At 40.5% G+C, this 144,179-nt stretch overlaps 1 protein-coding gene across 1 annotated transcript; it reads right to left on the reverse strand.

Annotated features, from left to right (window-relative positions):
- Window positions 1–14,528: 14,528 nt before the first annotated feature.
- On the reverse strand, window positions 14,529–111,962 carry ANO5 (anoctamin 5). Its single transcript, XM_075547695.1, has 19 exons — window positions 111,813–111,962; window positions 80,197–80,421; window positions 75,204–75,272; window positions 73,254–73,538; window positions 70,447–70,560; window positions 64,424–64,539; window positions 60,011–60,145; window positions 59,515–59,620; window positions 59,361–59,421; window positions 52,522–52,673; window positions 44,800–44,874; window positions 42,398–42,620; window positions 39,675–39,844; window positions 38,475–38,572; window positions 31,682–31,812; window positions 24,464–24,669; window positions 22,253–22,431; window positions 18,954–19,059; window positions 14,529–16,181 (listed from the first exon to the last, which is right to left on the reverse strand). The coding sequence occupies exons 1-19, from the start codon at window positions 111,960–111,962 to the stop codon at window positions 15,960–15,962; spliced, it is 2,823 nt and encodes a 940-aa protein (XP_075403810.1). The 3' UTR covers window positions 14,529–15,959.
- Between the last annotated feature and the right edge of the window lie 32,217 nt (window positions 111,963–144,179).

The raw sequence follows: 144,179 nt of genomic DNA on the forward strand, positions 1-144,179 counted from the left end.
AGCAAATCCTCCCTGCTTGGCTAAACGACAGTGGAAATTGTTCCATTTAAGATGTAACACCATCCAGTTCTGGACTAGCAGGGCTGTAAGGATTTAGTTCATCTGCTTACTGAGTTTAATATCACAGTTCTAAGATATAAGTGTCTATTTGGGGGTTATTTTTTATAGTGACCCCAAAAAGAGATGGGGCTCTCTTATTAGCAAATTAGATATTGAATATATTGGAGAGTATGTTAGGCTGAGTTATTTGGAGAAGTAAAACCAGTGATAGAAAGATAAATAGTATTAAAATAATAATCTATAACTTAACAAGGGTTCATGAGGGAGGGTAAGAGGGGGAGGGAGGAGGAAGAAATGGGGAGCTGATATCAGGGGCTCAAGTGGGAAGAGAATGCTTACCATATATACTCGAGTATAAGCTAATTCAAATATCAGCCAAGGCACCTAATTTTAACACAAAAAAACTGCATTAAAATGTGTTAAACTTGGCTTATACACGAGTATATACAGTAAATAGATAGAAAATTATCTGAAGAAAATGGGCCACCTAGTTGTAGAAGTAGACAAGTTCATCCAAAATTCCATAGCTTGGGCTGCAAGGTAGATAAATTCAGGACCAGCAGGTCAATCTTGTGACTGGGAAGATGAATAAATTCAAGGTCATTAGGTCAGGTGGCAAACCTTTGATGGCTTCCAGGATTAGCTGGTCATTTAGAAGTCCACTGACTCACATTCAAAGGCAGAGGGAGATGAGCTCCAAGCAGAGTCCAGACCCAACAAAAACAAAAAAATTAAACAATCTTCCCCACAGCCTCCACTTACATAGGAATTTGTTCTCACCTCCGAGTAAACGTCCTTTTCATTGCATCAGATCTGTGATGTGAGTAAGGGGTCATTCCACCCTAATCTTTTTCCAACTGCCTGGTTGCTCCCAGCAGAACCCTTTATGGAGTGGGTCGCATCGTGTTTCATAGGGGGTTACTAGGCCTCAACTGTTAAACCACTAAGAATCCTGGTCCAGCAAAGTTGACACAAAACCTAACTATTACAGAGGGCTCTGCAAACCTCAACAAAGATGCCTGTTAAAAATTAATAAACACATATATTTGTTACAAAAGACCAAAATTTTCATGGAAAAACTCCATAATTTTTAATTTCATATTCCATTAATATTTTGAAGTGTAGTAGGTTATATATTGGATTGCCTACCACCAAAGTAGCCATTCAAATCCAGTAGATGTTCTGAAAGAGAAATATGAGACTGTCTGCTCTTGTAAGATTTAAAGTCTCAGAAACCCAAAGGGGAAGTTTTACTCTGTCCTACAGAGTCACTATGACTTGGAATCAACTCAATGGTAGTGAGTTTGAGTCATGTATATGCCCAGATGTGTATAAATATCTGCATATGGCTATGCTATATGATACATAATATAATATATAATAAACAATTCTAGTATATCATGGAATATATATTATATATCACATAATATGTAACATACATATAATACATATGTGACTATATAAGTACACATGAATAATTACATATATCAATTCTCTATTTCATTATATGCATTTGAGAGTTGGACACTGAATAAGGAAGACCATAGAGGAATAGATGCACTTGAACTGTGGCACTGGAGAAGAGTATTGGAAGTACCATGGACTGCTAAGCGGACAAGCCAATCTGTATTGGAAGAAGTGAGGCCAGGTGCTCTATAAAGGTAAGGATGGCAAGTCTTCCTCTTATGTACTTTGGACATATTGTCAGAAGAGACCAGTCACTAGAGGAAAATGTCGTGTAGTAAAGTGGAGGGGTGGTGAAAGAGAGAAAGGCCATCAATGAGATGGATTGACACAGTGACTGCATCAACGGGCTCGACGTAAGAACTGTTGTGATGGTACCGGACTGTGGTGCAGTGCTCTGTTCTGTTGTGCAAAGGATCACTATTGATTGGAGCTGACTCGGTGGCACCTAACAATAACAACTCTGTCTCTCTATCATCTATCTATGTATCTATCTATCATCTATCTATCTATCTATCTATCTATCTATCTATCTATCTACCTACTACATATCATCTATCTATCTAATTTACCTACGTACCTATTTCCCTACTTACTTACCTACTTTTCTGCATACCTGTGTTTGTGTGTCTCCACTCCAATCAACTTAGTTAGGCTCCAAAGACAAGGTCTTTATGGGAAAGCTACATTAGGCTGTATTGCCCCGGACCAGCGGGACTCGGTTATTCGAGGGGTTTCCGAGGGGGACCCAGCCTGAAAGAGAAACGGGCGAGAGAGAGGAGCGAGACCAAGCAGATTCTTGTCAAGGTCTCCGTTTATTGCTACACAAGCCTCTTTTTAAAGGGTGAGGCAAACAAAGGAATTCCAAGGGAAGGTAAAAAAAGGAAGGGCGGGGGTGTAGAGCACACAGGGCAGGCAGCCGCAAGTCTGAGGTTGGAATGTCCGGTGCTGGAGTAAACAAAGGTGGGCCATCTGGTGTTTGTCAGGATAAGATAAGGTTGAGGCTGCCGGGCAGGCAATATGGAGTTGGTTTTGTCAGGCTGATTATGTCCGGTTCCCAACATCATATGCCCACTCTTCAGTGATGGTGTCCACTCATGTGCCCCTCTTTGATCACTCACCATGTCTTAGGCTATCCAGTCAAGCCTTGGTACCTGGCATGGTGGGTTCCCCTTCCACATCACACCATCTCCACCATGGCAGAATTTGGTGTTGGCAGAGCTGGTCAGGTATTGCTTGCCATCAAGAGCTTCCTGGCAGTGCCTGGGCAGGGAACCTGCTCATCCTCCCCCCATTTACTTGTCTTCAGTCTCACAAGACCCTCCATCCTCCCATGCTGTCCTGCATCTTGCCTTCCTGCATTACCTCCCCAGCATTTTGAGGACTTACCAGGTCTCCCCTGGCCTGGCAGAGATCTCCTGTAAACCAACCTTACCCCTTGCCAAACTGAGATGTTGCCAACAAATTGGAGAAGGCAACTCATGTCCCAGGGTGGCAGGCTGATATAATCCCAGGCAGGTCATGGCCATGGTCTCAGGTGAACTTTGAACCATTGAAGGAGCTCCCTTAGAACTTCTTAAAAGTTGTCATAAATGTGAAATTGTGAAATGTGAAATTCCACATATCGCGACAGTCCAAAATTAGGATAAGATATGGTAGTTTCATAATTTTGTTTCAACTTGAAGATACAGCAGTGTAGGGGTAGAGTCTCGGCAGCCAATCAGGTCACAGCCTGATGGTACTCCTTATGGGCGTGGCCTTTTCATAAGGCGGGGTCCTGGGAACCTCCTGTCTCTCTCTGCCTTCACCCTCCTGTTGAGGAGCCACACTGAGACCTGCCGGAGCCCTTGAGATGCGTCCACCCCCATTCGATCCATAAGACTTTGCACCCATCGACTGGTGATGTTCCTGCATGTTGCATCATTGCATATGGTTTCATGAGTCTGCAGAGGGACTTATGCACTTGAGTTGGACTGGGTTGGGATGTTTTATTGGTACATGAGTACTTCTTTATATACAATTTTTCCTTCTACATATATGAGTGTCTCTGGATTTGTTTCTCTAGTCAACCCAAGCTAACATAGTTGCATACAAGAGTAAACAAAAATTATTGCTAGAAAATCACAGAAGCCTTTATTAGACAAAATTATAAAAAATGTAAAGCTATTTTTCAGGACACAGTCTCTAAGTTTGTATAGTTCTTAAGGAAGAGTTTTTCTCTCTCTAACCCTTCTCTAAATAATTCTGTGATCTTCAATTTACACCACTTCAAATTAGCTGTTTGAGCAGCCTGGAAGGAGGTACACTTTGCTCCTTTTAAATATTCTGTGAGTTTGGGGATCAAATAGCAGCTGGAGGAGCAAGATTGGGGCTGGACAATGGATGGCGTAAGGTTCCCCAAGGAAATGTTCCCAAGACAACCTTTGCTCCCATTGAAGAATGAGCATAGTTTTCCCAGCCTTTGGCTCACTCATCCATTTTTTATTTTTTTAAACTTCTTTATATCAAGTCTCTGTGTTTGTCCTTTGAGAAGATCTATTAAGACTACTCCTTTGGAATCCTACAGTCATTCATGAGAACCTTTTGATCTGACTTCTGTGTTTTATTTCACTGATTCAGCAGAGTCCCTGGAAACCATCACCTTGACTGGACCTTTTATTTAAGGCACTAAGGAGATCAAGACATACTGGTTACCTGTTGGGCTGTTAACCACAAGGTCAGCAGTTTGAGATTACTAGCTGCTCTGAGGCAGAAAGATGAGGCTTTTTACTCCTCGACTTGAGTTAGTATCAGAAACCCAAGGCAGCTGTGGGTCAGAATCAACTCCAGGGCAGTGAGTGGAGATGAAGGCAACCATGCCACTGGTAGCGCTTGTTTACAGCCACCCATGGATGACAGAGACACAGTTAAACGAGTTTTGCTTTGAATAAAACTGCACACGTATGAATTGGAACCCTAGTAGCAATACTTTTTGACTTACACTGGTGTGTGTACTTGTGTGTGTGCGTACAAACACGCACTATATACATAACTTGTATTTTAATACTTCCTGTAACAAATGAAAAGATAATAGATTTTTTTCCACTAACTGATTGAAACTCCATTGTGTATTTATTTATAAACACATATGTTTAAACTAAGTGCCCCAACTCTCTTTGGTCCACCTCCTTTGAAAGATATTGATCCCTAGTAAAATCCAAAATATCACTTAAGCCACAGGTATTGGTTGGATTACTGTATTAAAGAATCAAGGGCCTCCTTCTGTACTTTCTACATTTATGCATCTGAGGCAGGAAGTCCATAGCTATGATTATCTTGAATCTCCTATATGCTTTTTTTAACTATGGTAAATGTACATGTAACAAGTGGTTGGCCCTTTCAGCCTTCTTCATGTGTATGATTAGTGATTTTAATCATTAATATTATCCATTTCCAAATTTTCCCATCACCTTTAATATGAACTAATTGCCTCATCGTCCTTAATAGAAACTCATTCACAGGGGTCACCCAATTCATAACTAGCAAAATGACAGTTATGAAGTAGCAACGAAGATAATTCTTTGTGTGGAGGGTCACCACAACATGAAGAACTGTATTAAAGGGTCACGGTATTAGGAAGGTTGAGAACCACTGGCTTAGAGGATGCTATGCTTCTGTCTTCTCTTCTTTAGACTGTCCTTCATGTGATGGTACAAGATTGGCACAATCCTAAGAACTAGATTAAGAGAGAGTTATCAGGTTGCAAGGAGATTGCACGTCCTAGAGGCCTGCTGCAAGTCAGCAGTCTATTTTGGTCTATCCCATACTTATACAAGGTGTAATAAAGGTCCATCTTTGGAATCCTTCAGTATCAATTCCCTCAGAAGAAAGAATACCTTATTAGCAGATATTAAAAATTCCTCAATGTATTCATATCAAAGCTCAATTATTATTTATCTATAAATTAGTTTGCTAAACATCTCCTAAGGGTCAGACTCTATTTAATGTAATTGGGGGGGGCAAGAAATAAGACAAACAATTTTACAGACTGATGTAGCTTTTATTGAGGAGAAAAAAACCAAATTAAAACCTTGGTATACCGCCCTACTTCTTATAAAACATATATATATATATTATTATCCATTTATCAAAGTCCTTGACACTGTTAGGAGAGCTTAATATATTACACTTTAATACGTGTATAATTGTAATGCCACAGAACTGCCAGAATTTCAAGCCAAATTCAGAAGAGGATGTGGAACAAAGGCTAGAATTGCTGATGTCCGATGGATCTTGGCTGAAAGCAGGGACTACCAGGAGGGTGTGTACCTGCGTCTTGTCAACCATGCAGCAGCATTCCATTCTGTAGATCACAGCAAAGTATGGATAACATTACAAAGAATACAACTTTGAGAAAACCTAAATGTGCTAAAGTGGAACTTGCACATAGACTAAGAGGCAGTCATTTGATTAAAACAAAGGGAGATGGCATGCTTTAAAATCAGGAAAGATGTGTGTAAAGATTGCATCCTTTTACCGCACGCATCCCATCTGTACACTGAGCAAATAATCCCTGAACCTAGGCTTTATGAAGAATAGCAGCACCAGAATTAGAGGAAGAATAACAAACAGCCTGTGATATACAAATAATACAACCTTGCTTATGAAAAATGAAAAAGACTTCAAGCAATAACGGATGAAGCTCAAAGCCTACAGCATGTATATGTATTACACCTGCACAGTCAGGAACCGTGTAGGTTTTACAACCTAACATTTGGGAACAAAAACCTTCACAACCAGGCCAGTAAGCATATGGAAGTATTATTTAGTAAATGCCTTTGGAACCAGCACGACATTTTACCTGAAACGTGTACGTTAAATATGCTTTTGGTGCTGCTCTAGATGAAAATGACGAACGTGGGATGGGACTATGCACTATCGTGGCACAAAACTTCTCTGCATTATGGCCGAGTGTTTGGTGGAGGTAGGATTTGTAAGGACTGAACTGGAATATTTACTGAGGAGATTTCTAAGCGAGACTAAAGGGGCCACATGGCTTATCTCTGCTGTTTATAGTAAAACTCAAGACTAAAGAGATGGAATTACAAATTGATTGTGCAAGATGCGAGCAGAATTTAAGGAGACAGGTTAAAGTTGTCAAGGATTCCGTCTTGCTTGAATCCACAATCAATGCTTATGGAACCAGCAGTCAAGAGATTAAAAGATAAGTTGCCTCAGGAAAATCTACTGCACAAGGCCTCTTTAGAATATTAAAAAGGATGTTGCTTTGAGGTCTAAGGTGTGCCGGACCCAACCCATAATATTTTTAATTGCCTCACATGCATTTGAAAGTTGAACATTGAATAAGGAAGACCCAACAAGAATTGTTACATCTGAATGGAGGTGCTGGAGAATATTAAAATGCAATGGACAGCTAAGAAGACAAACATATCTGCTTGGAAGAGGACTGCTCCTTAGAGGCAAGAATGGCAAGACTTCATCTTGCATCCACTGGACATGTTGTCAAGGAGAGACTAGTCCCTGGAGAAGGACACCATGCTTGGTGAAGTAGCGGGGCAGTGAGAGAGGAAGGCCCTGAGGGAGACAGACTGACACAGTGGCTGCAACAGTGGGCTCCCACATAGCGACAGTTGTGGGATGGTGCAGGACCTGGCAGTGTTTGTTCCACTGTGCAGTTCTGCTGTGCGTAGGGCCACTATGAGTTGGAACCAACTTGGCTGCACCAAACAACAAAGGGTAGGATGTTCGAATGCAATTATGTATCCCAACCAGATCATTTGTAAATCCTAACATGGATCCCTATGGTTTTCATTCCAGGTGAGAATAGATGCTCTTTGTTAGGTTAATGAGCAGGACTCGTTTATGATGGGGTTTCTCATGAGCATAAGAATGACTGCATGAGAAATAAAGTAATATAAACATATAAACCAGCAAGTCTGTAATGATGAATAACTGTGTGATACTTGGGTTTTGTGTCAACTTGGTTGGGCTGTGATTCAGGGCTTTGGCCTCGTAATGCCCCATGATGCGACCTAACATAACACAGTCAACTACATGATCGAAGCTGTGGTGAGCAGCCAAGCAGTTGTGGGAGAATTGAAGTGGAGTGTCTATTGGTGTTTACAGTTTCAAGCACTGAGTTTGCAGAAGCCTACAGATTGCAAAAGGCTATAGTGGACATCCCAAATCCATTGATGCATCTCCACACAGCTTCAGCCTCCATCGAATTCCTTTTGATCATTAACAGGTTAGGTGAACAGTTTTGCCCTCAGGCAGAGTGCATTAAGATAGCCATCGCTGCCTCAGCCTGTCCACAGATGTGGCATAGCCTTGGAGAACTTGCCTCGGTGTGCCTTTGAGGGAAATCCGCATGCTAGTGAGGGCTGCATGGTCACGAGGCACACGGTGGCTGGCTTGGCTGGAGTTCCCCGAACCATTCTTATAAGCCCTTGTGTCTAACAAAACCTACTTGTCCTCATCATGGTCCCAGTCCTACTTCTGGAGTCCCACCTCTAACTGTGATGCAGTTTGCTTTGGCGGGCTTCCTTTGCCTTCCCAAGCCCAGTATGAACTGTGCTAATAGTCGCCCTCACCTGGACATGCCTTTGTCTTGTCTTTTCCTGCTTGAGACAGTAAATGTTCTCCTTAAATGACATCTGTGATTTGGAGTCTCTTTTCTGTCCGAAAGCAAAAGCAACCCCCTTACTCAAGTTACAGCCCTGATGCAATGGAAAGGATGCTTCTGAGGGAGTGTGGTCCAATTCCCATATAAGTGGACACTGTGGGGGAACTAGCTTTCTTATGCTGGTGTGGAACCATCTGGCTTATTGACCTCTAGTTCTTTGGCCTTGAGCCAGGTCCCCTGCCATACTGCCCACCTACCCTATTGCTTTAGTGACCTGTCATCTAATCTGTGGACCTTGGTTTCATTCACCTCTATGATCTCCAATCTTTCATCTTCCTGCCTGTTTTGGGTTCATCAGTCACTACAATTATGTTAGTTAGGAGAACTCTCCAGCCTAACATCTGACCATGGACTTGTTACCTGGAGTCGACTGGGTCTAAAATTAGATGTAATACAGAAGTGTTAATGGGTTTGTTTATCTAGAGAACTCAGCCTAACACAAAGAGCAAACCATCTGTTCACTTTTTAACCTTCTCTTTTCTAGGTAAAATATTTCAAATGTATACAGTCTGTTTCTTTGTTCTCTGTTTATAGTCCTTTATACTTACCCTGCTTTGAGGTTTAGACATCACTTTACTAGTCTAACCAGCATGTGGAAATTGGCACTATTCCTGTACAATCCTCTTATTTTGCTTCTTCACAGTATACCTTTTTAAAAACAATGCAGACAATATAAAAATTTAAATTCACTTATCACTGAGATATAACTCTCCTGTAATTTGTGAAATCTATCTTTCATACTGGTCCTTTTCAAACCGCAGCGTGCACCAGAATATCATGGGAGCCATGCTCATTATGCGGATTCTCTCAGACCTCAACTCTCACGGATCGCCATTCTGAATTTAAAATGGGAGGGGCAATTTAAACATCTAAGGTGATTTTAATGCTTTTGTTCTGTAAACCTCGTACTAGAGGAAATTAAATAAAATGAAAACTACTCTGTGTCAATACAGAAAGAGGTATGTATAGATATTCACACAAAAGCTCTTTTGGCGGCTATTTTGGGTGATTACTGACATTTCCTACTCATTTTTCCCTTGTGACCTTTCACTAAAAAGATTGAGAAGCCCAATGTTCATATTCCTCATCTCCTTTGTAGCGATGCTTATTCGTGTAACTCCGATTCTGTCCAAAGAGGGCTTCTGGGAAAGCAAGATAGGAACAGTTTATCACTGTCTCCCTACCCTTTAAAGTAGATGTTTATCATATTCACAACCATCCACTGTCTTTCAAATTGCCTGGCATGGAAGTCAAAATCTTCTCAACCTCTTACGTTCTCCGTTGGCAGAAACGTGTCTGAGCAGATATCGAAGTCTCATCTATCAGACATATCCATTGAGACTGATTTGGAAGTGCACACTGTTAGACATCAGACTGGAGATTTCCCATTGGATCCTGGGGCCTGAGGCACAGGGTGTGTGTCTTGTTGGAGGCAATGATGGTGCTTTCCCAGTGGTGGGGAGGTGGGTCAGTCTCCGGATTGCTTTTTTGTGGTTGAAAGTCCTTTGTTCCCAGGAGCCCCCCAATTTCAGTTTAAAAAGGTAAATGTTTCATATTCTGGGAATCCTGGGAATCTTGGGCAACCACGATGACAGAGTGCCATATGGCTGGTGATAGTCTTGATATGAGTGATAGTAAATTCAAGTTCCAGGAAATGTCCATTTCCTGGAATTCAGTGCTAAGTAATGGCAGTAACTTCAGTTCCTTGCTTGTTCTATTGTGGGATTTAGGGTTGGAGATTTTCTCTAGCCTAGTGGCTTTTCTGTACGCGGTCAGTGGTTACACAAGCTGATGAATATTCTGAAACTCATCTTTCACATAAACCAGTAACGATAAATGTATTGTTTTTAAGTAAGATCCTTGAATAACTTACCTTCTGTAGCCATGACGTTTACAGCTTTAGCTGTCATCTCGGAACGTGAAATGAAGAAAGCGAGGACAAAGACCAACAGGGAAGGACAGTCAAGTCCAAAGAATGAGCTAGTGCCTTAGTGGTATAAATAAAATAATGAAGCAGTCTTGGAATTGCGTGGTTATAAGGTTTTTTGTTACTAGAGATAAAAATGTCTAGTTTTAAGTCATCCTACATGAGTCACGTACATGATTTTAAATGATAATGGTTCACACTGCATATGCATGTGATGTTACCTGCTGTTTTGCCCTGCTCAGTACTGTGACTTCCATATCTATCTGCCAATAATTTGGGTCAAAAACATCTATAGTGACAATAAACCCTAAATTTCCCAGGATGTTCTATCTTCTCCCACAAACTGTTACTCAGCTCTATCTTATATTGTTGTCTAATTATTGTGTGTGCATTGGTCTTGTATAAGTCAAATGAAACCCTTAAAATTTTAGACTAAACATGAGATAGTTGAATATATTACTGAAAACTAGATATAAAACATTTCATAGAATCAATGCACAAAAACCTGGTGGATAATTTCTGCTGCAGTCTGCATCCCTGCAGAATTAAGGAAATTGTCTTGTTGCTCCTTTCTAACCCTTATGTCATGACTCTGCAGAAGGATTCTTGGAAGAGCCAGCCTAGGACAGCCTGCGTCCCTGTCAAACAAGAAGTGAGGCAGTTTTCAGTTGGGAGATGCTGAATAGATGATTAAAAACAGAAAAGGAAGAACAGAAGACAGGTGGGCATGAAGGAAGGTGAGAGTGAGAGAAAGATTAGAAAACAAAACAAAGGATGGGGAAAAGGGGTAGTCTAAACATTTATGACTTGTTTATGTTATTCCCTCCTTTGTCATCATATGACTTAACAACCCTTTCAGTTGACCTCTATCATTCTTTCCCCTTCAATAGGAATGATGCTGACCTCAAGCTTGTGCAGGTTTCTTGTTTCCCTAGATGGTCAACCGCTAGTCTTGTTCTATGCGTGGTGTGAGGGAAGGATTAAGGCTCCTTTTTAAAATTTTTTCCATATGAATATCCAGTTGTTTCAGCTCACTCACTGTCACTGAGTCCATTCCAACTGACAGCCCAGTTTGGGGAAAGTCAGTAGTTGTTCCAACAATAGTGGGCATTCCGACATGTAAGCATAATTAATGTATCATTCCATTTATGTATGGCTTTCTGAATTTTGTTCCTTAGCATTCTATAGATGTTGGTTTCCATGTCTTGTACATATATCAAAATTACCTTTAAGAATGTTTGCCTTTATTTTTTAACTATTAATTACTTATGTACAAAAAATTTTATTTTTGTTCATTGATCTCATATACTATTACCTCATTAAAATTAATTGGAATAGCTACTCTCAATATACACAACCATCTCATGCACAAAACATTTTTATTAATTCCTTTCCAAGTCTGTGCTATTTTCCCATTGACTTACTATCTTAAGAATAATGCTGAACAGAAATGGTTAGAGCAAATACCCTAGGCCTTTCCCTAAGTTTGATGAATAAATTAATGTTTAGTAAATTCTGCAGCCATATTTATCCATTGTCAACTACATCAGGCAAAACTACACAGAGTCTGATGCCTAGCAGTGTATGCTTCAATCAATTTAGAGTCTGATGCCTAGTAGCGGATACTTCCAATCATTCTCAATGGATATGTCTGATCTATGAGATCTCAACATCTGCTCAGAAATGATTCTGCCAACTGAGAACATCAGAGGTTCTGAAGATTCTGACTTCCAAGCCAGGCAATTTAAAAGATGGTCTTTGGTATTTTGTATCTATATAAGACATGGAAAACTTGAAATCTGTAAACTCAGTCTTGCCCAGAGATATTATTCTCTGTTGTTGGTCCCCATTGATTTTAAAATACAAGTAATTTTTTTGAGCTTTACAAAGAAGCCCCTCCCCTGGCGACTGTGTCTACAGGTGTGGGATCTGACCGTGGGTTGTACATTTCTAACGAAGAGCTCAGAGTGCTTTGATAATGATGGCTGAACTTTTTGGAAAGACAAGAATAGAAAAAAATTTAGAAAATATTTCAGCTTTTTTTTTTTTTTTTTGCTCCTATGGCTTTTCTGTTCACTCTCATCACTTTCCCCAGGTGATAATAGTAGCAGGCAAATCAGCAAAAACTATGACCTTCAATTTTCCTAGACCTTCCAGCCTTCTTCCTTCATGCAGTCCGCATCTCGAAGTCTGCCATATGTGGACTTTACAAAATAAACATAAAGTAGGCAATATATGTTAATGGGTCTAAATAAATACAGTGACATACAAATCTGCTATAACACTCATACTCATAAAAGACTATATCCACATTTTACCCTAAACATAAATTGGGTGCTTGTCAAAATGTAGTTTAAAATGATTACTTTATTTACTGCATGGGTTTGAATAACTTGAGATTTGTATTCATATAACTCTCCAAACTTAAGAGCAATTTCCCTGAATATGTTTCCCAAACCCCCCCCCCCCCCACACACACACAAAGAAAGCAGAAGACAGCAATCCAGACAGGAAAGGAGTACCTATGTAGGTCACCAGCTCGGCACACAGTCATTCGGAGGAAAGATCTGCATCTGTCAATCCATTGGGCCACACTCACACACTCAATTCATGCAGATGACTCTTTTTAACATCCTCAACAGTTTTACATAATGCTGAAATAATTAACATACTTGAATCATTACACACAGAGGGATAAGCACAAAAATGTTGTCTAGCAAAAGAGAGACGTCATCATTACTGTGGCTTACAAGTGGCAGGAAGATTCCTCAGCTATTTATGTTGGCAGGTTTGCCTTGCTATTTTCCTGAAGAGGATTCTTCAAGAACACAAGAACTATTACCAATGAAAAACAATCATTAGCAAACTTTTTCAAACCACAGATTTTCCCCTTTGAAGGAGAACAAATTCCTCAGGCTCAATTGGAGCCAATCAACAAGGAGTACTCTGAAATTTAATTTTGACACATAATCGTTTTCAGCTTGTCATCTTTCTTTTTTTTTTTTCCACTCGAAATTCTTTTCTCCTTCTTGTATTCCTCTTATCATCCACCCTTGCAGCAAGCCTCCCCACAATACTCCTCCCTCCCTCCCCTGTAGACCTTAGCGAGCGCAGGACACCTAAGTATGCTCTGTCTTCTCCCTGCTCCACCCCTTCTCTTTTTCCTTAGATGGTTGGCTGAGTTACAAAATGTCCTCTAATGCTGTGAGTCAGGAGTGAGGCCAAAGCCATTGAATTGAGACATTCCCTTCGTGGCTTTGCAGAGTGTTTCCTCCTCTTGTGCATAAAGACAGAAATATTAAGGAACGGATAGGTCAAGGCATTTGAAAAGAATTAAGCATCCTCTCTTCTTTTAACATTCTTTCAAATAAATTCACAGATGCTTCCTGAAATATCCTTTGGGGGGGAAAAAGTGTTTGATATAACAGGACGGAACCAGTCTGCCCTATTATCACATGCTTAGTGGCCAAACACTCTCAAGTCAGTGTTCCCCTAATATCCAGTGGGATTAAAGTGAATGGACCAATGTATCTGCATCTATTTCACTCCTGAGTTTGGTTAGCATGATTTCAGGAAACAGAGGGATCCCTGTATTTTGTTTTGAAGTTGATAAAAGATGAAGAGACTTCTGAGTCAATGATTTAGAGCTAAGTACAAAATATTTTCCAATACTTTTTAAAAGGGAAATATCCATCAATCAAGAATTAGTTTACTTATCTACAAATGATTCCTTTCTTTAATGGTTTCCTTACACACCCCAGAACCAAACATTTGAACGTGTTTTAAAATTGCAGCATGTAATTAACTTCATGAGTCACATTTATTTTTATTTATCATACATTCTATCTCTTCCAATACTTTTAAGCCATAACAATGAAATCTTATATCCAGTGAACCAGTTTCCATGCTCTTCCTCGTTTTCATCAGCACCCAGAAAGGAAACAATGCAAGCTGTGCGCAACATGTGACATCATCATAACACAGAGATGGATTTAACAAGCCAGAGGCATAGCATCTTGCTGCACAGTCACCTAGACTAGTTCCCTCAAGTAAGACTGGCTTTCCCCCCACATGAGAAAGCATCTCTCTCACGAAGGAGCTGTTTTTAATTTATACAAAAACATTCACAAAATGTCCCCAGTGGATGACAAGCACAGTACTGCCAATACTGGGGAACCCGACTCATGCTTTTATAGAATTCATAATCTCCAGTTCCATGTGATTAATATTGATCATTAGCTAATACCACCTGTTATTTACTTAATATTGACAATTCCACACCAAGTTATTAGTATCAAATAATCAAACACTAGTGTTTAAAAAAACCTTTAAACCAATTGTTGATAATAGTTCTATGTATGTGATTTAAAAAACACTTATTTTGCCACCAAAGAATAATTTTAACTAGATAGTGAAATGCTGTCTAATTGAACTGTATTTCTTATTTGATAGTATATACTAGTACACGTATACCAGTGTATGTGTGTGTAGGTGGACGTATATACACACACACAAGCAAACATTGTGTGTTCAGTGTTTTTGTATTTTTTAAAGTAAAAGAAAATGGGTATCCATGTATCACACATTTAACTGAGAGAGAAATCATTCAACACGACATTTGCTGAACTTAGTTATTGCCTTCATTGCATGCATCATTCTTGGTTTATTTTCATGTGGTTTTCACCTCTGAGGTGGGAGTAAGCCGACAGTTTCTCTAGAAGTTGCCATATCACATCAACATCCAACAATACCACTTTTTGTATGTCAAAGGCATAGGAACAAGGCACTGAACAATGTATGAATTAATACATCAATAGAAAAGGTCATCAAGTTACTAAAAGTTTGGATAACGCTTTAAAACAAAGGTGTTTATCACATGTCATAAAACTTGTATCTAACTTATACAAATAGCTAATGCTTAAAGGGATTCATGATGCAAAATAGGCATTTTAAAAGAAAAAAATGATTTAAAAGTATTCAACGATTTTCTAGATTAAGATAATTAAATTCCCCACTGTACATTGTCTTGCATTCTTTAAATACTAAAAACAAACACATTCGCTTCTCAATAGTTTCCTTACTTGAAGACCTGAAGTAATCCAGTACCCATGCAATGTCATTTTCCAGATATGAGAATCCTCAGTCTTGAAACTGCTGCCACCGAAATAGTGTCTTTAAATAACTGAATAGTTAAGTCCTTTGTTGAAACCCCAAAGTCCAGTCATTTGAAAAATCAATTTTGCATTTACCTGGAAGGACTCATCTGGGTTCCCGATGGAAGGTTAGCTTACTCAGGATGATTTCAGGAACAAGTCCCTGGCATGATCTTTTACCCAATATTCTTTAACATGTGAGTTTTCCCATGTCAGCTCATTTTGATTTTTCATTTGCATATTTTAGAATGGCTTGGTAGACCTCTCTGCTACCTTTTTATTTCTCTTAACATTCTCCTTGATGGAAATCAATCCAACAGAATACCATAAAATATGCAGATGCCCTGGAGGATGATGGGACAGCCCGAATCCAGTGTTTGACTCTAAACTGCCCCATCCCATGATTTCTGACATTCTGCTTCCATGTGCACTTTCAGCATCATTTACAGAACACAGTCAACAATATTTGGAGAACCCTGTCAAAGAAGCAAACAAGTGGTACTCTTCCAACATTACAAAGTTAGGTTCTACGAAAGTGTACAAAACCTTTGAGTTGAAAAAAAAAATAAAGAGAAAGAAGAGCTAAAATTGACAGTGGCTCTGAGCCCTAGTCCTAAACCCAGAGGCATAAAGTGATGTAAGGAAGGCAGCCAGTTGCTTGCTCTGCTGATTACGTTGTTACCTTCGCCAGCTCTGCCTTGTTTTCTTGAAGCAGAACTTCCTTGGCCAGAAGATCAGAACTCAGTTGCAAGTTTTCTTTTAACTTGTTGAGCTCAAAGTCATGGAGAATCTTAACAGTCATTAACTTTTCTCGCTTGATTCTCTCCACAACTTCTTTTGGAACATCAGGGATCATCCAGGCCAATAAAAATTTAAATATAAACACAACGTGCTAAAGGAAATAGAAAGAACAATTAAAGGCATTATTGGAATTTTTTTTACAAAAGCAATTTATTTGTTTTTAAAATTTCTTTTTATTGTGAGTTAGGTGAACGTTTACAAAGCAGGGAATTAGTTTCACACTCAACAGATTTCAATCCATTCATTGGCATCCTCTCAACATACCATCACTTATCCCACTTCCGCCCTGCATTTTCTGTTTTCATTCCTCATTGAAAGGAACCCTCCTAACCCTCTGATATCTGTCCTAGGGCAGATTCTGCCCTTTTGATCTTTTTCTAAATTTATTAATAAATCCTTTTAATGGGGCTCATACAACTGTTATCACAATCCATACATACATCAATTGAGCAAAGCACCCTTACACATTCATTGCACTTGCCATTCTTCAAAATTCACCTTCCACTTGGGTTCCTGGAATCAGCTAGGTTGCCTTTTTTTCTCCTTCCCCTCCCTCCCCGCTCCCATCCTTCCCCCTGGTCCCTTAATAGTTTATAAATAATTATTTTATCTTATCTTACACTGCTCGGTGTCTCCCCTCACCCACCTTCCCATTGCCCATCTCCCAAAGAGGAGGTTACACATAGATCTCCAAGATCAGTTCTCCCTTTCTACACTCCCTTCCCTCCGGTGTCGCCACTCCCACCGCTGGTCCTGAAGGGTTCATCCGTCCTAGATTCCCTGTGTTTCCAGATCCCTACTGCACCGCTGTACATCCTCTTGTCTAACCTGGTCCGCAAGGTAGAATTGGGGTCATGATAATTGGGAGGGGAGGAAGCGTTCAAGAACTAGAGGAAGGTTTTGAGTTTCATTGTTGCTACACTGAACCCTGAGTGACTCATCTCCTCCCCACTACCCCTCTGCAAGGGATGTCCAGCTGTGTAGAGATGGGCATTGGGTCCCCATCATGCACTCTTCCTAATTCATGGTGATGTGATTCCCCTGCGCCTTTGTTGTTTGAAACCTGGTCTCCTCTGCCCTTAATGATCACCCATGTTGGTGTGCTGATTCCGTGTGGGCTTTTTGCTTCTGGGCTAGATGGCTGCTTGTTTGCTTTCAAGCCTTTAAGTCCCTAGGCGCTATATCTCTCAGTAGCTGGGTACCATCAGCCTTCTTCACCACACTTGCACACATTCGTCTTCAGCGTTTATTTGAGGAAGGTGATCACACAATGATTGTTTTTGTTCCTTGGTGTCTGCTACCTGGTCCATTCAACACCTTGTAATCGCTTAGGCTGTGTGCTTCTTCTCTGTGGGCTTTGTTGCTTCTGAGCTAGATGGCCACTTGTTTGCCTTCAAGCCTTTAAGACCCCAGCCGCTATATCTTTTTGATAGCCGGGCACCATCAGCTTTCTTCACCACATTTCACACACACACCTGTCTTCAGTGATCATGTCGGGAAGGTGGGTTTCATCCCTCATCCTGGCTATTGATGTTTGCTCCTTTCTAAGCTTGGTAAGCTTAGAAAGCTTGGTAAGCTTTGGTAAGCTTTGCCAGAGGACTGTTAATTTTGTTGATTCTTTCGTAGAACCAGCTTCTAGTTGCGTTCATCTTTTCCATTGTTCTTTTGTCTTCCCACTGGTTTAACTCCGCCCTGATTTTTATTATTTCTTTTCTCTTGCTATTGGAGGGGTTGTTCTGTTGACTCTGTTCTAGTTGTTGGCATTATTGGAATTTTGCTGCAGTTATTTTGAGAGGTGGGTGAAAGGTACAAGCTTGTGTACATGCACGTATGCTTGTGTGTTCTGCCCTTGTCAGAAATCTATAATCAATATCTCAAAGAAACAAAAGTAACATAAATACTTTGCTTTACAATACAGGCACAACTACTAAGACAATGGGTTACAATGATTGCCTGGGGAGAGTAGGATCGGGGGTAGGAAGGAATAGTACATACAGTTGTTTCTTTATTTGCCACACATAACTCATTTTAAAAATTATTTATATATTGCAGACTTGGTAATAAATTAAAAAGCTGATTCACAATTGTATGTACTTGTTATTACTAGGTTGTACTCCAGAATGATAGAGTGCCCACATTTATGCTTTTCTCCACTATTAATAGTCATATCTTTGTCATTTGTAGCACTTAATCAATAACTTAGTCAAATACCCTTACTGTCTTATTTATATCTTCTTGCCAGTCTTATCTCTTCACTTAGACTAGCGATTTCAGACAGGAGGAAGCATAATATTGTAGCTAGAATAGGCTTGGGAATGAGTTATCCCTGGCATTGAAAGCAAGCTCTAATATTAGCAGAGTAACCATAGTACACTGCTTCATTTAGCAGATTTTCAGTTTCATTTGTCAAAGAAGAGTGATAATGCATAGCTTGTAAGGCTTTTAGGAGAATAAATAAGACAACATATACAGTTGTAGAAAGCCTTAAAATAGCCTCTGGAGAACCACCCCCCGAGTACGGAGTTAGGTTCTCTGTCCTGCTCCTAACCTCAAGGGAAGAGGCCATATGAGGAGTCTCAATAAAGTGTAGAAAAACACAATGCAAAGATAATGGAAAATTGCCCACCCTTTTAAATCCCATTTGTAATTGTTTTTCTCTTCCCTGTTTAACTGTCATTAAGTGCATAGTAGGCAGTTCACACTCAGGGTGTTGAGAATATTCCTAACTTGCTTTTTTATGTCAAAATTGCCTTCACAATCATTTGTTGAGGTGGTGCTAAGTTTCTGACCAGCTGCTGTACCTTCAGAAATCTATCCCTAAAGCGAGAAGACATGATTGCGATGAGAGTCAAGAAAGGCTTACTTCCATGACAATGATGAAGGTCATCTTCGCAGCCAGTACATGCCAGAATTGCATATTGTGAGAATACTTAAATTCATGCTCAGGAGGATATCTGTAGTCTCGGTACCTGAAAATAGAAGCACATGCAAATCTTACCTATAATTTCCACTGAGAAAGACAACACAAAGTCTCTAGTATTTTCATTAAAAGACCTGTTGAGTTGACCACAAAAGGAGGCCACAGAAGATAACTGTGATTATGAAATTTATTTTTAGTTCTTGTACACTAAAATCACAGCCATATGACACTTATTTTTAATTTAGACTCAGTAGGACACCCACAGAGACAATTTTCTTCAAATTCACATTTCCCGAAAGCGTTACCCAAATCCACGGTCTCCATTTGCTCTCCTCTCACTCACGATGTCGGTGAACCTGTCACTCCACTGAAATAAATGTGGGTTTTTCCTGTATTTAATCCAAGAGAGATTGTGATCCTCATCTTATCTGATCTTTCAAGAGTGGAATGTGAAATGGTTGACCACTTTTACTCTTGTGGTGCCCTGGTAGCACAAGAGGTTAAGTGTTGGGCTGCTAACTGAAAGGTGGCTGGTTCACAGTCACCAGCTGCCCCTGGGGAAAAAGACGAGACCACCTGCTTCGGTAAAGCCTCTCAGACCCGGTGGACCCGTCACCTGGACGACAAGGGTTGGGCTCCACGCTCTTGGAGCTCTCGCTTTGGTCGGCTTATGGGGTCGGCACTGCACTATTCTGCTTTCCTCACTACCTTTCTGGAATTTTCTCATCTTCAGAGTCGTCACATTTTGATATTCTTCAAAGACTTAGACAGAGGACCTCTTCTATTCTGACTTCCAATTCTTTCCTAAGGGACTTCATTCACAAACACAAAGTGTTAATAAATATTCACCCACAGCCTTGATTTCTTCTTGTGCAAAGACCATACATCCCTTGACTTCTTTGATATTTACATTTAGATATCTGGAAGATCTCTCTCAATTAGTAAGTTCACTAGAATTTATGATATACCATGGCTCCACACAAAACAGTCCTCATCTCACACTCCTTATCTAAGCAAATGATACAATAAGCTAGGAAAGATGATAAAATCATTTTGGCACGTCATTCTTTAACCCCCTGCAAATGGCATAAACCAGAAACTCTGTCCATGGTGACTGCAGTAGATTTATTAGTTATACTGAGTTTTGTGAGGACAAAAGAAATGTTGATTCTGGTTCCGAGAAGCTTTGTAGCTCAGAGTAGCTCAGCAACACGGGGTTTCTGAGACTGTCAATCATTAGGAGGCCAGAGAGCCTATCTTTCTCCTGTGGAAGAACAACAGGTGGGATTGAATTGGTGACCTTGCTGCTAGCAGCCCAATGCTTAACCTAAAAAAACTTCAGTTCTTAATGCTGAAATGGGATAAGTATATGCTCATTATTTGGTAAGGTTTTGTGAGTACTTAGTAGAAAGAGTATCCAAATAATTTGGCTTCCTTTATTACCATTATTTTGTCTTTGTAGAAAGAACAACAACAAAACTCATTTACTTTTTAGAAGAGAGGGCTTAGGTTCAGAAAGGTTATAAGCTTAAAGTCACAAAGCGGATCAGTTAGAGAAAGGATAAGAAGCTGATGCCCCACACTGCTAGTCTGGAATTCTAATACATCATTCAGAAGCATCATAGTGAATCAGTCAAAAGATGTATTTTTTCTTTTTAATTTATAGAATTTGTAAATGTATAGAATCACTATGAGTTGAAATCGACTTGATGGCAGTAGGTTTGGGGGTGTGGATAGGCCATTCCATATATAAAATATCCACAACTGAAAATGTTTCCTCTCCTCTCATCCCATAGGGAAACGCTCAGGAAGCTGCTTAATCACATTGTTGTTGTTCTGACTTACAACTGAACAACACACCTCTGGTCCTGCATAGTCTCACAATCGGCCTCATGTTTGGGCCCATTGGGACAGTCATATGTCCGTCCATCTCACTGAGGGCTTCCTGTTTTTCACCGCCCCTCCGCTTTACCAAGCAGGATGTTTTTCTCTAGGGTCTGGTCTCTCCTGATAACTTGTCCAAAATATATTAGTTCACATTCTTGCCTCAAATTCTATTATAGGTGGTGATAACGACCGATCATGTTGAACAATAATTAAATTCTAGTATCAGTTTTTATAATAAATATACTGTTAAATTTCCTAAATCCCTCAGAGAGTCACAATAACCAAACCAAATTCACTGCCATCAAATCAATACTGACTCATAGTGAGCCCCTGTGCATTTCTCAGGCTGTAACTGTTTATTTATGAGAGTGGAAAGCCCAATCTTTCTCCTGAGGAGCTGCTAGTTCTTTTTGAACTGCCGACCATATGGATCACAACGCAATGCATACCACTACACTGTCAGGGCCCCTTCATCCACAATAGCCAGTAATTACATGGTATTTCCTTGCACCGGTACAAATACATGCATGCAGACAGACATGGACGTACATATATACATACAAAATGGTTGTGGGAAAATTCCATGATCTTTCAATTCCAGTTTCCCAATAATTTTTTTAGACCACCCTGTATGTAAATACATCTGTCTAGATTCTAGTGCGTAGACTATACGGCTGGAAAATGAGAGCGCCCGGAAGTCTTACACTGGTGTCTTTGCTCTAAAGTTCTCGTGCACAGTCTCTCTAGAGTCCACTATGGACTATAACAAAGTTTAAAAAAACAATCCTTCCTGTCTGTGTCATAGCCTTTTGCTGTTTCTTTGTTGAGAGATCAGATGAAGTACTTGGTTTAAGGTTTGTGCTTAAGACGGACCGAGCAGATTTACAAATTCAGTTTTATACCTCCTCCAGGCATGATGCCATTGAAGTGGAATGACTTAAGTGAACGGATTAAATTATTGTATGGTTATTTCTTCTTCATTCAATCTCTTAGCTCAGGCTACAGAATTAACTTCAAGAAAGTTAAATGCACATGGAATATGACCATCCAGGGCATTCTCTCTCTATTAAGTCTTGAGACCAAAGTATATTTGTTGGAAGATAATTTTTTTCAACCACTATGGAATACGTATGAATCCCAAAATCCCATTACATTTACTTATAAAATCCTCCTACTTTGGAGCATTCTGTCTTTCCAAATCAGAATTCACTATGTGAATTCACAGGTCGATACAGCTTACCTGCTCGGGTTTTTTAATCACCCTGGGTAAATACTTCACATCATGCACAACACGAAGAGATCAGGGAAGTAAAGAACACATGTAAAGGAAAAACGAAAACTCAGCAGAAGGAAACCTGCAAGTGAGGAAGTCACGTTTCTCGGTGGGCGCCGTGCGGTTGGTAAAATCAGCTATGAGGAACACGGACAGGCTGTTGTTGACATAGCCGTTCAGAGGCTCCGTGGCGTTTTCTGAGTAGGCGTACAAGTACACTAACCGGGGGATGATGTCTGATGTAAACGCAACAATAAAGGCCTGAAAGACAAAGGGAACAAATGGACACATCCTGAGCAGCGAGTCCAATTGTGAACATATATCTGTATATACCTTTCGGTTTCATGAGCCATCTGAGTGTTTCAACATGATTAAAGTGATTTAGTAAGCCAGGTTCAAATACAAGTCCTTGTCCTAAAACAAGAAAGATTGTTCCTTTACACCGTGTGTGGTTACTGGTCCCAACTGCTCTAGTCAGAAAGTGGCTGAGTGGAGAAACAACTAAGTGTCTTATCTGTCCCTAAGAATGATGCTGTTTTTGATTGCAGCCTATTATTTATGGCTCCATAACAGAGTTCTACAACTTATAAAAAATGTACTTTGGGGCCAACTCCCTAAGCCAGCTATGTGTGTACACACCTATGTGTTGGAGGTTGGACAGCTAGACTAGATGGAGAGATGACATCTCCTGCCATTACCATCAGTATTCGTTGGAATGAAAAATTTCCATCAATTTCAGCATCTTCAAATCATGTAAATACCATGTTTAGCATAGGTTAGACCAGCCACTTCTAAAACCTTAACGACTGGTCGCTTTGGTGCTACGTGTTTACATAACACTCATATTACTTCAAGACGAAAGGATATTTTATTGCTCATTCGTTGACTGTGATGCTACTCAGACAAATGCGTTCACAGATGGTAATTTATTCTCCAGTAGCAAAGGATATGCAGATGTTACTTTACTTTTCGAATGAAAGGCTATTATTTTTCTTTGCTTCTGTAGTCATGGTTTCCATTGCTTATTGAAAACATTCTGGCAATTTTTTTCTAAATATGTGAGATCATCAAAGAGAGCTTTACACGTATTGGTGTAAATGGGTGCAGTTTCATCCATAGTTTTTAACATTTGGGTGAGAATTCACCTGAAACCTAGAACAGACCTTCCTTGTTCAAGATTACCCACATTTTGCCTAAGTGGCTCAATTATTAGTTTTAAACAGACCACACTGTCTTGATTTACTAACAGTTTTATAATGCTGGTTTTCTAATTTGGTATTTCTGCATAAATAATAGGGGAAGGGGTTTCAAAAAGTTAGTGGAAAAATTGCATTATCTTTTAATTCTCTTTTTTCACAAACTTTTCGAGGCCACCTTGCATCTTTGTTAATCCTGCTGTAATGTCTTCAGGTACATACTCAGCGCTTCCAGTTACATGTTCAGCTCATGTCTTCCTTTCTTAACAATATATGTATTAATCACTTTAAAATTTTTTGTAAGTCGCTTTTAACTGATTTTGTTGTAAATCCTTGTTGTACGTAATCCCAAGGCTCTCTGGTGATATGGTACAAAAAGCAGTCAGCCACGAAGGGGGAAATCAGCGGTTCAAACCTACCAGTAACCGGACAGTGGAAAAGAGCCCCCTCCTGGAAAGAGTATGGCCTAGAAAACCTGATGGGCAGTTCTAGTCTATCCTATAGACCCATTATGAGCAGGATCCATTGATGCACGCCACCACGTGCTAGCGTTCCTACTGTGCTTTCTCTTTGTATAGCATCTATAGAGTGATTGTCAGTGGCTAAGTTTTTGTTTGGCCATCCAGTCTGTTTTTAAAACCTTGTTTGAGAATGTTCCCAGTAAGCTTGCTATAGTTTAGAATCTAGTCTGTTTATCATTTAAGAATAAATGTATCATATAAAGACCAGAAAAGTCTGATAAATTGTGTATAGTCTCTGTTTGTAATATGTAAGTTTATGCCTAAAAAATAAGCACATATTATGCATATCCTTTGTGTCACCATGTTCTTTATGCCTTGCCAAGGACTATGAAGAAGTATTATGAGGCTTTCATGAGGATGATTTTATAAATTTTCCTCCCCTTTCTAAGAGTTTTTCATCATAGATCTTTCTGTGTCGGTTAGTATATAGAATTTCAGGAATATTTTATGCTGATGGCTTATCATTATAGTACAATTAATGAAATAGAGATTTGTGTTAAGCATCAGTCACATCTCTCCATCCCCAAGGAAACAAAAGACGATCCAAAGCCGCGTTGCTCAGGTAGTGTTACTTACATTCGTTGCAACAGACAGGACAGCCATTCCATAGAGAATGTCCTGCCAGACGCCTATGCTGTGAGCTTTAGCAGCCACGGGTCTCCTGTACTGAGTCGTCAGTTTCCAGGCATCGACGCGGATCTCTAAAATGTTATTCAAAAGAGCCAAAAGAGGAGCCAGAGGAAAAGAGGCCACAAATAATGTAACAAATCCAAACTGGATAACTGCAGAGAAATAAAAGAAAAAAGGCAAGGAGTCAGGATTGTGAATAACTGGAACGTGGGTCCACCTCCTACCACTCTGTCCGATCAGAAGGATCTTCCTCAGACAGAAGACTGCAGCCTGCCTCCCACCTGCCACTTCCTCCTGTCCTCGGGAAGTAGAGGGGCGTAGTGGTGGCCAAGGGCAGGAAGAGGAACCTGGGCATGCATATTTCAACTCTCTGGCTCTTCCTCTTGAGCTCTGCTTGTTTGAAGAGAGGATCTATTGTTCGTTCTTCTTTGTATTTTGGGCTAACTTTTTTGTAAGTTTAATGCTATGGTTTTGTCTCCTCATTTCATTTGTAAAGCAATCAATTTGTTCTAGTTTGTGACTCTAAATGATTTTTAAGAACAGAGGTAATGACTTGTTTTTTTTGTATGTTTTGAGTACTCAGCATATTCGGTAACAAGAGTTAAACTCTGGGTACTGTTAATGAATGCATTACACCAGATCTGAAGCAGTCAAAACAAACAAAAAATCCTCATTGCCATTGAGTCAATTCTGACCCCTAGTGGCCCTATAGGACATAGTAGAGCTACCTCTTTGAGTTTCTGAGGCTGGACATTTTTAGGAGATCAGAAAACCTTACCTTATGTAGACTAAAAAATCGAATAGAAAAAATATATCCAGCTAATAGCAGTCAAAAGAAAGCAGGAGTAGCAACATTAATCTCAGAAAAAATAGACATCAAGATTAATTGCATGAGAGACACAGAAGGTTACTATATAATTATGAAAGTTTTCATTGAAAACAAAACCATAACCATAATTAATATATATATATTCAGCAACAGAAAGATTATCAAAATAAATTAATCAAATTTTTATAGACATGATGGCACAAATAGATCACAAAATGATATTAGAAGACTTGCATACGTCATTGTCAAGTACAGATTGACCAGCCAGCAAGAAAATTTACACAGCCACAAAATATTAGCTAGCACAATCAGTAAGCTTGATCTCATAGATCCGTGTAGAACACGCCTCCCAACAAGAATTCTTGTCATTTTCTTCTGTGATTCCTACAGAGGCTATCTAGAATAGACCGTATCTTAGCTTATAAGGGAAGAACCAGCACATAGAAAAGCATTCAGATAACACAAACCATCTTTGCAGACCACGAGGCTCTAAAATTAGAAATCAATCATACAATATTCAACTCCATAAAATCAAATACATGGAAATTGAAAAAAATAAAGAACACTGCCAAAGGTTCCATGAAACACATGGGAATCGAAAAAGAGCATGTCTAACCCAAACAGCACCCGGAGGGCCGCCTACCGCATTACCTACACTCATCCATGAGGCAGAAAGGAGAACAAACACCTTAACACATATACTACAATAATTGGGGAAACTGAAACAAAACAAAGCATCAGATGCTAGAAGAAAAGCAATTATAAGGGTCAGGGCAGAAATATAAAACATTTTAAACTACAGAAAATATCAATAAGACAAGAAGTTGGATCTTTGAAAAGGTTAATAAACCTAACAAAGGAAAAGAATGAGAAAAACAAATGCTATGAATAATAAATGAAACATGACATTACAACAGAAATAAATTAGATACAACAGAATCATGAAACATTGTGAAACATTACAGGCCAACAAATTTGAAAATGTAAAAGAAATGGATAATTTTCTAAAAATGTATAATTTATCTAAATTCCTACAGAATGATGTAGAGAATCTCCAAAAGCCTATACAGGGGAATAAATGGATCTACTTATTAAAAAAACTCCCAATATATAAAAAAAATCCAGATCCAGATGGTTTAACTGGGGAATTCTATCACATATTTAGAAAAGAGTTAATACCAATTTTAAATAAAGTATTCCAAAATGTACAAATGGACAATATACTACCCAAACTAATTTTATGAAGCAACTATTACTGTGATACCTCAACCAGGCACAGACATCACCAGAATTGAAAGTTATAGGCTAATATCTCTAATGAATATAGGTGCCAATAATATTCCATAAAATACTAGCCAACAGAATCAAACTAAACATGAAAAAATATATCACAATCAAGTAGGATTCATAACAAACATGCAAGGATGGTTTAATATTAGAAAAACAATATATTTCATCACATAAAATAAAGGAGAAGAAGGTAAACAATCCGCCATCTAGCTCAGAAGCAACAAAGCCCATATGGAAGAAGCACACCAGCCTGTGTGATCATGAGGTGTCGAAGGGATCAAGTATGAGGCATAAGGAACAAAAAAATCCTATCATTGTGAATGAGAGGGAGTACAGAGTGGGCACCCAAAGCCCATCTGTAGGCAACTGGACATCCCCTTACTGAAGGGTGGCTGGGAGGAGACGAGCCAGTCAGGGTGCAGTATAGCAATGATGAACTATACAACTTTCCCTTAGTTCTTAAATGCTTCCTCCCCCCTCACTATCATGATCCCAATTCTACCTTACATATTTGGCTAGATCAGAGGATGTACACTGGTACAGATAAGAACTGGAAACACAGGAAATCCAGGACAGATGATCTCTTTAGGACCAGTGGTGAGATTGGTGATACTGGGAGGGTGGTGGGAAGGTGGGGTAGAAAGAAGGAACTGATTACAAGGATCTACATATAGCTTCCTCCCTGGGGGAAGGGTAATAGAAAAGTGGGTGAAGGGAGATGTCGGACAGTATAAGATATGCCAAAATAACAATAATTTATGAATTATCAAGGGTTCATGAGGGAGAAGAGAGCTAGAAGGGACGGGAAAAATGAGCTGATACCAAGGGTTCAAGTAGAAAGCAAATGTTTTGAGAATGGTGATGGTAACAAATGTACAAATGTGCTTGACACAATGTGTATATATATATATATATATATATATATATATATATATATATATTGATAAGAGTTGTATGAGCCCCAAATAAAACGATTAAAAATAAAAGAAAATCATATGGTTATATCAATCAATAAAGAAAAGGTAATTGATAAAATTCAACATCCTTTCCTGATAAGAACATTCAACAAAATAGGAATGGAAGGGCAATTTCTTGACATATAGAAGCCATATATTCCAAACCAAAAAGTCCGAATCTCCCTGAATGGTGAGAAATAGAAATCATTTTCTCTTCAGACTGGAACTGGATAACATTGTCTTTTATCACCACTTATTTCATATAGTTCTGGAAATTTTAACTAGAGTCCTCAGACATCAAAAAAATGTCTTAACAGTATACACACAGGCACAGAAGAAATAATAATCTCTTTATTTGCAGATGACATAATCCTATTTATAGAAGTCCCCAAATATTCAATTAAACAATCACTTGAACTAATAGAAATATTAGACTGTGTAGCTCGCTCTAAGAGCAACATACAGAAATCAGTTAAATTCTTGTATTTTAAGGATGATTATAATGAAAAAGATATCAAAAGAACAATGCCATTTGCAATAACTATACAAAAGATAAAATAGGGATAAATCTTATAAGAGAAACAAAAGATTTATACTAAGCAAACTATAAAATTGTCCTTCAAGAAACCGAAAGGAATTTACACAAACAGAACAAGTTCTTGGATAGGCAGACTAAACATGTGATGATGTCAATAATGCCAATGTACTTTACAAGTTCAATGCACTTCTGATCCAATTCCAGTGCTATTTTTCAAAGAAATAGAAAACAAATTGCCAACTATATAGGGACTTGAAAGAAACCTAGGATAAATAAAACACTATTAAAAATTGAAAACAAAGTAGGAAACGCTCAGACTTTAAAACCAACTCTATAGCCCTGGTAATCTAATCAGCCTGGAACTAGTACAATGATAGATATGAAGATGAAAGGATTAGAATTAAAAAACTAGAAAACCCAGAAATAAAACCCAGTACCTATAGACACCTCATTTTTGGTAAAGAGCTAAAACACTTTAAATAGGCAAGAGGTTTTTCAACAAATTGTGAAAATTGGAAAAACTGGATCTTCACCTGCACAAGAATGAAACAGGACCCATACGTCATGCTTTGTACAAAGCCGATATCAAGATGGATCAAAGACCTAAATATATAAATCACCCAAGTACTAAGGCCATTAATGAAAAAAAAAAAACAGGGTCAAACTTAAAGATCTCAATAAAAAGCATAACCCACTATTGAACATGATGGAAATATACCCACTATAGAAACAAAATAAAGAACTGGGACTTAAGAAAGATATGATATCTATGCACAACAAAATACTTCATTAAAGTAGCTGACAGAGAAATCATAGATTGGGAAAAATATTCAGTAATCATATATCAGAAAAAAAGATAGTCTCCAAAATCTATAGAAAACTATAAAATCTGAACAAGAAAAATACAAATAATCCAACAAAAAATGGGCCCCAGACATAAATAGATAATTTACCAAAGATGACATGCAGGCAGCAAGCAATTCTATGAAGATATGTTTGTGAATGTTTGTGAAATGTTAGCGAAATCAGTAGAATTTTTTTTGCCCTTTGTGCCTTTTATAGCTTAGTACTTAAAAAAAAACTGTTTCATTGACATATAATTTACATATCATATAATTCAGTAGGTCAATAAGAGCTGTGTAATCACTAATATAATCTGTTTTAGGAAATTTTATCTTTCTTGTACTCATTATTTTGGTTTTTTTAAACTTGGAGCTTCATCCACATATAAATTCAAATAGTTCAAACTTATCAAAAAGAGTCTTATATTCATTGTTGTTAGCTCCTCATTTCCCTCTGACCTCCCCTTCTATGCCTCTATGAAACTGTTAATCCAGTTTTTGTCTTTATTGGTGTAGTAATTACATAATTTCATGCCAACTTGAAGATATATAAAAGTGTAGGATTGGTATTTCACCTGTCAATCAGGTGACAGTCTGATGGTGCCTCCTTGTGAGCGTGGCCTTCTCATAAGGAGGGCCCTGAGAATCCTCTCTCTCTCTATCTCTCTCTCTCTCTCTCTCTCTCTCTCCCTTCACCATCCTGCTGGTTGACTCTGGTTGCTGCCCTACTCCTGTAATGTTACCTCTGCATTGGATCCGCACCAGTTTGCACTCCCCAGCCTGTGACAGTTCTTTCATTCTGCATCAATGCATGTGGCTATGTGAGTTTGAAGAGGGACTAATGGGCTAGTAATGGACTTGAGTTGAACTGGGCTGGGGTGTTTTCTCAGCATATAATTACTTCTTGAAATAAAGCTCTTTCTCGTTCATGTGTGAGTATCACTGGATTTGTTTCTCTAGTCAAGTAGGCCTGACAAAACAGAGTTACCTCTCTTAGATTTTATGTACAGAAAAACATACGAAACAAAAACAGAGCAAACAAACCCAACAACAACAAAATAAAACAGAGAAAAATTTCAAAAGAAAAGAATGCAGAAAATATTAAAAGCTGAAACAAATATACAATGACTCAAAAAAGGAAATCAAATTATAAGGCGTTACATTTTAACCTAACTGCATCTGCAGAAGTCCATTCTTCAATAGAAACCGTCTGATACGAAGCCATTCACATCTTTGGTTCTCTGGTTCATAGTCAGGGTGGATACACGGGACACTTAATCTATGTGTGTGGGGACCCTGTAAATGGATTTTGGGCTTTGTCATCCATCTTTTTGCCAAACTGAGTGTTCAGAATTTAAGCTCCAATACCGTTCTCTCTTCTAGACATGAATTTCATTATTTTCAATCTTTGAATCATGCAGGTGGGTGTGCGTCATCTGTGTGGGCTTAGCTGACTCCTCACTTAGTGGCTGCTTGTTTTAAGACAAGCCTTTAAGACCCCAGATACTATTTTTTCTGATAATTGTGTAGCATCTGATTTTTTTCATTAATTTTTTGCTGTAGCACTCATATCTTCAGTGATTTCCTCATAAGGGCAAAGATTGGACAGGGCCATGACATAAGAATTAATTATTCTCAGATTAAGGATATGATCAAGTGGTAGCTCAAAATCCATTAATAATATATCTATGAATTATATATGCCCCCAGTTTACTTTAGAAATATCAGAAAATAAAAATATTATTTTATTAAATAACATTAAAAATCATCCCCAGGGGCATATGATAATTATTCTATTGATATTATCATTAATTTAGCCAATGGTACAGAACTTAAAACTCTGTTGAGAAAAGGTAAGTATACCTGTACAAGACAGTGTTTCACACCAAAATACATGGACCGTTGATTTGGACAGATTAACAACGTAAGTAACTAGAGACTACTTGCACAGGCAATGAGGGGTGGGAGTAGGGAAAGCTTTCAACAACTTTCACAGAGCGTGTCTGAAAACAGCAAATACAGGCTCGACTTTTGTGGCCATTTATTGAGCGCTCTCAAAGCAAGAGATTTGAACCAACATCCAGTGACTTCGTGGAAAGAGGTCATTGAAAATAAACAAAAGAAATGGCCTTCCTTAATATGGCTAGAGAAGAAAACATGTTGATGGGGGAAAGACCGCGTGGACTGCAGGACACGTTCCCAGCATTGCTGCGTCAGTACGTTCACCTCGGGGGCTCTTCGGCGTCCCACCTTGGGTTCTACATGCATTTCTTGAGTTCAGTTTGGGTTTCCCTGATATCACTGCTTCCAGCTTTCTTCTTTTATCTTAAATACTAACGTGCTCACTAAGAGGATGCCAGGTTCTGGAAATACTTTTAAATTTCTTCTCGGCTCCTCTCAGAGGCATGTAAATGAAGTAGCCATGGAAGCTCATCTGAGGCAGGGGCTAAAAGTGAATCTGTTATGATTTATTAAGTGAGATTAACATCAAATTTTTGAAAATTGTGTTTTGTATCTAAATTTCATTCTGTCTTTTATTAGTAGTGGCAGGGAAATAGCTAACCAATGTTGTCCTTATTGATCCATCTTTTGTTTACCTACTAGCCAATGATTGAATGTACTACAGGTAAAACACAAAGGTATATTAAGAGCTGAAAAAATAGTTCTTTTACTCACCCTGACTACTTCAGGGAAGAGGAAGGTAGTTACCTGTTTCTAAGTACTCGTAGAATAGACCAAGGTTTCCGAAAGACTCCAGGTCATGGTCCTGCTCCCATCGGCTATATAATTTCTCAGAGTGGGTCCGAGTTTTCCGGCGTCTCCACAAATTCAAAATAAGGCTGTTGGAAATGAAATAAGTAAATATTTGAAATAGAATTAAAGAGAAAGAGGTCAGAAATTGGAATACTGTACCTGAAAATTGGAGTCAAAGAGGTTAGGTGTAAATTAAGATCACAGACCAAGTAGAGATAAGAGTAAGCTAATATCCAAGTCAGCATCTAGTTTTCTCTTCCCGGTTCGTGCTCTGAGAGATTTGCAAGTGGTAAAGGCAACAGAGGCAAATACTGTTATGCACACAACCCTGTAATAGTAGTGACCTATAAGTAGATGCTTAAGTAAACATGCAGACTGAACACTTATGAGAGGCAGTCTGCCCACAAATATAGAGAGACTTGACAGAAGATATTTTTATGTGTATTCATCTTTACTGCAAATATATCTATGAGTGTAGTGGAACATCCTGGGAGTGAAGTTACGTAAACTTCTTAGACATAACTGAACAAATTGAGGAAATGAGTCGCTGGGCCTGAGGGAACAGGACAGTAGTCTAGGGGGACACACTAAGGTCAAATGAGGTCACACAGTCCACAGACCATTTTATACATCCTACTTTGGTGAGCAGTGATTGGGGTCTTACACAGCTCGTGGGCAGCCATCTGAGGTACAATTATTGTTCTCTCCCTACATCGAGAAAAAACGAGTAATGAAAATCGAAAGGCATGTGTAAACAATTAGTCTAGTAGACCATGCAAATCTCAGTCTTTGACCTGCGGGAGCTAGAAAAATTAGATGATGACCGGCTCCCATGGGAGATTTATTAGAAAAGGATCATATTAGCAGGTCCTGAATAGAGTGGAAGGAAAATGTGGAACGTAATTTGAAATCCTAGAAGAGACCAGTTGCGCTGGTCAATTACAGACTGGTTGATCCCCAAGACTATTGTCCTTAGTGACCCTTTGTGTCTGGAAATGGACTCAAGCCCGTGTTGGAATAATGGGCCCTTTGGATACACAAGGCAGCATGTACCCAAGGACAAAGGCGGACTCCGAAACAAGGAGGGCGGGAGACAGAGCACAGCAGGAAGTGGGGTCCGGGGTGGTTCACTGAGGAGGTCACAATGGATAACTGGAAACAAAACACGTATGGAACGTTGAATGTAAATTGATGATCTCTTTTGTAAACCTTCCCTTAATTCACAATCCATGTGAAAAACAAAGAAGAGAGAGTTCTTCACTGGGACATATAATAAACAATCCCAACTTCTTGTATTAAAAGATATTTACTCAGAGAAACTTTGATTGCTATGAGGAGCAGAGGGTCAGTGCTAGGAGCAGTTTTTCTAGCAATCTTTAGCCTTTTATGTTATTTAGATGAGATCATATACTTGAGCTATTTAAGAAATGGAAAATTGGTTACAATAAAAAATATATAAGAAAGGGAAATATGAAACTTTATCTCTCAAAACTCAAACCAAACTCACCGGCACCCAGTAGGACAGGAAAAAAAAACTGTCCCTGCAGGTTTCTGAGACAGCAACTCTTCATGGGAGTAGAAGGCCTCACCTTCCTCCCTCAGAGCAGGCTGGTGGTTTTGAACTGCTGACCTTGTGCTTAGTAGCCCAATGTGTAATACATTAAACCATCGGGGTCCTGAAACCATATCTAAGATTTTTTTAAAAGATGTAATGACCCCTGTAAAAGATGAGCTAATTAAATTCCACTCTCTATAAAAAGATGAAAACACAAGAAAGATAGATTACTGTGAGGAGCGCAATGAACCACATTAACAATTTTAGGAGGGAAAAAAAAAAGCTTGCCCGAGTTGTTACTGAAAACAAGCATTTGATGCACTTCAAACCGCTATTCACTTATCACAGCAATCAAGGATAGAAGGAAATTATCTCAATTTTATTTAGAGAATCTATCCCAAGCCTGGAAAAATATTATTCCTAATAAGGAATGCTAGAAATATTCCATTTTAAATTAAAAACAAAAGTGGGCACAAGCATATTCAAGACTCTACCAGAGATCTTAATAGCACAGCAAGATTAAACAAACTAAAGCCAAAATAACTAGAAATGTAGCATCTATAACTGTTCCCGGTGATGTGATTGTCTACACAGAACATCCAAAGGAATACAGAAAAACTATTACAATTAATAATCGGAATTTATCAAAGTGATTGCTTTCAATATTTTTCATTCTTCAGTGCCCACAACCATAAATTAGAAAGCACAATTTAAAAACTAAAAAGATAGCATTAGAATAGCAAATAAAATTTAGTGTGCATCTAGAAACAAAGTGACAAAAATTTGTAAGACATATATGTGGAAATTTAAAAACTCTTTTAAAGGGAATAAAGTCCTAAGTAATACTTAGGGATAAGAAGACTAAATATTATTTTTTAAAGTTTAATTATAAATGCAATTTCAATCAAAAGACTTTCATCCATGTAAAGTATGATGCTCTCACTGCTGCTGAATCACTGCTGACTCATAGCAACCCCATGGGCTTCCAAGACTGTAATTGGACGTTGAAAGCCCAGTCATTCTCCCCAAGATCACAGTCCAACACGCAACCACTACACCACCAGGGCGACTCTAACTATGGTACCATGTTTCTGATTTAATACAAAAAGATAAAAGCCAAAGGGCAGCCTAAATATTTTGACAGAAGAAGAATCAAGTGTAAACATGAGCCCTACCATGTATTAATTAAAAGAGTACAGTGCGGATATGGAGACCTGGTGTGGTGCGGGCTGAGTATGAAGCGGTGATTGCAAGATTACCATGAAGCTCAGGGTCAACAGCACTATAAGTCAGGCGTGAATGAAGCTTACTTAACATATGTATTTCCTACCCATTGCACTTAAGAACACTGGAATACACTCAGCACTGGACTTCACTCAAAAGTCACTGCCGTGGAGTTGATTCTCACTGACCAAACTGCCCCCATGGGTTTCCAAGACGTAAATATTTACAGGAGTAAAAAGCTCCATCAGTCGCCCTCAGAGTAGCTTGTGGGTTTGAACCGCTGACTTGGTTGTGAGCAGCCAACAGGGAATTCGCTACCATCAGGACTCCTTAGCGCTCTGCTTAGGGGCCACATAAGCAACATCACCACCAAATAAAAGCATAACTATGTGAAAAATATGACACCAAATTACTATGGAAGAGAGACATGTTTAAATTATAAAAGCTAAAATAAAGTTGAAAAAGCAAAATTTCACCTTATTTACCTTTAGCTAAAATTTTGTATTGGGTGGCACAAATTTTTTACCATTTTGTGCCTGCTCATGAAGGAACCAATGATTCCAAGCGTTAATTATGGGGATGCAGACACATTCCAGTGAGGGGGCCAATTAGCAAACGCAGAAGCAGAGCACAATGAAGATCCACTGTAAGGAGGCCCGACGCCATCACAACTGATGTTGAACACCACGTGCTCGGAAAGACTGGAAAGCAGTACAAAGATAACAGTCACACTGGGGAGAACATTCTTTCAGCACTCATAACCCAAACAAAGAAAAAGCAACTAGCATTTATGAAGTACTCCTCAAAATAATCCAGAAAAGGACGAACAGCCCAGCCCCAAAGCGCTTAAGCAACACGAGCAAGCATGCCTTCGATGACCACGGAGGAACACTGAAAGAACACCGGACTGCCAGAGACCAGACGCATCTGCGGTGCAGAAACATAGCCAGGTGCCCCTTAGCAGTGAGGATGCGTGAGAATTTATTCGTCTCCTCTCTTTTCGACATGTTATGAAGACAGACCAGTCCCAGGAAAAGGGACTAACGGATTACTTTATTTTGCTTAATAAAATTGAAGGCCTTTGAAAAACAGCAAGACCCCTGACAAGGTGGCTGCAATAATGGGCTCAAATATAACAATTGTGAGACTGGCACAGAACTGGGCATTCTTGCATCCTGATGTACTTCGGGCTGCAGTTGGCTGACGCTGACTCCACAGTACCTAAGAACAACCTGGGCAAAAGCCTAAACGATGTAGAAAACATCCAAACAAGATTGAATGACTACACAGAGCAACTGTATCCAAAACAACTGGTCACGTTTGAACCATTTCAGGAGGTAGTATATGAAGAAGAACCAATGGTTTGAGCACGAAATTCAAGTTCACTGAGGATAGAGGCAAAAAGATATCAGGGAGCCTGAAGGAATTAGCAGAATTCCCATCAATACGTTGTCACCAAAGGAGGCAAAGCTGGGAGCACTGGCTCTGAAATGGATCTTGTTGCTAAATGCCGTCAAGTTAGAAAGAGGTATAACATAAAAAAAGATAGAACTTTAATTCAGTCTTGGAAAGAAAACATAGGGGCTATCTTTGTTACATTGCTGGTAAATATTAACTACAAATGAATGGGCACCATGCAAGGTGGCACACTTTTGTGAGAACACAGCAATAAAAATGGCCATTTAAACTATGGAGCAATCTAGATGGTACAATTGGGAGTTTTCAAAAGTTTCTAGTTCTAGGGACCTTCCCCCAAGGACCATTTGACAATTTGAAGGGTATTTCTGTCTTGCCGTATCAGCTAATACCAATTCCTATCAGAAATGTGTCATCTATGGAGCCAATCACAGAAAGAGTCCCACTTTGTAAAATCCTCCTTTCATTTAAAAACGTCATTGGAAATTGCCTTTTGTTTGCCTGTCTTGTACTCCCACGAGACACACAGCCAAGGGCATTTTCCACGTCCTCTGGCTCCTCAACTTCTCATGGATCCCCCTTTTGAGGGGGTTGCCTGTCCTGCAGTCCCTGTGTCCAGAGCTCTTATCTGTACCAATGTATATACGCTGGGGGAACCGATTATAGTGATCCACATATAACACCCGCCTCCCACCCAGGGGGATGAACACAGAAACATGGTGAAGGGAGATAGCAGATGGTGTAAGATATGAAAATCACAATTATTTATAATTTATCAAGGGTTCACGAGGGTGGGAGGGTGGCAGGGGGAGGGGGAAAAAGAGGTGCTGATGCCAAGGGCTCAAGTAGAAAGAAAATGCTTTGACAATGATGATGGGGACATATGCACATTGTGTTTGATACAGTTGCTGTATGGATTGTTGCTATAAGAACCCTAACAGTCCCCAATGAAATGATTTAAAAATTAAAAAAATATTTAAAAAATTCAAAAAGATAAATGTCCTAATTAAAAAAAAGATTTCTGATCAACTCTTTTCTGTGTTCACTTGTTTTACATGATTTTCTGCTTGACTTCACTTAATTATTTTTTCATTCCTTTAAAGGAAAGTATCCCCTCTAATATGTATCCTTAATAGTCTCAACATAATTATCCTGTAAGCTTTACCAGAATCTTCTACATAATTAACTTCCTCAGGAGGCAGTTAACATGCTGAAAATTCACTTGGTAGCAGTCCAGTCTTCTTAACCTGCAACTCATTGCTCTTTTGGTTTCGTTTTTGCAGCGGGTCGCGGTAGTGGCAAGAGTGTGGGTGTGCAGGCTAGCTCACTCTGCATTTCGCAACCGTTTGCCTGCCTGGTTTCCTTCTAACTTCCTTGGTCAGTCTCTCTGTATGCAAACTCTGCCCGTGCTTGTGGTTGATTTAAGAATTGTCTCCTTTCTGCCCTTTCAGTTCTCAATTTAAAACTAGAAGTTAAAGTTATGGTTTAAAGTTATTTCCCTGAAGTCTTATTTGGGATGTGGTGGATCCACTAAGGAAGCTGGAAGAAGGCTTGGGTCATTCACTCTTTGTAAGGTTGAGTTCTTGTTTTTCTTTTGTCAGCACTTGAAAGAGAAACTCAGGCAGCACTGTGGAACATGAGTTGGGTAAGGGGGAAAGAAAAGGGTACCATATAATCCTCTTGGTATGACTACCTGAGAAGAAAGCCAGTCACTGGCTTCAAGTACAGGTAAGTAACCATTCTCCATCACAGTGCAACACGTTTGGTCCAGTTTATCCTCTCAAAAGTCCAACCTCACTGCCCGTGAGTGAATTCCAACTCACAGCAAACCTAAAGACAAAGGTAGAACTGCCCTTGTGGGTTTCCGAGGGTGTAGCTCTTTAAGGGAGTACAGAACTTCATCTTTCTCTCTGGAAGCAGCTGCTGTTTTCAAACTGCTGAGCTCTTTGTGAGCAGTCCAAAGTAGATCACACTCTGCCAGCTCTGCCACCAGAGCTCCGGGAGATGCCAAATCCTGGCACTGACATTGACTTAATTAGGACTCTATAAGATGACAGGCTTATGACCTCATGATTCTGTCTTATTCTCTCTCCGCGAAGATGTTCATTTTATATTTGAGAGCAACTGTCTCTGTGCGCGTATTCATTATAACCGTGCTTTTGAACAGAGGGGGACTCGTTCACAAATTGAGTTCGATGTTCTCCAGCATTTAGTAAGCAGTATTTATTCCCAATATTGCTATGGCAAATGGCTAGTTTTGCTGAGAACACATAACATAGGGCATGTAGATGACTCTACAGAGGTTATAACATTTAGATTTCCAGATGGGGTTTTCAGAGAATGATCTTTCTCTAAACTTTTCTCAAATCATAGAGCTCCACGCTTCAAAGCTGTATCACCTTAGCAAGTTCATAACTGTTGATTCCAAGTACATGTCTTGTTGGCTTACACATTAACTCTAAAAGCACCATGATGATGAGAGAAGTCATCAGCTTTCAGAGGAAAGTACGATTACTACTGAAATTGAACAAAAAACTCACGAATAATACATACGGATAAATGGCTTCTTTAATGTTTCCACATAGCTGCTTCCCAAACATTATGATTGTCAATTGAGTTGTTAATTCTATCAGGCATCCTGCAGGATCACACTAGTGAGACACAAAGGGAAGAGAAGAAATATAAATGATGACAAAGGAGCTCTGGCAATAATTAAAATACATCCAGATGCAGAAGGTAAGAGTCTCAAAATTTTGATTGGAAGGGACATTAAGGGCGAGACCAGATGATGTACACTGGTACAGATAGGAACCGGAAACACAGGGAATCCAGGACAGACGATCCCCTCAGGACTAATGGTGTGAGTGGCAATGATTGACAGGAGGGTGGAGGGAAGGTGGGGTAGAAAGAGGGGAACCAATTACAAGGATCTACATAGAACCCCCTCCCTGGGAGACGGACAACAGAAAAGCGGGTGAAGGGAGACGTCAGACAGTATAAGACATGACAAAGTAATAATAATTTATAAATTATCAAGGGTTCAAGAGGGAGGGATGAGTGGGGAGGGAGGGGAAAAATGAGGAGCAGCTACCAAGGGCTCAAGCAGAAAGCAAATGTTTTGAAAATGATGATTGCAACAAATTTATAAATGTGCTTGACACAATGGATGTATGTATGGATTGTGATAAGAATTGTATGAGCCCCCAATAAAATGATTTAAAAAAAGAAACAAGCTCAATAGATTCAAATATCATTATGGACCAGTGCCAAGCTCACCGTATTAGATTCGACTGGCGAATGTGTTAAAAAACATAGTGTCTGGATTTTATACTTAGGGAAAAAACAAAACAAACCCCCGATCCTTCATGGAGTTGGTGTTTCTCCATGGTTGGAAAGCACAGCCAGGTTTGGAAACCTCTATGTGCTCTAGATGGATAACTGACTGTAAAGCCCTTTCTGCCACCCCCTCAAGAAGTAACCATTCATCCTTTGTGGGAATTTTTCAGGAATGATTTGCTCATCCCATCCCTTAGCTTCTATTTTGCAAACAAGCATCCAATACAATTTCTCGATGAAAAGGCACTGGAAAGAAAGCCCATCAAATGATAAGATTCAAAGTCATATACTCTCTGCAGACACCACCGATCCTCTATACTTCTTATGCAACTGGTTAGTGTCTGCGGTAAGACACAGAAGGTACTCATTAGACACGGAGTTACTGCGGCCGCGATTCCCCCCATGGAGCGTTCTTACCTCTTCACTCCTCCAGATGTTAAACATGTATGTGTATTTTCCAGGGTACCCCACGAGCTTCCCCTTAAAGAAAGCCACGTAGAAGATAGACGAGTAATAGTTTACAAACTGAAACAGGAACATTTTCAAGGTGAGGCTGCTTTCATATTCCTGGTGAGTTCGAGGAATTTCTGGGAAGTAAACGCACACCAAGGTTTCCACTTAGAGCAGTCAACTGTTTCAGATCAAAAGGCTACCATTGACGCAAGGACAGAATTCAGAAGAATTGGGGAAAGGAAGGAGATGGAAAACAGAAAACTCCGAGAGAAAGTAAAATAAGTGATGTCACACTGAAGGGACATAAGTGAAAGCAATGAAATACAAGGTATAAATTGTTGAAAGTAAAACGGATGACCTGTTCTTTAAACCACCCGACTCACAATAAAACGTTAACTCCACCAAGGTCTAGTGTACCTTTGATTTCTCCTTGGGTGTTCTTCTTTCTGGGACAAGTAGGTATCTAATCAATTCAGAGAACCTGTGAGAATGTTCCCCATGCTGGTTAAAACTAAACAATATTAAGTAACTCCAGGCTTACGTCAGACTTTCTGCTAGATACCGTGCATTAATTTAACGACTGGCAAAGCTTAGGAAGCAAACATGATTACATTTAGGGGATAAAATGTTTGCCTGAGTTCACATAATCAGAACGTGGAATTCAAATTTATATCGATGGATGTGGCTAGGGTCACCTCAGTACACTCCATGGTTTCCTGTCAACATGTCATAGCTTTCTCGTTTCTGTTTCCAATCGGGAATAAATACAATAATCTCACATCCAGGGTAGGAGATGATTTCGATTCATTAATGAAATAACTACATCAATTTATAAAATAGTACAACAGCAAATGGTGGCAGTATTGTACACATCTCTCCTTTGGGCTATTTAAAATGCACGATGATCACGACATATTAGAGAGAGACTTTGAAAGGTATGACAACATAGATTCCTCTCACAATGTAATGGAGCATCATGAGGCATAAAAGAATAAGGGCCTGGTTTTTCAAACCAATAGCATGATCTTATTAAACTAAGTCCATGGTCTTTATTGAAATAATGAAGTGGCAAATAATGTTACCTAAGAGCCCCAGAGAGTTAAGCATCGGGCTACTAAGCACAAGTTGGAGTCAACTTACCAGCTGCTTCACGGGAGAAAGACGAGGTTGAGGCTCCTGTAGTGATTTACAGTCAGAAGCTCTCGTCTGCCCTACAGGGCCCGAGTTTGAATGGACTCAATGGAAGTGGGTTTTGCTTGGCCTAACATCACAGAGGGGAGACCTGGAGCTGCAGCAGACACATGCTTGGTTGCTCACCATAATGTTGGCAGTTCAAGCCCACCACCAGCCACCACGCATGCTAAAGATGTGGCAGACTGTGTCCAAAATGATTTTCAGCCTTTAAACCCTGTGCTGTGTTATCAGTTCTACTCTATGACCACGCATCTCGTTTGCCCTCATGGTCCAGGAAGTATTTTAAAAAGAGAAAATTAATCCTGTCCCTACGAGATGGAAAACAAAAGATACGCACTAAAGTGACATACTGGAGAAGAGCTGATGACCCGTGTGTCTCATTACAGTTTTCAAAATTAGAAACATTCTTAGGTAAGCAACAGTTGGGAGAATGGCACAGGGCCGGGCAGTGCTTTTGCTGTTGTACAGAGATGACTCGATGACACCCCCAACCGCAGGAACAAGGTCTAAAATATATATCGTTTTAAGGCATTTTCCTAAGTGATAACACATATCCACGGCCACCGACGCTGTTCTGACTCATGGCGCCCCCACTCAGGATTTCCAGGGCTGTAACTCATTACGGTGCCAGTAGCACTTCTCCTGCAAAGCCTCTGGGGAGTTTGAACCGGCACCTTTAGACTGGCCGCCCTGCACTTACCCGACAGTGCCACCAGAGGGACTGGCACTAATTCAGATGACATGAAAATTACCTGTGTCCTGAGAAAAATGAGAACTTTTAGCTTAGAATCTAACTAGTTCCAGGATTTAAAAAGGAATACAATAAAAAGGGTCCTTAAAAAATTATGTCCTTGGCTTCTATTATAAAAGGGCTGAAAATAATTATTTCAGGTTTCAAAGTCTCAGGATACTACAAAACAATACTACCTGAAAATACACCCTTTGAAAACTAACTCCCGGCAGACAATGCAAAGTGGACACAGCACACTGGTAGAAGCCCCTTTTCTGAATCACACTGGTGGTTTCGCAAGTGTAGTAATGCGCTAGGCTGCCCCAGTAAATAGCCACAATCTTGATGGCTTAGGCCAACACAGACTTGTTTTCTCACCGTTTTGGGTGAGTGACTGAAATCACGGGCTCGCCAAGGTCATGCTGTTCGGAAGGCTCTAGAGGAGTATCTGCTCCGTGCCTCTCTCCTGGTTTCTGGGGTTACCAGCAATCATTGACTTGTGAACACATCACTCCAGTCTCCTGTCACTGCATGTTCTTCCCCTGGTATGTGTACCTCTGTGTCCAAATCTCACTCTCGTTTCCATGATAACGGCTTGAGCCCTTGCATGTAGAGCCCGCTCTACTCCAGTATCACCTCATAGTAACTCAATCCCATTTCCAAGACCCTGTTTCCAAATAACATTTATAGTCATAGGTACTGGTGAGTAAGACCTAAACATATATTTTGGGGGACACCACTTAATTTGGTCCAGGTAGCTTACCCATTTTTGTGATCCAGGCAGATATTTTCTCATAAAAGAAATTCAAGATTAAGATGACCATAAAGTTCAAGCATGATCCTGTGAGTGATGTAGTCAGCTGGGGAGTAAGGATACTGCTGACAGGTTTTAGGGCTGTGTCAGATTCCATGAAGGTAGCCACTGTAGCATAGACGGACAGACGGTACACAATCACAGCGACCATACAGCTGAGGACAAGAGTCATCTAAGGAAGAGAAATAATTCTTCATGGTGGTCCATGTACCTCTGTCATGTGCATATATATCAGAAAGGTTGCTCATTACCTTTTCATCTCATTATATTAAACTTAGCAAAGAAAACCATGTTAGTTTATCTTCCACCACAAATGATAAGATTTTCCTGGTAATATACAATGATTAGCATTGAGGCATGGGTTAACAAGTGCTTACATCTAAAATGGGAAAAACAAAACAAAACCCCAAACCCTGATATTTATTCCCTAGGCTTAGAGCTGACACTTTCAGCAGAGGTTGGCAAACTGTGGGCAAAGGCACACTCCTGTCGGTGGCCTGCTTTTGTACAACCTGTGGGTTATTAATACATTTTTTAAAGGATGTAGAAAAATATTTAGAATATGTGCCAGAAATGGTGAGATCTCCAAAGCCCACAATATTACTGATCCTACAGTGCTCCTCAACCTGTGGTTTGCGACCCCTTTGGGAGTCGAACGACCCTTTCACAGGGATTGCCTAAGACCATCGGAAAACATATTTCTTAGGAACGGAGACACCGCTCTCCTCTATCCATCTCCAGGCGGGTCCGCCCACATGCAGATACGCCCACCTATGAGTTCTCGGCATGATGACAACATCATGCCAACCCCATCACACACACCCCGCACAAATACAGGTGTATGTGACAAGGTTGATGCCATAATGTACTTATGCGGACCAGTCACACATGTGTAGAGAGCAGCTACTATGTAGAAAGCAGCTGCTGTGTTGACAGCAGCTACTGTGTTGAAAGCAGTAGTACTGGAGGTAAAACAACACTTCATGAATTGTAATTACATATTGTTTTGGGATTAATCACTATGCTTTAATTAGGTTCAATTTTTAACAATGAAAACACATCCTGCATATCAGATATTTATATTATGATTCATAACGGTAGTAAAATTACAGTGATGAAGTAACAACGAAAATAATGTTATGGTTGGGGGGTCACCACAACATGAGTAACTGAATGAAAGGTTCACGGCACGAGGAAGGTTGACAACCACTAGAGTGTGCATTAGTTGCAAAGCCATGCACTAGGGTGTAGTTAAACAAGTAGTATAAGGATTATTCATTATCCAAGAAAAATACATTTTAAAAATTGTATTTCAGTCACACTCAAAATAATACCTTTAGTTATTTGTTATCTCAGAGTTTAGATATTGGTGCATATTCTGCATAAATAATGTACACCTCTCAGTTTGTGAAGGCAGACACATTTAGGCATAGGTTTATATCATAGATTAAAGTGTTTTTTTTTCTAACATTGAGAAACTGATTCTAATTGAGTGAGAAAGAAATCTACAAAGAGTAATCGCCCTGGAACCACAATTTAGAACATTTTTCAAGGAATGTCACACATTGATTATAATTCCAATTAATTTTATCACCTCTCCTCAAAGACTGGTACATCGTCTAAGGAAACAAATGTCAATTGTTGTATCAAGGGATTATAAAGATATAAGAATTGTGTAGGAATATGGGTGTGTGAGGTTAAGTGAAAGTTTTAACTGCTAATATTGTACACTTCAATCTTCTAACCGATCTTAGATAATATTGTATACTTCCCCCAAATTAAGGACTGACTTTTAGAGGGTAAACATTTAGGAAGGAGAGTAGGGAAGAGAGTATAGTGATGGAAAAGAGACAGGGAGAAATCTCGACTCTCTGACAATGTGACTTACTAACCATTCGCTCCAAGTATGAAAAGAAACATTTTCTTCAGTTTATCTGAGTAAGAGAATGAACTCTCGTAGAATGGGCTGATTGATCTTGTCCATAAATCTTGAGTGTAGTTGAAGATAAACTAGCGCTTAAAAATGTAAACAACTATCTAGAGTCTGTTATCAACCTTGGCGTGTTATTTTATTTCAGTTGAGGGTTATGATTTAATTACATGAAGAATGGAGAGAGAGAAACAGACTGACCATAAGATAAAAAGCAACCCTTACTTTCCCCCGTGGTCTTTTCCCAGGTTTCAATTAGGGCAAATTTATGTAGTCTCACTTTTAGAAGAAGTATAAGAAAAGGACAAGCCAGGACAGGGGGAAGTCAAGACCAGTCACTGATGAGAGAAATGCTGAAACTAACCAAACATGATTATATAAGTTAAAGAGATGCTCAGTATTTTTTTAAAGGAATGCTCACCCATAATGTCACGGTGGCTCCTGAGAGTACATACCATGGGATACGACTGTAGAGAGGCATGTGAGGCTCCAGCTCCTGGAATTTTGACAAAAACACAGCAAAGGTCAATATCCACCATCGGTGCTGTAATCAAAGCAATGCTTAAAATCACAGAGCCCAATTAGAGCAAAAAGTTTCCCAGAGGACGCACTGAAACTCTTGGAAAATGATGTTGAAGCAATTTTTCCCTTCAAGTAGAATCCTTTGGATTTCCTGAATATCTTATAGATTGTGGAATATAAAGGATAGACCAGATTTCTTGACTGCTGACTTGGAATGAAAATTATAGTTTAAACAAACAAAACATTCCTATGTCATCAAGTCAATTTTGACTCACAGGCTCTAAAGGACAGGAGAGAACTGCCTCTGCTGGTTTACAACGCTATAGAGAGCCTCGTCGTTCTCCCTCAACGTGGCTGGTAGTTTTGAACTGCTGACCTGTGGTTATAAGCTCAACTGCTAACTACTAAGTCAGAAGAGCTTCTATCCATTTCTTGGTAGACACAGAAAGAAGGCAAAACATGAGAATTGCTATTTAAATGAATTCACTTTAATAATGGTACAATTTTACTGCGCTGAACCACCCTGTAACTGTTCTGCATGACGTTACATGGATGCTTTCTTTATATTTTTATGGATATTCCTGTGCTTCTGCACAGTCTACAACTGCGTCTCTAGGCTATTCATGATTATTTAAAAAGCACACAACCCCACATCGGTGCTGTTTGGCGCCCTCGAGTCAGTTCCTAGTCGTGGACTCTATTTACAATAAAGGAAAACACTGTGTGGGCCTTTGCCATCCTCACAATTGTTCTCATGTTTGAGTCCACTGTTGCAGCCCCCGTGTCAGTCCACCTCATCAACGGCCTCCCTCTTTTTCGCTGCCCTCCACTTCGTCAAGCATGATGTCTTTCAGCAGGGACTGGTCTCTCCTGAAAACATGTCCAAAGTACGGGAGTTGAAATTTTACCTTCCTTTCCTCTAAGTAGCATTCTGGCTGTACTTCCAAAACAGGTCTGTTTGTTCTTTTGGAAGTCCACGGTATTTTCAATGATCTTTGTCAACACCAGAGGTCAAATGCATTCATTTTTCTTTATTCGTTCTTATTCAGTGTCCAGTTTTCACATGCCTTAGTCCTCAAAGTAATATCCTGGCTTTTCAACATGTAAAAGAAGTCTTATGCAGCAGATCTACCTAATGCAATGTGTCTTTTGAGCTCTTGACTACTGCTTCTGTGAGCATTGACTGCGGATTCAAGTAAGAGGGAATCCTTGACAACTTCAATCTTTTGTCTATCATGATGTTACCTATTGACCCAGTTGTGCGGATTTCAGTTTACATTGAGTTGTAATTCATTCTGAAGCCAACAATCCTTGAGCTTCATCAGCAAGTGATGAAGTCCTACCCACTTTCCTCCAGCACGGTTCTGGTGTCTGCATAATGCTGGTTGTTAGTAAACCTTTCTCCAACCCTAGTATCACACTCTTTTTCATATAATCCAGTTTCTCAGATTATTTGCTCAGCATACAGATTAAAGTAGGGTAAGAGGATAAAACCCTTCTGCACACCTTTCTGATTTTAAATTATGTGGTACGCTCTTCTTCTGTTCTTACAACTGCCTCTGATCCAGGTACAGGTTTTGCATGAGCACAATAAAGTGTTGTGAAGTCCCTCTTCTTCTCAAGGCTATCCATACTTTGTTATGGTCCACACAGGCAAGTCAATAAAATACAAGCAAACCTCTTTCTGTAGTCTCTACTTTCAACCAAGATCCATTTGGCATCAGCAATGGTGTCCCTTGACCCCTATCCTCTTCTGAATCCAGCCTGAACTTCTAGCAGCTCCCAGGCAATGTAGTTCTGCACCCCTTGTTGATGATCTTGAGCAACATTGTACTTGCATGTGACCTCAATGATATTGTTTTACAATTTGTGCATTCTATTGGGTCACCTTTCTTTGGAATGGGTGCAAACATTCATCTCATCCAAGCAGTTGGCCAAGCAGCTGTCTCCAAAATTTCCTGAGATAGACCATTGAGTGTTAACAGTGCTTGTTGAAACATTTCAATTGGTATTCCATCAACTCCTGAAGCCTTGGTTTGGGCTTGAGGTTCTTCCTTCAGTACCATTGGTTCTTGTTCATGTGCTGCCTGGTGAAATGGCTGAATGGTCACTCATTCTTTTAGGCACGGTGACTCTCTATTCTTTTCTTCTTCTCTTGATGCTTCCTGCATCAGCCGATGTGTTGCTCAAAGAATCGTTCGATATTACAACTCAAGGCTTGAATTTTTTTCTTGAGTTCTTTAAGATATGCTGAGTGTGTTTTTCATTCTTGTTTATGTAACTCTTGGCCTTTGTGTACTTCATTAGAGTATTTTACTTCATTTTCTCAAGCTATCCTTTGAAATTTTCTATTCAGCTCTTTGACTTCACCATTTCTTCCATTTACCTTAGTTACTGTGTACAATTAAGAGCAGGTTTAAGAGTCTCGTCTGACATCGACTTTGATCTTTTCTTTTGTTCTGGTCTTTTATATGACCTTTCTGCCTTCTTCGTGTATTATGTTCTTGATATCATCCCATAGTTCACTAAGTCTTCTATCATTTGTGTTTAATACGTCAAATGTGTTCTTGAAATAGTCTAGAAATTTGGGTGGGATTTATTCAAGGTTGTATATTGGCTCTCATGGACTTGTTTTCATTTTCTTTAACTTCAATCTGCCCTTACATATGAGCAATTGATGGTTTTTTTCCACACTCAGCTCCTGGCCTGGGTTTAGCTGCATCCCCATCATCTCTACCCTCAGATGCAGTCAATTTGACTTCTGTGTATTCTATCCGGAGAAGTCCACAGGTATTTGCAATCAAGATATATTTCATCTTTCAAAATTCTATCTTGTGATTTTCAGCTTCATTTCTATCACCAGGATCATAGTTTTCAACTACAATCCCTTCCTTTGTGTTTCCAACAATTATGAATGCATTTTGAATGCCAGTTTGATCAATTTCAGACACAAGAAGTTGGCAGAATTCTTCATTGTCTGCATCACTAGCTTTCATGGTTGATGCACCCATTTGAATAATAGTTGTATTAATTCAATTTCCTTTAATATGGATAGACACTATCCTATCAGACAGCATCGTCCATCAAGATAGATCTTGAAACGTCCTTTTTGGCAAAGCATGTGATGCCATTCTACGTGAGTCTGTCGGAAAGCCTTGCTCTTCTGATTTGGAATGGTCAACACCAGTCCATTTCAGCTCCATAATGGGTTCTATTTAATTTTTAATATGTTTCAAATGTCCTACTTCCACATTCTAATTATTAATTGATGTTTGCCGCGGTTGCATCTCATACTCCATCCGCAAAGGAAAATCACGGAGCTTTTATCCACCCAACCCAGTCATTACTGCACTCGCGCATTGTGGATGACTCTCCTTTGAGGACACCGCTTTCTTCGGTCAGATTTTGAGTGGCTTCAGACCGGACAGGCTCATGTCTGGAACTATCACTGACACTGCACAGCTTCTGTATTTTAGGTTTTCACTGTCTTACAATGTTTGTATGGTATCCATAAAGTTTTCAATGGCCAGTTCCTCTTAAGTGGACAGCCTATTCCTTCTCTGTAGTCTGTGCTTACTCTGAAAGCTCTTTGGGAATCTGTCCACTTTTGGTGACCCTGCTGGTATTTGAAATACCATCACACAGCCTTCAGCATCATGGCAACATACAAGCCAGCCACCAAAGTATGACAAACTGATAGATAAGCTGTGGTTCCAATTCATAGTGCTCCTACATAGGGTTTCTAAGACTGTAAATCTTTATGGGACCAGGCAGCCACGTCTTTGTCCCTCTGAATCACTGGTGAGTTTGAACCACCAACCTTGAGGTTAACAACCCAACACAAACCTGACAGGACCACCAGTCATTAATAGAAGATAGTAATTAAATGAGCTGTAGTTCTGAGCTGTATCAGGAGGAATTAGATCTTACCCCAAAGAAGACTGACACACAATGGAAAGCTTTTAGAAGATAATAAAATCATGTATTTCTAATATATAAGATTTCAAATTTGGGGGACTTAGGGGGCGGGTAGAGTGAATACAAACAACTCAACATATAGAGAAAGCTGTCGAAGACCTCTATAAACCCGAAGTTATAAGAGTTTTTTGTATAGACAGATTTGTATACATGAGTGTGTATCCAAGAGCACTTGTGTTTTCTTGTTCATGACGATCAAATGGGTGTGCACATCTGTGCACATATATGTGTATGTGTGTTGGTAATACAGAATGAAATATGAGAATTCTACTAATGCTCAATCACTGAAGAACTGTGAGGCAAAAAACTACCTATCATTGGTGAAGGCAGTAAAGCAAAGTAAGGTAGGAAAGTCATTATGCAATTTTAATTCATATTACTTTTCAATTAGTTTTAAATGTAAAACTTTAATACACCTTTGTTGTTCTGTTTAACAATTTTTGGCAAAGGCAAAACTCTGTTTCCTGTTTAATCTCAAGAGACAGGAATAGTACCTTTGATGTCATTATTATGTTACTGTCTCTTTCAATCATTTCGAACTCCACCCACATTGTGGGAGCCCTGGTGGTAGAGTAAGTTATGCCATTTGCTGCAGCTTGACATCATCAGCCGCATTATGGGAAATAGATAAAGTTTTCTCCTCCTGCAAAGAATCATAGGCTTGGAAACCCACCAGGGCAGTTCTAGTCTGTCAGTTCTAGTCTCAGGGTTTCCATGAGACCACATCGATGTGATGGCAGTGAGTTTCGGGTTGGTTGGTTGGTTTTTTGACCCAAGCTATTGATGTATTTTGAGATTGGTTTTCCTCTTTGCTCACTGAGTGTCAATGAACATTAATGAAAGTTTATTGAATGCCTAACCTGTGGGAGAAAGCCTTGGGTGTTGTACTGTACAAGGAGCACCCTGAATCTACTGGAGAGACTGTATTGGAGACCAAGTCTGTTCTCCATAAGAGTGTTAGATCATGTAGTGATTATAGATTACGGGAAGGTCGGGGTGCTAAGAACATGTAGCCAAGCTTCTGGCCTTTGGAACACACAGAAGCTTAGTTTTCACATGAACCAAGGAGGTACCATGAGATCAAACAGAGTCTGTCAAGAACACACAGCCAGGGTGCCAGGTAAGGATCCTAAAAGAGACATTCCCTGCTATGTATGCTTTTGCGATACTCTCAAATCATCTACGCACAAAGGACAAACATCGTATGAGACCAATGGTCTAAAGAAAAAATGTAGACCAGATTTTCATATCAAAGGGAACAGACTTGGGGGCCACCAAGTGGGGGTGGAGGGTACGAGAGGTAAGATGAAGCAATAGACTAGAGGCCTGACAGGTATTGACTTGAGTAAAGTAGAAGGGCAGAGAGAACGAGGACGACCTTTGAAGAGGTGGATGGACACAGTGGCTGTAACACGGGCTCTGCCATACTACCAATTGTGAGCAAGGCTCAGGCAGTGTTTCCTGTGGTTGTACATAGGGTCCCCAGAGTTGGAACTTCCGGGAAGGCACCTAATAACAACAACTGTGTGAAGGGGGAGGGAGTTATCCAGAAGAAGGAGGACAGAAATCAAAGAGCACGTAGGGTACGCTTGGATTAATAGTTTAAAATAATGTTGAATGCACAATGGTGATCTGAAATGTGTAAACTCACACATAATTCACAATAAAACAAATCAGTTATGTATGAGGGACATTAGAAAGTTCTTGGAAAAGTTCCCTTATATTTTAAACTCATTTTCGCATCAACTTTTTGAGGCTTCCTTGTATGAAGTCATTGTCATGTATGAGTCTATAATGACTTTTACACTGTTGTGCTTTCTATAGTCCCTTAAAAACTCTAAGTGTGAATAGCTTATAATGTGAAGGTAGAAAGAGAGAACTCCTGAATTTAGAATCATATGGATTTCTATTGGAGCCCTGGAAGCATAGTGGTTACTTGTTGGGATGTTAACATCAGATCAGCAGTTCAAAACCACTAGCTACTCCTCGGTTGTAAGATGGGACTTTCTACTCTGGTAAAGAGTTACAGTCTCAGAAACTCACAGGGGCAGTTCTAGCCTGTCCCCTAGGGTTGCTGGGACTAAGCACCGACTCAATGGCAGTGAGAGTGAATGAGGTATGTCTATTACCTGCACGTCTTTTGAAAGGACAAGTCATTAGAAAAGTGTTCTAATCTTGGAAATAGATCATTGAACTGGGAGAAGGATGTGAAGTATGTAGTAAACAACCTTCCTAAGAGAGCTACAGACCTGCAGACTGAGCCATGCATAGGTCATACAAAAATCCCGTTAATTTCTAGTAAAACATATCTCTGTAAATTGGCACTGAGGCATAAGTATTTCATATAAGAATCTTCTTATCTGGAAATCAGATATTTTAATTTTGTTTAAGCAAACACCGCCAAATCCATATCTTGCAGCGTCATGGGTAAAGCATTACACAGAAACAGCATTTGTCTTCACTCTCTGGAGTGACTGAGATTTCAAAGACTGAGAGCCTGCTGAGATATTGTCCACCACAGCCAACCTCAGCCCCTCATAGTCATACTCACTACCGTCCAGTCAGTTCTGCCCCATAGTGACCACCTGACAGAGGAGAGCTGCCTCCCATCCCAGTGGGGGGAAACTACCTGTGAGCTCAAGCAGTAGCCAACTGTTCCTCCCAAGACGACTTATCAGCAGTAAAAATGTACAGTTTGAGAATTTGTTCCTAATCATGGAATTATTATAATCTCTGTGATTCTTTAGTTCTAAACGAATGTCTTGAGATCTTGCACGCATGCCTTGTCATGATTCCCTTGCAATAGACTAAATGAACTAAGGCATGACAAACATGGCGCGCTCTTTATTTTTACTATCCAATCCTAAAAGACACTCCTGAAATAATGAAATAATCTTCCTACTATATTAGATTTCACTACGTGAGCACAATCTTACCTAGTAAGATTGTTCATAAGCCCACTATAGGAGGTAACCGCCATTTTGATTTTTACATATTGACTTTAGTATCATTTCCATGCCTGTTCAGTAATGGACACATACAGCCTACCCCACAGGATACACACAATATCCCTTTTTCTTTTTTACAGTTTGTTTGAAAATTGTCTATTTCATAATAAAAAGCCTAGGATTTGTTTCAAAATATCATAGTCGTCATGGAAGGAGGGGCATAAAACAGGATTAGCTAAGAATGAATAATCACTAAATCATAAAACTTTTATATGTGTTTGGAATTTTCACAGATATATAAATAGAGGCACAGATAAATTATGTATATTTCTGATAGCACTGTGGCTGTTAGTGGCTCATACTCAAAAGACTGGTTGTTTGAACCCGCCAGCTGTTCCACAAGAGGAAGATAAAAATTAAAATTAAATATAAAAATTAAAATTATAGCCTCTATCTATAGAAATCCTATGGAGGCAGTTCTACTCTGTTTTACAGTCTCTGAGTCAGAACTGATGCAACAGAAATGCTTTTTTTTAGGATGTGTGTGTATGGATTTTTTTCAGAAATTAATAGTTTATATGATCCATGAACTAGGGGAGATTTTAAAGGCAAGTTAAAAGATGCATCAATATTTGAGAGGCACACCATAGTAGTGTGCACATTGAATACGCTTCCATATGCATTTTCCAAGTTACCTTAGTCACTTCATTCATTTTCCTGTGTTTACACATGGCCTCAAATTCCGGTCTCAACTGCAGCTGCTGCTGCTCCTCTTCGAAGTCCACCATGTCCCACTCATACTCCAGGATGACCTGTCGCTGCTTCCAAAACTCCAAAAACAGCGTGACTGCAGGTGGGGAAATACATGAAAGCAATCAAGACACGGAAAGATAAACCTAATTAATCATGTTTCTTCTCTCCATTTTAACAGTCTGTTACATGATGGTTCCTATTTTGGTCACTGTTCTATTTGATGATGGTGAAATGATAAAATTACTAAGGCTTGCATAATAACATTTATCAAAATATTTTGAAATAGCTCGTGTATAAAAATTCAAGTTAATTTCTTACACATGAGTTCACGGAGAGTTTTTTTTTCAGGCACATTAGATACTTTACTTTTGAGGTTGTTTGTAAGCTTAATACTTTACTAACATTCCATCTGCATGAATCTTTTACTGAAATTATCGATGCAATGAACCACTTTAGGAGAGGTTATCTTTGAAGCATGTTGAAAGAAAAAAAAAAAGAGTCATTCCCCAAGAAAATCTGTCCTTAAGATACAGTTGTAATGGAAGAATAACATATTTACACAAAAAATGCATGAAATATTTTGTGACCAGCACCAATATAAAACCTGACTAATACTTCAGAAGCATTCCCATGTGACTCTTCCAAGAAATAAAGATAGTCAGAACCCTGATCCCTAACTTTATAGTTTTTCTAATTTGATGGATTGGTTGTGCCTATCTTTTTATTGAATGGTGTAATACATACAATAGTTTCTGTGCTTCACAAATTTGCTTATTAGCCTAGGATCATTTCCACAGCTAAGTGTACTTGTGTTTACAAATTGTAGGCATGTATCTTTATGTAGAAAAAGTTCATTTATTCTCATTGCTATGTGATGTTCATGGTATGACTAAACGTTAATTTTGTTTATCAATGGCTGCCTGAAGGATAATTAAGTTGTTTCTACTTTGGTTTTACAAATGCTGTTGCTGCAAACATTCTTGTATCTGCCTTTTGGGGGCATATGCATATCTTTCTGTTGGGTATATCTAATTTTACCAAATATTAAACATTCAACTTTGGGTATTTACTTTGACTCACTCCTTACCTCTTACATAATTTTGAGGAATTAAGGATTCTAACAGTACATTTTCATAGCCTTAATTATGTCTCTCTTCAAGCATCAGTACAGTCATCTATGGAGCCTCTGTTTCCAATGCATCTCCTTTATAAGGCAGAAACATTGTACCACTTAACGGATAAGCTTTTAGTTTGCTTAAACAGATCTGCTCCTATATTCATTTATGGGTCTTGTCAGCAATATACTCATGTGAATTTCAGTTCCCACACAAATTAGTCAAGTACCCCCAATCCTTCAACAGCATGACTCAAAGTATAGCTACCATGATACACTAAGCGTAAACATCTAAACAATAACATTTCAAAATCCCCTATAAAGAATGGAGGCATATCATGATAAATGACCAATGACATCCATTCTTCTACATCCTGATGAACATTTCAAAGCTGGTCAAGGAGCACATCTTTAGCTCATGCACAGGCAGCAAAGCACACAGTCATGTTGCCTTCTTGTCTCCTAGTGAAAGACCCCTATCACATTTTTAAAAAAATGGATAATCAAAATGAGAAATTGACTGACAAAGCATGACAAAGAAAAATGACAAGTGATAATGTTGCAATGTAATTCAAATAAATTTAATATGCACTAAGACATTTAATAAAATACAAATGGAGTTCTAGAAGAAATGACTGGCTACGGAAATGCGGAGCAATGTTGACACTGCTGCTGTTTACGAAATTACTTCTACAGCCAGTGGGACGCAGTGACGATCAACGTATCAACATAATGAGGGAGGAGTCAACACAGACGATGAAGAGGTCCCAGAGAACGTGATATCAGCAAAAAATGGCCACCTAAAGGGCACTTGCAGTAAAGCCATACAGGAGAAATTATGGGAAACTAGTTCTCAAAACTGACTTTCATCATTAGAATATATTTTTCACCTCATCTCATCCATAAAAATAATATGAAAACAAAATCTGTTATAATTTCACTCTTCTAAATAGAGTATCTCAAGCCTCCTGGTCATAAAGCATTCTCTTCGTCTTCTGTACGTTCTTGTAGACCTTGAGTGGTTCAACTAGTTAAACACCTGGCTAATAACGTCAAGACTGGCGCTCTTACATTTACCCAGAAACCTTCGCCTTGGAGAAATCTGTTTCCACAAAATCACAGCCAATGAAAGCCCTCGGGAGCGCAGTTCTGCTCCAACACACAGGGTGTTTCAGTTCACGCCCTCTCCGGAACTGGAGCCTTTGTCCTATTTCCACCTGCGCTCCCTCAATAATTAAAATGTATTTCTACCACAGCAGTTGCCATGTGCTGTCTCAGCTTAGATTGTGACTTTCCCAGGAAAAAAGCTGCAATTCATTCATTAGTACATTCAATAGTGATTGTGAATTTCATGAGACAGGAGCCAAATGTTCTCATGTATTCATTCATGGACCCCTGCGTTCAGTAAATAACACTATCATTATTAAGGAGAATAAAACATTGAGGGCCTGGTAAATCAAGCAATATCTTACCATTTGTTTTTTACATTACAAAACTTTACTGTCATAGTTTTCAAAGTAATATTTGGTTAGCACAGCTTTGCAACAGATTACATGCTCTAAATATTAGAAACAAAGAGGACAACACAGAGTAGTTAATGCCCATTGGCCTGAAATTCTTTTAAATTCTGAAGTAGAAATATGAAACGTAGTCAATATAAATGGATTTCTAACAGAAATTTAAAATAAAATTTCCCCATATCCTTATAAGCTATTTGTATAGGTGTGAAAGGATGTTTATTTGTAATTACTTATAGTAATAAAATACAAACAACTAGAAACTCAGGCTCACATGCTTAGTGAAATATCCTGAAAAATTGCCAAGATATTAATTAAATTGCGGCAAATTAAAAAATTGTTGGGGGCTCGTTCAACTCTTATCACAATCCATGAATACATCCATTGTGTCAAGAAAATTTGTACATTTGTTGCCATCATCATTCTCAAAACATTTGCTTTCTACTTGAGCTCTTGGTATCTACTCCTCATTTTTGCCCTCCCTCCCCATCCCCCACCCCCATGAACCCTTGATAATTTATAAATTATTATTATTTTGTCATGTCTTATACTGTCCAACGTCTCCCTTCACCCACTTTTCTATTGTGTGCCCCCAGGGAGGGGGTTATGTGTAGATCCTCGTGATCGTTTCCCCCTTTCTATCCCACCCTAACCTCCTTATCGCTACTCTCATCATTGGTCTTGAAGGGATTATGTGTCCTGGATTCCCTGTGTTTCCAGTTTCTATCTGTACCAGTGTAGAATTGGGATCATGATAGTGGTGGGGAGGAAGCATTTAAGAACTAGAGGAAAGTTGTATGTTTCATTGCTACACTGCACCCTGACTGGCTCATCTCCTCCCTAAGGCCCTTCTGGAAGGGGTGTCCAGTCACCTACAGATGGCCTTTGGGTCCCCACTCCATACTCCCCCTCATTCATAATGATATGATTTTTGTTCTCTGATGCCAGTTGCCGGCAATTTTTAATCATTTTTTTTCAACTTCTACATAACCTTTGATTTTTCTAATCAAAGTATGCATCTTCATTATAAACAGCCAAACAAAGCACGCCTGGCCTTTCCCTGCTCCCTGTAATGGTTTCCATTTTCAGAGGTCAGTCCTTTGGCTGATGTTATTCTTCCGTCTGCATTATTTTTACCAATAGCTACCTTACAAACAAACACATCCCTTGACTAGGCTCAACTGTTTATCAGAGCCATGCTAACATAAATGTCTCTGAAGTTCTGTTTTCATAGAACTCACTTAAGATACAAATCAACAAACAATTAAGATACAAGCCCAAACAAACAAACAAACAAAAAACTTTCTAGGAATGCAAGTAAGTTGATTCCTAGGCATAGCGACCCTGGAGAGCAGAGGAGAACTGCTGCACCTCAGGGCAGTGGAAAGCCCCCCTTTCTCCTGTGGAGTGGCTGGTCGCTTTGAGCTGTTGACCTCATGGGTTGAAGCCTAATAGATGATCCACTACACCTCCAGCCTCTCTGCAGGAGACAGACCAGGGAGTCTGCAACTGCAAAGATTTGCAATCTAGCAAGCTCTCTTAAAGGAGCTGTTCTGGTGTATCCTATGGGGTTGCTATGAGTTGGAATTGACTTCATGGTGGAGGGTATTTTCGTATATGCGTGTAAAATTTTAAATGTTCACATTTTTTTACATTGATAATTTAGTGACATTAATTGTGTTACATCACCAGTATGTGCTTCTGAATTTTTCTATCATTTACTTTTGATTTGGCAACTTCATGATGAAGAGATTGTCATACACCAATTTGCCAAACCTAAATTGGTTCCTCGGGAGAAAGACGGGGCTTTCTACTCCAGGAAAGAGTTTCCGTCTTGGAAACTCACAGGGGCAGTTCTACCCCGCCCTCTAGGGTCGCCATGAGTCCGCGTGGACTTGCTGGCAGGGAGAGAATGAGAGCAGCAAAGGAGGACAGCTCCACTTCCTCCATATCCTCGCCAGCATTTGCTCTGTCCTGTTTTACTGGTAATACTCAATTAGTGTGAAATGGTCTCTCCTTGTGCTTTGGATTTGCATTTCCCGAATGACTGATGACATTGAGCATCTCCTCATATTTTTATTGGTATTTGCATACATTCTTTGAAGAAATGTCCATCAAGTTATCTGCCCAATTAGAAACTGTGCTGTTCAATGTAATGTTGATTTACATTGTTATAAGTTTTTATTAAATCATAGATATTAATCCTTGTCAGATTCACAATTACCAAGTACTTTTGCATTCTGTACTTAATATTTACTTTCTTAATAGTCTTCCGAAGAGCATATTTTTTTTAATTTTGATGATTTTGTTGTCAAAAACTAGGTTCTATATCAGTATCACTATGTTTTGTCCTAAGAGATGTACGGTGTCAGTTCTTATATTTGGGTCACAGAACCATTTTGCCTTAATGTTCACATATGGTGAAAGGAATTACTCTATGGAGCTTGTCTTCATATGAACTACACTTCATTCTTTTGCATGTGGAGGCTTAGTTGTCCCAAAGATTAGTTTGAAGTGAAAAGAAAAAGCATGTTGCATTTAGGGACACATTTAGAGCAGTTTAGAGGTCTGCCCTTGCTGAGTTACTCTTAGAGCAGTCACTGTCCTCATCAGGGAAAGTATAAATTTTAGGACCCTTCCACTTCATTTCTGAAATGAAAACGGTGATGTCTCAGGGCATTTCTAAATGTGAGGAGAGTTACGTTTTATATATAAGGTTATCTAAAAATCTTACTGAAACCTAGAATTAGAAAGAAACACAGAAAATAGACTTAAGCACCCTCAATAATTTCTTTTTTTAGATATTGATTTTTAGTTTTAATACTTTCTATATTGCTTTCAATGTCTACCTATAATCGATTATGCTCCAACAATTAATTATCAGTTTCCTGAATTAAGTACTTATGGAACAAGGTTTTCATCATGACACTGGGAGACATTGTGTTTTAGATGCATTGTAAGTTTCTTTTTTTTTACATTTTTAAAAAATTTTTATTATTTTTTTTAACAATTTATTGGGGCTCATACAATTCTTATCACAGTTCATACATATACATACATCAATTGTGTAAAGCACATCTGTACAGTCTTTGCCCTAATCATTTTTTTTCTCCTCTTTTCTTTTTTTACATTTTATTAGGGACTCATATAACTCTTATCACAATCCATACATATACATACATCAATTGTATAAAGCACATCCATACATTCCCTGCCCCAATCATTCTCAAGGCATTTGCTCTCCACTTAAGCCCCTTGCATCAGGTCCTCTTTTTTTTTCCCCTCCCTCCCCTTTCCCCCCCTCCCTCATGTGCCTCTGCTGTCCCTCTCCCAGGGAAGAGGTCACATGTGGATCCTTGTAATCAGTTCCCCCTTTCCAATCCACTCACCCTCCACTCTCCCAGCATCGTCCCTCACACCCTTGGTCCTGAAGGTATCATCCACCCTGGATTCCCTGTACCTCCAGCCCTCATATGTACCAGTGTACAGCCTCTGTCCTATCCAGCCCTGCAAGGTAGAATTCGGGTCATGGTAGTTGGGGGGAGGAAGCATCCAGGATCTGGGGGAAAGCTGTGTTCTTCATCGGTACTACCTCGCACCCTGACTGATCCATCTCCTCTCCTAAACCCCTCTATGAGGGGATCTCCATTGGCTGACACTTGGGCCTTGGGTCTCCACTCTGCACTTCCCCCTTCATTTAATATGGTATATATATACATATACACACATATACACATACATACACACACTTATATCTTTTTTTTTTGCATGATGCCTTATACCTGGTACCTTGGCACCTCATGATCGCACTGGCCGGTGTGCTTCTTCCATGTGGGCTTTTTTGCTTCTGAGCTAGATGGCCGCTTGTTCACCTTCAAGCCTTTAAGACCCCAGACACTATCTCTTTTGATAGCTGGGTACCATCAGCTTTCTTCACCACATTTGCTTATGCACCCATTTGTCTTCAGCACATTGTAAGTTTCTAACTTAAGTTGTATCTCAGAAATGATCAGAGATTATAATTGAGATTTTTGGGAACCAAACTTTAGGTCACACACCATCACTGATACACATAATATATACCATTGATGTATAACATAGGAGTGAGCCTGTAATCTAAAAACGCTGGTTGTCATGAGACTGTACTTACCCCAAATCCCCATGAATATCGCAAAGAACACTGTTGACTCATTATCAAATAAATGGGAGATCTGTAAAAGTAACAATATCACAAGATCAATTAGAATTGAATGTGACACAAGGAAAAGTCTAAGTTTTTTCAACATAGCACAAGGCATACATACTTTTGAGGCCAAACATGTAGAATTGAGTCTCCAATAATCACAGAGTTTGTCACAGAGTGGGCACATGATGATCTGACCTCCAATTTCAGGGTGGCAGATTTCATTGCTGCAGAGAACAGTGGTGTTACCTCACAAGTCATTTGTGTTTGCGTGAAAGTCCCAAGCAGTCCTTACTAGAAAAGCTGTTTATCCAGCCTCTTACAGGTGACTGAAGGCACAACAAGGAAGCAGTTCCCCAGCAGCAGCTCAAGCCATTCTTGGAGGAACAGAAGCGTTAGAGCCGATTTGAAAAACAGGTTTTCCACCAAGTGGCAGGTGAGAGTAATCGCTATGTTTGGTACTTTTGCATACTAAACAGTGTGGCTATAGAGATATCAGTTATCTGCTGCAGTGTGAAAACATTCAGAAACACATGCCAGGGGAATAATAACGGCAGTTGCAGTGGGCCTAAATCTGTGATGCTTTTCCTCTATTTGGACAACCCAGTTACACTTACCTGCTTGTGTTACTCTCCATGGAAAACAAGCCATAAATAAAACAAGCTAAGCCAACTACAGCTGCATAAGACAGCATTTCTGTGTAAAATCCAAGAAAGACAAAATAGATGCCGATTTTTTCTCCATAGTATTTCCTGTGAAAGGGTAAAATTAGAATCAGAGTCTGGACGCATGGCATAGGTTGCAAGAGACTTGGCTTTGTGTTCAGGCAGGGTGGCATCCCAAGGTTAGTTCTGCGCCTCTCTAGCCATGCAATTTGGGGACGTAACTCAACTTTTTAAGGTTAGTTTCCAGATCCTTAAACAAAAGATGATGCTTATTATAAACGCTTAGTTAAATAAATAACATACATAAAGGCAACATACAAGAGTGGAAGTCAACTAAGTAACTTAAGCTTTAATTTTGAAGAAAGGAAGTACTTTGAAGGGTTTCTAAAATTTAAAAACAATTTAAATATTTCTAAAATAAACCACGGAATATTTTGCAAAGCAATGTCTGAAAATTAATAAACAAATATAATAATGTAATCAGTATGGCTTTTGCTCTACCTCTCTTTCTAAAATTCAAAAAGGAAACCTGACTACATTTGATTAGAGTAGTTGAGTGCATATAATTCCAACTTCATCCATTTGGGGCCCCCAATTTCTGAGATAGGGAGCAGACTAAGAAACTGAAAACAAGATATATATGTATTAAAAGCTTTAAAAAGTATACAGCTTAGCTCTTGCCTTATAAAGAGGTGTAAAAGGGGCAGTATTACAATATTAATGTTCAAATCATAAAGCTAATTTTTTTCATTTTTTCTTACTCTTAAACCAAGTTACCCTTAAGAAACCAAATTTTTAAAATTGTCCCTGCCTCAATAAACAAGATTTTGCCGTTGCTGCTTGTTTATACTTTTAAAATTTTAACCTAGTTAATTCTACTTTTTATTCCTACAGAGCTCAGTTTACTAAATTTGTGAAACTTTCCCACACTTCCTGTCATGGGTTGAATTGAGTCTTTCACTAAAGTCTGCCTCTTATGCCTGTGGAGGTGACCATTCTTAAAAACAGAATTTTCTTCTGTTATGTTAAATGAGTCCTTGTGGGAGTATGGTGAGTTCTAACTCAATCCCTCCAGAGTGGTGTCTTGTAACAGAGCTGGGTCTACACAAGGACATATGAGGGTAGTGGGGAGGAGATGAGCCACTCAGCGTTCAGTATAGCAACAATGAAACTCAAAACCTTCCTCTGGTTCTTGAACGTTTCCTCCCTCCCAATTATCAAGATCTCAATTTTACCTTGCAAACCTGGTGAGACCAGAGGATGCACAGCGGTATAGTTGGGATCTGGAAACACAGGGAATCTAGGACAGATGAACCCCTCAGGACCAACGGTGAGAGTGGCGATACCGGGAGGGAAGTGGGTGTAGAAAGGGGGAACCGATCTCAGGATGTACATATAACCTCCTCTCTGGGGATGGGCAACAGGAAAGTGGGTGAAAGGAGATGCTGGGCAGTGTAAAATAAGATAAAATAATAATTTATAAATTATTAAGTGTTCATGAGGGAGGGGGGAGCGGGAAGGGAGGGGGAGGGAAAAAAGGAAAATGAGCTGATTCCAGGAACCCAAGTGGAAAGTGAATTTTGAGAATGATGATGGCAACGAATGTATAGGATGCGTTACTCAAGTGATGTATGTATGGATTGTTATAAGAGTTGTATGAGCCCCAATAAAATGATTTATAAAAAGAAAAAAAGCCTCTCTCAGAGTGACATGATTTCTGCAAAAATTGAAGCAAGAAAAAAACATTAAATGTATAGTGAAGTTTGGGTAGATGAATGATGAAATCATTGGTGCTTTGTAAAATGTTTAGAAGCACAGTGCCCTGAAGAAATCAGCAGTTTACAAAGAGATACCTCATTTTCAGAAGGGATGAGACAGTATTGAAGAGATGCCCCAAGTGACAGACCACCCACATCAATTTGCAAGGTACAGAGGAATATGACCGGCATCCTAACTGAAGAGGACTAGCCAGCGATCAACAGCAGAAATGAATGACAACACCACAGATGTCTCCATTGGTTCAGCTTACACAATTGACTGAACATTTAAATTTGATTCAACTTTCTGCTGCATCGATGCTAAAACTTCCACCTGTCTCAGTTTCAGACAAGAGAAGAGCTTGCCAAGGAAATTTTAAACAAGTGGGATCAAGATTCTGAAGCAAATCTTGGAAGAATTTTTACAGGACGTGAAACGTGGCCTTACCAACTCAACCCTGAAGGCAAAGCACAGTCAAAACCATGACAGCTAAATGGAACTGTTCCAGTGAAAGCAAACTCAGACCAGTTGCTACCAAAGGCGATGGCAACATGATTTGGGACTGCTCAAGGGAATTTTGATTTGTTTTGTTTTTGTTGACTTTACAGAGGGCTAAAAAATGTAAATATGTGCTTTACCATGAGATTGTTTTGAGGAAGTCAACCAAAGTGGGAAGTGGCCCGGGAGACCTTCCTCCAAGGAGACAATACTCCTGCTCATCTCTCTCATCAAACCAGGGCAATTGTGCAAGGAGATCAATGGGAGGGAAACTTCGCCATTCACCTCACATTCCTGATCTGGTTCCTTCTGAATTCTTTGTGTTTTCTTAATCTTCACGGATCTAGAAAGGTCACTCATTGTTCTTCAGATAATATTTTGAAAAAGATTCTGGTTCAGATCCCAGGATTCGTAGTTCTTTTAGGATGGATTAAATGGTTGGTCTCACCGCTTACAAAACTGTCTTGAACTTGATGAAGCTTATGTTGAGATAAAGTTTGTATTTTATAGTTCTATCACTTAATTCCATTTTTCCCATGAACTTTTTGAAATCCCCATGTATGTGGTAGAAGGTGCCATGTGAAGATAATGTCTCTAGTCAAATGCATGTCAAGAAATACCCAGGCTTTAGTAGCTAAAAGAGACAGACCTTCCTGTACAGCCCAGAGAAGCGGGCTATAGCTATCAAGGCACCCTGATTTGCACCTCCAGCTTTCAAAACAGTGAGAAAATAAAATCATGTTATTTAAAGCCCTGCACTTGTATTGTTTTGGTTATGATACGATGAAGTAATTAAGACCTATACTTATGGAGAGATATGAGCTCTTTGGGCTTCTAATGACATGTTCTATGTTCTATATAAATTCAAAACAACACTTAGTTTATGCAGTGATTTTTACAGATGCTCAAAAAGAAGGCAACTTTGAACATAAAGGATATATACATTCCATTTCCTAAATCGATGATTCTAATTTTTTTTCACATGTAATACTAATTTCATTCAACCACACCTTTAGTTTTCTGTTATTTTCTAATTGAAAGGGCCTCTTTTGCTTTTACCATCGTTTTGGTCTTTAATTATCTAGTTAATAGCATTATATCTAGTTTTTACATTAAATTTTCTGTTAAAAATATTTTCCCTCCCTCCTCTGAAAAAAAAATGACTTAATATAGATTATGTAAATCTTCAGGTGACAATCTTGCTTCTTTGAAATAGCCCAGAGAGATACTCTTGAATGGAATAATGGTATTTTGTTTGCTGTTTTCTCAGCAGCATTGATTGTAATCATGTGTGCAAGAGCAAAATAAATAACATCTGTAATATAAGGTAGTCTGCATTTTGTTAGGAAGCTTGAGCTAGAGAATTATATATTGGGAGAATAGTACCAATACTATATTACTTAGAGTAAAAAGTGAAAAATACTGCATTCAATAGCAAATGGATGGTGAGCAGATAGCCCTTCTATTGAAATAATAGTGGGAATATCCAAAATTCCTCCATATGAGTCATATTGTTATCTCAAAGCATGGACAAGTAGCCATAATAGTCTTGTCTAGTTAAATAAATTGCTTGAGAGTAATGTAGAGTTAGAGAGCAACAATCTTCACATTTGTCTAAGGTCAACACACACACACATATTCATATAAACGATCTCTGCTATCGAGAAACATCTAGGATGTTATTAGAAAACACAGTGGAGAAAAATCATCCCAAAATAGCTAATACTAAGTACTAGCCCCCTTGCTAAAATACAGCATTTGATCATCAAATAGCCTTCTACAGTAAGTACTACTGTTAATTCCATTTTCATGATGAGTTATATGCCATGACCAAGTTCATGGCCTCTGGCCTCTAACAGGAAAAACATGGATTTGAATCTAGTAGAGATAATACTAATGTCTAGCCTCTTAACCACTGTGCGAGTTCTATTGCTTCTCACAGATATTTTGGCAACAATGTGTATTTCAATGTGTTGAAATGAAACTTGAAAAGATATGAAATGTAAACAGTAGTAACAAGACTAGAAATTGATGGCATTTGTAATAAAAATCCTATCACTGAGTTTTAATAAGTATCATGATGTGTGAAGAAGATGGAAAAAAACTTACCTAATCAAATGTAAAGGTTGATCCTTATAAAAATAGGAAAACCGAGCCCAGTTCTTGTGAAGTACATATCTTTCATTGACAGGAGATTGGGGGCCTGATGGCCTCCAATACTGGCCCTAGAAGAAAGGATATGAAGCACAAAGCAAAAGATAAAGGAAAAAAATGAACACTGCTTTCATGACGAGATTGATTAATGAGGCTAGCGGCTCCTATACTTCAACATTTAGATATGTTAACCCTGCATGAATGCATACATGTGTAATATATTCTGCATAGATTATAGTAAGGGTGATTTGTTAAATTCGAGCACTAAAGGTTGAGATTGGCTTTACTTGAGTAGTCCCTCTCATCTGCATGTTCTTTTTTTGTTAAGTCATACTGTAATATGTACAGCGTAGAGATACATATTACTGGGTTGTTAGGGGCCATGGAGTCCGTTCCATCTCATAGCAACCCCATGTACAAAAGGCCAAAACACCGCCCTGTCCTGTCGCCACAATTGCTCTTGTGTTCGGGCTCATCAATGCAGCCACTGTGTCTACTCATCTTGTTGAAGGTCTTCTTGTTTTTCACTGTCCAGCTACGTTACCAAGCAGGATGCCCTTCTTCTGGGACTGGTCCCTCCTGACAACACGTCCAAAGTACGTGAGACAGAGTCTTGCCATCCTTGGCTCTAAGGGCTATTCTGGCTGCACATCTTCCAGCACAGATTTGTCTGTTCTCTTGGGGGTCCTCGGAGTTTTCAATGTGCTTCTCCAGCTCCACAATTCAATGCAGCCATCCTTGGGTCCCCCACTGCTTCTCTGTCAGTGTGTTGTACTGTGGTGGCTTGGGTGTGGCTGTGATGCTGTGTAAGATGGGAACACAAGAAAGTCCCAAAGGACGACCTTAAAGAAGTGTGTACAATTGCAGTCACGTGATTTCTACTGTCAACAATGGTTCTTGTGTTAGGTGCCATGGAGTTACCTCTGACAAATAATAACCTTATGTGCAACAGAAAAAAAAAATCCTCCCAGTCCTGCACCAACCTCACAGTCGTTTTTCTGTGTTTGAACCATGGTTTCAGCCACAGTATTCACCTATCTTGTTGACAGGTTCTCTCTCTGTCTCTGTCTCCCTCGCTTGGCTATCCTTTCTTTTATCAAACATGTTATTCTTCTCAGGGGACTCTTCCCTGCTGAAAGCATGCCCAAGGTATGTGACGCAAAGTCTTGATATCATCTCTTCTATGGGGCCTTCTGGCTGTACTTCTTCTAAGACAGATTTGCTCTTTCTTCTGGAAGTCTACGGTATATGCAATATCCTTAAACAAGACCACAATTCAGATGCATCTGCTCTTCTTCAGTCTTCCTCCTTCTTTGTTCAGTTTCTGCATGTATGTATTGTTGTTGTTCTTAGGTGCCATCGAGGTGGCTCCAATCCAAAGCCACCATATGCAGAGCAGAAGTAAACACTGATCGGTCCTGCACCATCTTCACAATTGCTTCTGTGACCAAGCCCATTACTGCAGCCACTGTGCCCGTCCATCTCATTGAGGGCCTTCCTTTTCATCTCTGCCCTTCTATTTACCAAACGTGATGTCCTTCTCTAGGGACTAGCCTCTCTTGACAATGTGACCAAATATGTAAGATGAAGTCTGGCCATTCTTGCCTCCAAGGAGCACTCTGCCCTTAATTCTTCCAAAGACAGACTTGCTTGTCATTTTGGCAGTCCATAGTACTTTCAATGCAAATGCATCCACAATGCAAATGCATCCATTCTTCTTTGGTCTTCCTTATTCAATGTCCAAATCTCACAAGCAAATGAGGCAATGGAAAATTCTATGACTTGAGTCAAGTTCAGCTTAATCCTCAAAGTAACATACTTGCTTTTTAATACTCTAAAGAGGTCTAAGAGTATTAGATTGACCTAAATCAATGTGTCTTTTGATCTCTTGACTGCCGCTTCCATGGACACTGATTGATTGTGGATCCACGCAAGATAAATACTTGACAGCTTCAATCTATTCTCTATTTACCATGATGCTACCTACTGGTCCAGTTTTGCAGATTTTGGTTTTCTTTACATTGAGTTGTAATCCGTACTGAAAGCTGTGATCTTAATCTTCATCAGCAAATTCCTCACGGCCTCCTCAATTTCAGCAAGCAAAGTTGTGTCATCTGCATATCACAATTTGTTAATACGTTTTCCTTCAATCCTGATGCCACATTCTTCTTCCTATAATCCAGCTTCTTTGATTAGATGCTCAACATACACATTGAATAAGTATGGCGAGGTGATAAAACTCTGATGCACCCCTTTCCTGATTTTAAACCATGCAGCGTCCTCTTGTCCCATTCCCCCGACTACCTCTTGATGCGTGTACGAGTTCCTCATGAGCACCATAAAATATTCTGAAATTCCCATTCTTCTCAAGCCTATCATAGTTTCTTATGAGCCACATAGTTGAATGTCTTGGTATTGTAAATGAAACACAAGTAAACATCTTTATAGTATTTTCTGCTTTCAGCCAAGGTCCATCTGACATCAGCAATGATATTCCTTGTTCTACATCTTCTTCTGAATGTGGCCTGAACCTCTGGCAGCTCCCTGTCAATGGACTGCTACAACCGTTGTTGTACGCTCTTAAGCAGCATTTTACTTGTGTGGGATATCAAGGATATCGCTCTATAGTTTGAGCATTCTATTGGCTCACCTTTTTTTTGGAAATAGGCAGAGAAAGGAATGTCCATTTCAGCTCACAAATGGCTAAGATATTGATATGTATGCATTCCATTTCATTTTTGACCACTTCCAATTCTCCTAGATTCAAACTTTATACATCCTACATTCTGAACCTTAGCAGATTTTGAAGTGGTTTCCCCTGTCTTGAGTTGTGCCCCAATCTGCACATGAAAACCCTGAAGCATCTTTGATAGCATTCTGCTGCCATTCATTGGGCCATTAACATGTTAGTGGCAACTCCTTCTGAAGTGGGGTTCCAGTGCTTCTTTGTTGCTATCTGAGAGCTCTGCTGACACCTGTCCACTTTGGGCGACCCTGCTGGGCTTCCCAGTAACATAGCTTCCAGCATCACAGTAACACACCCATCCAAACCACGGTACAACACACCAACAGAAAAGTGGCGGCATGCATATGTGGTGACAAAAAATTCCACGGCTTCAGTCAGGTGCACCCCAGACCTCAAAGTGGCCCCTTGGCTTTTCAACACTTGAAAGAGATCTTTTGACCAGTGTGGTCTGTCAATCGATTTCATGGCTGCTCCTTACATGGTATAGATTGTGGATACAAGAAAAATGAAATCCTTAACAGCTTCAGTCTTTTTGCCATTTGACATGTTGTTTATTCATTCCATTGTGAGGATTTTTGTTTCCTTTAAATGTATGGTGTAATGCACACGAATAGCTAGTGAAAACCTCTAGCACTGTGTTGGTGTGTTGAAACATTCTATTGGCATTTTCTCAGTTCGTAAGAGTCTTGTTTCCTTCACTCCTTCATTGCGCTTGGTGTTTCTTCAATACCCTTAGCTTCTTGATCATGCACTACCTCCTGAAGTGATCAAATGTCAACCAGTTCTCTTTGGTGCAACGACTGTCTTCCTTTCTTCCTTTTACGCTTCCTGCATCTTACACTTTTTTCATAGAATCCTTCAAATGTTGTAGTTTGAGGCTTCCTCCCCTTCCTCCCTTCCCATTTGTGCTAAGCAGAGTTTATTAGTTGTTTGATTTTATAACTCCAGGCTTTTCATTTTCTATATAATACGTTAACTTCTAGAGCTACCCTCAAAGTATTTCCGTTGAGCTTTTTTGCTCCATCATTTCTTCCATTCGCTTTAGCTTCTCCAACTTTTCATGCAAGTTTCTGAAACACTCCAGATGCTGATTCTGGACTGCTTTATTTTCTGTCTTTTTATCCTTAATAATATTTTCTTCATTTTGATGTACTTGCCACAATTTATCTCCCACTATTTATCTAACCTTTAGTTGTTAGTGTTCAGGGAAACTAATTTATATGAGAAGGTATCTGAATTCAGATGGGAGAAACCATATTTTCACTCAAAAGGACTTGTTTTAAGTTTCTTCCCCTTCATATGGAGCCTGCGTACGTGCGGCTGTTTCCCTGTCATGTGTCCCACAGGCTGTCCCTGGCTTTGCTCGGACAGATGATAATGACTTTCTCCATTACCATTTTCCACAGATGTAACTGACGGGATTTTTGTGTGTCTAATCTAGTGAGGTCTATGTGCATAGCTGTTTGTCACTGAAAAAATGCAATGAATACATTGTTGGCCTTGCAAACTCCTTGCGATCTCTGAGATCGTTTCTATCATCGAGGCCATAATTTCCAGTTATGGGCCACTTTTGCTTTCTCATCACACATAATTATCAATGTATCTTGATTGCATATAAAGATCCATTTCAAATTGCAGGATTGGTAGATATATTCATTATCCTCCTTTTTGGGTTCCGTGGCTCCTGCATAAATTTGACTAAGAGTCATATTAACTGGTCTTCTTAGTAGACATACGGGTATCACTCCATTGAAGACAGTGCTCAGCCCAGGAGAGACCTGAAAGTGTTCTTTAGATGATGACTGCAACACCATCCCCTTCCAGGTATCATTCACAGAGTAGCCGCCCATGTGATCGCTTGATTCAAAACAGCCAGGACCAGGACACTTTAGCTCACTAACCGCCAGGACCTCGAGCCCTATGCATTCCATTTCACTTTTTGTTTTTTTGGTTTGGGTTTTTTGAAGTCTACCAAGGATAGTGAAGTGTAAGCAATGGATCTCTAAATGGTACTGTTTCCCTGTAATCTACCCCCCCCCCCCATCCCAGGCAAGAAACCAGAAGCTGGGCTCACAAGTAAAGCATTCAGTTTGGGTTCAATGGGTGCACCAGGTAGCTGGTTAGTTTTTATATTATTTTATTTTTTTCTGTTTATTAATCTCAGCAGTTTTACACCCTTATAGAATATATAGGCACTGGTAAAGAAAATGCAGGATTGGTTATAACTGTAGGAAAAGAAAACACAAAAATATTTAAAATTATGAACTCATCATCTGCTACATGCAGTTTCCTTGGTCTACTAACCCCAAATAATCATTCTCAGTTCTTCCTCCGGATCACTCTTGCGGATTGAAGCCTTCCACTTGTTTGGTGGTTGTGCCCAGGCTTTGTTTACCACAAATTATTAGTTTTTGAGTTTCATTCATGGGGCTATTTCAGCAATACCTAGCAAAATGCTATCCACATATTGGAACAAGTTGGGGGTATAGTGGTTACCATTCGGCTTTGATCTGGAAGGTTGGCAGTTCGAAACCACCAGCCAGCTACTCCTCAGAAGACAGGCTTCTCTATTCCCCCAAAGAGTTCTAGTCTCAGAAACCCACAAGGGGGTTCACTATGATTTGGCATTGACTCCATGGCAGTGAGTTCATTTTTATCAGATATATAAATGAATAAATGCATGTAAATGGCTTTACATTTTTTAGAAAGGAGAAAAGAGGATAGGGATTCAGATAGAATTTTTCAAATATTGTATTCTAAAATGTTCTTTTAACAATAACTTTTTTAAAGGAGCTGGTTTCCAAGTGGTTTCTAAGGAAAACTCAGGTGCAAATGTAATAATGATCTCAAATGAATTCCAATAGTAGGTGAGATTCTCAGTTTGGTGTTAGAAGTCTCTGGGGACTTTCTCAATATGAACAAGAATTTAGCAAGCTATCATTAAAGGGGAAGCCAGTGGAAGAGTTAATCTTCCAACAAGGTGACCTTTTACTAGGGGAGGGGGGAGGAGGAATCCCTAGTGGCATAGTGGTTATGAACTGGTCTGGTAACTCAAGATCAGCAGTTCGAAACCACCAGCCACTCCAAGGGAGAAAGAAGAGGTTTTCTACGCCTGTCATAGAGTTGCATTCACAGGGGCAGTTCTACCCTGCCTATACAGTTACTATGAGTCAGTATTAACTAATAGCAGGGAGTTGTTCTTGTTATATTTCAAAATCACTCATATACTTACATCATGAAGTGGGTAAGCGGATGAATAAACATTAGAACTTAGAAGTCTTTCGATCCCAAACCTTTTCTTCCCTTCTTCTGTGCCAAAAGGACACCGTGAAAGAATATAGTAAACCTGGAAGGCAAGCATGGAGACACGGTCACATTGCCCCAAAGTCTTCCGTCTTCAGTTATTTTCACATGATTAAAACAATGTTCACTTCATCGGAATGTAAATATCGGTGGTGACTCCAGAAGGAAGCCTCTTTTTAGTGTTTAGGGGAAAATATAATGTGTAGGTTTACATGAAGCTTGTGATTATTTTAGCTCCTGGGTGTCAGAATTCCCCAGTGTCCTGCAGTTGAATCATAAATCAGTTTGCTTCGCTGGCCCCACGCTCTCCAAGAGTCCTTTTGCGTAATTCCTAGATCAGTCATCAGTTCAACTGGAGGCTCATATCGGTGCTAATAATATAGTTATGGAAATATGGGATAAAATTGATATGTACCCTGATCCAGATACCTAAGTGTAGTAACTCCGGGTTGTTCTGCAGTTGGCAAAACATACCTCTGCAATGGCTCCGCAAACGCTCTGTTAGTGTCCTCCCGCATGTAAGCGGGACTTTGGCATCCTTTGTTCTTTTATTCCGGCACGTTCCATTTGATCTGGTTTGGGCTGGCAAGACTTTCAGCTTACTCCCATCCTGCAGCTCTTATTTGCACTGTTTCAGATTTATCTCCCTTACCTCCTTTACATCTGTCTCCACTCAAGGGTTATTGGTTGAGATGGTTGTTATCTGGGAATGGATACTTTGTCTAATTTAGCCATCACTCATTTCAATAAGAGACACATATTTGATCTTGGTACACATTTCATGTTTTAGGCAAATTAATTTTAGTTTTTGTAAATAATGTGACCAATATCAACTAGTCTACATACCTTGCAGCATTGCCTTAGGAAAGATTCACTAAAATAAATATTCTGTCTTGGCCATGGAAATAAATAGGTAAAAGAGGTATGGTATTCTCAAAGGAAAAAAAAATCTTGATTTAAGGAAGGTCAAATTTTAGGCCAGAAGATCAAGGGGATAGAGACTACTGAAAAAAAGGGAAGAGGAGCTATTGGCTGATATTGTACAATATATAAAACTAAATCAAATACACTGCCATCAAGTTGATGCCAACGCACAGCGACCCTATAGGTCAGGGTAGAACTGCCTCATTTGAGTTTTCGAGACTGTAACTCTTTGCCTGAGTAGAAATCCCCATCTTTCCATAGAGGAACAGCTGGTGATTTTGAACTGCTAACCTTATGGACTGCAGGCCAACATGGAACCACTATGCCACCAGGGCTCCTTTGCACACTACACAGGACACCCATAGATACTATGAGACAGACGGAATTCCTGGTGGCACAGTGGTTAAACACTCAGCTGCTAACCAAAAGGTCGGGGGTTTGAATCTACCACCTGCCCTACTTGAATAAAATATGGTACTCTGCTTCTGTAAAGATTTACAGCCTTGGAAACATGTAAAGCAATTTGATTCGGTTTCACAGGGTTTCAGTGAGTTGGAGTTGACATGTTGGCAATACATTTGGGATATTTCTCCAGATATGTATATAATTTTAGATCATTGAGTTTATATGTACAAATGTATGCATACACAAATATTTGCTAAACTGATCTTAAATGCAGACAGCTCAGGAAAGGGAGGGTGCAAACTGAAACTGTAATTCTTCTGTTAATGGTAAAAATAATCTCCACACAGTCTATATCTATCTTCCATATTCTATCTCAATGAGTTACCCTATCACAGGAATTTTATTTGAACATCTTTCAATAGCTGCTTTGAGAGGGTTGTCTGGTGGGGTGGGTCATCTTTGCAGTGATATGGGCACCTTGCTTAAGGCAACATAAGATACAGATCTTAAGAAAATTTGTAGTGAACATGCACATAAATAGATCTTAACCGATATTTTACTTTTAGCAGAGAGCACATATAAATCTCTCTCTTGGTGGCAATTAAAAAAAACTTAAGAGGTATTCATGAAATTCCACCTTGGTTACATTTTATCCCTTAACACTGAAAAGAAATACTATGGAATTCAATAAAATATTTGTATCTCTCATAAGAGTATAAATGATGGATGAATGAGATCAATAATTATAACTAACCCTATTGCCCCTATACTATGTACCAGGCACTCTTCCAAGTCTGCGATATGGCTCAGCTCTTTACTTTTTTTGCACAACCACTGGCGGGGGTATGAGTCCTACATGGTGGGACAGATGCCTCGATGCTTTAGGAGACAAGTCTAAGTGATCAGCTTGACCAGCCTGGAATTACCGCTGGAACAGAAATATTTCTATTCAGAAGACTGAAAATGGTTTTCCATGAAGAAAGAAAATCTTGCAGTTTCTCAAATCGTATCTCTATAGAAGGAAAGGAAAACATTTTCTTTTATAATTCTCCCTCCGATTCCCCGAGGCTCTCATATGGAGCTTCCACGTTTATAAAATCATCCTACCAAACTCTTAAAATCAGGATCTTATGGCTCCCAGTTAAGTGCTCTTTCCAAGATTGCATGGTATCTTTTCAGGTCTCTATGCTCACTTTCAACCATTCATTCGTAAACCACAATTTGACATGTATGGAGGTCACAAGGGTCAAGTCATCCAGAATTTGAAGCCTCGACCCAACATTTATTCAAATCTATCCCCCCAGCCATGTAGACTGAAGCATCAAATAGGAAGGAACATGTACCGACGTGCACACAGTGATGCATTTTTTACATAAAGAGATAGGCAGAAAGGTCTTCTCTACCTACAATTCTGTTTCTTGCCGAGGACGGGAAGAAGGTTGCCTTATCTTCAATGAGGAAGAGCTCCTGCCGATGTCTGGTGAATTGGGCCGTGAAATATTCAGGATGAGGACACTTCAAATTCTTGGAAAGCTTCAGTGGCCCAAGCACACAGCTAAAGGGGTTTTGAACAGGTAGGGGAATGTCACTCTCCTTTATAGGCATTTTCATTCCCAACACCTCAGCATAGGTAACTAATACCTCCCAAGGGGCATGGATCTTGACAAAGAATGTTTTTCCATCTTCAGAGTCCTGTGTAAAATGAAGGCAACTTAACAGAAAACGTACTGATCTGCTTATTACAAGCAAAGTAAAGAAATAAAATTGTATAAAGCTTATAATTAAACATGTTCAGTACTTGCAATTTATTGAATTATGTTTAGCAAAACTTCTAGAAAGGCATATACTAAATCTATATATGCACACACATACACACGCTTTCTCATGCAGACACAGAGTCCTAGTGGTACGGTAGGGTAAGCTTTGGACTGCTAACCTCAAAGTGGCAGTTCAAACCCACCATCCTTTCCATAGGAGAAAGACGAGGCTATCGGTTTCCAAAAAGCTTAAGAAACAAACAACCTCAGAAACCGTATATGGAGTAGCTATGAGTTGGAATAAACCTGATGGCAGTCAATATGCAGTGAATACACACAAATATATATGTATATATGTGTGTTATATATTTAAATATATAACATACATATATGCATGTGCGTGTATGTATATGTGTGTGTCTGTATTAAAAGTTCATGTAGGCTTCTAAAATGGAGAAACAGAATTAAAAGATAATACACTTCTTCCATAACATTTTTGAAGCTCCTATATATCTATATATCTCTCTACATATATAGATATACACACACACACACACACACACACACACATACCCTTTCCTTCCACAGAGTGGCTGGGTATTCAACAATCACCAACCTTTTAATTAGCAGCAGAGAGCTTAACCAAGGCCATATCAGGATTGATAAACTATATATATAAAACATTACATTATAAAAATATATCATATATTTATCACATATATGGAAAGAGCAAAAAAGCAAGAGAAAACGTTTCTATATATACTTATGTACACATACATTTATTCTTTATATACATAGTTTACTCAATGTAAACTCAGCCCCAAATTCACAGTTAAATATGTAGTCTGAGAAATCATTTAGTTTTAGAGACAGTTCTGAGCTCAGAATTATGTTTAGGTTATGAGAGATAAACATAATTTAAAATGTACTCATTTATATTTATTTAGCTTCTAGGCACAACCTACACATCAAGAATGAACTTTAGATAATAAGGATTCATTATAGAATAGAAGAAGCATCAAGTTATAAATTGTGTGGTATAATAGAAATTGATTAGTTCCATTTCAAAATGGGATACATTAGAACTCGAGGTTGTATTTAATACAAAAGTATTCTAGAGCTTTGGGCAGGTGGTAAATGAAGTAGGTCTTTCAAAACAACTTAAGAGGGAATTGTAGAATACCAGTAAATGGGAGGGGGTATACAAAAACCTTGACATAGTTATACAATAGAAACAAATGTCTTGGCTTCAAAGGTTGTCCTGGAAGTCACTCAAATTAATTAGCTAGAGGATAGATAACAGGCAGCCTTCAAATTAGACAGATATGTAGCAACAACGTCTCCATTGTCCTTATTACCCTGGTTGGAAATTATGTGTTTTTGTTTTCAAAGTGTTCCATGAATCATCTCACATTCAGGGCACTAGGCTCTTTGCTAGGAAAACCAGAGCCTCTACCAACTCAAGCACGTATATGCGTCCCGGGGGACAAATGTACTAGTCTTGCTTCCACACACACAGTCTATCCTGCCAAAGGCCAAAGTAAGTGGAAACAAGAGTTACAACTTCACATGTGTGGCATAAATTAACAACTATATTTACCCTTTTGTCTTCAGTTTCCAACTCAAGACCTGATTTTCTGAGATTCTTTTCAAACTCTCTTCTTCTATCCTATGGCAAAACAAATAAACATTATGCAGAAAATTTTCTCAGTCCTATCCGGTGATATGCAGACCTCAAACCCATGGCTTTCAATGAGTTTCTCTGCCCAACCCATGAGCTTGAAAAAACTTAGTGTGTGAATTGCCCTAGTCTCCGTCACAATGTTCTTTCTCTTACCTAGACAAGAATCATCAAAATGAGTAAGAATGTGAAAAACAGGCAATGGGTCATAGGAAAATAGAGATTAAAAGAAGCATATTTTCTTTTTAAGTGGGGAGAATTAACAGCTTCTTAAATGTGGAAGGTTATGGTCAAGAAAAGAAAAATAAAGTACAAATTATAATTTAAGGAAGAGAAAGTTGCAATATTGAAGGAAAAATGGAAGGAATATACATAGCCCCTATGCCAAAAATAATTGTTCAACATTCAACCCTTCAAGAGATATCATATGATCAAGAGATAGTACATGATTATATTAACAATAATCACTAAGGTGTTATGGAAGGAAGAAGCCTAAGCTGCAATGAAGACATTACTGGAAAACAAATAGAATTTCAATGGAATGTTTCCAAAAGCTGATGAAGTACTGCAAACACACGCTAGTCTATGCTAAAAAACTTGGAAGACAGCTTCCTGGCCAACTGACTGGAAGAGATCCATACTTGTGCTTATTCCAAAGAAAGGTGACCCAACAGAACACACAAATTATCAAGCAGTATTACAAATATCAAATGCAAGTAAATTTTTCCTGAGGATCATTGAAAACGGGAGGCAACAGTACCATGACAGGGAGAGGGATTCAGAGGTAGACATGGGACGAGGGAGGTCATTGCTGAGGTCAGGTGTAGTGTGACTCAGCACAGGGAGTACTAGATTGATGTTTACCTGTGTTTTATTGACTATGGAAAGGCATTCACCTGTGTGGATCACAGCAAACTACGGATAGCATTGAGAAGAGTGGGGATAGCTGAGCACCTCCTTGTGCTCACACAGGACCAAGAGGCAGATTCTAATGAGTGCATCACTCAGAGAAATAGTCTGCAGCCCTCCACTGACCACGGAGACAGGTTAAAGTGTTTGATTTGGGAGAAACTCATGCATGGATGCACGAGTAGTGATTAATTTTGACTTACCCTTGTAGTGGATATTTATTGAATGTGTCTTCTGCTTGATCCAGCTTTCTCAGTGAAGTAGAAAAGTGTGGTCAGCTACGTTTGAAGATGGAAAGATGAATCGGAGGTGTAAGAGAGAAGTCATAAAATAATTACACAGGAGAGTAAGTGAAAGAATGGATCACGGATGTAGTTGTGATTCCCAGGCATCATTGGGGACTCAGCTGAGGTCCACTGGCTGACATGAAGTAAAACCAGGGACGGCACTGTGTGTTTCTTTCGGCAGCGGTGCTGGCATATGGTAGGCAGAAAGCCGGATGAGGACAGAGACACTGGTAGTTGAGTGGTAGATTTCTCACCACCATTCCTGAGAATGAGGCAGGATTCCAGGGCAATGTACTGGATCTGTGGTCACTGCTTGACTATCAGCAAAAGAGCTGAGCCCGAAGTGCCAGTGCCCCGCTCTAGACAACCAGGTATTGCAGTGAAAAGAGAAGAGCATATTTGGTATTTCTAAGGCTGAAGAAAAAATCCATGCCTCAAGGGATAATTTTTAAGGAATCTGAGTCAAAATCAACCTGATGGCAGTTGGTTTTGTTTAGTTCTGCTTTGCATATGAACAAAATATGCAACAGATATGCACAGGACACAGCAAAAGAAGGTGGAAGGAATACACAGCTACTACATCAAAAATAATTGGTCAATATTCAACTGTCTCAGGATTTAGCGTATGGTCAAGAACTGATGGTACTGAAGGAAGAAGTTCAAGCTTCACTGAAGCCATTGGTGAAAAACAAGGTGGCAGAAATTGATGAGATATTGTGGTAGTTACATCATCTGGTGTCAATTTGGGACTTGAGAGGATTAGGAGTGAAGGGGTGGAGTCTACTCTCTCAATCGGCCCATAGCCAATGAGGCCTCTGTGTGGGCCTGGCCTTCCCCTGAGAATTCTGGGAACTCTGATATTTCCTCCTTGAAGGTGGGAGATGCTTCTCTCTCTCAGTTCACTCCCTTGGAGAATCTCTACTGATAGGACTCAAGACACAGTCCCTGAGAGACATTCTACTGACATGACACATGGCACTATGCTGACAGACCCCGTGCCCTGGGAACTGGAAGAGCCACGTGGAGGCCCCTGCCAGCACTGAGATGTTTCTACTACCCCTGGACCCATAAGACTTTGCACCCACTAGCTTGTGATCTTCCTGTATTCGGCATCATTGCATGTGTCGTGAGTTGGAACAGGACTTTATAGATCTCTATAGGACTAACGGGCTGATATTGGATTTATGGACTTTATCTGGACTGGGCTGGGATATTGTCTCAATAATCAACTGCTCTTGTATATAAAGCTCTTTCTTATACACATTTAAATGTCTATGAATTTGTTTCTCTAGACTACCCCGGCTTACACAGATATCCACTGAGATACTTCAACAAATGGATGTAACACTGGAACCACTCACTGATTTAAGCCAAGAAACGTAGAAGGTAGCTACATGGTGGCCAAAGGGAAGAGATCCATATTTGTGCCACTTACTGAAGATCAAAGAATGTGTCCTTCAGTATGGACTACAGCTCCACATAAGGAAAAGGAAAATCCTCGTGACTTCCACAGTAGGTGACAGCATGATAAACAGAGAAAAGATAGAAGTTGAGAAGAATTTCACTTTACTTGGATCTAGAACCCGTGCCCATGGAAGCAGCAGTCAAGAGATCGGGGAATGCACGACACTGGGCAGATCCAGTGCACAAGACCTCTATGTAGTGTGGGAGATCAAAGTCATCGCTTTGAGGACAATCATTGGACCTAAACCGTGGCATTTTCACAGGTCCGTATGCATATAAAAGGCAGACAATGAAGAGGATGGTAGGGGAGTTGATGCATATGTGTGATGGTGCTGGCGAGGATAGCGACTATATGACTGGACCGCTAGAAGGACATCAATCTGCCTCGGAAGAAGTACAGCTAGGCTGCTCCTTAGAAGTGAGTTTAGGAAGGTTTTCTCTCAATTATTTGGAACATGTTAGGAGGGACAACTTCCTGGAGATGGACCTGCTGCCTTGTACAGTCAAAGGTCAATGGAAACCGAGAGGAATCACATCAGTACCATGGTTGCCACATGGGCTCAAGCGTAGCAACGAATGATGCAGTCCTGCGCAGGCTTTCTTGTTTAAATGGGGTTGCTCTCAGGCAAACTGGATGTCGCCACAAGAAGCCATCGTGCGGGGTCACCATGAGTCATGAGGGGACTGAGAAACCACGAGCAATGACAACAAAGACAGGAAAAAGGTACACAAGAAGCAAAAGGGACAATGAAATTGATGCTAAACATCCCGGTAGGAAAGAGGGGTGGGAGGTCTAAGACAAAAGCAAGAAGTGCACCAGAAAGTCGTGCATGGAAAAGATTATAAAGGGGTTGCAGTTAATACTTGTGACAAGCTCCAAGGGCAAGGAAATTGACTGAGATGGGGTACTAGCTAAGGTAATTAGAAAAAAAATGTGGGGAGAATTCAAGAAAGAGGTCAGAGGATCAAACTAATTTATGTATGCACAGAAATCATCGAATTCAAAACATGAGCATGTTGGAGAAGGTGAGAGGGATCCAGGAGCTAAACTTCTCCAACAGTTAAAGGGGTGACACCGGGATCCCAAAGATGACAGCAACAACGCAAGGGAGAGCTCACTGGATCACTAGGCTTAGCAGTCAGGAATTTTAGGGAGAAGTGAGAGTAAGTGCATTGCCATCAACTATAAGCTACGTAGGTTAGGTACTTACCATATCTCCAGCAAAGGATTGTGGAAGGCAGTGGTTCTCAACCTGCCTAATGCCACGGCCCTTTCCTACAGCTCCTCAGCTTGTGGAGACCCCCCAACCACATTATTTTGGTTGCTACTTCATCACTGTAATTTTGCTACTGTTATGAATTGCGAGACCCCCCCCAAAGGGGTCACGACCCACAGGTTCAGAACTGCTGGTGTAAGTGGGGGGGGGACCCCTGCTACTGGATAGGTGCAGGGGAGGGAAGTTACAAACCAATGAAGTCAGGTTTGAAAAGGAGTCAGAAAAGAGGTGAATGAAAATGAGGATGGGCCATGGAGTTCAGAAGTGTGGTAGAAGGGTGTCTTGAGAGAGGGACGCAAAAAGGGCAAGAGCTGGATATGTGCATGGTCTTTGAGGGACAATAACTATAGTTTGTAAAAAAATTTACATGACATTTCAGATTTTGAATATAAATCAATGTATGTGTGTAGGATAATTCAATCCACTATTTCAACTATCCAATATTTAGTAAGCATTTCTTAGGGTCAAACCATTGTCTTGGGCTAAAGAAAAAGTCCTTGGGCCTCATGGAATAATGGAGACATGTTAAAGATGAAGGCATAATAAATGGAGACATATTTTAAAAAAACAAACAATATGTGATGGTATAACAAAAATGAAATATGATAAGGCTATGAAGCATCAAATAAAGTCTGTTCCAGTAAAGCAGATTAGTTGTTAGTTTCCAAAACTGAAAATTGTATACAATGAAGACTACACTCTGACATGGAACTCAAATTTCATACCCCCATTGAATATCTACAGAGAGCTAGGTAAGGCACATGCCAGCGACTTGGAAGAAAATGAAGAGAAGTTGGTTCCCAGAGGCCCCGAAGTGCCCCTGCTGTATCACACTTTGAGTGTCGTGTTGCCTGAGCTCTCAGGATCACTCCTGCGGCCTCCGACTTACACGACATCAGTCCCTGGGGCGCCTGTCTCTGACCACTGGACGTGGTTCTGTTCATTCATCCTGTTTCCCATTCACTGGGTACTTACCACCTTTACGTCTTCTTTCTTTATGTCATCCACATAGGAAAGCACAAAATCAATTTTCCTGATCCCATCTCGGAAGTAGACAGAATCCTTACTCTGCGCACTTTTTTTAAACTGCAGGAGACAGAAATGGTACATCTTCAAATGGGAGTCTTGTTCCCCAATTGTAAAGAAATACAAGGCATTATCCACAATTGTGTCATCAGCCCGTTTTTCAGTCCTGAAATGCTAGGGCAAGACAAATACCCCCAGTGGTAAGCTATGCTGTCTTAGAATGTGAAGCTCCCATTGAGGTGAGGCATTTATCAACATAACAACAAAATTCAGGAGAAAGCTAAACATGTTCATTACATGCACACACAATCAACATGCTACAGCTATGTTAAAATATATCATCAAAATACAAAGACATTCATCTTGAAATATACATTCACATAGACTTGTTATTTTATTAAACAACATTACCAATGAGTCAACAAAAGAATTTATTGTTCTACAAAACCCTGATGGGCATAATTAATTAGAGCCTGATTGATCAGAAACACATTATAAGAAAACCAATTGGTGATTAGTACTTGTTCTGTGTTCTCATAAAATTTTAATTTTTTAATTCAATTTTTGACGAGCTAAAACCAAAATCAAGGCGCGGTTATGAATTAGAAAGCAGGTAGCTTGCCAGCTGGTCTCATGCAAAGCTTTCTTCATCATCAGTTTCCCAGGTGAGCTCAAAACCAATACTGTCTGCATTTGATTATCATTTCTCTCAGTGGAATAGGCACAGCAACAAGTTCAAGTTTCCATGATTTTCTCTTTCCAAATGGCAGAACAAAGCTCCGGGACTCTTTCAGCAAAGAGAGGTTACATGTGTGTGTGAGCTGGCCATCGCCAGTTTGTGAGCAATATATTTAACACTTGCAATGGCTCCCCCGTCATGTATAGAATGATTCACATAGAAACCTAAGCGGACTTCTCTCACTCTTTGGTGTGTCTACATTGAGCTTATCTGAACTTCGACGTCCACTTGGCCTTCACTGAAAAGCACAAAGGTACTCTGCCCTGCTTCTCTCTTTCATCAGGCCAGACGCCGCAGCACAGGGAATGGATGGAGAGCGGGTGTGCGTGAAGAAGACATCAACTCCCCTTTGTCTGAAGTCTATGGAAACTGCAATTGCTCCCAATCCTCAGGAGAAGATGGGTAGCAAACGAATAAAGAAACAAACAAAAAAATTCAGAGTCTCGAGCTTAAGTAGCAAAATACAGTAATTCACTGTTTCTGCCACCATTTCTGTACCCCAATTAAAAGGTGTCTATTTACCCAATTTTCCTAAAAGAAAGAAAATCTGAGATCACTAGGACTATCATTTTATTCAAATATTTATCACTTAAAGAGGGAAAGAGGAAAGAAAACAGAATAAACCATTGGAATTCTTGAAAATCACTGCAGTATAATCATATCTTATGGTATTTACAAAAATTTTGTAAACCAGTTGAGGCAGAAAATGTCCTTGTTCTCTTAAATGTAAGTAAAACATTAAATTAGGAAGAAAAATAACAGTCCAATTTTCCTAAGTCTGTGGTAGTCATATTCTGTTTTTTTTTCCACTTTTAAATTAATGCATAAGGTATGTAAAGTGCTCTTATTATTCTGATAAGCTAAATATAGATCCACCAAGAGCGGGTCTGGTTGCAGAAAATGTACATATGAAAATTGAAACACTAAGTAACTATACTCAGAGTTATACGCAGAGTGTTTGAGAACTAGAAAATAATTTTTAAAAACTTTTAAAAAAAGCTCCATTTTCCTAATTACTTAGTTAAAATTGGTATATTTGTGTTCCTTCTTTTGAAAGGTAAAGGCTATCTAGGAAACATATCAGTATGTTGTGCCCTCACCATAAAGGGTAAAGTAAAATATAATTTTAAAAAATGCTGTAAATAACCATAAATGAAAATGGCTGGAAGTCATCTAGGGCAACAACAACAACAAATCTGATTACACTGCTATATATAATTAAATATTATAAAAGTACATCTAAAAAATTGGCTCTAGGCAAAACATGAAGATGATGATTTGCTTGTGTGTGTGTGTTTGCTTAGGGAGCCCTGACTGCACAGCAGTGAAGCTCTGGGCTCCTAACCCACATGGCAGCAGTTTGAACCTCCCATGGGAAAGATGTGGCAGACTGCTCCATTCAAGGTCAAGGCCTAGGAAACCCTATGAGGCAGTTCTACTCTCCCTGCAGGGTGTTAGGAGTTGGAATCAAGCTAATAATGGCAATATGCCTAGTTTTGTTTAAGGGCAGTTGGTTTGTTCTCAGAAATATCTATTTGCTACGTTGGCCAGCATCTTAAATGAGCTTTTGCATCTCAAATTCTTAATCCTGGGTTCCTTATGGAGGTTTGTACCCCCTCTGAAAGTATATGCAAATGTTTTGCGTGGTTTGTGTTCATTTTTCTGAAAAGGGCCCATAGTTTCCACTCCAGAAATATTAAGAAATGGTCTAGAGGCCTAAGGACTAGGAATCTGTAAAATAATCCCCTCAAAAATGCATTCATTGGAAGAAAAGTGACCCAGGCTATCATCGCAGCCATCCAAAGCATGAGCAGCCTCCTTCAGCACAGGCTTTACCATAAGACGCCGCCTCAGGAACAAATTCAATCGCTTAGCAGTCTGTGGAGCAACCAAAAATAGTTAGCAAACCTCACACAGAACTGAAATGCAGATTCCAAAGAACAGACACGCCAGTCAACAAGCCCAAAGGGTAATCCCTCCGTGAGGGTGTGTGCATGAGAGCTTTACAGCTGGAGGGGAACTGTAGCATGAAGGAAACAGAGGAACTGGAAAAAGAGAATAAAGAATAAAATCGAAAAGAAGACTTCAAGAACTTGTCTAGATATTTTATAGGGTAATTTTAATTTCTTTTTAAGTGTGAGACTGAATTAAAGAGAACAGAGAGGAAAATCTTGGGGGGAATCATAAAATCAATAAAATGCTGAGTTGTCTTCAATCTTTATTCCCATCACCAACTTCTTACAAGCCAAGGCAATTAACTTAAAATATTCTGGATAATCGTGACATTTGAGAGAGAAGCAAAACCCTGGCACAGAGAAGGAAGCACGTGAATTTTGCAACATGGACCATTTATCTAAAAATAAGTATCAATAATTTCCATTCCTGTCATCACAGACCCAGAAGTTTCACCTCAGCAGTTTAATTTTTTTTGGCATCTTTCATGAGATTTGCAATTATGACTTTTCTCCGGTGGTAAAGGAGCTACTCCCAGAGTAGAACGCTGTGTAGGGCCACCTTATGACTTTCATAGACCTAAGGAATGTTTGCCTTGTGGCCCCCTTCCTCTGTTAAAAATTAAAATAATAATAGAGATATGGACTTTTATGAAAGGCATCTATGAAAAGCATACTGCTAACAAAATACTGAAACGTAATTTAGTGGTGAACATTTTGCTGAGCTGCAGCAAAAATCTGCATTATTAAAACTTGCTATGCAAAGACATTGTTATGCAAATAAGACAAGCCACAAACCAAGGGAAAATATTTTCAATACAACTAAAAGAGTTTTTCTATACTATACAGAATGTATAAACAAGTCCTACAAGTCCATAAGGAGGTAGCCCAGTTTAGAAGTGGACTTAGGACTTTACAAACACTCCATAGCAGATGCATGATTTGTCAAGAAAGCCCACCAAAGAGGTACGACACTATTGTTCATTCGGAAAATCAGAATTAAAGCAATACTGAGGTGGACAGTTTCGTTCTTGTCAGCTGCTATCTAGTCAATTCCAACACGTGGGCCCCTGGGTGTCACAGTAGAACCACAGTCCATGAGCCTTTGAAGGCGAGGACCTTCTGGCAGCAGATGGTTTAGCACATACTCATTTCTACCACCCGGGAGCTCAGCTCCCAGCCATTCACTAGAGGATGGAACTGAAAAGCCGACAGGCTCAAAGCTGGTGAGGAAGTGGGGGAACAAGAACTGCCATCGGTGCAGGCTGAACTGAAAAATGGATCAGCCACTTAATATATAAAGTCACACATACAATTTCATATTCACCTATGAGTATGTACATATACACAGACAACTTTACACATAGTTAACAAATGCTTTCTACATGCCATATGACACAAAAATTATACACCTAGAAATCATTTGAGGGAAATGAAAATATATGCCTGTAACAAAAATACTCTAGATGATGTTCATAACAGCTTTATGCATTAAAAACAAGTCAAATATTCATCAACAGGTAAACAGAAACGTTTTGTTGAACTCATACAACGGAATATTGCTCAGAAATAACAAAGGAAATAAACAACAAACCAAAACCTGATCGATTCAACAAAAGTCAATTTATCAATAATGCGTCAATATTGATTAATTGTGACAAATGTAGCTATAATATAACTTGCATAATTGGGATAAATGAATATGCAGTAAAATGAAATTCTGTGCACCATGTTTTAATTCTAAAAGAACTTTAAAATGTTTTATTTTAAAAAGATTGTTTAAACAACTTTCTTTTTAACTATAACAAAAGACAATGTAAAAGTAGTGAATGAAATATCGCAAACTAGACTTCGGCTACCTTGGCTAAGAAATGGGATCTTATGACGTCTGAGTAGAAGAAAGAGCGGGTGTGGTGAATATTATGATTTCTGTATCTAACTGTTAGATTCTAACAATCACTTTCTTCCCCATCTGTGATGCCAAGGGAACCTGATTTTATTCAGACACCAGAAAAGCATAAAACGCTCCGTGGAGGTCACCCCGCTTGAGGACAATCCCAGTCTCATTTTCCAGTAGCTGGGTTTCTTCATACAAGGAGCGAGAGGACAGTCAGTGGAGAGGCTGGGGTGGACAGTGGGAGAGGGTGGACAGTGAGAGCGGGTGGACAGTGGGAGCAAGCCAAGGAAACTGCAGGAACTCAATGACGCAGAGTTCTGACTGCTGAGGGGCTGAATGACCAATCTCTGACTTTTTACCAGGTGAACAAATATGATCTTATTGTCTAACTCACTTTCAATAGATTTTCTGTTACTTAAAGCCAAAAACATTCGAACTGATGATCTTAAGTTATGAAGTCAGATACATTACTTAGAACTTAATAACTAGATGACTTTGGGAAGGTACGTTTTTCTAATTTACAAAATGGAATTAAAATCATTACCCCACAGAATTATTCTTAAGATTAAATGAGATGATGAATGTAAAGTACTTAGCAAGGTGACTGGCAAAGTAAGAATTAGAACAGGTGATTCAAAATCTACTGGACACCTTTAAGGTTAAGGAGTTTTTGTCCATAGTTAACCAATCAAGAGGGAACCAAAGAGCCCACATATCTCATTTCATGGTTAAAAGAATCCTCTGTGAAGTACTTCATAACAAGCCCTTCCATCAAGCCAAAGGAGTCCGTCCTCTGTGTCTCCGCAGCTCTGCAGTTCCCGATCCTGTGCTCCCACTACACCCCAGATCTCCAGTGCTGCTCAGCGCCGCCAAGCAATACAGTTACATAGAACTGAATGAACTGGGCAAAACTCAAAGTTAGATACCAAAAATGTTACCTCAAGCAATATACTAGTCCTTGAGTGTTTTTATTTTTTAATGTATCTTTCACGTCTGATTTGACAAAACTAATTTGAAAACTACACAGAGCGACCCCTTCACATAAGCATGTTTAAACACACACACATACACACACACATTCTAAAGTAAATTAATGCAAGCAGTTCTTTAAACAGTGATAAAGGAACAGTGTTACAGTTAGTGTAAAGCTAGAGGGTTTGTTTGTTTGTTTGTTTTTTGGGGTGGGGAGGGATTGTAACTCTCTAGTTGGAGAACAAATGCCAGCCCTGCCTCCATCTCTACAATGTCGGCCTACTGTACCAAAAAGCAAACAGAAAGAAGACTGGTGGGAAATGAATGTACAGATGTGTTTTACAAAATTGATGTATGTATAGATTGTGCTAAGAGTTGTATGAGCCCCAATAAAATGATTAAAAACAAAACAAAAAAAAAGAAATATCGCAAACTATTCAAATGTGATTTAGAATTCGAAATATCAAATATTGGCTTACAATGTAATTAGAGAAATTATTTGCAATTTCCATCACTAGCAAGTGGATAGTATCTCCATCAGTTAAATAACTCTGGAAAATCAAATAAAAAGAAACCAGGCCTCTGAGAGGGAGAAAAGAAATGAACAAACTGACATTCACATAGAAAAAGGCACGTCTGTGACTCAAAGTAAAGGAAATGGAATTTGCCTGCACGGAGAAGCCACCTTTCGTTCTCAGAGGGCAGACATCGGAAAGCAGGGAAGGCTCTCTGTGGGCTAGAGAGCCTCTGAGACATTTGCACAATGCAGGGAGCTTGGTCAAAATGTATACAAATTAAATATGCATTTATTACCTGATCCAGAAATTCCATTCAGAATGACTCTATGCCAAAGATCAACTGCTAAGATCTGAGATGACCAATGCCCACAGGCATTCAGTGCAGCAGTGTTTGTAATAGCAAACGATGAAAAACAACTCATATTCTATCAATGTAAAAAAGACTGAAATAGCTCAACGGAATACACTATGTTACGTCTTACAATGAACAAACGAGAAAGAAACGCAATACATATATGAATTAAAATGAAATCACACAACATAGGTATGCTTTTAGTTTTTCATGAAAAACTAAAACTCAGAACAGTGTATATATGTGGGGGCTGCAAAAGATTTGTGGGAAATTCTGTGATCTTTTCAGATGAATTTCTTGAAACCCATTTCTCAGTAAACTACTTTTAGTGCAAGAAGCAGGAAAAATGAATATACATGTATAAGTTTATAGCTACAAACATGCTAATTTTGTTTATGAGAAAGGAAATACTAGATGGATAGGACAAATATTACTGCAGTAGAAATGATGAATTAGAGCTTTTCTCAAAGTGTGCATTCTTCCATAACTGAGATGGATTTATTCATAAGCTCACAAGGCATAAACTTCAGGGTCTCTCACTTGCACTTGCCCCTTCCAAGGGCTTTGGAGGCTCTCTAGAAATTTGTAGTCATGGCCCAATATTTTCGTCAACTTTAAGAGTAGAATATGTTTGCATGATTTCTTTTAAAGAGTATTACCAAGATTGCGTAAGCTTAAGTTTCTCACAAAACTTGTACAATCTGTGTTTTTCAATTTTGTAATATATCTTATGTGTTAAAAAAATAAAAACAAATAAATGAAAATTAACACAGCTCCAATCATTATGATTTTACCAATCCAGCAACTTTCATTCCAGGACACTGAATATAAATCTAATAAAAAGCAAAACATCTTCCCAGCCAAGCTGGAAGATACATCTCTCTGTTCTTCAGTCTCTTAGCCACATGGGTACTTGGACCTCTGCTCTGCTTGGGCAAGTCTTCTTTTTTAATAGTTTTATTAGGGGCTCATACAACTCTCAACACAATCCATACATACATCAATTTTGTAAAGCACATTTGTACATTCATTACCCTCATCGTTCTCAAAACATTTGCTCTCCACTTAAGCCCCTGGCATCAGCTCCTCATTTTTCCCCTCCCTACTTGCTCCTCCCTCCCTCCCTCATGAACCCTTGATAATTTACAAATTATGATTTTGTCATATCTTGCCCTGTCCAATGTCTCCCTTCACCCACTTTTCTGTTGTCCATCCCCCAGGGAGGAGAGCACATATAAATCCTTGTAATCGGTTCCCTCTTTCCAACCCACTCTCCCTCTAACATCCAACTATCGCCACTCACACCACTGGTCCTGAAGGGATCATCTGCCCTGGATTCCCTGTGTTTCCTGTTCCTATCTAAAGCTTCTCCAGCACTTACAAATACCAGGAGGATGCACCCTCCACACACACACATACACTTGGCAAGCCAGCCTCCTGCCCAGGGGCATTCAGCTTTGCTTGTTCCACTCTGTCTCATGGTCTAGGTGCCTCTTCTCTGTGCTGTCTCATGTGTCTCGTGGTCTCAGCACTGCACTCTGCTCCTCTCCAGGCAGGGATCTTGGATGGGCTTCACTCTTAGTTTTTCCTTCTTGGTGGTGAGTCTTCTGAGCCCGATTTCATGATGCCACCCAATCATTTGTTGGGAGTTACACAGACTATGGATAGATGAGCTTTACCAAGTAATTTCACTTCACTGCAGCTGGGATATTAAAGTATAAGCAAAGTACTAGATGTATGTGCTATTTTCATTACTATGTCTGATGTTACCCGTGTATTTTTTTCATAACCAATCTTACCAAATATCAGGTGTGCAAGCCTGAAAAAGTAATTGTGGGTTGGGAAAGAGAGTTTCACCATTGCCGAGTACAGAAAGGTAATAGTCATCGGTACACATGCACGACAATAGAGCCGGGAGGCAGCTTACCCCTGGTGATTGCTTGAGAAGAAAGCTGGTGTCTCGGCTGCTCACCTTCTGTGAAGAGCACCGGAGGAAAGATACAAAGCTGTTACTAACGATGCAAATGGGAGGATTTGTCTTTAACTTCCACTAACAAACATTTCCAGTTCTCTATGCAGACACCAAACTCACATGACACTGGAGCTCAAGAGTGGTTATAAAATACCTGCAAATATATTCAGAATTTTTCATTTATATGTGTTGTTTGCATGTATGTTCATGAGTGTGAGTGCATGAATGTGAGGGGGGAGTGAGAGAGAGAAATGAAAACTGTAGAGGTGGCTTTATCAAATCATTTTTTAAAATCTAACCCAAGAAATAACTAAGAACTACTAGTTTATAGAGAAATAGGAAGAAACTCTAATATGTCATGGTACTAAATCCTAAATAAAATCAAGAGGAAAAACATAATTAATTAGCAACTATATACCTTTCAGGATTTGTTAGAAAATAATTCTTTGGAAGTTGTACTTACATTTGAACTTATCACCAAGGGAAAAAATCATACATACATAAATGCACACATACATACACACAATATTTTACAACAAAAGCAATTATGATCGTTGCCTCTCTCAGTGGATGGGAGATTTTAATTCCTTGTGCTCAAGCCTTCTCAACACCAAAGTACATGCTTCTGAGATTATATTCAGTTACTTTTCAGCAGTCTCAAGTGGTTGATATATTAAAAACTACAGACAGGTAGTGGCCATCAAGAATAAACACAATGCTTGCCCAGACTGGAAATTCACTTACCTGGTCCTACGTAAATCATAACCAACATCTTATTATGTTTAGGTGATACTGAGTCAATCAATGTTGAAACAGCAAATAAAAAAGAGATCAAATGATAAACCTGACTCAAACAGGTAAAACCTTGCCACTTCATCCCCTGCCTGATATGCATCGGGCCTGATCTCGTTTCCAACATTTTCTGTGGTTTTTTGTTTGTTTGTTTTCATTTTGGGATTTATCTCTGATGTATTTTGTCATTGTGGGTAGCCCTCTTGAATTTTTGTTATGTTTTTCTAGTTTTCTGTCCAGGAAACCCAGGATTGATTAACTGATTGGGACAAGTAGAGTAAGGTTTCCTGGACCTGGCGGGTCCAGTGGAGGAGGGAGGAGGTGGAGGGAGGCTGACATCAAGGAGTTCAAGAAGGAAGAACTGAGTCTCGTCCTCAATACACTAAAGAGAAAGAGATTCTGAGATTCTGAGCATCAATCGCAGTGACTGGCGGGCTGCAAAGCTTCCCCAAAGCAAACAAACAAACAAACATCAAAACACCTTCTAAACAGGGTTTTTAAAACCACACTGTTAGAGAAATAACATGGTAGAGTGCTAAAGAGAACAAGCTCCACAGTGGATTTGAACCACTCATCCCGTGGATAACAAACAGCCCAAGGCTCACAGGACGGTGCTAGCACTTCATAGATAGGACGATAAACAAGTTTATTACTGCTCCATAGTATAGACTCCTCATAAACTTTTCCTTTAAGAAACTACAGGACATTTGTATGTCATGATTTCTTCAGCATGGGAAGAAATGCCACAGGACCATTTGCACACCCCATTCCATCTTCCCCCATGTACAGTAGATGAAGACAGTGCCTGTCCTGACCCACCCTCCTGTCCTCGCTACCTGTTAGCTCATTGCTGCAGCCGTCGTGTCATGCTAATGCCAATCAAAATAATACAGGTGCCATGAAACCGTTAATGCTTCCTTTTTTTGTAGGATAAATGCCCGGAAGTGTGATACTGAGTTGCATGAATAATTATTTATTCTTTAAAACACACAAACACCTGCACATTCCCCAACAGTTTTCCAGCTGGTTGTAGCATTTTTAATTCCTACCTGCCGTGTATGAGAATCCAGCTTCTCAGCATCCTCACCTAGGTTTAGTAATGTCATGATTTTTCATTTTATTTTATATATGTTAATAGTTACAATGTCATACCTAATTTTGATCTTATTGTGTGTTCCCCACTTACCTATAAAGGACTTTGGCATTTTTATACTTCCATATTTTTAATTTTTCTATATAGTTTTTAAGACCATGCCTCTCTCATATAGACTTTTAAATTGTGGTTCTTAGTATTGTATTACATTATTTACATATTATAGTTATCATAGTCTAATTTCTCTATACATATTGAACATTGCATCAGTGTTACATTTTTTCTCCACCATTAAGTATAATTTAGAAAACTCAAGAGAAGTAAAATCTATAGTACTTAACCATATTTTCACTCCTGTTTTCTTTCGTTCTGGGTGTCACAATGTGATAGTTAGGCTTATTGTGCTAACTAGGCTCCTGTAGCAACATGTGGAAGGAGTTTAACCCAGTCGCAGCTTGATTAGAGGGTAAGAGCAACCAAGATAAATGCTTTCTGTGGCCGGCCTCCTCCTCTCTTTCTCCCTGGTGACTGAACCAGTGTGCTGTGCTTCAGCTAATCCTTTGCCTCAACTCTGGGTTGCACTACCTGTGGGCCAAGCCGACCCTTGGGTCCTGTGGCCTTGGTGAGAATCACTGGAGCTTGAGGTTCCTTCTTCGAGACCTGCTTCACTGTACTCCAGCCACTGGCTGTTGCTGTCCCCCACCCTGCTATCTGCTGCCTGCAGACTAACCCTATTTGTCTTGCTGAGGGCAGATTCCAGTGTTTGCTTCCTTGACCTCAGACTAGCAGCCTGCATGAGTTGAAGGACCTTCCGTATATTAACTGTTGCACAAATGTGAGTGATACTGAGCCCTCTGCACTGCTGTGCGGACTAATCAGCTGTTATATTTCTTCTTACTGTATACACATGTCCATATCTACACACATACATATAAACACACATATGTAATCATACGTGTCTTGGTTTTGTTTCTCTAGAGAACCTTGCTTAACACACATAATATTCTACTTTTTATCATTTTATTTATTTATAAAAACATCCTTTGGGAAATTTTAAAAAGTAGGTGTCCCACTGAAATTTTTTTCTTAGTTATCCTTCATCACAGAATGTCTTGATTTATCCTTTATTCCTAAAGGATAATTTCAATGGACACAGAATTGTGGATTGACAATTCTTTGACCACTTTGAATTATGCCATTTCTGAACTTGATGGTTTCAAATAAGAACACTGCTGTCATTTGAATTCGTTTTTATTTATATTTAAAGATATTCGTTTTCTCTCATGGCCCTCAACACTGATTTTCTTTTTCCGTAGATTTCAGAACAAGTTTTAGTTATGATGGGTCTTTGTGTGCATTTCTTTAAGTTTTACCTTGTTTGCAGTTTCTGCAATTTCTCTAAGTGTAAGTCTTTTGAAATAGTGGAATATTCCCAGCTACTATTTATTCAAACACTTTCTGTTTTTCTGCTAGGGTCCTGTGTTAGCCTGGCTTCTCTAGAGAAGCAAAATCAGTCACACACACACACACACACACACACACACAACAGTGGTTCACACAGTTGGAGAAGTGAGTAGGTCCATTCTGATTCCAATCTGTGGATCGGGCTGGAACTGATGAACCAAGGAACAGGAAGATGAAAGCAAGAAGATCATGGTTGGTGGATGTAGAGGCAGATGAATCCAAAGTGAGGAGGTCAGAAGACAAGCCTCTGGTGGCTTCCAGGGGGCAGACAATAAGACTGGCAATTGGCTCGTGCAAAGAACTAGAGGTTGATGATCTAGATACAGAATTCAGACCAGCAAGAAGTAAAGGCGCTTTCCACAGTCTCTAATAATATATGAAGGAGGAGAAACACTGCAGAAACATCATCGGGGCTGTTACCCGAGGAAGGAGTTGCACCCCATCCTAATTTTCCACAACTGCTTGGCTGTTCATAGCAGACCCCATCACGGAGGTGCTTACATTGTGTTCTATCACACCATGGAGGAGGCTTCAACTGCCAAACTACTGAGAATCTTGACCCAACTAAATTGACTAAAAAACCTAACTACCTCATATCCCAAATACATAAATGAGAAATTCTGGTTTTGTCCCATAGATCCCTAATGCTTTGTTCTGCCACCCCCTACCCCCCCCACAACTGGTCTGTTTCCTCTGTAGTACTCAGATTTTAATTTCCATTCTTTTATCTTTATGGTCTAAGATTTTTCCTCTGCTCAGGGTCATTCTGCTATTGAGCCCATCCATTGGCTTTTTGTGTCAGTTATTCTATTTTTAATAGTTCTAATATTTCCATAGAACATATATATATATATTACATGTATATATTAGTTATATATGCCAGGAGGATCACCCAAGTGAGCTGTTGTCAGCAGCAGAGCTGCTATACTAAGAGGAGGCAACGAAGAGAAGGATGTGGCTCCCCACTGTGGAGAAAGAAGCTGCTGAAAACCTGATGCATAGTTTCAAAACACTGTCAGATCCGCAAGGCCTAAGGAATGGAAGCAGAGCACTGCCGGAGATGACGCCCGAGGATGGAGCTCCCAGGTCTGATGTACTCAAATATGACTGAGGAGGAGGCGATGTCTCCAGTGGAGTCAATCATGGTGACATGTGTCGGGTAAAGCCTGGGAGTGGAGACTTCAGGATCTTAATATGATGTTTGAGACACAATTCCAGTTAAGGAGAAATAGCTGCAAAACTTTCCTAGGGATCAGACATTGGAATGTACCAAGAATGAATCTAGGATCCTAGGAATTAATTAAATAAAATGGACTAGTATTGCTATTTGAATCAGAAAATCATATGATTTACTATGCTGGAAATAACACAATCAAGAGAAATGGCATAACATTCATTGTGAAAAAAGGGCATTGCTAAATCAAACATGAAATACAAGGCTATCTATGATAGGATTATAGCTATCTTCCTTCACAGAAATGCAATCAAGACAGCTATTGTTCAAATTTATGCACCAAACACAAAAGCTAGTGATGAAGAATTTGAAGAATTCTACCAACTGCAGTCAGAAATTGATCAAAATATGATGCATTGATAGTTATTGGGGATTGTGATGCAAGAGGTAGAAGCAAGGAAGAAAGATGAAGCCAGAGATAGAATGTTAGAATTTTGTAAAACCAACAATGTGTTCATAGCAAATATCTATGGGAAAAATATTGAATGATGCAGGAAATCCAACCAGAAGCTGGAAGGAATACACAGAGTCTCTATAACAAAAAGAACTCGACATGATGCCATTTCAGTAGATAACAGATGAGCAGGAATCAAGGGTGCTGAAAGAAGAAATTCAAGCTGCATTTAATGCATTAGTCAAAAACAGGGCTCCAGGAATTGATTAAATACCAACAGAAATGTTTCAACAAGTGGAAGAAGCCAGGGAGCACTCACTTATCTATGCCAGGACATTTGTAAGACAGCTACTTATTGGCCAACTGATGGGGAGAGATCCATATTTATACCCATTCCAAGAATGGAGAGCCAACAGAACACTCAAACTATTACACACAAGTAAAATTTTGCTGAATATCATCCAACAACGGTTGCATTGATGAGGAACTGCCACAAGTTAGACCACATTGAAAAGAGGACATGGAACAAGCAATATCATCGCTAATGTCAGATGAATCTTGGCTGAAAGTAGAGAGTACCAGAAAGACATTTACTTGTGTTTCATTGACTTTGCAAAGGCTTTCCATTGTGCGGGCCATACTAAACTATGGATAACCGTGAGAATAATGGGAATTCCAGAACACTTCATTGTGCTCATGAGGAACTTGTACATGGATCAAGAGACAGTTGTGCTGACAGTACAAGGGAATACTGTATGGTTTAAAATCAGGAAAGGCATGTGGTAAGGTTGTATCCTGAACCCTGGTTCAACCATCAGAGAGCAAGAGACCAGAGAACTGAAAGGTGAGGCTCACCGAGCCATTTATCTCTCCACCCTTCAATTAACCCCACATGTGTTTATTGGCCAGGTTGTCACAATAAACCTTAACTATCTCACTTGGTATTTTCCATGGGTTCTTGTGCATGTGAAAGTTGGGCACCGAATAAAGACAGAAGAATGGGTGCACTTGAATCATGCTGCTGGTGAAGCACATTAAAAGTATGATGAATTGTGAAAAAGATGAACTCATCTCTCTTGGAAGAAGTAAGGCCAGTGTAGTCCTTAGAGACAAGGATGGCAAGACTTTTTCTTACAGGTTTTCAGGAGAGACCAGTCCCTGGTGAAGGACTTCGGGCTTGGTAAAGTGAAGGGGGTAGCGGAAAAGAAGAAGGCCCTCAACAATTTGAATCGACACCAGGGTGACAACAATAGGCTCCGGCATAGGAATAATTGTCAGGATGGTGCCTGACCGTGCAGCGTGTCATTCTGTTGTACCTAAGGGAGACACGGAACCAACGTGATGGCTTCTAACAACAAGCCAATTATGCTTTGCTTCATTTTCATCTTGGCTGACTTCCTAAGTCTTCAAGAATTTTCATAATGGTGCCTTAAAGTATTTCTTTTTTTTTTCTTTTTTAACAATTTATTAGGGGCTCATACAACTCTTATCACAGTCCATACATATACATACATCAATTGTATAAAGCACATCTGTACATTCTTTGCCCTAATCATTTTTTTTCTCCTCTTTTCTTTTTTTACATTTTATTAGGGACTCATACAACTCTTATCACAATCCATACATATACATACATCAATTGTATAAAGCACATCCATACATTCCCTGCCCCAATCATTCTCAAAGCATTTGCTCTCCACTTAAGCCCTTTGCATCAGGTCCTCTTTTTTTCCCTCCTCCCTCCTCCCTCCCCCCTCCCTCATGTGCCCTTGGTAATTTATACATCGTTATTTTGTCATATCTTGCCCTATCCGGAGTCTCCCTTCCCCCCTTCTCTGCTGTCCCTCTCCTAGGAAAGAGGTCACATGTGGATCCTTGTAATCAGTTCCTGCCTTAAAGTATTTCTATAGTGGCTGCTTGAAAATTCTTATCAGAGCATTCTAACATCCGTGCCACCACGGGGTTGGCATCTGTTGAGTGTCCTTTCTCATTAAAGTTAATCTTTCTCTGATTCTTGGGGTTATGATCATTTGTAATTGAAGCCTAGACTTGTTGAATATTTGAGGCTATTTACTGTAGCACAGTCCTCTAGAGCAGTGGTTCTCAGCCTTCCTCATGCCGCGACCCTTCTATACAGTTCCTCATGTTGTGCTGAGTCCCCAACCAAAAAAAAAATTTTTTTTCTTTGCTACTTCAAAACTGTACTTTTGATACTGTTGTGAATCGGGAAACTCCTGTGGAGGGGTCGTGCGGCCCCCAAAGGGGTCGCAACCCACAGGTTGCGAACTGCTGCCCTAGAGTACTGCCCCTCCTCACTGCCACCAGGTGGGATAGGAACCCATGTCTCCCGTTCAGGGCTGATTCGTGCTCATTATAGGGACATGATGGGGGTTAGACTCCTTCGTAGGCTTTCACCCATGCTACTTATTGGGAATTACATGGCACTTCAGTGCTGCTTACTACATGACCTCATTATCTCTAAGAAGTGGCAAAACTCCTGACCTCCCACCAGTGTAACAGATGGTTCGGGATACCTTGTGAATACTGGTTGGGGTAGAAATTCAGGCCTTCTACAAGGTCGCCATGGAAACCATGGGAGGTAGAAGAAGACTAGGTAACCACTCCGTGAAGGTGAAAATCCCAGCTTCTTGGTCAGCCTTCTCTGAGACCACCCCTAATGAAGAGTTCAAGTACCTTATGACCAACAGATAATGGTCAAAGTTTATTACATTGACTTCTGATTTCCGGTAGAGGGAGTGGAGGACATAATCTCTCTGTAGTGCCTGGCTACAGTAAAGTGCAAAGTGATTATTCATCCAGTGCTTTCTGGACTTGCCGCACGGTGAATTACTTAATGTCGCCTTTCTAGCCACAAGCCTCCATTTTGCAATGTATTGTAACCCCTAGGCTCTGTGGTTGTGATTCCACTTGGAGCAAGTATTCCATCACGCTAATGATGCAGGATTGTTGTGTGGGTGTGGAGGGTGGGAAGCTGTTTGGTCCGTAGGCTAATTGGACAGGACCACCACCTTCCACAGTTCAAGACCCACGGGAAACGCTGCTGGCTCAACCACGGGAGCTGTTGAAGCAGCAGCTGGTCTGCATCGCTGCCTGAGATACAATGGACACTTCGCCTCCTGTTCCCTAGCAACAGCACCAGCAAGCAGCCTTCCGCGGCCCCTCCCCTCTGTGAATCACTTGGTTGATGTGTTAATGCTTCTCTGTATGCCTTCAAAGGATTGGGAACTGTCCAGTTGTGCCATTCTCTTACGAATTGCAGGCTACCTGCGGAAAAGTATTTAAATCTGCCTGGAATAAAGTTCTGGACCCTGGGGTGTCGTACTGCAGGGACCCTGTGGCTCCACTTTGAATCTCTTATCTATAATTTTTTTCATTGTAGATCATACTCTCTCAAACCTATTTGTATTGTGAGATTGGGATGGGCTGTATCTTGAGTCTCTGCCTTACTAGAGAATGTGCCTTAAGGCCCCATCCTTAGTTTCCTTGGGGGTGTGGTATACATCAATATATAGGAATGCTCTGGCTAGATTCTCCCTCCCAATTGGCTCATCTTTATCTGACCTCTGGTTCCTGGGACTTTGAGACAGCAGTCTGTCATCTGACCTGATTTTCCAGCTTCCACCGGCTTGTGCATTAGAAAACCTTTCATCTGCTTGCCTGTTTTGTATTCCTTATCCCAGGAAGCTGCAGGGGTCAGGAGAGTCCTCCAGCCTTGACTCACACTGCAATCATGGACTGGGTGCTCACCAGCCTCCACAACCCCATGAGTTATTTCCCTAATTGGTCATGAGGTCTGGGAGACAATGTAATGAACTACAGAGCCCAGAGACAAGAAGAGGAGGGAGAGTGCTGCGGGGAGAGTGGTTATGTTACAGATAGAGATTGCCACAGTGGTTTGGAGAAGTTGGAGACATAAGACATCATTAACCTCCAATCCATCGGAAGCACTTTTGAGCTAATTCTTCTAAAAGAAATGATTCATGCACTGCTCTTACAACACCCCATTTTCCTGGCCCATTGGCTAGAGAAAGCGGGCTTTTCTTGGGGCTTTGGCTATCAGTTAGCATTTCTGGGTTGTTGGTTTTTCCAGCATCCACTATGCAATATTTGAGGCAAAAAAATAAATTCCAGAAGTAAACACATTATTCCATGATCTCCAGTCAGTCTGCCATCTTTCCACCTTTCAAAGTCTTCTTATGTTTGTTTTATGAATAATATGCAGTGGTTTTTTACTTTACTAGCAGAAATAATAGAGGGAATGTGTTCGCTATACCTTTCTGAACTTACTTTTGATCTGCTCGTTCAATAATACACCAATATAATATTCTAATAATTATCAGTTGCTCTTTATTATGTGAACAAACAAGGGAGTATGGCATGGTTTAAAGTCAAGAAAGATGTGCATCAAGGCTGTCCCCTTTCATCATAACCATTCAATCTACGAATTATATGAAGAATAATGTAGCATCAAGATTGCTGAAGGCTCGTTAACAACCTGCAATATGCAGATGATACAACCATGCTTGCTGAAATCGAGAAGGGGTTGAAGCACTTGCTGATGAATCCCAAGGCCTAAACCAGCAGTTCTCAACCTGTGGGTTGCAAAGTTGCGACCCTTTGGGAGTCGAATGATCCTTTCACAGGGGTCCCCTGATTCATAGCAGTAGCAAAATTGCAGTTATGAAGTAGCAACTAAAAAAATTTTATGGTTGGGGTCATGCAACATGAGGAACTGTATTAAAGGGTCATGACATTAGGAGGGTTGAGAACCATTGGACTAGATTAGTGTAGATTACAACTCAATGTAAACAAAACCTCAATGTAAACAACTCAATGTAATCTGCCCAACTGGAACAATAGATAGTATTATGAAAAACGGGGGAGAAAAGATCAAATTTGTCAAGGGTTTCATTGTGTTTGAATCCATAATCAGCTCATGGAAGCAGCATTCAAGGAATTAAAAGACATATTATACTGGGCAAATGTGCTGCTTACGATCCCTTAAACGTATTGAAGAGAAAATATGTCAGTTTGAAGACTAAGGTGCACCTGACGCCAGTCATAGTGAAAGTTGGGCAATGAGTAAGAAAGACCGCAGCAGAACTGGTGCATTTGAAGCATGGTGTTGACGAAGAACATGGAAATACCAGGGACTGGTAGAAGAATAAACAAATCAGTCTTGGAATCAATTCCATTAGAACCAGGAGAGACCACTCCCTGGAAAAGCACAGCCCAGCAGGTCAAGGGGAAGGTCATCAAAAAGAGGGAGGCTATGGAGGAGGCCGGTCAGCACAATGGCTGCAGCAGTGGACTGAACTGTCATGATTACGGATGGTGGAGCAGTGGGCCCTTCTCTGGTCCACAGAGTTGCTAGCATTTGGAGCCAACTCAACGGCAACTAACAACAGCCATGTCATCTTTAGTTCAGAGGTATTTATTTATATTGAAAATTACTCTGAGGAACAAAAGGTATGTTATATTGTACATGAACTGGACAAGAGATTTACATTCAGATTGTATCTATAAATGACGTAGATACGAGAGTGCTATTCTATTATTGCAGTTCAACACTGTCATTCCCTGGTCATGTATTGCCTTCCTATAAATTTTTCTTTAAAAAAAAAAAAACACCACAATAGCAATCTACTCAAAGTGAGATACCACTTGGTAGATGATGACCTAAATTTAATTAAACTTTAATTTAGCAACCCGAACACAACACATTAAAGCTCTGTGCAGTTTTTACTGTGCCTTCTTGTATCGCTTAGCTGTAAGTTCCTCTCTGCTTTATGACAATGACTCTCCTATGGAATGACAAGAGGGAGCAGTTTAAAATAATGAGACCTCCGTCCAATTTCCCAAAGATAGTAAACAGTAGTCTGAGGTTAGGTTGCATTTAAAAGAAAAGTTTCATCTACTTCTTATGCAGGGCTTGCAAATTGCCCTATGATGTTCATAGTCACTTCTATTTCTGAAATTCTACAGTTTCTCTCAACCTTTTCGTCACTGAATATTTAAAGGAATCTTAGAAACTTGGGGAATCTTAAGTCAACCAACCAGCTTATCCAACTAGTGATAAGTTATCTAACTTATCTAACTAGTGATAACATCTAACTAGTGATAACGTTTTCTCCTTTTTAAAAAATCATTTTCTTAGGGACTCATGCAACTTTTATCACAATCCGTACACACACAAATTGTGTAAAGTACATCATTCGCAACACATTTGCTCTCCACTTAAGCCCCTGTCATCAGCTCCTCATTTTTGCCCTTCCTCCATGTTCCCCCCTCCTTCATGAACCCTTGATAATTTATAAATTATTCATTTGTCGTATCTTGCCCTGTTCAATGTCTCCCTTCACCCACTTTTCTGTTGTCCATCCCCCAGGAAGGAGGTCACATGTAGATCCTTGTAATCGGTTCCCCCTTTCCAACCCACCCTCCCTCCATGTTTCCAGTATCGACACTCACACCACTGATCCTGAAGGGATCATTCTCCCTGGATTCCCTGTGTTTCTGGTTCCTACCTGTACCAGTGTACATCCTCTGGTCTAGCCAGAATTGCAAGGTAGAATTGGGATCATGATAGTGGAAAGGGGGTGGGGGGGGGGAAGGAAGCATTTAGGCAGTAGAGGAAAATTGTATTTTTCATCGTTGCTGTATTGCACCCTGTCTGGCTCATCTCTTCCCCGAGATTCTTCTGCCAGGGGATCTCCAGTAGCTGACAAATGGGCTTTGGGTCTCCACTCCATAGAGCATGATCAAGGGTAATGTAAATAAGAGGAATTGCTGAAACCCTGGTGGGAACTGAGCAGGATGTTGGGGGCAGAAGGAAGGTCAAGGGAAATAGAGGAAAAAGCTGAGAGGCAAAGGGCATTTATAGAGGTCTAGATAAAGACATGTACATATGCAACTATATTTATGTATGAGGATGGGGAAATAGATCTATGTGCATTTATGTACAGGTTTAGTACTAAGGTAGTAATAGGACATTGGGCCTCCACTCAAGTACTCCCCGATGCAAGAATACTTTCTTCTATTAAATTGGCATTCTATGATGCTTACCTTCCCGACACAACCTCTGAAGACAAAGCCGGTGAATTAGCAAATGTGGTGAAGAAAGCTGATGGTGCCCGGCTATCAAAAGAGATAGTATCTGGGGTCTTAGAGGCTTGAAGGTAAACAAGCAGCCATCTAGCTCAGAAGCAACAAAGCCCACATGGTAGTGATATCTTATCAACTAGTGATAACTTATGTAACTAGTGAGAGCACAGTAACATTTAGAATTAATCTATTACTTAAAACAAAACAAAACAAAACAAAAAAAAGAAAAACCTATCTGCATTTGGCTGAACATATTAAATCTACTCAAAAGTATTTTCCTCTAACAAAGTCTTTCTGGGTCAATGAGAGCCTACCAAAAAGATTACTTTATCTAAAATAATTTTTGTGTTTATATATTCTGCATTGATATAAGTTAAATTCTTAGTATCTTTTTGAAAGTTTACATAAGTAAAATAGGTCTTTGGTTCAAGGACTTCCGAATTTTTGCAAAATATATTACTTACTTATTAAAGTTGCATCATTTGTACTTCACCAGTCACCAAACAGGATCCATCAAAACAAAAATAAATGTAACAAAGAGCTGTCACACACTATACATGCTTTAAACCTTTAGCAAAGTGTCAGGACAAATAATATTGTTTGCATATCAGGCTCCACATGTCTTCCTGTAGTTTACGGGGAGCCTCACAGTGAATATCAAGTTCTGTTTGCTCTCTCACCACATGTAGAGAGAAACCATATTAAATACACATGAAGCATGGAATTTGTCCTACTGAGTAAAAAATGAATAGATTAGAGGGGGAAGTAGACAAATGCAGTGAGAAAATGACTGAAGTAAAATGTAAGGGTTCATATGAAGCTAATAAATATCTTTGACTTACCTCAGTTATTGGAAGCTGGTGGGTTGTTTCTTTATGGCCTTTTGTCCCTAAATGAAATCAGAAAGATAAAACATTAAAGCGGGCAACTACTCAGAATATGTTCATAACAGGGCTTCCAACAAGTTCACTACTCTCTCCCCCTCAGCTTAGGCTTTGCATTTCCCCTCCAGATTCACTGACTCAGAGCTACATTTTGACAAAATCCCCAGGTGACCTTCAGGTGATTCCTACGTGATTGTTATAGATGCTTATGCATGCAAAAGGACCATCTGGGGGACCTTTTAAAAAGCCCATTCTGATCGAATATATCTGAGGTGCAGATGCACATTCTCAGCAACTGGGCTGAATAGGAATTAATTGGGTTGAAGTCTTGGCAGAGAAAAAGAAAATCAACCAGCAAAATACCCCAAAATTATAGGATAAAGAAAACACACACACACACACACACACACACACACACACGATCGTCTCAATTGATAAGAAAATGTTGGGGGAAAAGTTTGTTAGAATAAAATAGGAATTGAGCAATGAAAAAATTAAAAGAAAATATACAATGGATTAATTAAACACCCAAAATCTTACTGAAGCTAAGTTGTTCACATAATCTTTTAAAAAAAATCATCACCCAAGAAAGTCTATAATGTAGATCAGAGGGGTCAAACTCAATTAAAACACGGGCCATTTGGTTCATCAGGCAAGATTCAAGTGGGTCCAATCACATTTAAAAATTTTGTTAAATCTACATTTTGAAGTGAGGATTCAGGAATATTGATAGGATAATTAAAGTACTACATAATTGCTTTTATTTAAACATTTATCTTATTTAATGTATTTATAAAACTAAAATTATTCTGTTTTACCCGAAACTTGCCAGTGCTTTGCTCCTACTAGTTTTCACGTACCTTATGCTGTGACCGGAACTTATAACAAAGCAACTAATAAAAAACAAAATGTTGGACAGCTGACAAATGCATAATCGTAGTGGCTTCCCTCTGAAAATGTGAACTCGCGCTGACGCTACGTATGATTCATGACAGCACAACCCAGAGTGCCCTTTTTAGCCTTTTTGCTATTGGGATCTGTGTACATGACGTGACACTGAGAGTGGCAGGCACATCCCTTCCAAACGTCGCCGGAACTGAGTCAGCGCATTTAGACACATGCATAGCCCCCTGGGAAAGGCACTAGGCCACGCATACACTCGTCTTCAGTAGCTAAAGGGTTAACGAGGGTATTGTGTGGACGGTATTGCCCCCATCTCCCCTAAGCGCTATTTTCTTCATAACAATTTGTTCTAGATTCTGCATGCAAAAGACTCATCATTTCAAGTCATAATTGTTTGTGTTCAACAACATCAAATAACTTATCAAACCTTGTAACAGCTTCCTCTGTCCCTACTTCTTCATTGCTTTCCTCCCTCTTGTCAGGTACTATCTTCCCCTTCGCCCGAGTTACCGTGATTTTATCAGATGGTAGTACATATTCTGAATAAAATGTTGATCCCATGTGTATAGCTGGTTCACAATTCAAGAAATTAAATCTGTGTCACAAAGCATCAGGACTCCTGCGTTAGATATGTATTAATAATATTTAAATGATTATTGAATGCTATTTATGCATTTCCTTTTACAAAGCATGACAATACTTAGTTGTAGTCCCTAATCATTAAACCCACGTGGGTTTCTCGTGGGGTGCTACTGCCCCCCCAGCAGGGAGCGCTGGGGCGATAGGTGAGAGCACGGGGATGTTGGGTCTTTTCTTTTCTTCTTACGAAGGAGGCAGTAAGCTAAATAAGCTAGAGAACTTACAGAGATAGACCTACGCGTGATATAAATCCAGCCATGACGAGGCAATGGGAGGAAGAATACGTGCCCAAGTTTACTTTTACTCTGCAGAACTATGTTGGGTTTATTGTTATTATTTGTTAAACTCAACCTCCTGCAATTGAATTGATTCTGACTGACAGTGACCCCATAAGCACAGTAGCACTGTCCCTTTGGGTTTCTGAGGCCGTGAATCTTTGCTGGAACAGAAAGCCTCAGCTTTGCTCCCACAGGGGAAGTGGTGGTGTTGAACTGCCCACCTTGCAGTTAGCACAGCGACCGACCCAGAACCCATGATGCCCCCAGGGCTCTTTGTTCTTTGGTCACGTAAGGCTCTGATTTTAGAATGTAAAAAGTCTATTTTTACTTAAAATTGTGTTCCACGTGCAAAATGCGATGCATCATTCATGGCTCATCCTTTATGTTACTTTAGCTAATCCAGCAAAACTCGTTCATCTTCACTAAAACCACCGACTTCTCCAACCTCACACTCTCTGGCTTTCTTAAGTCCAGCCTATTGGTCAACTTTCTGACTTCTTTCAGGAGTTCCAGGTCTCTGTCATTACTTCAGCTCCCTGCTCCCTCTCCTACGGTGTCTCCCTAGATCTTGCTAACAGGTGAGGCGTAGGGGCATTAGCGTTGATGAGAAGTACCAGCTGCTGAGTGGGAACAATGCTAAGGAAGAAAGAGACTGGTGATAAGGAGAGGCGATGGAGTTTGGATTAGGGGTGGGGGCAGTACAAATGGACATAAGGAGATGGTTGATATATATTTGAGTAAATTTTTGGAAGACAATTGCTGTCCAATCTCAGATGTGGAAGGACTTCAGATTGCTAAGATTTACCAATTAGATGCCATTCGACGAAATGGGGGAGATTATGAATGGCAAATGGTCAGTACAGAAGGAGCTGCCAGAGATGCACACTATTCTTTTGCCTCTTTCTCCGTCACGACAAGTGCTAGTGGCATCGAGTCAGCTGCGACTCCCGGCCACCACATGTGCACCTGAACTGTAGCTCAGGGTCTGCAGTGGCTCATCTGGAGGCAGTAGATCCCCAGACTTTTCTTCTGACATATCCTTGAGTGGTCTTGAACCTCCAACTTTGGAACTGGCAGACAAGAATTTCAACCATTTGCACTGCCCCTGGATGCCTTTACTAACAGAACCCTAACGGCACTGTGTCGCGATGTGTACCCTGAAAGCTCTGTAACAACACAATGCAAAACAGACATATCCTAACTTCTCTTGCAACTTATTGTGTGATGCAAAACCAAAGCATGGAACTTGCATGTAAATATCACAATGGTCTATGTTCTTAGGTTTATGTGTATTTATGCAATAAATAACTAATGAAAGGAACATTGTTTACTGCAGTTGTCAGTCCCCAGAAAGTCAGTGATTCTTAATAATGGTAACTGTTGTTAGTAGCAGCAGTAGTATAATAATCCTATTCCTTTATTAATTTTCAAATGGTTTCAAATTCTTTAGGATAAGTTTGAGAGGTGTCAGAGGAAAGGTGAAAATTCAAGTTTTGTAGATCAGATTCTTCTGTTGCAAGATACGCTCTTAAAATATTAAGTTATTGAAAGTAAAGCATGAAATGTCCCTGTTAGGTGACCACTGAAAATAATGGCTGGTATAGCAAGTGTGGTAAAGAAATCAAGTGATGCTATCCAAGGAATAGCGGAGGGTTAGGTGGGTCCCATAAATCACGAAGGGCTTGAGAGCTAATCAAAATATTGGTCTTCAAACCCATTAAGTGGCACTATAGAATAAAAGTCTGATTATCTGCTTCTAGAAAGATCATCGAGAGAGACCACTATTATAAAAGAAAAAAATCAGAACAATGGTTTTCACACCAAAAGAAGCTGACTTTGCAGACTGGAGCAAGCAGGGAGTATAGGAAGGCAGAGAAAAATAAAACGCTAGGGCCACGTACATGGGGGTGGGGTTGCTTTCTGGGATACAGTCAGCCTTCGGTGTCTCACACTTACCCCAATGTGTGTCATAGTGATTTGGGGTTGTCTTGAACACAAGACTGCCACTTCCCTGAGAGCACAGCTGAACACAGTGGCTAAACACTTCCATCACATGCACACTTCATATAGGTTTTTTTTTGCTCAAAAGCTAAAAGTGTGAGGACTATTTAGTTCCTCACACATTCTGCTCCTTCATGTATGTACTGCATGCTCTCTTAAATATAACCACATGCCTCATGCACACCATGGGCTTGGATGGCCTTGTGCACTCAGCACATCTTTATATAATATGTAATGTAATAATCACCAGATCTCAGCAAAAACAATGGCTTCTCTGAAATGCCAGAATTTACCGGAAACAACTCTTACTATCCCCGAAATTTCCTCTAACCTGGTAGGAAATGGTTTACGACTGTCCCTCCCTGAGGATTATAGACCAGAGACATGATGGATTTGGTGCCAATCATTATGGAGACTTGTCAAATACGAGAAAAAAGTAAAGGTGGGCCAAAGAGTGAACAATGAGTTTTGTTGACAGCTCTTTACTAAGAATACACACTCCAGCAAACCCAGAGTCCCAAAATAGCCCTCACATTTACCAAAAGGTGCTCTCAGTTTACAGCCTTAGCAGCAGCACAGAACAAAGGACACGCCATCGAAGAGAATGCATGGGACACAAGTCACGCTGGACTTCCATTCATTCCACTTTTAAATTGTAGGCATCTTAACAATGTCCAGCGGATCATAAAGAGGTAAACAATGAATAGTTCAAGTTTGAACTCAAGAAACAAAACAAAAAACCAAATTTTTGCAACATGGACATTTTATCAACAGTATTTATGCAACTATTTAAATAGACTTTTATATATTATTCTTAGAATTGTGTTTAGTAGATGATAGGAAAATAGCCAATTGGAGATTGTTAATTGCATATGTGCTCAATTATGAAAAAAACCTCAAACAGCATACAATGAATTCTAGAATCATAAGATGTCTCTTCAAGGCAAAATGTTCGCGTTCTCTGGGATGAAATCATCCTCATCCCATGTGAATCTTCTTTTTGACTTTCTCCTCTTCAAAGATGATTTGAGAAACACATGACAGGAAAAGGTATTTCTTTACATTCTGTAAATGGATCCTCAGAGGACAAACGGGTGCATAAGCAAATGTGGCGAAGAAAGCTGATGGTGCCCAGCTATCAAAAGAGATAGTGTCTGGGGTCTTAAAGGCTTGAAGGTGAACAAGCGGCCATCTAGCTCAGAAGCAAAAAAGCCCACATGGAAGAAGCACACCAGCCTGTGCAATCACGAGGTGCCAAAGGGATCAGATAGATATAAGGCATCATCAAAAAAAAAATCTTACCATAGTGAATGAAGGGGGAAGTGCAGAGTGGAGACCCAAAGCCCATTTGTCGGCCACTGGAGATCCCCTCACAGAGGGGTCTAGGGGAGGAGATGAGTCAGTCAGGGTGCGATGTAGCACCGATGAAGAATACAGCTTTCCCCCAGATCCTGGATGCTTCCTCCCCCCACAACTACCATGATCCGAATTCTACCTTGCAAGTCTGGATAGAGCAGAGGTTTTACACTGGTGCATATGGGAGCTGGAGGCATTGGGAATCCAGGGTGGATGATACCTTCAAGACCAGGGGTGTGAGCGGCGATACTGGGAGAGTAGAGGGTGAGTGGGTTGGAAAGGGGGAACCGATTGCAAGGATCTACATGTGACCTCCTCCCTGGGGGATGGACAACAGAGAAGGGAGTGAAGGGAGACGCCGGATAGGGCAAGATATGACAAAATAATAATCTATAAATTATCAAGGGCTCATGAGGGAGGGGGGAGTAGGGAGGGAGGGGGAAAAAAGAGGACCTGATGCAAAGGGCTTAAGTGGAGAGCAAATGCTTTGAAAATGATTAGTGCAAAGAATGTACAGATGTGCTTTATACAATTGATGTATGTATATGTATGGATTGTGATAAGAGTTGTATGAGCCCCTAATAAAATGCTTAAAACAAATGGATCCTCTGAGAGCTGTTTATGTTTACTTATGCAAAAAATCCTAAAAAATTATATTATGGAGTCTAGTATTCAGCCTTCTTCAGCAAACAGTTATGTTTTTACAATTGTACCATTTAACTCTATCAGGAACAATTCTGTTTGGAAGTAATTGTCTGAGGTCCATTGGACTTTCTTTGTTGAAATCACATCCTTATAAAAATGCACTTTTCCTAAACTCTCTCTTTCTTTCTTTCTTTCTTTCTTTCTTTCTTTCTTTCTTTCTTTCTTTCTTTCTTTCTTCTTCCTTTCTTCACACCCTACTAACACAGGGGTCTCAGTCCTGGGTAGTAAGAGCAACCCACCAGATCAACTGTCATTTTAAGATACATTCTGGAGGATGGGGGTGAAAGCAGTCATTTCCATAATTTGGATTCCCCAGCTCTCCGCAATCCCACAAACCTCTGTTGCTTCCATTCTGGTTCTCTGAACCAACCGTGAGGCAGAGAATTAGGCAGGATTCAGCCCTCAGATGGCCCATCACACATATATCACTCCTCTGCACCATCCGTTCCTTCCACTTCCACCCAAATCATTAAGGCTTAAGCTTCAATGACTTAAGATGGAGCATAAAGAAATCCCAACGGCTTTTTGGCCAAGGAAAAAGAGAATGGAGATATTTGGGATGGGCCCCAGCTGTCATATGACCCCATATTACAGGGATACTATTTTAAGTAAGGCTGCTACTAGGTAAAATGATCCTGAGGCTAAATTAGACCCTCTAACACCTGAAGGTGAGCAATGGTCAATCTCTGCTACACTATCACACTCACACTGCCATCAAGCCTGTGCCGACTCACAGTGACCATATAGGGCAGTAGAGAACTGCCTCCATGTGTTTCTGAGACTATAGCTCTTTATGGGGACAGACAGCCCTATCTTTCCCCCATGTTACACTATATTGAATTTCCTTTACTTCATTATACCAAGAATGTTAATTCTATGCTTTAAATCAGGAGTCCTCAAACTTTTTAAACAGGGGGCCAATTCACTGTCCCTGAGATTGTTGGAGGGCCAGACTGTAGTTAAAAAGAAACAAAAAACTATGAGCAAATTCCTATGCATACTGGACGAGTCGGCTGCTAAGCAGGCAGTGGTGGCAAAAGCACCCGGCGGGCCGGATAAATGTCCTCGGTAGGCCACATGTGGCCCATGGGCCATAGTTTGAGGACCCCCGCTGTAAATGAAAAAGAAACACACACACACACACACAAAAACCACAATTTGATTTAGATTTGGGTATTACTGAAATTACATGGATGATTCTCAGCAAGTCAAAATCTGGACCAGTTGTCAGTGATTTAGATTTCAACTGACAGCGACCATATAGCACCGAGTAGAACTGCCCCAACAGGGCTTCTAAGGCTGTAAACTTTATGGAAACCGACTGCCGCCTCATTCCCCCACGCAGAAGCTGGTTGGTTTGAACTGCTGACCTTTCAGTAAGCAGCCAAGTGCACTGCACAATCAAGACTCCTTAATTCTCAGCAGGGGAGGGAAAACAAATTTTGGAAATGAACCTTTTATACTTCTAGAAGTCAGTTGACTTTTTGTATAGCATTCAACATAAACCATTTTTATAGCAAATGAATGTATCGCTTCATGTGATAGAGCCATTAATCAAACTGATGATTTTCAATAACTTTATTGTACCTCTTAATTATTCTGGCTTTTATTGGAAATAAAAGGAAAATGTACTTCAAGGGACACCATTGGAATGGAGATAGCTCACACAATAGGAAAAAATATTATCAAACCATGCATGAGTGTAAGTCATAGTATTGCTTCTAGGGTGCTAGTTCATTCATGAACATGTTTACTCCAAACAAAACGTGCTTAAAAGTCTCTGTGGTCCGTAGATGGCTGTAAAAGGAGTTCTCTCAGTAATACTCCTGTCTTAGTCTCCCTGGGGGGGCCTTAAAAAGAAGGCCAGGAAAACAATGGCTTCCTGGGGGGTCTGCTGCCTCAGTGAAATGCAAGGCAGATAGGTCGCACAGCAAGTGATGGCACTGTCTTGGAGAAGGCAGAAGGGCAATCTTGATAGATTTTCTAGAAGGACACAGGATGATGATGGGGACTTATTAGGATGGTGTTTTAAGAACATTGAAAAGAGCACTGATATAAAGGCCAGGAAATTGCACCACAAGGATGTGTGGATTGTGGTAAGAGTTGTATGAGCCCCTAATAAAATGATTTTGAAAATGTAAAAATAAATTTAAAAGTTGCACCAAAGGCTTTTTTTGTGTGTGTGTGAAACACACCTGCTCATCTTCAAGTGTGGCAAAGATTTTCCTGTGAAAATTTTATCAGGAAACCTTACCATTCTACAGCCCTGCCTTTGCCCCTTCAGACCTCTTGTTCCCCAATGCTCAATGCACATTTAAAAGGAAAATTATTAGAATCTCTAAAGAATGTCAAATCGACTTTTTGGATGTGGTATAAATCAAAGAGCACAGAATTCTCTGGTGAAGGGTTAGCAGAATGCATTGGCATAGGTAAAGCATTTGTTGAGAAACAAGGGGTGCACATGTGGATGTGTTGGTTTTATAATGGTTGCTGTTATTTTGGAACCGTACATTTTTTATTTACTCTTATATCAGATGAGACATTTCTATCCAGAACTCTTAAAGCTCAATAATAAAAAATTCAAATGACCCAAAAGCTAAAATGGGCAATGGATTAGAAGAGGCTATAAATGGCCAATAAAGCACAGGAAAAGATGCTGGCCAGGATTGTCATTAGCCCCAAACCCTGCTGCTGTCCTGTGAATCCCGACCCACGGTGACCCTGGGCGTGACAAACTTTCTTAGTTGTGCTCTTTGTGTAAGCAGTTCTCCAAGCTGCTGGGCTGCCTGAAAATCCCCGTGTGGTAGCCACCTAACCTGGTGTCAATTTAAGGATTAAGAGTGTAGGGGTGGAGTCTAGGCTGTCAATCTGGAGATAGCCAATGAGACTTCTGGGGACATGGCCTACTCCTGAGAATTCTGGGAAATCTGGTACTTCCTTCTTGAAGACAGAAGACACATCTCTCTCTCTCTGCTACTTCCTGGGAGACATTGCAGAAGGCAAGCCACATGGATGCAACCAGACCTCTGAAGCTGGAGAAGTCACAGAGAGACCCTTGCCAGTGCTGAGATGCTTACAACACCACTAGACCCAACGACTTTCTACCCACTGGCCTGTGATTGTCCTGCATTTGGCTTCATTGCATGTGTTTCCTGAGTCTGAAGAGGAATTTATAGATTGATATTGGAAATATGGGCTAATGTCCGACTTATGGACTTGATCAAGACAGGGCTGGGATGTTTTCTCAATGTTCAATTGCTCTTGTATATAAATTTCTCCCTTATACACATATGCGTGTTTACGAATTTGTTTCTCAAGTCTACCCAGACTAACGCACCATGTCTAAATTGGTAGGAGAGGCAACATGTGGCCTCCTAGGAGCTTCCTTAGTCATTAGGGAAATGTAAACAAAACCCGCGGTAAGAGACCACTTTACACCCATTAGGGTGGCTCCCAAACCGCCCAACACCCCAACAAAAACCTCACTGCCACCCAGTGCATATCCCTACTCACAAAAACCTGCTCTTGGGATTCTGATGCCGTCAATCTTTATGGGAGCAGAGCGCCTCATCTTTCTCCTGCTAATCAAGAAGACTGACAATAACAGGTGGCAGCTTACCACTGAGGCTGCCAAGGCAGGACAGGCAGTTGCTACCTACCAGTCACTTTATTAGAATGCTGAGGCTTTTCGCTCTCATAATTTTACAGTCCTGGAAGCCCCCAGGGGCATAGTTCCACAATGTCCTATCGTGGCCATGAGTCAGAATTGACAATGGCACTGTGAATTTTTTAAAAAATGTTTGTTTCTGTGCTTAGATCTAATGCTTAACAAGAAAGGAAAATAGAACAATCGAGGAAAATGAGGGTCAGGAAATAGCAACCCCAAATAGCTGCATTTTAAGAAAATGTTTGTACTGGACTACGCCCACAGCATACAGTGCTGACCAAAGGCCTCGGCTAACAATGGACCCGTATTTCTCAACAAACTGGAGGTTCAGTGAAAGCTGGTAAAAGCGCAGCATTGCCAAGCGCTGAAGAAATCTCAGCAGGAAGGCCTTAGAGTCTGGCCCCTCCCACGATTTACTAGCATCTCAAAGCCTGAGCAGTCACTCACAAAGAACGGGAGGCCAAACGTCTCAGGGTGCCCTTGTTCCCTGCACAGAGAGGTGCCTGTCATGTACCCTAGACGGTGGATCCTTGGGGAAGACCTTGCCAGCCTCCATTCCAAGTCTCGGGCGCTCTCCAGCTTAGTGAATCCGCCTGGCTTCTCAGCGTACTCAGCTACATGGCCGCACGCAGAGAAGCGAGGAGGGGGTCCCTGGAACCACAGGCAGCGCAGGATGCAGGCCCGGGGCGGGTGGGGCACCACGAAAAGCGGAGGGCGCCGATCCCTCTCCCCCGCCGCCGCCGCAGACTTCTGTCTCGCGGTCCCCAGCCCCGCTCATAGCGCGCAGGACCTCGAACGTGTCCGGGACCCAGGTCACAGGGTCGCCAACGTCCCCCGCTCTGCACCCGCGGCACCAGCAACGTGTTCAAGCTGGCACGCCCCCCTCCAACCACCACCCACCCACCGCGCGCGCCTACCTTCCGCCACCATTTCCAAGACATTTGGGTCTCCCATCATCGCCAGCTCGTTAAAGACGCTTAAGGTTGAGCGGCAGTCCAAGACGGGCAGTACGGAGAAGTGGCCAGGAGAGTCTGCGCAGATGCTGAACCTGACCGTGGGCCTGCGGTACTTCAGCGGGAGCGGCAGGTCAGGCAGCTCTTCGGGGTCCACCCGGAGCCCCTCCGCCAGCTGCTCCTTGCTCTTCGACTTCCAGCGGTGTTTCTGCGGCTGTGGCGTCTGCAGTGGCGACGACCGCTTGACCTTGAGCCTCGGATCTTCCTCCTCCTCTTCCTCCTCCTTGGCACTGCACTTGACTGCACCGTCCTGAGGTCTCTGCTGGAGTCTGTCTGTGCGGCGCCTGGACTTTCTCTCCTTCGAGAGCGCCCGCAGGTCCTTGGGAGCCCGACTCTCCCGGGGCTGGGCGACTGGCGCGTCTCCCCGCCTCTCTCCCCGCCTCCTGGCATCCCTGGTCTCCGGCGCCCTCTGGTCTGCTGGCTGTGGCTCCCAGCTGGCGGGCTCCGGCTCGGCCGGCACCTGCCCTCGCCAGTCGCCCGGGTCCGTCGGCTCGGCGGCCCAGCGGTCCTCGGAGCCCCAGCTGTCCTGGCTTTCTGCCCTGGGGAGCTCCGTTCTCCACGGGGCTAGCTGGCCCCTTTCCACCGACTCTGCCCACATCGGGGACTCCTCTCTCCGGTGGTCCGTGGCCGCCCTTCTCGATGGACTGGCCTCCTGCCAGCTCGACCGTCCGGGCCGCCGCTCCCACGGGGAGCTGTCCCGGTCCTTCTCCATGTCACTGGCTCTACTATGCCCGCCGCGGGGAGCACTAGGAGGGAACCCCGTCCCTGCTCCGGAGTGACTATTTTTCTGTAGGTGACAAAAACAAAACAAAACAAAACAAAAAACAGGTCTCCCTCTCCTAAAATGACGCCCTCACCCCCACCCCTGAAGACCGGCGGGTGCTGGGGGCTGGGAGATTCCAACAGACTTCTTGACTGTGGCCGCTGGCGCGTGCACGTTAACTACCTCTCCCCGCCCCCCCCCCCCCCCCGCCCTAGCAGGAGCTGTGTCCAGGGCGCTCAGAGGGATCTGTCTTGTACAGTAAGGGGGGGGGGGGGAAGTCCAGGGTCACCCACAAGTTGAACAGGCAAGTTTTTCTACGTGTCCCCTTTGTCATCGTTAAAATGAGAAGGATACACATCTCCTAGGCGTGTCTTTATCTGCTTTGAGAGAAACCCCAACCCTCACCAGCCTCTCTGAAAACCAGGTCCAGGTTCTTGAGAGCCCACGGACTGCTCGCTTCCATAAATGGAGAGAGAGAAAGAATTACATTCTAAGAGGCAAACACAGGTTGGGTGGGGTGAGAGCGGAGTCCTTGAGTTTTCCCACAGGGAGGTCTCCTCCTCGTTGGCTTCCTGACCAACGCTCCTCAAACAAGCACTGTTTGCTAGTGGACGCTCGTGTGATGTGGAGAAAACTGGAAAATATGGCAATCTACTTCTAAAAGCCAGTCAATGGAAGCTCTACAACTATCTGACCCTGCAGTGTTTGGGGTTGCCACGTGACCCCATGATGGCTAACAACAAGGCGGGAGAAACAATGCGCTGTGATGAAGGCGGGCAAGCTTGGGGAGGGGAGTGACTATGCTTTTGAGCAGGGAGGAAATGATTGAAATGAGGTCAACCAAGCGAGATTTCACTCGTACACACTTTTTGGTCCACTTTCACTCCTCCCCCTACCCCCACCCCCCTTTCTATGAGAATAGGACAGAAGCCCTGTGGGTGCAGTGGTTAAGCCTTTGGTTGCTAAGGAAAGGTCAGCAGTCCTAGGTGAGACAGATGCAGCATTCTAGGTGAGACAGATGCAGCAGTCTGCTTCCATAAAGCTCCAAAGCTTCGGGGTCCCTGTAGGCACTTCTCGGTGCCATAAGGTAGAGATACATGAGTGTCAACCACAATGGGCCTGGTTTGGTTTGGCGTATTGACATGGGATCACTAGGTGTCAATTAACCAAAGGGCAGTGGCTAGTTTTATATATTAGAACTGAGAGTCACTTTTTACAGATGAGCAAAGGGAAGCTTCATAGAGTCCCTTGGCTGAGGTCGAAGCTAGGGGTATAGTGGAGCAGTTCACTGTTTCCTCTTCTGCATTGCTGGGTTCCCTACTTAAGCCTCCAGGATCATACTCTTCTAGTTAAGTGTTTGGAGATTGTGCACAATTTCTTCCTTACTTATCTTTCTTCCTTCCTTGCTGTATTTTGGAACTTGGTGACAAAGGTGAATAAGAGGCAGACTAACAAAAGAAGCTTCATTTTTGTTAGCTGCAAAGACGTGCCCATTTCTTCAGAAAGCTGACTGCTAATTGACCTGCCTGTACTCTTTCCAATTATGGGAAAGTCTCTGCTGGTGATTACTTTTAGAATGTACTCTTGTGTCCTCAAGTTCAGGACACTATCATTAATTTGGATTATTCTTGAATATATAATTTGTTTTAATTGTTTTTTGATATTGCACCTTTTGATGTTGTCATCTGAGTGCTGTAATTATCTTCTCATGATAACCAGGATGTAATCATCAATTTGGGGATCGTTTCTGTTATGATAAGAAATGTACCTTGTAATGCCGCAAGCTTGCTGCTCTTGAAGTTACATTTAACCCATTAATTTTGCTTTCTGCTTCTGTTCATGCTTGCTTGAATCCTAGACAGGTGATAAATGAGTTTGGGGCCTTTAAAGATGGACTGAGAAATCCACTCGGGGCTGCTTTGAGGGGAAACATCTTTAGTTTTTCCGTAGCCCAGCTAGCTGAATAAAGACTCTTCTAAATGTCAAGATATTATAGTGGCTGTCTTTTATTTGAACCCACAACAAATACTCATGAGTTACATCAAATTAAAATACATTGCTAATTATGTGAACCATATTTAGTTTTGACCGTCTTGGATGTTGCTGTTCGCCCTCTATGCAGGTGCTATGGACCGCAGGACGAACCTAATCAGTACCACCTCGTTCACATCAATAGAAATAAAGGCAATAACATTATTTCTGTAATTTTGTATACTTCCTTGTTTCATACTTCTAAATTTTCACCATATTTGAAATGGCATATATGAGACTGCATCCCATGTTGAAGGATTGTCCCCATTTAATATAATTTTATGCTGAATTACTTGATAACCCTTATCAAGCTCCTTGAACTATGTGAATGAGAATCTCTGATAAAGCTTGCTTTCCTAACCACGACTCTCTAAATCTTGAGACTTTTCCAGCATTTGTACCACTGAAATATTTTATGGGGCTCTTCCATTTGTGATTCTAGGATCTGTTCATTTCCTCAATCACTAACCCAGCCTTTTAGAAACATTTCTTCACTGCTTACACATTCTTTAAAGGTGATTGGGCGGGAATGATCTCTTGGCCTCTGACAGACTTTAGTCTTTGTTTCAGCCTCCTGCAGCACTTTTTTTTTTTTTGGCTTTGTTTTCCTTTTTTCCTTTTAGGTTTTGTACTAATGGTAGTATATAAATATTTAAAAGGTTACACAGAAACCGCTATAAATATATAAATGACAATGCATTGGAAACCCATCTGTTAACTGGCAGTTTAAGATTCTTGTTTATCAATTACTGAATAAAAAGCTGAAGTTAGTGTTGGAAAGGCAATTTGGGGATGTCAGTAGGTTATGTGTGAAAATTAAATGTCTTACAAATGAGGAACACCTGCTTTCAAATATATTTACTTAGAAGCTTGGTAAACTAGATGGATTTAGGTAGGTTACTGAGGATGAGCACCTGACCTAGATTCTCAAGGCCAGATGAGAACTTGGGGCCTTATCAGAAGACCTTCCTCCTGTCATCTAATCCCCAAGAATATGACACCTCTGGTGAAGTCTAGAGATTGACATGCTTCCTCCATCTCTCTACCTAACCAAAAAATGAGCCAAACAAGTAGCTGTTAACTCAATCCTCACTCAACTCATGATGACCCTAAAGGACAAGTAGAACTGATCCCACAGGGGATTGATTGTCCACAGCTGAAAATCTTAACAGAAGCAAGTTGCCACATCATTTTCCCATGGATTGGTTCAAACCACCAAACTTTCTACTAGTAGCCAAACGCCTCACCACTAGGTTCTCCTTACAGAGGTTTCATCCTTTGGACTATTAGACAGTTAATGTTTGTATTCTGAAAACTCCCATGTGCTTTCTAATCATTGCAGCCCGCGTTACAGTAGCCTCCATCGCCTAGAGCTGTGTGCTACTAGTCAGAAGATGTGTCTTAGGCCCTTTCTGGGCCCCTTTCTAAACTGGGCAGCATTATGACTGTAAGCAGCTAAGTTTCTTTCTTGATGGCCCCAGTCCTTTATCTTGAATCGTACGGCTCCCGGGTGGCACTGTGGTAAACTTGGCACTGCTAACCAGAAGAAGAATGCTTCAAAATCGCCAGGCTCTTTTCAGAGGAAAATAGACGAGGCTATTTACTCCCCCAAAGATGCGCAAAGCTCAATTCTGGGTCACCGAGGAGCCCTGGTGGCGTAGTGGTTCTGAGCTGAGCTGCGAACTACAAAGTCAGCAGTTCAAAATCACCAGCTGCTCCTCTAGAGGAAGGCGGGGCGTTCTATTCCCACGAAGAACTGCAGTCTTGGAAACTCACGTGGTTCGTTCTACCTGGCCTGCAGGGTCCCAGCGAGTTTGCATTGATATTTAGTATCGCTCAAAGTTGGAATTGACTTACCGTTAGAGGGTTGTTTTTTATTTTTCCTGCCTCCACCCCAACCCCAAGTTTGTGCGAGTCAAATACAATATATTTGTGAAAGGACTTTGGAAATGATCAAAATGTGGCAAATGTCAGAAATGTATTGACTAGCGGAGATAAAGTCATCGATTTACAAGTAGATGTGAACCGTAGACTCACTAAAATGCTACTTCAAATTTATTTTCGTCTGCAACACCTTCTGGCTGCACCCGGGGCTCCTCATTCACTAGCCGCTGCCTTCAGAAGAGGTGTCGTTTCTTTCCTGATGAAATCGATCGCTTTGAATCCTGCTTGCATGTTTCCTCCTCTAGAAACGCCTCGCTTTCCGGGCTGGCCTGATCATCAGAACAGCAGGTTTGAGTCCTTAGCCCTCCTGTGCATAGCATTTGTAAGAGAATCTAAAACCAGAGACATTCCGTGTGGGAAAGTCAAACAGTGTGAAAGCAGGGACTTCACTCTGTTGTAAAGGTCTGATATACATCGATCATCCATGTTGAACTTGAAAGTTGCCTTTCCTAACAGCTCTTCTTCTAATATTGATGTTAACCTAACCATATACCCAAAGGAAACATTCTTTGTCTCTGATGCCTAACAGTTACAAGAAATCACAATCTATTCCTAAAGACTCTTTCCACATCGATCAAATAGATACAAGATATTATAACTTATAACTGCAGGGTCTTCCTTGGCAGCATTACAAACAGATCTTTACAGTGCACTCCCAGAACCTGCAGGGATTTCTTTTAAAACCCAATTTTAATAACCAGTTACTGGACGAAAGTTGTCCTACCCCAGTCCCATAACTGCCCTGTGACACAGTGAAGCCCGTGTACCCATAACCAGTCATATACTTCCACTATGTACTCCAGCGACGAGCTCATGGCTCTTTGCTAAATCCCTGGATTCAGAGAACGATCCTTTGACTCCCTGATTGTATATCAGCCAAATATGATCTTGCAACTTTTACATCTTACCCCAACTGTACAAAACTACTTTCTTCCTATGTGTCCAGTGGAGTGGCTATTTTCATTCTGTGAAGGTAGCCGTCTTCCTGGCCTGGATCCTCTCTGGACTTTAAATGCATCACTTACATTTACTTTTCCAGAATGCATCTCCATTCTGACTTTTTAAAGGTGCAGTCAACAGGATTCAAAGGCAGCTTACCACAAAAGCCTTTCCCTGGCTGGCTCTCAGAGGTGCTCTGAGGAAAGCCCCCCTAGAAATCTCGAGCGTCTGCAATGTTGCCTTTGATGACTTTTAAAAAATTAAGATTTATAGTAAGTCCTTTTTCCTTCACCATCCTACCCCACCCCAACCCCTCCCATTTTCTTTTTTTCAACCTGTCTACTGGGCACCAAGGAGCCCTGATGTCAGAGTAATTATGAGTTGGGCTGCTAACCAAAAGGTCAGCAGTTCTAAACCACCAACTTCTTTGGGAGAGTAGGACGAGGCTTTCAACTCCTTTAAAGTGTTAGATCCTTGGACCCCCTGGGGCAGTTCTACCCTGCCTATACGCTTATTATGAGGAGGAACTGACTGGGCAGCAGTGAGTGTGATTTTGCAGCACTAGGCACCGTGGTGCCAGGAGCTCTGGTGGCATCGTGGTTACTCATGGGGCTGTGAACTGCCAGCTTCGCAACTGGAAACCAACACGGAACTCTCTGCTCTTGTAAAGACGTGCTGCCAGAAATTCATAAGCGGCCGTTCTACCCTGCCGTATAGCGTTGTAAGAATTCTGCATCGCCTACACTGCAGTGTCTTGCCGATAGTTTCAAATTGTTTTCCACGGAAATAGTAAGAAAGTGTTTATCTTTTATCTGTCAAAATGACTAGGCAACTTGAACACATGTAAATGCATTGAGATGATTAATTCTTGTCATGAACCAGAAACTTAAATGATAAAAAACACAATGAAACACTCTTAAAAATGTCTGGCAGAAATTTTCAAAACTAGCCAGGGATTTAAGATATACTCATTCATACCCATGACACAAATTGTTGAGCAGACTTACTGATATAAAACTAAATTGATAAAATCTTAAAGGGCTGAAAAGTTAAATTGGGGAAAATAAAAGAAATGGTACAATTTGAATGAAAACGTAGAATCTTTTAACAAACTTTATTTTAACAATAATTATGCTTATGGTGTATAGGCTTGAAATAATTTTAAAAGAACTTTTAGGTAACCAGCTGATAGCAAATTGAGTTAATAGATATTCATATTGTAAGCTTATATCCTTTTGATCCCATGTCAGACACACGTGCATGTTTTCATTTGCTGATGAATACTTTCTTCATTTTTGCCATTCAAGGGCTTAAATTATAAGAGATATGTCACCAGTAAATGTTTAACACATTTATTAAAATAATTTATTTAGTATGTTCGACTTTTTATCTGATTAAAGTTTAGTTGTTTAATTTCTGAGTTTCTGCAAGAGCTATAATGTTAAATATCACATAAAAGAATTTAATATCTCCTTGTTAACAAATTTTTCTTTGAAAAATAGTTTCAAGTGCTAGTTCATTCTTTGTGTGACCTCCTTCAAAGGTAATAATAAATTGGTAAACAGAAAACCAAAATGCAAGCTTCGTGGGGAAAAATAAAGAAAACACACTAGTTCTTGCATTTTAAAAAATCGAATTTAAATGGATTTAGATACTGTAACTTTCCAATCAGAAACTTCTGCTACAGAGACTACTCACTGGGGAAGTCTCTGAGGATTGGGGTATGACTCGACAAAGTAGATTCCGATTAGATTTCCTGTTAGAGGCCTGCAGAGGAGTGTGAGCTGCAGTGGATGACGTCTGCCGTGTTTATTCATACACGACTGGAGGCTTTCCCGAATGCAGTTGCTACTAGGGCATGCACAGAGCCGTAACTGTCCCTGTTTACATACAAACACCCCATGGTACTTGTCTTCTTCACATTAAGATCATAAGGCCATGATTTCATAAGCTACTTCAAACAACTGGCCTGCTATTGTTGGTAATATTTGTTTTCCCTCCTTGTTATTGTCCAGATTGCTGGTTTTCATGAAAATGGGGTAATCCACACAGACCCCTGCCCTTAGGTGACCTTTTGAACCTAAGTCTTAGAAAGAATTGGGGCCTGAGGACCATTTTTTTAAAACATTTTATTAGGGATTCATATAACTCTTATCATAATCCATACATATGCATACATCAATTGTATAAAGCACATGTGTACATTCTTTACCCTAACCATTTTTCAAAGCATTTGCTCTCCCACTTAAGCCCTTTGCATCAAGTCCTCTTTCCCCCCCTCCCTCCCCGTTCCCCCTCCCTCATGAACCCTTGATAATTTATAAATTATTATTTTGTCATATCTTGCCCTACCCGGCGTCTCCCTTCACCTCCTTTTCTGTTTTCCACTGAGGACCATTTGTTGTGTCCAAAAATGGTCCAAATAAACCAGGGACATTATTTTGCTTTAAGTATTGTGCTCTTCTGATGGAGACAGTATTTCTAGCATCACATTCTAGGGATCAGACAGGGAGTTGTGCTTAGGTTAAATCAGCGGTTATTTTGAATTGTCTTCCAGTGTTCTAGGAAATGGTTGTCTAATGCTTATAATCTGATCCTCACCCTTCTTGCTGTGCAGAAATTGCCATGGCTACTGGTGGCTAGACTAGGAAGAGGCAATTTTGCTCCAGAAAGAACATTTAGTACAGAGTGGCGTCTGCACTCTAGCAAATACCTCTGGTTGCATTTGGATAATTAACAGCTGGAGAAGTAGAACAAGATGTATACATAATCAGATCACTAGCAGCATGAGGATGACACCCTTACAGAAACCAGACATGTAAGACTGATGCAGGTGCAGTGGCTGTTTTAATGTGACTCTTCTAGCCAAAGTCTCTCATTCCCATGATAGAACCTTTCCCTGCGTAGGTCTGGTAAGGCAGAAGATACTGATAGGATTCACCTGTAAGTAACTGGAAATAAGATTCCCTGGAGTGCCACCTTGCTGTGTATAATCTGAGCCTTCTAAGAAGCAAGAGTGGGAATCCCATTACCAGTAAAAGCCAGGAGTGGAGTGCATCCTCGACACCTGATATCCCTGCAGAGTGAGTCTTCTGGATCCAAATGACAGCTATAATATCAGAAGAGCAGCAACAGAACCAAGAGCCAGAGCATGGAATAGAGTGATGGACATCCCAACCCACGGAGCAAGTAAAGATGTGCTTTTGTGCTGAATGCTTTTGTGTAGTGGGATGCCTCTGGGCACTTAATTGGGGGAAGTTGGGTTGGTTCACTGATGGAAGTGGACCTGAGTGCCTTTGGGTTAAGGCTTACTGGAGTGGGGTGCCTCTGGGCATTCTGGGTGCTAGGTTTGATGACATTTAGAGCGTTTATTAACAGACCTGAAAGAACTTTCTAAAATGTCCTGATAAACAACTTAACCCCGAGCATTTCACACAGGGATTATAAATTGATAACTTCCTTAATAAACCCCTTAATCATTAATTTTGTCTGTGATTTCTCTGTAGTCATTACAATAGGTATTAAAACCTTGAGAGGTAAAATAGAGAGCTAACTATGGTAATTAAAAACATTACAGTTGGCTATAATGTTTTAGATATAGGGACCTGGTCATTGTTACAAGGCATAGTAATATTTAAAATTTGTGTTTCAATGTTCCATAATCTATTGTCTAAATATAAAAACCCCAATCTAATTCCTGGAATTATGATTGGGCATCACAAATCTTAAGAGCCATTCTACTCTCGCCTGTGTATTAGCACTATGAATTAGAATCAGCTCAACTGCACTGGGTGGGGTTTGATTTGGACGATCCTAGAAACCATCCCTGTGACTCCCACGCTCCTTAGGCAGCGTGATGTGCAAATCTGCACATGCTGGCTCGGACAGACATGTTCCACATTTGAATCATCCCTCATCTGGTAGCTATGCAACCTTGAGCTAGACAAGCATCTGATTCTTTTGAGCTCTTCACAACTCTCACTTTGCGGCTTCTCATTCAAATGCCCAGCCCTACACTTAGCTGCCTTTGAAAATTTCTAAATCCCTAGAAAAATTAGAAAGACTCTGAAGTGTTATAAAAAACAAACTAACTGCCATCTAGTCAATACTGACTCATACGATTCTATACAACAGAGTAGGACTGCCCCACAGGGTTTCAGAGACTCTAATTGGAATGAATGGAAGCCTGCCCTGAAAGCACTAGCCAAAAGCAAGGCAATTGGAATTGATAGCATATCCATTGAAATTTTTCAACAAGCTGATGAGGCATTTGGAGAGAGCTACTTCACTAACTGACTGGAGGAGATCCATAATTGTACCTTTTCCAAACAATGGTGACCCAACAGGATGCTCAAAATATAGAACATGATCATTGATATCACATGTGAGTAAATTTTTCCTGAAATCATCCAACAGTGGTTGCAGTAATACATTGACAGAGAGCAGGTAGAGGTTCAGGTCAGATTCAGAAGGGGTATCATGATTAATGTCCGATGGATCCCTACTCAAAGCAGAAAATACCACAAAGATGTTTATTTGTGTTACATTGACGATGAAAAGGCATTTGACTGTGTGGAGCATAATAAACTATGGATAACCTTGAGACAAACGGGAAATTCCAGAACACTCCACTGTGCTCATGAGGAACTTGTGCATATGGATCAAGAGCCCGTTGTGCTAACAGATCAAGGGAATACTACATGGTCTCAAATCAAGAAAAGTGTGCAGCAGAGCTGTATCCTCTCACCATGTTTATTCAATGTCTACACAGAGCAAACAAGCAGAGACTAGATTATCTGAAGAAGAATGTGGCACCAGGACTGGAAGAAGGCCTATTAGCAAAATTAAGTATGCAGATGACATTACATCACTTGCTGGAAGTGAGGAGGACTTGAAGCACTTGCTGATGAAGATAAAGGATTGCAGCCTTCAGTATGGATTATGATTCAATGTCAAGAAGATAAATATGCAAACAACTGAACCAATAGGGAACATCATGAGTAAATGGAGAAAAGACTGAAGTTGTCAAGGATTTTGTCTTGCTTGGATCCACAATCAATGCTCACGGGACACATCACATTGGATAAATCTGTTGCCCCAAACCTCTTTAGAGTATTGAAGAGCAAGGACGAGTGTGCCTGACCCAATCCATGGTATTTTCAATTGCCTCGTATGCATGTGAAAGTGGGGCATTGAGTATAGAAGACCAACGAAGAAATCAGATGTTTGAACGATGGTGCTGGTGAAGAATATTGAAAGTACCACGGACTGCTAAAAGGACAAACAAATCTGTTTTGGAAGAAGTATGGGCAGAGTGCTCCTGAGAAACAAAGATGATAGGACTTGGTCGCGCATACTTTGGGCATATTGTCTAGAGACACCAGTCCCTGTAGAAGGACTGTATGCTCAGTAAAGTGGAGGGAAGAGAAAAGGAGGAAGGCCCTCAATGAGATTGGTTGATTGGCACAGCGACTTCAACACTGGGCTCAGGCATAGGAGTAATTGCGAGGATGACTTAGGCCCGGCCAGTACTTCCTTCTGTTGTGCACATGGTAGCCAAGGATCAGAACTGACTTGATGGCACCTAACAACAAGGCTAAATTGATTATTTTCCCAGTGATTTCAACATCTCAGTACTTCCATTTCTTTCAGAATCAGAAAGGGTATCTCAATGAGTAATTAAATGATAATAAAACATAGTTTGTTAACTCGTCCCCGACTCATGGCAACCACAAGTGTGTTAGAGTAGAACTGTGCTCCATGGGGTTTTCAATGGTTGATTCTACAGAAGTAGGTTGCTAGGCCTTTTGTCTAAGGTGCCTTGAACCTTGGCAGTGGGCTTGAACTTTGTGGTACTTGGTGGTAGGCTTGAACCATCAACCTTTTGGTTGGCAGCTACATGCATTAACTATACCATACAACAACAAAATCACTATAACCCAAAAAGCGAACTAACCCCATTGCCATTGAGTTGATTTCAACTTGCACTGACCCTCTTAGGGTTTCTGAGACTGTAAATCTACAGGGAGAAGACAGTTCCATCTTTCTCTCTTGGTGCAGCTGTTGGATTTGAACCATAGACCTTTCACTTAGCAGCCTAGCACTCAACCCATTTGAAATTTTATTTGCTATGTATTAGGCAATTTACCTTTCTTATCCTTATAGTATTATATTAAAGTTTCATAAAGATTAAGGTAAATACTTATTAGAAGAGACCTCTTGTGCTTACTGGACATTATGACTCACTCTGCTCCTTAAAATCAAGTTTACTTGATTTGGAATCATAATCGAAATCACCATTTTCAGTAGGTGACTAGATAAATCTGTGACATGCTTACAGGGATGTAACTGTGATAGCTAGGTTTATTGTGTCAACCTGGCCAATCGGAACATGTGGGATTAATCAGGTCACAGTTTGATTGGAGGGCAAAGAGATAAATGGCTCTTCAAGGACTCTCTCTTCCCCCCACATTGATCTCTGGTGATAGGATCAGCATGCTGCTGCTTTTGCTAGTTCTCTGCCTCAACCTGTGTGTTCCACCACCTGTGCGACAAGCCAACCCATGGATCATGGATCGTGTCACTAGAGCTTGCGGCTCCTTTGATAACTTGCTGGGCACACATTGCTTGAGCTTGAGGCTGGTGGATCCTATAACCTTGAATTGCTTGAGTTTGATACCCCATCCAGCCCGGCTTCACTAAGCTCCCAAGCTACTGACTGCTGCTGACCTACCCTGCTGTCTGCTGTCTGCTGTCTGCTGTCTGCTGTCTGCTGTCTGCTGTCTGCTGTCTGCTGTCTGCTGCCTGCTGCCTGCTGCCTGCAGGTAGACTCTGACTGCCTTGCCCCTGCCTGCTTTACCCAAGGGAGGACTCTGCCATCTGCTTCTTTGACCTTGGACCCGGAAGCCCCGTGAATCGAGGAACTTCCAGTATATTAGCTATTCCATGAAAGTGAGTTGAACTGAGTCCTCTGTACTCCCGTGTGGACTAATCAGCTGTTGTCTTTCTTGCTATATAAACTTATCTATCTATCTATATTATATATATAATCATAAGGGTCCTGTTTTGTTTCTCTAGAGAACCCTGCCTAACATAGTAACCATTACGTCCTCCATGATATGAAACATATCCAAGAAGTACCTCATGTGCTCCCTTTCCCCTTTACACTTTTTATTGTCTAACATAGTACATAAAAACAATTCTCAGGTAACTTAGTAGTGATTAGAGTCTTAAAATTTCAGAAGAAAGATCCATCCTCCAATCTCACTGCCATTGAGTTGACTCTGAGTCACAGAAACTCCATAGGACAGGGTATAACTGCTCCCATGAGTTTCTGAGACTGTAACTCTTTATGGGAGTAGAAAGCTTGTCTTTCTCCCAAGGAGAATCTGGTGGTTTCAAACTACTGACTTTGCATTTAGCAGCCCAACACATAACCACTATAACACCAGGGATTCATGAAAATCAAGAGGCATAGAAGCCATTAGTTCATGGGAAAATCAGTTCCCCAAAACATCAATCTTCACAATTCTAAGCCCAGAAGAACTAGATGGTGCCTGGCTACCATTACCACCTTCTCTGAAAAGGATCACATTAGATGTTCTTAAAGTTTGTTATCTGCATCACCAAATGCAAGTGCTTTGAAGTTGAAAACTAAAGTTAGTTTTTATTTGTCTGATGTTTTTATACTATATAGCTAAACAACCTATTTTCTGTCATTTCTTCTTTTGAAATGCTACATCACTCAGCAGTTATTTAAAATGATTTTCTGTAACTAGAAGCCACCATCCATAATTTTGGGAAAATATTCAGAAATCACTGCTTTCTCTCCATTCCTACCAATATCACCTCACTGCCTCCCTGATTTTGACAACAGTCTGATACCTTCCTTCCAACCAGGCAATGTGGTTTAAGAGAAAGCTTTGGAATTAACTAGGTGTAACCAATTTCAAAAACTACCTCTTATCTATGTAATAACGGAAGATTCCCTTAATTTTTTGGAGTTTCATTTCCTCCAAAACAAATTCCTATTTATAGGTTAAAAACAAATTGCTATTTGTAGGTTAAACGTATTAAGTTTACGTAAAGTAATTGGTCCTCATTCTCGGTTCCTGTCTGATAAATCCAGACCCTACCAACATGCTCCTGACTAGATCAAAAGAGACCATCTTGATAAATAGAGAAAAGATTGAAATGGCCAAAGATTTTATCTTGCTTGGCTCCACAATCAATTCTCATGTAAGAAACAACCAAAAAAAAATCAAAAGATGCATTGCAAATGCACAAGGCAAATCTGATGCACAAGACCTCTTTAAAGTGTTGAAGAACAGGGATGTCAATTTGAGGTCTAAGGTATATTTGACCTAAGCCACAGTGTTTTTGATTACCTCGTATGCATGTGAAGGTTGGCCATTGAAAGGGGCAGCAGAGAAGAGGACGTCTTTTGAAGAGGTAGATTGGCACAGTGGTAGCAGCAATTGTGAGGGTGGTGCAAGACTGGGCAGACTTCTGTTTTTTATGCACAGGGTCACTAAGAGCTGGAACTGACTTTATGGCCCCGAACAGAGGATGCTTGTGATATCTGTAAGCCTCCTGCACCTAATCAGTTATGCTAACGAGATGAACTGGGTGGAAACTAACCTAGCCAGAAAAACTATTACATGGAAATATATATTGACCGGACACAGGATTCAGTCAATCATCCCTCGCTATAGGCAGCCCACTAAAGATGCTGGACAGAGAACTCTACGGGATTCTTGGTTAGTGAGAAATATCAGTGCACCTGAGATGGTTCCATTTATGTTGGAAGAAGTATAGCCAGAATGTCGCTTAGAGGCAAGAACAATGAGACTTCATCTAACGCACTTTGGATAAGTTGTCAGGAGAGACTTTCATCGTGCGTGGTAAAGTAATGGGGCATTGGAAAAGATAGAATGATGATACAGAAGTCACTTGACAAAATGGAATGACATAGTGGCCACATCAATGGGCTCCAACATAGGAAAGATTAAGAGATGGCACAGGACCGGACAGGGTTTAGTTCTTCTGTATGGAGGGTCGCTCTGAGTTAGTCACCTCACCACAGCACAAAACCCCGGACAAGCACCAGGCATCGTGCTACTCCGTTCTTCATGTGTTTTACTTTGTTGCTGCTGCTGCTGAAATAGAGCTGAAACACAGCACTTGATGATTCCTGTGAGTTGTCTTAGTGAATTATGAAACACGTGGTGGTGAGGTCAGCCAGTAGGTCAGGGAGTGAGGCTGCTGACTGGCATTCTGGTATTCCCCGGAAAACAGAGCCAGGCATGAGGGGGAGGTGCCTGGGGAATTCCACGCTGATAACTGGCATCCTGAAGGGATAGTGGGAATTCCCTGAATTGGGAGCCAGTAGGTCAGAAATGAAGAGCCCTGGTAGCATAGTGGTCACTCATTGGGCTGCTAACTCTAAGATCAGCTGTTCAAAACCACCGTCTGAGGTCTTGGCTGGATTAGCAATCTGGAGGACTATGTCTTTTAACTTGTGTGTTCTGACCTAGCTTCGAAGGTTAGGACCAGAGGAAGAAGTGCTGCATTTGCAGCTGCCATCAGAGCAGATGTGGTAGGGAGTTGAAAAGTGGGCATTGGATAGTTTTCTGTGGACTCCCTCACCAGGTTGAGTGTGAGAGTTTAGTAACTGTGTCTTCATTTGCACAAATATTAAACCATAGGATGCCTATTTCATGCTATCTATTAATATATATATTGCACATGTATAAAATTTTATTTTTATAAACATATTTTTTAAGGTTTGGGGGGAAATTGGAGCATTTTTGGTTAAATGTATACTCAATTGTTTTATTTTCCTGAATTTGTTTTTATTAGACTGTACTATTTCTAGAAATCTATGAAACAAGCCCCCAAATTTTGGGGCTTTAAAAATCAGGAACAAGATGTATAAAATCACCAATAAGAACATTGCCAGGAGCAAAGGAAGGGATGCTTAATACCCGTGTCCTCGTCTGCGGTCATTGTGCAGTGTTCAGACAGGCTCTAGTGCGAGGGCGATGCCGCAGTGCTGTTGAGAAAAGCACATCCCTATTCCAAGATGACTTCATGCTTGCCTTCAACTATGCTGTCAGCCAGTTCATATTTCCTACGATATACACACAAATGCGTTTATAAAGGAGGGGGGGGCTCCTTAAAATGAGTAAAATAGAAAACCAAATTTGCTTGAGAAACAGGGGATTTGAGTTCACACAATCATATATAATCAATTTGGGGCCAGTCCCTTAATTAAATACACTTATGAAAACATAGGCTATTTTCAACATATCTGCGTTGGTTACAATCTCAACCATGAGTGCAAAGAGAGTGAAATTAGGGATTTTGCCCTCCGCATTACATTCTTGTGTGTGTTCCACCCAGTGACTACATGGTTATCACCAATGACACTTTTTGCATCAAGAATGTATTTTGACTGTCCCCAGATGGTGACCAGGCCTCTAACAGAGCCTGCTTCTGGTTCCTAATTTAATGTTTTTAGAAGCAAGTTGCTAAGCACATTCTTTATGTAGATTAGATTCCCCAAAGTCAGAACCCAGAACCACACCCAAGGCCATCAAAGTGATTCCAATTCCTAGGGTTGGCAGGCTCTCTCCTTCTGGAACCAGACTGCCGCTTCTTTCATCCATGGAGCCCTTGGTAAGTGGGAACCACTAGACATTTCCGTTAACAACTAAGCACTTCAGCCACTGTGCCACCAGGATTCCTCAGATTCCCTAAAACTAGGGAATTGCAAACCGGCACTCACAGAGGAAATGAGCCAACTCTATTTAATTATATATGTGCTCTATGTTAAGGGAATGGCTCTTATCCTGACTTGCCAGAAATGCCATCTTCAAATGAAAAGAAATGGGAGTCTGTAAGATAAAGACAGTCTACTTCTAAAATCATCTGTCCACTGGGGTGGGAAAGGACCTGAAGATGAACTCCAGGACACAGCCTTAAGGACCGTCACTGTCCAAGTGAGGGGCTTAGCCAAAAGAGGTAGCAACTGATGGACACTGCAAGCATATTTTATATGTGAGTGTAGAAAGTGACTGTCTTGCTATTCTCTCTACCATTGTCCCATGAGATCAAGAATCATACCCTTTTTATTATAATATTTTTATTGGGATATACTTCCCATGTCATACAATTCTTTTCTTTTCTTTTTAGATTATTTTATTGGGGGCTGTGTTAGTCTGGATATTTTAGAGAAACAAAACCACAGAAACTCATGTATAAGGGAGAGTTTTATACAAAGGTTAAGTGCACATCAAGAAAACATCCCAACCCAGTTCTGCCCAAGCCCACAAGTCCAACATTAACCCATATGTCCGACACCAATCGACAAAGTCCTTCTCCATCTCACAAAACACACACTATGATGCCAACTGCAGGAGGAAAGTCAAATCAGTGAGTGTGTAAGCATTTCAGTGCTGGCAGGGGTCTCCACACAGCTGTTCCAGCACCCAGGGTTGCATCAGGGTAGGTCCATGTGGCTTTTCCTCAGGGATGTCTTGCAGGAAGTGAACCTTGCCAACTGAAGCAGGGAACTTGCAAAGGCAGCTGCACCTTGGCCCAACCATCACAAAACAAGAGACCTGAGAACTAGAAAGGCGAGGCTCACGGAGCCATTTATCTCTACATCCTCCAATTAATCCCACATGTGTTTATCGGCTAGGTTGGCACAATAAACTTTAACTGTCTCAGGGGCTCTTACAGCTCTTATAACAATCCATACATCAATTGTATCCAGCATATTTGTACATATGTTGTCATCATTATTTTCTAAACATTTACTTTCTGTATAAGCCCTTGGTATCAGTTCTTTTTCCGTCTCCTCCATCCTCATGACCCCATGATAAATTATAAATTATTATTATTGTCATATCTTACACCAACCTTTATCTCCCTTCCTCCATAGTTTCTTCTCCCTACCATCCCTTTCCCCTCCTAATATCCCTATTCACCTTTATGTTCTTGAGGGTTTTATCTGACGTGGGTTCCGTGTGTCCTGAGCTCTTATCTGTACCTGTGTACATGCTCCAGTACATCCAGAATGGAAAGGAAGTATTGGGGTCATGAGAGTGGGGGGTGAGAACACTGCAAGGAACCAGAGGAATATTATGTATTTCATCAGTGCTATGCTGCACCCTGGTTGACCCATCTCTTCCTTGTTACCCTTCTGCGAGGGGATGCCCTATTGTCTACAGATGGGTTTTGGGTTTCTGCTCTGAGCCCCCTTGTCCTCAACAATATATTTTGTTTGTTTGTGTTTGGGGGGGTCTTCTGATGCCTGTTATCTGATCCCATCTACAACTCATTATCACACAGGCTGATGTGCTTCTTCCATGTGGTCTTGTTGCTTCTCTGCTAGATGGATGCTTGCTTAACTTCAAGCCTTTAAGACCCCAGATGCTATCTCTTTTGATAGCCGGACACCATTAGCTTTCTTCACCACATTTGCTTGTGCTCTCATTTTGTCTTCCGTGTTTCTGCAGAGAGGGTGAGCATCACAGAATAACTGGTTGTTAGAACAAAGTGTTCTTGCATTGAGGGAGGGCTTGAGAAGAGGCCCAATGTCTGTCTACTTCCTCAATGTATTGCCATATAAATATATGAATCATGTTAATTTTATGAATTAACATATTTATATAAGTGCACACCTATGCGTATACATCTATCCATAGCTTTGCTTAGTAGATTTTTCCTGTTTCCTTGTAATTCCTCCTTTCCCACCATCATGGTCACCCTTCTTCTGCCTAGTAGTAATTCTTCCCAGCTAGGTTGCTGTTGCTCTAACACCCCCAGGATCTCTGCATCCTCCTGTTGTTGATTGTAAATCCCTAGTTGTTCCCCTGTCTGTGGTGTTGTTTGCTCACCATTCCCTTCCCCACCTCCTCCTCCTAAGTCCTTCTGGAGCCATAGGTCTGGTTTGCTTTCTCTTCAGGCTTGCTTCCCATGCCTATCTTATATTGGTAGGCAAACCAACAATAACATAGACAATACAAAAGAAAAGATTGAATAAAAAGAGAAAATGTATATATAAAATAATAAAAACTAGCAAAACAAAACCCCCAAACAGACCCAAAAAGACATAAGTAATTCCAGACCTGTTGCTGACTTTTGTGACTATCTCCCCACTGGGGGGTTCTGGGAACTTCCCCTTCTAGCCTGAAGTCTATTTTGGGGGCTCTTCGGGGGCTTTGTGGCTTTGCTTTGAAGAATCATATCTTTTTAACTTTTTGCTGCATCCATCCATGGGAGGCACAAATGTTTCCACAAATATTCATGGATTGAGATTTTGATTCATTTTCAAACAGTGAAAAATCCTTAATTGTTTTGCACCCTCCGAATTTCTTGTGAGATTACTTCATCTTTCTACTAGAATAGAGTCCCCTGAGACTAAAAGCCAAACTTACTGTCATGAAATTAATTCCAGCTCATAGTGACCCTATAGGACAAAGTCAACTGCCCCTGTAGGTGTGCAAGTCTGTAACTCTTTAAGAGTCAAAAGTCTCATTGTTCTCCCATGGAGAAACTGGTGGTTTCAAACTGCTGACCTTGCTGTGAGCAAGGCTAACAGGGGTCCTCAAAAAGATCATAACTTACACTGTGTCCTCTTCCCAGTGCTGTTCCATTTAAATCAGTGCCAAGACCTACAGGAGGGTAGGAATAGCTGTGATGATTTTTAGCATGGCATACATCTGAGTATACTTTGAACCACGTGGTATTGCCAATTTCACTCCATTTTTGACCTATGAATTCCTGTCAATGTCATAGACTTCTATCTCACTATAAAAGTGTTAAAGGCGGAGAACTCAAGGAAAAGAAGAAAAGGAGCATTGAGTGTCGGGCAAGTGAACTGGTGTTAAATCGTTGGCCATTTCCTAACTTCATGATCTTGTACAAGCTTCCAGGTCTTATTGTACAAGCTTCCAGTTCTTATGGGAGACTTTCTACTCCCGTAGGTAGAGTCTCGGAAAGCCACAGGGACAGTTTTGTCCTGTTCTATAGGGTTGCTCTGAATCTGAATCAAGTTGATGATAGTGAGTTTGTTTGGGGGTGGTTGTCTCTGTCTGCTCCTCTACAAAACAGGCAAAATAAGTGTGATGCATTGTGACAAATATAGTTTAAGGAATTTTACTAGATTATTTCATCTTCCCAACAATTCTCTAATGCAGCTATTAGTAGTATTGTACTCATTTTGCAGATAAGAGAACTGTGTATTTTTGAGAACTCATGTTTCTGACTACTGAATTATAAGTGCTTTTTAAAATACTATGTGTGTGTGTGACTGTGTGTGATATCTGATTGGGCCACGGGTTTTTCTTCTCAGTGCACCCAGAGTGATGAGAACACACCTCACTTTGTAAGGCTTGGCATGGACGGAGCCTCCACTGGGCAGGAGCAGAGGTGTTTCTCTGAGTGAGAGTGTTTAAGTGGGTCAACAAGAGTTAAGCTGTTTTGAAATGAATAGTGAAAAAAAGTAGCATTTTGTTTTTATTTTAAGGTGTTCTTGTTTATGTTAAACAATGGAGTTGAGTTATGATTCTGGCACTCTGCTCTTTTACCTTTTGTAGGTCTATGAATTATGTATCTGAGTCACCTCCTGAGAAATGCTGTTTGAAAGTTGTCTTCTTATCTGGAAAATGTGACAAGATTCTGATACATAGTCTACAACTCAGCACAACAAATACCACTGTTTAGTAGGTCACTCATTATAAAAACAAAGAGATATTTCCATCTTCACATTAGATATAAATAAAGTTTCAAAATGGTTTACATACAATTACTCAGGTTATTTAAAAAAAACCTAAACAAATATTGTACCCCCAAAGAAAATATGCTTTCTATCCTTTTTTATTTTAATTTGCTTTCTATTCGTAAAGCAAGCATTCACAATGATATTTGCTATATTGCAAACATGTCTGATCATTCTATGTGCAGCTCCATTTCCATAGAATTAAAAACAATCTGCAGCATCAGATTATAAAAAATATTTTATTCCATTTCTGAATCTGTCTTTAAGCCAAATTGGGATATATGTCAGAATAGTCAGGTAACATTTTTATGTAACATAGGATGGCCAAATGTCTTACTATAGAGTGTATCTGTCTGGGCATAAAAATGTAATGCTTCCAGACACACTAAAGTATCTTAAACATAATACAGTAAAAATAATTCTAATGTATATCCCAAAGAATCACTATTGGTTATTATAACCCATTGTGTATACCTTGAAATTTTAGTATAATAGACTTTATGGGACTTGGTCCTGGTAATGATATAAATCAAATCCTTGGAAACTAGACACTGCCTGTGTAATTTCATAGGCTGAAGTATGGAACTGTCTACATTCAAAGAATTACTTTACAAGACATTATGGAAAACTATTTTAATACAAATTACTTAGTAGTTATGTTCAATCAACAAGATCAACTGAAATTTATGGATATTCTACTAAATAATTGAACACACTATATATATTTCTCAGTGTGGTAATATTAAATTAATCTTTCTACCCTTTATTCATTCAACTCCACAAAAGAAGGCAGAAATAAAGATACAAAAGCATGAGACTTTGCTTAAAGTAGATGAGATTGAGCACATGGGAGCAAATGAAGGGGGAGGAAGAGAGAATAGAGCATTTTCTGGCCCACTAAACCTTGAGGATGATATCCCCTCTCAGAGCAGCCAGCGCACAGAGAGGCCCATATGGCCAGCCCCATTAAGAGACACGACATCCCTCGCTGACCCATAGCCCTACAGGGTACAACACTGGAGACAGAGTGTGGGAATTTGCACCCTCTCTGACCCCACCCCAAGGCAAAACACTAAGGTGTGCAACAGCACAGCAAAGGGAGCAGAGCAAGGAAATCCCAAGGGAGTACCCAAAATAGACTTTGGGGCCAGGGCGTGGCACTCCTTCAGACTGGGCAAACACTTCTTAAGGTAAAAAAACCCACTTTGAATTATTTACAGGCTTTTCTTTTTTTGTCATTGTTTTTTGGTTGTTGTTGTCATTTTGTTTTCTTTTCTGCTTTGTTTTGCTCTGTATTGTTTTTGAGTGCATATTATGATCTCTGCAGGTCTCTCTAGGTAAGATAGGCTGGATAAACAATCTGGAGGAGAAAACAACTGGACCAATGGTTCCAGGGGGACGTGGGAAAGGGGAAGGTGGGGGAAAGAAAATCGTGTTAACAAACCCAGGGACAAGGGAACAACAAGTGATCCAAAATTAGTGACAAGGAGAGTGTAGGAGGCCTGGTAGGGTGTGCTCAAGGGCAATGTAACTGAGAGGAATTACTGAAATCCAAATGAAGGCTGAGCATGATAGTGGGACAAGAGGAAAGTAAAAGGAAATAGAGGAAAGAACTAGGAGGCAAAGGGCATTGATAGAGGCCTAAATACAGGTATGTACATACATAAATGTAGTTATATATGATGATGGGGAAATAAATCTATGTGCATATATTTATAGATTTATCCTTAAGGTAGCAGGTGGACATTGGGCCTCCACTCAAGTACTTAAATTGACATTCCATGATGCTCACCTCCCCAATATGATTGCTGGAGACAAATGGGTGCATAAGCAAATGTGGTGAAGAAAGCAAATGGTGCCCGGCTATCAAAAGGTATATATCTGGAGTCTTAAAGGCTTGAAGGTGAACAAGCGGACATCTAGCTGAGAAGCAACAAAGCACACATGGAAGAAGCACACCAGCCTATGTGATCACCAGGTATTGAAGGGATCAGGTATCAAGCATCAAAGAACAAAAAAATCAAATCATTGTGAATGAGGGGGAAAACAGATTGGGGATACAAGACCCATCTGTAGGTAACTGGACATCCCCTTACCGAAGGGTCACAGGGAGGACATGAACCAGTCAGGGTGCAGTGTAGCAGTGTTGAAGCATACAACTTTCCTCTAGTTTTTAAATGCTTCCTCCCCCCTTCACTCAACTACCATGATCCCAGTTCTACCTTACAAGTCTAGCTAGACCAGAGGATGTACACTGGTACAGATAGGAACCGGAAACACAGGGAATCCAGGACAGATGATCCCTTCAGGGCCCATCATGAGAAGGATGATACTGGGAGGATGGAGGGAAGGTGGGATAGAGAGGGGGAACCAATCACAAGGATCTACATATAAGCTCCTCTCTGGGGGATAGGCAACAGAAAAGTAGGCAAAGAGAGACGTCGGACAGTGTAAAATATGACAAAATAGTAATAATTTATAAATTATTAAGGGTTCATGAGGGTATGGGGTGTGGGGAGGGGAAAAATGAGCTGATACCAAGAGTCCAAGTAGAAAGCAAATGTTTTGAGAATGATGATGGTAACAAATGTACAAATGTGCTTGACACAATGGATGTATATATGGATTGTGATAAGAGTTGTACGAGCCCCTATAAAATGATTTTAAAAACATAAAAACACGTTGAAAACCCCCCAGCACGGTACGAGTATAAAGACAGACATATCAGGGTAAGTCTAAGAGTATTGCGATTAGGGTTCTAGTGCTTGCATGGACTTATACAGAAAAAAATGTGTGTAAGCACATCTTTTTAATCAGTGGATGGTTGCAGACAAGTTCTTAGAATAAGACACTTGTTTAAGGTGCCTTGACAATAAAAATACTAAAAGGAAAAAAAGCAAATGAGCTTAACCGAGGTTAAAATTTGACATAGAAGACTAGCCCTGACATTTAGTAATATCAAATTGCAAAGTAGCTCTTGAACAAAGAGTGTGGAGGAACATGTGTAAAGGGTGAAACGAGCTTGTCATCTCTTGAGAGGTCTTTTTTAACTGCTAACCTTCATGAACATGGCTCTGAACACGCTTTTCAAACTTCTTCTCACAATCAGGAGGAAACTGCTCACTGCACATTAAATACACGTTCTAGTGACTCTCAATATGGTCTTCAAACTTGCTCTGAGCAGAGTTGGTGGGAACATTAATTCATATGGGGGGGGGGACACTCCTTGTGAACATCAAAGCTAGAATCAAAGCAAAGGCCTGTTCTATGTCCACATAAATGCTGGCCTGAAGAATCATTAGCAGTGGTTACATTTTCATCCTCTGTTGTTCTCAGGATCCTCTAAACCAGCGGTTCTCGACCTGTGGGCCGCGACCCCTATGGGAGTTGAACCACTATTTCACAGGGGTCGCCTGATTCCTAACAGTAGCAAAATGACAGTGATGAAGTAGCAACGAAAATAATGTTATGGTTGGGGGGTCACCACCACATGAGGAACTGTGAAAGGGTAGCAGCATTAGGAAGATTGAGAACCACTGCTCTAAAGTGTTAGTCTAGCACTGTTCTAAGGCCTTTAAATATATCACTTCATGTGAAGCTGATAACCTCACACTGTCCATGCCATGCTTCCTAATTTCTAGATGACGAAACTGAAAAGGAAACAGTTTTTGTAACTCCCACAAAATATACAAGTAACAGGCAGAGCCAGAGTTTCCCTAAGGGGCATGTAGGCCACTAGGAGTCAGAATCAACTGGACAGCAATTCACAGCCACACAGATGGGCTTGCGAGTTTATCCAGTTACCCTATTTCCCCGAAAGTAAGACATCTCCTAAAAATAAGACCTCCCCAAAATAAGCCCCCCCCCCCCCGAAGCTACCGTAACTCTGGACCGTAGTGGCAGGCGCCGCTGCGCAGCTCACTGTTGGCTGCAGTGCAGTTGGAGCAGACAGGAAGTGCAAGGTCTCTTTTAATAAAACAATAAGCAATAAATGTGTACCGTATTCTTCTTCATGAAAAAATAAGACATCCCCTGAAAATAAGACCTAGCACATCTTTGGGATCAAAAATCAACATAAGGCGCTGTCTTATTTTCGGGGAAATGGGGTACTCACTGTGTTATTCTGCCCCTGAAGAGTTGATTGATTTTATATCTTATAGCTGAACACACTTAGCCCTATCAAAAATGGCCTAATGCCTAAGTGATTACCAGCTAATGTTTGAAAATGTCTCTGAGAGATTCCCTGGCAAAGCTATCTGTCAGTGGAAGCCAGCCCCTAACACATCATTACGGGTCCGGTAGGCGCAATTGTACAGCGATAATAAGTAAAGATCATAGTAAAGTTATAGAGAGCATGAGAGATAGAAGAAAAGTATTGGAATAAATGGAATCAGACACAATTCATGGTAGCATGCTCACCTCAGCCCCGCTTGGTGGTCCACATGGAGGGAGAGTGAGATTTTAATGCTAGCCCAGGCTTTTTATATTCTCTGGGGACATGCAAGCCCCCTAATCACAGGTGAGGACATACGTCACAGGAAGGGGCTGTGATATAGGTAATACAGTAATGAGGGGGTGGTCTAGGGACATACACGCAACAGGAAGAGGAGGGATTGGGGATATACATGTGACAAGATGGGCGGATCCTAGATTTACAATGGCAGCTTAACTTGGACCTATTCTCTGGGTCTCCATAGGATCCATTATCAGTAGGGTGTAAACCCCACCCTCAGGAACCAAATAGATGACTGCAGGCGTCCATTGTCCTTAACAGCAGGGAGTGGGACCTACTGCAGTCTGGCAACTGATTGCCCTCTGGGAGGATGCCTGTGAGCATCTGACCTCCTCCCACAGGTACCTTTCTAGCTGATCAGGATGCACCATTAGGGTTTTATTAGCTGAGACCACAAGCTTCTTCATGAGGCTTATGAGCGAGTAAGGCCTAAGCTGGACATGGAGAGGAGAGGAGAGGAGAGGAGAGGAGAAAAGAGACTTCTGGAGCATGGCAATCATCTCTCTGGGTAAGGCACAGCCAGGGAACAGGAAACTGGAACAAGAGTGAGAGGATTACCAGGGGTCCAATTAAGGAAGCAAAGGATGAAAGAGGTCCAAGACCTGTCCATGTTTCCACATCTGGTAAGCAGCATATCAAAGCATGTCTCAAGGACCTCCAACTTGAAAGTGACTTCCTCCATTATTCGTAGTTCCTTCAAAGGCAGTCCAGAAGAGGATGGCACAGCACCGCCAGGTCCCTGAAGAAGGGGAGAGGTGAGCTTGGAGAAGAAAACCCTCAGCCTAATTTCTAAAGGTTGCCCGTCTCTTTCGCTTCTGGTTTATGTCAGTATTAGAAAGAGACACCAATTTCCAATCCAATCGCTGCCTTCTGCTTTAGTTGAAAGGAGTTCAAAAGTTGATTATAATGCACACAGCACTGTCCCTGTAGCTGTGTGTCTGTAGTTGGTAGTATGGTGTGTGGATGAAGACATACATGTGTTATCATTTCAAGCCTTCAAAAAGCTTATAATCCAGTACAATTCCACAACAATCCACTGCCCTCGACTTAATGATGACTCAGAGCGACCTCACAGGACCGGGCAGATCTGGCTCCTCATGTCCCGAGATTGTAGCTGTTTTTAGAAGTAGAAATCCCCGTTTCTCTCCTACAAACCAGTTAGAGAAGGAGTCTGCAGTGTCACCTGTATAATCTTGTGAGAGAAGCAATCTGTGCATCATCTCCTGGATAGGGCAGGACTTCTCAGTCTAGTATTCAAGTCTTCCCAATCGAGCCACGCTTTACTTTCTATGTTCATGCCTCTGGGTTGATTCTAACGGCTCACAGCCCTGCTAGAGAGTATAGAGCTGCCTCAACAACATCACCAAGCCTGAAATCCTTATGGATCCTAAAGGGCTGCCGTGCCTTTCTCTTACGCAGGGGCTAGTGATTCAAGCCACTGGATTTCTGTGGTGTAGTGGTTTTACGGTGGGCTGCAAGCCTCATGGTCAGAAATTCGAAACCACCAGCAGCTCCTAGGGTGGAAGACTAGACTTTCTATTTCCGTAAACAGTCTGGAAACCCCCAGGAGTAACTATGAGTCAGCATTGACTCATGACAGTGATTGAAACCTTTCAGTAACAGCCAGCTTTAACAACGTCTCCTCAGGACTCCTTACTTCAAAATTCGATCGCTTTGACCCCACTGGACAGCTCTCGGTTACATCCCATTGCTCATCATGCACAGTCACACTTTGGTGCCTTTTTATTAAAGTTCAGTTTTCTGGAATGAATCCCTAATGAAAGGTTACTCTCCTAGCTCTTCACATAGAAGCCAAAGGATAGAAGTAAAGAAACCAACACATGATGAAAATTTGGGCAAGTGGATGCTTTGAATCTTGAGTGAATGACACAAAACAGGTAAGTATTCATTCAGATGAGTCGTGCTGACAGATGAGTCGTGCTCAGTCATGTCCTGGTGACAGTGACACCAGGGAGTCCTGGCTAGACCATTCCAGCCAAAGGACACTTACTGAGCTTCCTGGTCCTGCACACGTTTCAGCTGCTTTGTGATCCCCGCGCCTCTTCCAGGTCTAGCTCTCCCGTTAACTGTTGAATGTTTGAGCTCAGCCTTTCATTAATGACCCTTGTTGCTCGTAACCATTAAAAGCTAATAGTACTCTTTCCCTCTTCTCCAGTTGTGAAAATCTCTTCTCTCAAGCATGTCCAAGTATTCACAAATATATAAGTTTGTGTGGAGAGAGAAGCCTTAAAAAAAAAAAAGTTGGCTCACACAATGTGGAAGCTGTGGATCCAAAACCTCCACGTCAGGCTGAAGACTTGTGAAGGCTTGAGGTTCAAGACCCTCTCCTTCATTTCTCAAGGACAATTTCCCCATATTGTACCTCTGCCTTTCAATTTTATGAGTTAGAAAGAATCTAGTTGAATAGAGGTCACAGATTACCATGGCGGCTTGCAGCCGTGCTGTATGTAATGTAAGCTGTTTTGACACATCATCCTCACTTACGCTAGAAGGAGAGTGTTATTTTTCCCTCCAGTGAAGTTCAAATGGGTATTACCAGTTAGTGTTTTTAACCAATCATTCAGGACAAGATTCCCCACCATCCACCTATGGCTTTCCTACTTGCTGTGAAGATCACATCATAGGGGGTTTAATATATTATATATATGATATATATCACATACCATATAATACATTATGTAATAGATATAATCTCATATATATGATATATATTACAGTGAATAACTCTTAATGAAGTCACCTGTTATATTATCATCCACTAAACAAAGAAACTGTGCTAGTTTGGTGGGGATTTATGGGGTCACTTAACAATGTTATCTTTCCTGCATTTAAATCTAATTGAGAAATGAAACACAGGGTACAGGCACCTGGAGAACAAAACACCAACTTTATGACTGATGAAGCCAACTGGAAAATAGGCATTAGTCTATGGCCCAAAGTGCTTTTAATATTCCCTTCACCCTCAAATCTCTGCCTAACATTTGGGCTTTAGCTAAACCCATCTAGAAAATGCTAGAAAACCCCAGTAGCTTCCCATAACTGTCACCTTACAAGTTCCCAGGACTTGTGGGCATTTTTCATTTTAGTTTCACCTAATGAAAAAATATGGACCAAGTGGTGGCCACTAATCAGATAATTCACATAATCCTGTGGAGGAATAATTAAGGGATAGAAAGTGGTTGTGTTTGATCAATTGAAATGTATCTGAGATGAATTACTGAGAGGCGAACAATGGGTAAGCATAATAGTGGGGCAGGAGGAAAGAAAAAAGGGAAGGATAAGAAAGTAAAAATTATATATAGATATAAATATAGATGTGTATATATGTAAATATATAAAGAATAATTATAAGTGTATTTGTGTATACATATACACACTAAAGAAGCAGATGGAATTTGGGCCTCTTCTTAAATCTTACCTCAGTACAAGAGCGGATTGTTCTAAAAATGAGGCATTGTAGGATACTCACCTTCCTGACACAATCACTGAAGACAAAATGGGTGCATAAGCAAATGTGGGAAGAAAGTGGATGGTGTCCAGAATTAAAAGACACAGTGTCTGGAGTATTAAAGGCTTGAAGTTAAACAAGCAGCCGTCTAGCAGGGAAGCAACAAAGCCCACATGGAAGAAGTGCACTAGCTTGTGTGATCATGAGATGTTGACGGAAATAGGTATCAGAAATAAAAAAACAAAAACAATTAAATTGATGTGAAGGAATGTAGACAAGGTGGAGACCCCAAACCCACCTGTAAGGCAATTGGACAGTCCCTTACAGAAGGGCCACATGGAAAGGATGATATATCCAGGGTACAGTATAGCACCGATGAAACATATAACTATATCCTAGTTCTTTAATACTTTATCCCCCTACTATTATGGTCTTAGTTTTACCTCATTAATCTTGTGAGGCCTGTGTATGTCCATTTGTATAATTAAGATGGTTTGATGCATGAAATCCAAGATAGATAAAGCCTTCAGAAATAGTCATCGGTGTAATGATTCCCTGAAGTTATGGGAAGAAAGGAGGGAAAATGCAGGAAGGGGAACTGGTAGCAATGATGACTGTATAAACTCACTGGAGGGGAGTGAATAACAGAATTGTAGATGCATGGATACATTGGGTAGTGTAAGACATGGCATAATAATAATAAATAATGTAAAATATAATAATAATGGGTCCGGGGGGGGGGAGAAGAGGGGTGGGAGGGGTTACAGTGGAGCTGATATCAAAGAGTTCAAGAAGAAAGAAAATGTTTTGAAAGTGATGGTGGCAGCAATTGTACAATTATGCTTGAACTAATGGAATCCATAAGAGCTCCCAATAAAACGATTTTTTAAAGTCTCATATAAATTGTTTTCTATAGAAATATCTTTGGTATGAGGACAGAGTACCAGCTAATTACATCTCGCTCCAGTCTTCCAGTCATGGCAACATATTCATTATATAAAGAAATAGTAGAAGAAGGAGGACTGTAGAAATCGAAGGCGTGAGGGATGGTCACAGACACACAGCCCCTTTATCAAGCCCAATCCAATCACAAGCCATCAAAGATTGTGAATTTCTACTGCAGCTTTTATGTGACTTGTAAAAATTTTCCAAGCCTGTTGACAAGAAGTTTGTGAGAGATAGCTGCTGGGCTTTGGTTCAGTTTAGCCATAAGACTTGGACAGAGAAAGGAGAGCTGGGATCTGAGGACGGCACTTGCCTTGTAGGAGAATTCTCGGGAATCCATTTAGCCCTGGCTGCTTTGCACCTGTAGAGACTAACAGCAGCCCCGAAGCAGAAGAGGCATGCAAGCTGTAGCTATGGAATAAAGCAAGAAGCATGACAGAGAAAATGGGGGGTGAATTAGATTTAAGGAAGGAGTTCCAGGTCAGAAAAAAAACTAGAAACCTGTTGGGACATTAAGTGTGAGGGGTCATGTAGACACACACACACATGGTTAGTTGTTGCTCTTGAGTTGACTCCAAGCAAGCAAGAGCATGTCACATTGTGTTCATGATCGCTGATGCTGGAGCCTGCTGTCCTGGCTGTTGCGTTTATCTAATATAATGAAAATAGATTTATGGAATAATCAAAACACTAATTTTTGTTAACTTAAACCAAGCTCACTGTCATTCAATGAATTTCAACTTACTGCAAGACTACAGGGTAGAGCAGAGCTGTCTGCTTTGGGTTTCCAGGGCTGTAAATCTTATAGAAACAGAAACTCACTCCCTGCCAGCCAGTCAGCTGACTTACAGTGAGTGAGCCCCGGGTTTCTGAGACTGTGACTATTTATGGGAGTCGAGGGCCCAGTCTTTCCCTCTTGCAGCTGCTGGTGGTTTTGAACTGTGATGTGGGTCGCAACTTACCATGTAACCCTCCTCTTTCTCCCAGAGAGGAGCTGGTGTTTGAACTGCTCACCTTGTGGTTAGCAGCCCAACCTAGAACCATGGCCCCACAAGGGGTCTTTCACTGAGAATGCTCCTAAGAAATGTATTCAGTGGAAGTAAATATTCCCTGCCCTAGATGGAGACATGGAAAGATACCAAAATGTTTCTGCTCACTCATGCCAGCTAAGATTGCTTGCATTTATAAGAAATTGCCTATGTTCAGGAAATAGGATGAACACATTTCCAAATATTTATCAAGTGAGTCAAATTTTGTTGAAAGGCAAGAATTTGTGGTATTTTGTGTTGCTATTCATTAGGAAAAAATTGAAAACTAAGTAAATGGAAAGATTTCTATTTTGCAGTGAAATTGAAATTAATTATAAGACCATAGAGAAATTCAATTTCACCTTTCCAATAAGCTAAGTTTAACCAACCATGATTATTTTTGTTCTGAATAGTATTTCAAGCAACATACCCACAGTGAAGGGATCAAAGTACTAACAGAACACCTCTGAACACTGCACTTTGAGACGTACACTTTATCTGGAGACAGGAGCAACAAAGAGGTCTGAAGCTCTCTTTGGAAAGAGGTTAATTATTCTTATTAAAAAAATCATTGTATTGAGGGCTCTTACAATAATCCATACATCAATTGTATCAAGCACATTTGTACGTATGTTGCCATCATTATTTTCTAAACATTTACTTTCTATTTGAGCCCTTGGTATCAGCGCCTCTTTTTTCCTTCCTCCCCACCTCATGACCCTTTGATAAATTATAAATTATTATTATTTCCTTATCTTACACTGACCGCTGTCTTCCTCCCCCCACAGTTTCTGTTGTCCATCCCCCTGGGGTAGGGTGTGTGTGCGGTTATGTGTGGATCATGGCGATGGGTTCCCTCTTCCTCTCCCCAACTTTCCCCTACCCTCCTGGTATCACTATTCCATTCTGGAAATGATTTCGAACAGTGTTATGCATCCAGCATTTTTAAAAGTACTCTCTGTGTATTGCAGGATTACGCAAATGGTGGATGACGCCCAGTGGCAGTGCTTTCCTCTTTGAGGAAGAGGGCTACAAATGTGGACTACAGGAAGGCTAGAAAGAACAGTTTTATTGGACTGGAATTTTCCAGGGTTCAGGCAGGAAAAGTACAAGATAAGCTTGAAATATTTGTGATGTCAGAAAGTAAGCAAGTGCTCATGGTGGGGGGGGGGTGGGGGGGGAGGGGGCAGGATTTATGAGGCATGTCAAAGGCACAGAAGGGCTATGTTTAAAATTCTCCTAGTGGGTGGATCTAGAACAATTGGAACATCATAATAAATAATGATAGTAATAGATTCAACCCAGTGATTAACAAATACATCCATGCACTGCTAATACGCAGCATATAGTGCTAATCAGTAAATAAACTTTAAAAGGGGCAGAAAGGGAAAAGGTTCTTTGGAAGGACTGACATTTCATAGAATGCCAACTCTTGGAAGTAGAAGGACTGACAGGCTAGAAAAGTACCAGCCCCTGATCATCCCAGTAATAAAGAATTCAAGTAAGACTCATCAGAAGATTATAACACTACAGTGTAAATATTGATGAGGAACAGAATATAC

The sequence above is a fragment of the Tenrec ecaudatus genome, chromosome 4, assembly GCF_050624435.1.
Source record: "Tenrec ecaudatus isolate mTenEca1 chromosome 4, mTenEca1.hap1, whole genome shotgun sequence".
Classification (NCBI taxonomy): domain Eukaryota; kingdom Metazoa; phylum Chordata; class Mammalia; order Afrosoricida; family Tenrecidae; genus Tenrec; species Tenrec ecaudatus.

Bases quoted from the DNA above. Each gene is read 5' to 3' on its own strand.
- ANO5 (XM_075547695.1), bottom strand. From the start codon at position 111,962: ATGAGCGGGGCTGGGGACCGCGAGACAGAAGTCTGCGGCGGCGGCGGG. The intron at 80,422-111,812 runs GTGCGGCCATGT...GTCTTGCCCTAG, and splicing joins CCCCCTCCTCGCTTCTCTGC to CATTTCAGGACTGAAAAACG. The intron at 19,060-22,252 runs GTTTCCTTCTGC...TTCTATTTTCAG, and splicing joins CGTGACTTCCTCACTTGCAG to GTACCGAGACTACAGATATC.